Raw genomic sequence first — 144,179 nt, 5'->3', positions numbered from 1 at the left:
GCTTCCGGAAACGCTGTCTCCATCTGAGACTGACCTTACCTACAGCCTTCATGGGCTCTCCAAGCTGCCTGACACATTTTTGATGCAGACTGGGCTGAGGGGGGCTGAACTGACTGCTGTGCGGTAACGTGTCAGTAAACAGTGTGTGTGGAGCCTGCAAGTCTGTATTATCGCGGCGATCCAGGAAATGCCAGCCGCCACATACTTCACCGGCTTTTGTCTTCCAACTTCAATCACTGAAAGTCTTCAGCATAAAATTCAAAGGGCCTCTTCAGGCTGGATAAATTAGTCTTGGACCAGGATGAAATCCACCGGGACGTTCACTTTGTACCCCTCAGCCACGCTGGCCGGGCTTTGTCACTAAGTGCGATAAGCCGCGCTGGGGTGTGGCCAGTGTCTGCGACGTGTCTGTGTCCGGGTGTACTGCTGTGTATATCTCTAGGAGGAGAGTTCCTGCAGACACAGAGGAAACGAGCATCCTCGAAAGTTGGCTGTAAGTCAGTGGACGAAGCGGCTGGCCACAGCCTAACATTGCTCCATTCACTCACATCCACCCTTGTAAATCTCACACGCCCTCTGGAACTCACCCCTCGCTTTCAGCTGTTCACCATGTCCCCGGTCAACATCTGGGATGGATGCAGGTCTCTCTCCTCCCTGAAAGGTTTACCGGGACCCACCAGGAGTCCCGCAATTACAGCTGTTGTTGGTGCTCCCCTCTCAGTACACACATAAACACACAAACACACACACACACACACCTGGACATTTTCTGCACCCACGAGATAATCCCTGCACACACGGGATAGTTCCTGCACCCACGGGACATCCCCTGAGCAAACCATGTTCATCATCACTACACCCAAACAAGTTCTGCCAACAGCCCATTTCGGGATGAATCGCTGTTGGTTTTCCTGACACAGTTGATGTTGTGCTGTACACAAGGTGGGTGAATCCTGGAGGTTCTGCCCTTGACCTGCATAGGGTTGGTTGGGGGCAGGGACATGTGAGCTCTGTGATCACCACTCTCCATTGGAACAGCAGTCATTGCTGTGACCGTCTCCCAGCTGTCCCGTCAGTTCAAGCTGTTTGTTAGCACCTACCTCAATACCTCACTTCATTACACCCTCATCTGCCATCCCAACCCACCAATCTCTTTGACATCCTCTATATCATAATTTCACAGATGCCCAAAAAGAAGAACAACAGATGCAAATCAAGGAAGGGAAGGGATCCAGAAAGGGACATTCCCCCCATCAATCCTATAAGACAGGGTCAGGGTAGTGGGGGTGATGGTGAGGCCACTCTATGACAGAACAACCACACACATGATCCACTGAATTCTCCTCCCAAGACAAGAGTCACAGATTCACATAGCACGGAAACAGCCTCTCAGCCCATCTGGCCCATGCCGACTAAGATGCCTCATCCAGCCAGTCACTTTTGCCAACATTTGGCCCCAAACCTTCAAGAACTTTTCAATCTCCATAACCTTTTGAAAGCTGTTATTGTACCTGCATCAACCACTTCCTCTGGAAGCTCATTCCACAAGGATGCCATGCTCTGTGTATAATTGTTAGCCCACAAATTCCTCGGAAATTTTTGCCTGCTTAAACCATAAACATCCATGCGCCCACCCTGAACATTCTGACACAAGATACAAAAGCCTGACTGCATACCCTACCAGGCTCAAGGATGGCATCTGCCCCACTGTTATCAAACTATTGAGTAGTATGATTGTCTGATAAGTTGGACTCGTGACCTTACAATGTACCTCATTGTTTACCTGCACTGTACTCTCTCTGTTCAGCATCACAATCAGGGTTATTATCACTGACACACTGTTTTGTAGCAGCAGTAGAGAGCAAGACTTATCCAGGACATCCAGAGATCAGAGAATGACACCCCAAGGCCATCTGGTCCATCATCTCCATGCTGTCCCCCAGGGAAACTATTCCATCTGCACCACTCACCCCTTCCTTGGGAAAGAAAAATGGTGGTTATATGGGAGGGAAGGATCAGAGGGAAGGGCCTCTACTGTGCTGCACTGTTCTATGTTAACCACCAAATACGCAGTTTGCGCCAGATCACACTGACGACTCCTTAGTGTGAATCACTCCTGTCTGCAAAGGCATTAGAAGGATTCTGGTCAGAGTATAATGAGGAAAAGCCGATTGTGCATCCTGTATAAATATGTGAGAACAGATTCATCCTCTTCTCTTGTGGCAAACCTTCACATGGACTGGATGGGCCAAAGGGCCTATTTCTGTGCTGAGGTGCTCTATGACTTTGATCGCACCCTTGTGTACACAACAATAATCTCTGTAGCACCAAGAAGTGGACTTGGCTCTTGGCTGAGGTCTTTGTGGACACAGATCAGGTGAAATCCAGACTCTGTTCCTCTCTCTTGAGATGCTACCTGACCTGCTGAGTGTTTCTGGCATGTTCTACAATGACTGCAGCACTTTGCTTCTGGAGAGGACATTGGTTTGTGTACTGATCCCAGCTCCCTGCCTGCCTGTAGTAACACATCAATGTCCAAGGTAATCCACCAGCAAACCTGCAACAATCCAAAACATAACTAGATCTGTCTCTTGGCTGAAGAACAGCCATAAATATCCAGGATCTGCTTTAAATTTATTTTGTCTGGCTCGCACAGAGGAGAATAAAAGCCAAGTTTTCTGATGTTGTGGAATTTACAAAGTCTGTGAGCCCCTCGCACGGAGTGTTGGGCTCCCCCTTCAACACGGGTTGAAATATTTACATCAGGGTAGGATGGAATGAAGCTGCTTCTGCTTGGAGCTGGAAAGAATGTAGAGCAACCCCCTGCCCCCACAGCTCCCAAAATTGTCTGAGAGTCTGGACAAAATTTCTTGTGGTCCTGCCTGTAGTGTTTTCTGTTGGAGGCAGGGTGCAGATGAAGGCTGCATTATTCATCGGTGCTGCTGGGTTCCTGCCATGCAGCCGAACTCTGAATTAAACTGTAAGAGACGAAACCCCCTGTGAATGGATGTCAGAGGAAAAGAGGCTAGACCAGCGACTGAACACACTTTGTGAGTTTTCGAAGGCAGGGAGACTGGCACACAGATAAGACGGAGATAAAAAAAACGATATAAAGCCGCAGTCTAGACATGTGGCACAGAGTTTGTTCAGAAACACTCTCCAATTCTCACTGAGATTACTCTACCTAATTAGTTAAAAATGATCTTATCGCTCCTGACATCAGGTTTCATGTGGATGAAATGATTTGTTTTTGGAATTTTTTTTGGCATTCTTGAGGATTGTAGAAATCCTTACACAATATTTTCAAATTGTATTTTTTTGTGGCTCTGAGTTCCTCTAATATCCAGGAAAATGGCCAGACCCAAGAAAAACAACCCAGACACAAGTTCAGAAGTAGTAAGACCACTATGGGATTGAATTGAGCATAGAGTAATCAACCTGTCCACCACAACAGATCCCAACTCCCCGGACTAAGGGAGGGAAGGTCGCTCATTCCTGGCCATTATTTCGTCTCCAAGATGGAAGAGAGATGGGGTCCAGAACACAGAGCTTCAGTGGAATATGAAGGCACTTGTGAACCTCCTCTGGACCCTCTCCAATATCAGCCTGTAGATAAAGGGCCCAAAGCTGCTCACAATACTCTAAGCGTTGTCTGAGCAATCTGCTCTATATCCTTAGCATTACATCTTTGCTTTTATATTATAGTTCTCTTGAAATGAATGTTAACATGGCATTTGCCTTCCTTACCACCGACTCAAACTGCAAATTAACCTTTAGGGAATCCTGCACAAGGACTCTCAAGTCCCTTTGCACCTCTGATTTCTGAAGTTTCTCCACGTTTAAAAAATAATCCACACCTTTATTCCTTCTACCAAAGTGAATAACCATACACTTCCTTGTACTATATTCCATCTGTCACTTTGCCCATTCTGAATTGAATTGAGTAATATTCTAGGTCTAATATGTCTAGGTCCTTCTGCAAACTTAAAATTGAACTTGAACCTATCTTCGGTATCACCCACAAACTTGGCCACAAAGCCATTAATTCTAACATCTAGATCACTGACATATAATGTGAAAGATGGCTCATGCAACACCCACCAGTGTGGATCACCACTAGTCACCAACAGCCAACCAGAAAAGGCTCCCTTTATCATCACTCTTTGCCTCCTGTCAGTCAGGCAATCTTCTGTTTATTTAATTATTTATTCCACAATATCGCAGTTCCTTGGAACTTTGAAGTTTATCCTTCACTACTGTGGTTACAGATTGGCCCTGAACTCTCACTGTTTCATCCTGAAAGCCTCCCACTGGTCACCTGTGGAAGTCAGACAGACTTTGCTTCCATGGAATGCCTCACGGGCAGAACGAGGATTTGCTCCATTTTACTGCAAAGTCTTTACCTGCCACTTCACTGTCTCCCACATATATAATGTGCTTCTATTTATGTAATGTTGGTCTGGAAAATTCTGATGATAGTTTGGAGGAATGAGGGGTTGATCTCATTGAAACCTATTGAATATTGAAAGGCCTAGATAGAATGGATGTGGAGAGGATGTTGCACAGAAACATAGAAACAGAAAACCTACAGCACAATACAGGCCCTTCGGCCCACAAAGCTGTGCCGAACATGTCCTTAGCTTAGAACTACCTAGGCTTACCCATAACCCTCTGTTTTTCTAAGCTCAAATGTATCCATCCAGCAGTCTCTTAAAAGGCCCTATCGTTTCCGCCCCTACTACCGTCGCCGGCAGCCCATTCCGCGCACTCACCACTCTCTGCGTAAAAAACTTACCCCTGACATCTCCTCTGCATCTACTTCTAAGCACCTTAAAACTATGCCCTCTCATGCTAGCCCTGGGAAAAAGCCTCTGACTATCCTCACGATCAATGCCTCTCATTATCTTGTACACCTCCATCAGCTCACTTCTCATCCTCCATCGCTCCAAGGAGAAAAGGCCGAGTTCACTCAACCTATTCTCATAAGGCATGCTCCCCAATCCAGGCAATATCCTTGTAAATCTCCTCTGCACCCTTTCTATGGTTTTCATGTCCTTCCTGTAGTGAGGCGACCAGAACTGAGCACAGTACTCCAAATGGGGTCTGACCAGGGTCCTATATAACTGCAACATTACTTCTTGGCTCTTAAACTCAATCCCACAACTGATGAAGGCCAATGCACTGTATGCCATCTTAACCACAGAGTCAACCTGCGTAGCAGCTTTGAGTGTCCTATGGACTCGGATCCCAAGATCCCTCTGATCCTCCACACTGCCAAGAGTCTTACCATTAATACTATATTCTGCCATCATGTTTGACCTAACAAAATGAACCACCTCACACTTATCTTGGCTGAACTCTATCTGCCACTTCTCAGCCCAGATTTGCATCCTATCAATGTCCCGCTGTAACCTCTGACAACCCTCCACACTATCCACAACACCCCCAACCTTTGTGCCATCAGCAAACTTACTAACCCATCCCTCCACTTCCTCATCCAGGTCATTTATAAAAATCACAAAGAGTGGGGATCCCAGAACAGATCCTTGAGGCACACCACTGGTCACCGGCCTCCATGCAGAATATGACCCGTCTACAACCACTCTTTGCCTTCTGTGGGCGAGCCAGTTCTGAATCCACAAAGCAATGTCCCCTTGGATCCCATGCCTCCTTACTTTCTCAATAAGCCTTGCATGGGGTACCTTATCAAATGCCATGCTAAAATCCATATACACTATATCTACGGCTCTATCTTCATCAATGCGTTCAGTCACATCCTCAAAAAATTCAATCAGGCTCATAGGGCACGACCTGCCTTTGACAAAGCCATGCTGACTGTTCCTAATCATATTATGCCTCTCCAAATGTTCATAAATCCTGCCTCTCAGGATCTTCATCAACTTACCAATTACTGAAGTAAGACTCACTGGTCTATAATTTCCTGGGCTATCCCTACTCCCTTTCTTGAATAAGGGAACAACATCCGCAACCGTCCAATCCTCCGGAACCTCTTCAGAGGCTCAGTAATCTCTTCCCTCATTTCCCACAGTAGCCTGGGGTACATCCTGTCCGGTCCCAGTGACTTATCCAACTTGATGCTTTCCAAAAGCTCCAGCACATCCTCTCCCTTAATATCTACATGCTCATGCTTTTAAGTCCGCTGCAAGTCATCCCTACAATCGCCAAGATCCTTTCCCGTAGTGAATACTGAAGCAAAGTATTCATTAAGTACCTCTGCAATCTCCTCCAGTTCCATACACACTTTTCTACTGTCACACTTAATTCGTCCTATTCTCTCACGTCTTATCCTCTTTCTCTTCACATACTTGTAGAATGCCTCAGGGTTTTTCTTAAACCTGTCTGCCAAGGCCTTCTCATGGCTCCTTCTGCCTCTCCTAATTTCATTCTTAAACTCCTTCCTGCTAGCTTTATAATCTCCTAGATTCATATCATTACCTAGTTTTTTGAAACTTTCGTAAGCTCTTCTTTTCTTCTTGACTAGATTTACAACAGCCTTTGAACACCACGGTTCCTGTACCCTACGATCCTTTCCGTCTCATTGGAACGTATCTACGCAGAACCCCACGCAAATATCCCCTGAACATTTGCCACATTTCTTCCGTACGTTTCCCTGAGAACATCTGTTTCCAATATATGCTTCCAAGTTCCTGCCTGATAGCCTCATATTTCCCCTTACTCCAATTAAACATTTCCCTAACTTGTCTGTTCCTATCCTTCTCCAATGCTATGGTAAAGGATATTGAATTGTGATCACTATCTCCAAAATGCTCTCCCACTGAGAGACATGACACCTGACACCTGACCAGGTTCATTTCCTAATACCAGATCAAGTACAGCCTCTCCTCTTGTAGGCTTATCTACATATTGTGTCAAGAAACCTTCCTGAACACACCTAACAAACTCCACCCCGTCTAAACCCCTCACTCTAGGGAGATGCCAATTGATCTCTGGGAAATTAAAATCTCCCACCACAACAACCCTGTTATTATCACTCCTTTCCAGAATCGGTCTCCCTATCTGCTCCTCTATGTCCCTGTTTCCTGCGATGGGAGAATCTAAATGAGGAGGAATGTCTTTAGCCAGAGGGTGGTGAATCTGTGGGATTCATTGCCGGAGATGGCTGTGGAGGCCAAGTCATTGGATATATTTAAAGCACAGGTTGATAGGTTCTTGATGAGTCAGGGCGATTAAGGTTACGAGGAGAAGGCAAAAGAATGGGGTTGAGGGGGATAATAAGTCAGCTGTGACAGAATGCAGAGGAGACTCGATGGGTCAGATGGCTTAATTCTGATCCTATGTCTTATTGTCTTAAACTTCCTGCCAGAAACAGCTCCCAGTACCTTTCCAGATCCTGGATTATTGTATAGCAATCACAGTACAGGACATAACTCCTGACCTCCTGGTCCTCCACAGCAGCTCAGACAGCATCTGTGGAGGCAAAAGAATAGTCAACTTGAGACCCAGCCTGTATGTCTTTATGAAAAAAATGTTTATTTTAATACTTTAAAAAATCCTTTTGCCACCACAGATGCTGCCTCACCCATAGAGTTCTTCCAGTAATTTGGTTATTGCTGCATATTCCGGCATCTCAATCTCTGGTGTCTCTTTCATAGTTCAAATTCAATTTCAAGTTTATTGTCATACATACAACCAAACAAAACAACATTCCTCCAACCCACATAGCACCCTCAAAACATATCACACACAATACATAAAACAAAATATTACAATACTCAGTTAATAAAATATAATTCAAATACGAATTATATTTTATTAATTTCTGGTAATATTTTATAAAATTATAAAAAGGAGTGATGGTCACTGTCTGCAAAATGTTCCCACAGTGATTCTCCCAGCTACAAGCCCACAGTCTCAGTAGAGACGTGGGACCACTCCTCACACAGTGAGATACTGCAACACCGTCTGGTGCACCTTCTGGACAGAGAGGGGAGTTTTCTTCACTCTCTCTGGCGGGACAGAGCACGACTTGTAGTGATTAATCAAATTCACTTTCTTCTATCAAGCCAGAATTAAATAATGCTACTTTGAGTTTCAGGTATTTCTAGAAAAAGTGCCCTCAAAAACTTGGGAGATTCAGCAGAACCTGGAAATCTGGAATAACACGCACAAAATGCTAGAGGAACTCAGCAGGTCAGACAGCATTTATGGAGAGGAATAAACAGTCGACATTTCGGGCCAAGGCCCTTCACCGGGACCAGGCTGTCCAGTCCTAATGAAGAGTTTCAGCCCGAAATGTGGGCTGTTTATTCATTACCAAGGTGCCCTCAAAGCTTTGCTTAAGCTATCTGTCTAACTATGTTATGGCAGTTTCATGTACTGTAACTTGCTGTGGTTTCTAATTCTTGCTTTATTTTTGTTTGTTTTCAGGGTTTTTTGGTTATTAAGGCCCCTATCTGACAAGAAGGCCCCAGGACCATGCCAGTTCTTGACACCAGAGTCTTACCACTGGCATGAAACCTTCCATGGACTGCTTCTCTTTGGCCTGACCCCGAGCTGCTGTCTGAAAATGAAACTAATCCTTCAAGTAGGTGAAGGCAGCAACTTCGCCATTAGCTCTTCCCACAGTGAGCACTGACATGGTCTGCAGACAGTCGTCGCTCGGTAACCTGGCCCCCATCTCTCCCCACCTTGCTGATGTTGGCAAGTGCCTGGCACCCCCACAATCCTCCAATATTCCGTAGCCAAGGTGGGAGCCGAGGGATTTACTGCACGCTCGTCACCTCTTCCACAAAAGTTGATCACAACTGCTGCATCTGCTGAGAAACCACCTCATTGTTGGTTTTTGTTTCGATGTGTGGTTTTGCTGAGAATTCGGCAAGTATCCCAAAGGCACAAGGTCCTGAGATTTGGAACACAGGAGATTCTGCAGATGCTGGAAATCTAGAGCAATACACAAAATGCTGGAGGATCTCAGCAGGTCAGGCAGCATCTATGGAGAGGAATAAGCAGTCAATATTTTGATCAATACCAAGGGTTCTGTCCGGGTTCCCTGAGTGTGTTCATAGCAGTATGAACTGGAGACTGCTTACTGCACTGTCCTATTACCTAGAACACAGAATACTGCAGTACAGTACAGGCCCTTCGGCCCACAATGTTGTGCCAACATATATAAACTTCTTCCATGATCAATCTAACCCATCCCTCCCACATTGCCCTTCATTTTTCTATCATCTATGTGCCTATCTAAGAGTCTCCTAAATGTCTCTAAAGTATCTACCTCTACCAAAAGCCCCAGCAGAGCCGCAGGTGTTGGTAGTGTTACACACTCATCACTATGTGTAAAAAGCCTACCTCTGACATCTCAACTATACTTTTCTCTAATCACCTAAAACAGCCTCACTACTCTGCCACCTGACCAGGTTCATTGCCTAGTACTACATCCAGTACTCCTCTTCTCTGGTTGGCCTGTCCACATATTGTGTCAGTAATCAGAACATCATAAGACATAAGAGCAGAATTGGGCCATTCAGCCCATTGAGTCCACCATGGCTAACTTACTATCCCTCTCAACCCCATTCTCCTGCCTTCTCCCTATAACTTTTGATGCCCTGATTAAGCAGGAAACTAACAACCTTCACTTTAAATATACCCAATGACCTGGTCTCCAGCAATGAATTCCACAGATTCACTACCCTCTGACCAAATAAATTCCTCTTCATCTCTATTCTAAATGGATGTCCCTCTGTTCCTAATATCCTTCTTGGACAGATACCGACTGTAATCAATCCATGCCTCTCAATCTTATCCCCCTCTGCCCTTCTTGTCCCTCGTTGGATGAATCTCAGGATGATTTGCCAAGGGCAGGATACAGCCTGGGGTTTATACCTGAACCCTGGGTCACTGAAGATGCTCACCATGCATCAGGTATAGAGCCAGTTCTCACTGGGAGCTTTGGGCAGCAGCTGAATGGCCAAGGCAAAAAAGACCAATAGGATTTAGTGTAGATGGGTCAGCATGCAGAGAGTAGGCCGCAGGGTTGTAGAACTCAATGAGCTCTCCAGACACATCTCTCAGTGGGCAGGGTTTTCTCAGTTACCCAACACACACAAACACATGGTGGAAGCCCACACCAGCATTCAACATGATCATGCTCAACCCTCCTGCCTCAGCGTTGTTCCCCTGCCCAATCCCCACATCGAGGGAGGGGGCTAGGAATCAATGTAGTGACCACAAGTCAGGTAGGCTGCTGAGAGAGGATGGGATGAACACTGGAGAACAAAGACGTAATGTCCTGACGAAAGGTCTCCACCCAAAACGTCGATTCTTTATTCCACTCCATAGATGCTGCCTGACCTGCATTTTGTGTATATGTCTGGGTCTGCAGACCACTGCTGGTCCTGGCAGTGTGGGCAGTGCATGCAAGTAAACTCCCCAGGGATATTTAGATACATTTATTTATTTTGAACAGGCCCTTCCAATGCACCGAGCCACACCGCCCGGCATCCCACCAATTTATCCCTAGCCTAATCACAGGACAAAATTCAAAATGTTCAAAGTTCACAGTACACTTATTGTTAAATTATGTATACTATATACAACCTTAGATTCGTCTCCTTACAGGCAGCCACCAAACAAAGAAACCCAATGGAACCCATTAAAAAAAGAAGACAGTCAAACACCCAGTATGCCAAGAAAAAGATCAAATCGTGCAAACAATAGAAAGTAAGGAAATAACGTTCAGAACTAAAGTTCACAAAAGTGAGTTCACAGCCACAAAACTGGTTCATCACTGCAGGCAGTCCAGGAGTCCGTTAGTTGCAGGCCATAGCCTCAGTTCAGCACCAAGCAGCAAGCTGAGAACTGGCCAGTCCCTCAACGTAGATCCTTTCCAATCTGGTCCGACACCTAAATTGACCAAACCTCAGTTCTTTCCTTGTTCTTTGATCTGGGCCTTGCCATTTCGATTTGCTCCTGGGCCCGAGCCCCACTGCCTGAACTAACCCCACTGCCTATGGCAAATTTGCAATGGCCAATTGGAATTTACAATGACCAATTAAGCTCTTAACCAGTTTGTCTTTAGACTGTGGGAGGAAACCGGAGCACCTGAAGGAAACCCAGGCATTCCACAGGGAGGGCATACAAACTCCTTACAAGGGACACCAGGAATAAACTCCGAACTTCTGACATAATAAGCTCTAATGCCGTTGTGATAACCACTACATGAACACAGCTTCTCTTGTAGTATTTGCGAACACTGAACAGATTTATTAAAAATGTAGGCCTGATTAACCCCAAGTAGTGATGTTGGAGAGGTATTGGCTGGCTGCTCCTCACAGAAAAAGAAATGAAATGCTGACAACACTAACTGCAGTTAGAAATTCCATTCCAAATACTTCAAATAGCTTTTCCTGACAAACACAGAAGAGCTGTGCTTCAGTGTGATGGCAGAAGCACTTCCCGGCACTAAGAATGCCCAAGATCCCGCACGCATACCTGAACCACCAGGGAAACACACACCACGGGATCTAGGAAACACTGGAACAGTCAGAACCAGAATTGCTAAAGATCAACTCCTATCACTCAGGAGTGGCCGAGTTCCCACTCTGTTCTTTAGTGACATCACACGCTGGGAGGAAGGAGGGGTCTGGAGCAGAGAGCAGTCTGTGGGGTGGTGTTCTCTGGTCCCACATACTGTTTCACCCACCAGCCAAGATACATTGTTAATGCAGAATCTCACACAGCACAGGAAGACCATTCAGCCTAAACACACTCTCCATTCGATCCTCTCCTTAAACATAGAACAATACAGCATAAACCCTTCGGCCCATGATGTTGTGCTGACCTGCCACATAGCTCTCCATTCTTCTATCATCCATTACCTATCTAAGAGTCCCTTAAAAGTACCTACTGCATCAGATGGTACAGGTGGAAAGATCAAGAGATACGGCGGGACCCTGGGGATAGGGGAGCCGACTTAATCTCCCCACAGCTTCAGCTGCCGGCTGAACAGATCAGCATTGACACAGGTATTGGAGCTGTCCTCCTGACACTTCCCCGCCAACTGCATACAGTCAGACTGGCACCTGCCGTGGCATTAATCCAAGTCACAGCCTGTGCCCTCGACATCCGACCTTGCACATCAGCCCACAGCACCAGTTCCAGTCCGGAGAGCTCCCCCCTTACACTCTCCCCCATTCCCACACTGTACTCCCTATCTTGTGTCCCTGGCCTGTGTTCCTGGCCCCGTGTTCCCTGCCCTGCATTCCCACCCTGCATTTCCTGCCCCAACACCCCCACCACCTCTTGTTGTGATTCCTGCACATGTTCACACTGTCCCTGGATACGGAGACCCCTCTGAGAAGGCGAACCACATCTGGGCAGAAACCGCCCCCTTACTTAAATCTATATTAATGACAGGGCTGACAATCTGAGTGTTCCCCCAGGGTGCAAATGTCTAACAACAGAGGGCGTGCATTAGGTTGAGAAGGTGAAAGCAGATGAGCAGGGCAAGTGTTCCACCACTGTGGGTGCTGCACAGGCTGCTGGGGAGCGTAGCAGAAAAGCAACAATAACAGGTTTAAGAAGATTTAGACAGGGCCAGGGAATGCAGGGCTTGTCCTATGGGGGGACACTGGGAGCAGACCCAAATGCAAGACACAGACACTGAAGCACTAGGAACAGGACTAGGTGTGTCAAGAAAGCAAGGGGAGTGGGGAAGAAATGACGCTGGACAAGACACAGGCCCTGGATGAGACTAGGATACAGGGCCTGAGCTATGACTAGACTAGGAAAGCGGGACCTGGACGAGGAACAAGGAACTTGGAACCTGGACAAGGACGCTGAGCCAGAAACTGGACAGGGAACCCCAGCACAGGTCAAGGGAACCCCAGCACCAGGCTGGGCGAGGTATTCCTGGGCTGGGCAAGGCACATGGACAGGACGAGAACACGAAGCCTTGAGTTGGTCGAGGGAGAACAGGAACGCAGAGCCTTGGTCGAGGGAGAACAAATCTGTCGACCAGCATGGACACAATGAAACAAATGACCTCCTCTGCTCACCAGTGAATCTGTGACAGAGAGGTGTTGTTGTTGGATATTGTTGGGGACGCAGGTGCAGTAAAATTAATTTCTATTTTCCACCCAGCCTGAGTTCAGTGTTTTTTTGGCTTCACTCTATCAGATCCAGTTAACAAGAGAGGAACACTGTGTGCTCTTTACCAATAAACTGAGGGTTTCAACAGTAAGTCTCGGTGAAGTGAGATGATTCCCCTAAGCATTCCGTCAATCTCCATTTCCTGCTGCACTAGTGCTGAAGGCTGTGCCACAGTGACTGAATTAACCGAGCTCTGCAAACGGAGAATACCCTGACCCCCGAGACACAGGGTGCAGGCAGAGAATTCTTCGGCATCACCATTTTTCTACAGACACTTTCCCTCTGTCAGACAAAGCCCAGAGCCTTGCCCAGCCTGACCAAGTATAGGAGACCGCCAGGGCGGTCAGACACACACAGAGGCCAATAAAAATGCAAACTGCTGAAATCCATTTGCGACTTACAGTACCTTTATTCTGGCGCACTTGATAATGCTCTCAGCTTTTAGCTGTATAACCTTTGGGATTTAGTCTGAGCCGGCAGCCTGTAATCTTTTCCCTTGTAGAGGAAACATAAAGGCACCACAACAGAGAGAGCATGCTGGCATCACGTAGACATAGAACACAGATAATACGACAAAGAACATACGATACAAAACATACAACATAAGATACAGAATCTGGTTTAATATCACCGTTATGAAATTCGTTGTTTTGCAGTAGCAGTACATTAAAATACGCAGTAATAAAACAACTATAAATTATAATAAGAAATGTACATCAAAATTTAATCAAGTATAGCAAAGAAAGAAAAAAAGCGAGGAAGTGTTCTTAGGTTCATTGTCCATTCAGAAATCTGGTGATAGAGGGGAAGAAGCTGTACCTGAAATGCTGAGTGTGCATCTTCAGGCTCCTGTACCTCCTCCTTGATGGCAGCAATGAGAAGAGGGCATGTTCTGGGAGACAGGGTCTATCATTAAAGATCCCCTTCTTTTTCAGGCATCACCTTTTAAAGATGTCCTCAATACTGGGGAGCCTATTGCCCATGACAGAGGTGGCTGAGTTTACAACTTACTGCAGCTTTTTCCAATCCTGTGCAGTGGTCCCTCCATACCAGACAGTGATGCTCTCCACTGTGTATCTGTAGAAACTTGTAAAAGTCTTTGGTGATGTACCAAATCTCTACAAGCGCCAAATAAGATATAGCTGCTATCATGTCTTCTCTGTAATTGCATCAATATGTTGGACCAGGATAAATCTTCAGAGATGTTGACACCCAGGAACTTGAAACTGCTCACCCTTCACCTTCTGAACCCTCAATGAGGACTGGTGTGTGTTCTTCAACTTAACCTTTCTGAAATCCACAATCAATTCCTTGATTTTACTGACATTGAGTGCAAGGTTGTTGTTGTGACACCACTTGATCAGCTGATCTATCTTGCTCCATATGCTTCCTCGTCACCATCTGAAATTCTGCCAACAATATTTCTGTCATTGGCAAATTTATAGGTGGTATTTGAGCTGTGCCTAGCTGCATAGTCCATAAGACCATAAGCTATAAGAACAGAGTTAGGCCATTTGGCCCATCGAGTCTTCTCCGCCATTTCATCATGGCTTATCCAGTTTTCCTCTTAGCTCCAAACTCCTGCCGTCTCCCTGTAACCTTTCATGCCCTGAGCAATCCAGAACCTATCTATCTCTGCCTTCAATACGCATAATGACTTGGTTTCTATTGCTGCCTGTGGCAAAGAATTCCACAGATTCACCAGTCTCTGGCTAAAAAAATTCCTCCTCATCTCTGTTCTAAAAAGACACCCCTCTATTCTGAGGCTATGTCCTCTGGTATTAGACTCTCCCACCAGAGGAAATATCCTCTCCACATCCACTCTATCAAAGCTGTTCACTATTCAAAAGGTTTCAATGAGGTCACCCCTCATTCTTCTGAATTCTAGTGAATACAGGCCCAAAGCCATCAAACGATCTTCATATGACAAGCCATTCAACCCTGGAATAATTTTCAGTCAACGGAGTAAGAGTAGAGCAGTGGGCTAAGCACACATCCCTGAGGTGCACCAGCTGTTGGCTCCATCCCTCCCCCTCCTGTCTTCTCCTATCATTTTGGATCTCCCCCTCCCCCTCCCACTTTCAAATCTCTTACTAGCTCTTCTTTCAATTAGTCCTGACAAAGGGTCTCGGCCCGAACCATCGACTGTACCTCTTCCTAGAGATGCTGCCTGGCCTGCTGCGTTCACCAGCAACTTTGATGTGTGTTGCTTGAATTGCCAGCATCTGCAGAATTCCTCGTGTTTGAGGAATAAGCAGTCAATATGTTCGGCTAAGACCCTTCCTGGGGTCCTGAACTGTTTATTAATTTCCATAGATACTTCCACACGTGGCCAAGTGGTTAAGGTGCCAGTCTAGTGATCTGAAGGTTGTGAGTTCGAGCCTCAGCTGAGGCAACGTGTTGTGTCCTTGAGCAAGGCACTTAACTACACATTGCTCTGCAACGACATCGGTGCCAAGCTGTATCAGCCCTAGTGCCCTTCCCTTGGACAACATCAGTGGTGTGGAGAGAGGAGACTTGCAGCATGGGCAACTGCTGGTCTTCCATAAAACCATGCCCAGGCCTGCGCCCTGGAAACCTTCCAGGGTGCAAATCCATGGTCTCACAAGACTAACGGATGCCTATAGATACTTCCTGACATGCTGAGTTCCTCTAGCATTTTGTATGCATTGCTCTGGATTTCCAGCATCTGCAGGATCTCTTGTGTTTATTGAAAAGGAAATAAATGGTGAATGATCTGGCATGCCTGAGGCCTGTGCCAGTCTCGGGTACATTGTCAGACTGTGGGTCAGGCCATAACCATCCGTTGTGTGACTGCCACGAAAAAGGGCAGGTTTCTCCATCCTACCTCCATTGAGGTCAACACTCAGCCACTCTCTCCATTGTTTACTACCTTCACTAGGTCCCTGGGAGAAAGGTGGCCAATTCAAGACAGGCCCTGATCAGACCTTTCTCTATAAGACCATAAGACACAGGCCATTCAGCCCATTGAGTCTGCTCCGCCATTTCATCATGGCCAATCCCGGATCTCATTCAACCCCATACACCTGCCCTCTCACTATATCCCTTGAAGCCCTGATCAATCAGGAATCTATCAACTTCCACTTTAAATGTACCCACAGACTTGCCCTCAACCACACTCTGTGGCAGAACATTCCAGAGATTCACCACTCTTTGGCTAAAAAAAAAATCCTCCTTACTTCTGTTCCAAAAGGTCACTGCTCAATTTTGAGCCTTTACCCTCTAGTTCTGGATACCCCCACCAGAGGAAACATCCTCTCCACATCCACCTTATCTAGACCTTTCAATATTTGATAGGTTTCAATGCATGCCTCTAAATTCCTGAGAGTGCAGGCCCAAAGCTGCCAAACGCTCCTCGTATGTTAACCCCTTTATTCCCGAACCATCCTCATGAACCTCCTTTGGACTCTCTCCAATGATAATATATCCTTTCTGAGATAAAAGGCCCAAAACAGTTGATAATACTCAGTGTGGCCTGACTACTGACTACTGTCAGCATTACCTCCATGTTTATATATTCTATTCCCCTTGAAATAAATGAAAAACATTGCATTTGCCTGCTTTACTACAGACTCAACCTGTGAATTAATCTTCTGAGAGACTTGCACGAGGAGTCCTAAGTCCCTCTGCACCTCTGATGTTTGAACCTTCTCCCCATTTAGATAATAGTCTGCAATTTTGTTCCTTTTACCAAAATGCATTATTGTACATTTCTCAACTCTGTATTCCATCTTTCACTTTTTTGTCCATTCTTCCAATTTGCCTGTCCTGCTGCAATCGCATTGCTTTCTCAGCACTACCTACCCTTCCGCCTATGTTCGTATCATCCGCAAACTTTGCCACAAAGTCATCTATTCCATTATCTAAATCATTTACAAACAATGTGAAAAAATGACTTAAGACCTTTGAGTTTGCCTAGCAATTTTTCCTTTGTAATACCAATGGCACTCACTCCTGCTCCCTAACACTCATGGACCTTTGGCCTACAGTTAGTGTCTTCCACAGTAAAGACGGAAGCAAAGTACCAAATAGAACCTCGAAATATATTGTCATACGTGGGTGCTAGTGAGTGGACCCATATGCAAGACACAGACACTGAAGCACTAGGAACAGGACAGGACTAGAGACTAGAGAGCTGAGTTAGGGACATGACTGAATGCAAACGAGGAACTGGGACAAGAACACAGACTTGGGCTAGGACATTGGCTAGGCAAGCAGGACCAGGACTGGGAACTGGGAACTAGGAGCCTGGGCTTGGACTCCAAGCCAGAGACTGAGTCTTGACTTGGGCTCGGACCCCGGAACTAGGCGAGGACATGACGTGGCTACAGGACTGGACATGGCTTGGGTTCCTCGAGGCAAGGACATGACAAGGCTTGGGTACGGACTCCGAGCCAGAGACTGGACAAGGACCCAGAACCTGGGTCTTGACTTGGGCTCGGACTCCGGAACTAGGCGAAGACATGACGTGGTCTTGGGAGACAGGACGAGGCGAGGCTACAGGACGGAACCATAAAACCATAAGACAAAGGAGCAGAAGTCAGCCATTCGGCCCATCCAGTCTGCTCCACCATTTTATCATGAGCTGATCCATTCTCCCATTTATTCCCACTTCCCCGCCTTCTCACCATAACCTTTGATGCCCTGGCTACTCAGATACCTATCAATCTCTGCCTTAAGTACACCCAATGACTTGGCCTCCACTGCCGCCCGTGGCAACAAATTCCACAGATTCACCACCCTTTGGCTAAAAAAATTTCTTTGCATCTCTGTTCTGAATGGGCGCCCTTCAATCCTTAAGTTATGCCCTCTCGTACTAGACTCCACCACCATGGGAAACAATTTTGCCACATCCACTCTGTCCATACCTTTCAATATTCAAAATGTTTCTATGAGGTCCCCCCCTCATTCTTCTAAACTCCAAGGAACACAGTCCAAGAGTGGATAAACGTTCCTCATTTGTTAACCCTCTCATTCCCGGAATCATTCTAGTGAATCTTCTCTGAACCCTCTCCAACGTCAGCACATCCTTTCTTAAATAAGGAGCCCAAAACTGCACACAGTACTCCAAGTGAGGTCTTACCAGTGCCTTATAGAGCCTCAACATCACATCCCTGCTCCTATACTCTATTCCTCCAGAAATGAATGTCAACATTGCAATTGCCTTCTACACCACCGACTCAACCTGGAGGTTAACCTTAAGGGTATCCTGCACGAGGACTCCCAAGTCCCGTTGCATCTCAGAACTTTGCATTCTCTCCCTATTTAAATAATAGTCTGCCCATTTACTTCTTCTGTCAAAGTGACCATACACTTTCCAACATCCTGACGAAGGGTCTCAGCCTGAAATGTCGACTGCGCCTCTTCCTATAGATGCTGCTTGGCCTGCTGCGTTCACCAGCAACTTTGATGTGTGTTGATTGTATTTCATTTGCCACTTCTTTGCCCATTCTTCCAATCTAACCAAGTCTCTCTGCAGACTCTCTGTTTCCACAGCACTACCGGCCCCTCCACCTATCTTTGTATCTTCAGCAAACTTAGCCACTAAGCCATCTATTCCATAATCCAAAATCTTGATGTACAATGTAAAAAGAAGCGGCCCCAACACGGACCCCTGTGGAACACCACTAACCAGCAGCCAACCAGAGTAGGATCCCTTTATTCCCACTCTCTGTTTCCTGCCAATCAGCCAATGCTCTATCCACATATGTAACTTTCCCGTAATTCAATGGGCTCTTATCTTGTTAAGTAGCCTCATGTGTGGCACCTTGTCAAAGGCCTTCTGAAAATCCAAATACACAACATCCACTGCATCTCCCTTGTCTAGCCTACTTGTAATTTCCTTAAAAAAATTGCAATTTAAGGAAACTATGCTGAGTTCTGCCTATCTTGTCATATGCCTCCAGGTGCTCTGTAACCTCATCCTTGACAATCGACTCCAACAACTTCCCAACCACCAATGTCAAGCTAACAGGTCTATAATTTCCTTTATGCTTCCTTGTCCCCTTCTTAAATAGCAGAGTGACATTTGCAAGCTTCCAGTCCTCTGGAACCATGCCAGAATCTATTGTCTTTTGAAAGATCATTTCTAATGCCTCCGCAATCTCCACAGCTACTTCCTTCAGAACACGAGGGTGCATTCCATCTGGTCCAGGAGATTTATCTACCCTTTGACTATTCAGCTTCCTGAGTACTTTCTCTGTTGTAATTGTGACTGCGCACACTTCTCTTCCCTGACACCCTTGAATGTCCGCTATACTGCTGATGTCTTCCCCAGTAAAGACTGATGCAAAATACTCATTCAATTCCTCCGCCATCTTCTTATCTCCCATTACAATTTCTCCAGCATCATTTTCTATCGGTCCTAAATCTACTCTCCCCTGTCTTTTACTCTTTATATACTTGAAAAAAGCTTTTAGTATCCTTTTTGATGTTATTTGCTAGCTTCCTTTCATAGTTCATCTTTTCCCTCCTAATGACCTTCTTAGTTTCCTTTTGTAAGCTTTTAAAAACTTCCCAATCTTCTGTCTTCCCACTAATTTTTGCTTCCTTGTATGCCCTCTCCTTTGCTTTAACTTTGGCTTTGACTTCTCGTCAGCCACGGTTGCATCCTTTTCCCATTCAAAAATTTCTTCTTTTTTGGAATATATCTGTCTTGCACCTTCCTCACTTCTCATATAAACTCCAGCCACTGCTGCTCAGCCGTCTTTCCCACCAGTGTCCCTTTCCAGTCAACTTTGGCCAGTTCCTCTCTCATGCCACTGTAATTTCCTTTACTCCACCGAAATATCAACACATCGGATCTCGGCTTCTCTTTCTCAAACTTTACAGTGAACTCAATCATGTTATGATCACTGCCCCCCAAGGGTTCCTTCACCTCAATCTCTCTAATCACCTCTGGTTCATTACACAACACCCAATCCAGTACAGCCGATCCCCTAGTAGGCTCAACAACAAGCTGTTCTAAAAAACCATCTCGCAGACATTCTACAAATTCTCTCTCGAGATCCAGTGCCGACCTGATTTTCCCAATCCACTCGCATGTTAAAATCCCCCACAATTATCATAACACTGCCCTTCTGACAAGCCTTTTCTATTTCCTGTTGTAATTTATAGTCCACATCACTGCAGCTGTTAGGAGGCCTGTATATAACTGCCATCAGGGTTCTTTTACCCCTGCGATTTCTTAGCTCAACCCATAAGGATTCTGCACCTTCCAATCCTATGTCACTTCCTTCTAATGATTTAATATCATTTCTTACCAATAAAGGCACGCCACCCCCTCTGCCTACCTGCCTATCCTTCCGATACACCGTGTATCCTTGGACATTCAGCTCCCAAAGACATGCATCCTTTAGCCACGTCTCAGTGATGGCCACAATATCATACCTGTCAATCTGTAGCTGTACGACAAGATCATCCACTTTATTCTTTATGCTGCGTGCATTTAAGTATAACACCTTAAGGCCAGTATTTGGTACTTTTTGCTTATCTCAACGAGAGACTCCTGGACAGGATGAGGGAACTCCAGCACCGGGCTGGGTGAGGTACTCCTGGGTTGGGCGAGACACATAGACAGGATGAGAACACGAAGCCTTGGCCTTGGTGGTCGAGGGAGACAGGAACGCAGAGCCTTGATGGTCGAGGGAGACAGGAACGCAGAGCCTTGGTCTTGGGAGAATAGGAACATGGAACACAGAGCCTTGGTCCTGGGAGAATAGGAACATGAAACACAGAGCCGGGACCCCTTCTTGGGAACAGGACTTGGGGCTAGGGCTCTACACAGAGTCAGGACCCCTCCTAGGGAGCAGGATGTAGGGCCGGGACTCATACACAGAACACAGACAGTTCCCAGCATAAGGTAGCGGCAAACGGCCGGACCTACCTAGCAAAGGTGTGGACACAGAGACAGTTCCTAACTCAAGGTAGCAGCAAACGGCCGAACCTACCTAGCAAAGGCGTGGACACATAGACAGTTCCCAACTCAAGGTAGCAGCAAGCGGCCGGACCTACCTAGCAAAGGCGTGGACACAGAGACAGTTCCCAACTTAAGGTAGCAGCAAACGGCTGGACCTATCTAGCGAAGGCGAGAACACAAAGAGATAGTTCCAAACAACAAAAGACAGTTCCTTATCTAGACACAGCAAGGCTCTTGCTCCGGCGGTAGAACTTGACAGTGATACAGACGAGGTTGCAGGCAAGTCTTCAGGCAGAGGTTGCAGGAGGAAGGTGAAGGGAAAAGAAGGGAACAGTCCGGCAACTGAAGCTGATCCAAGAAGCTATTTATGTAGCCAGCCCAAAATGTGAATCAGCTGCCTCAATTAGAGCACCCAACAGAAAAAGGGAAAACCAGAAAACCTGGAATAAGGAACAAGGGACCGGACCATGACATATATAGCATATTATAGGACCTTTAGCCCACAATGTTGTGCTGACCCAAGTTCATCTGCCATTTCTTTATCCCCCATTACTACCTCACCAGCATCATTTTCTAGCGGTCCTATATCAACTCTCACCTCCCTTTTATTCTTTATATAACAGAAAAAACTTTGAGTATCCTGCTTTATATTATCAGCTAGTTTGCCCTTATATTTCATCTTTTCCTTTCTTATAGGATTTTTAGTTGCCTTTTGTTGGATTTTAAAAGCTTCCCAGTCATCTAATTTCCCACTCACTTTTGCTACATTACATGTCCTTTCCTTGGCTTTTATGCAGTCCCTAACTTCCCTTGTCAACCACAGTTGTCTACCCCTGCCATTTGAGAACAACTGCTTCTGTGGGACGTATCTATCCTGCTCCTTGTGAACTATTGCCAGAAACTTCAGCCACCTCTGTTCTGCCATCATCCCCACCAGTATCCCCCTCCAATCCTTCTGGGCAAACTCTTCTCTCATGCTTCTGTAATTCCCTTTGTTCCATTGTGATACTGATACATGTGACTTATGCTGTTCCCTCTCAAATTAACAAATTAACCAGTTTAACTACTGGTTCTGTGGGAGTGGCTGATACTGGGGTCATTTCTGTACTCTGTTTATTGTCCTGCCTCTCCAAAACCGGGGTCTCCACAAACAGAGAGGACAAGAACGTATCACCAAAAACCTTAACAACCTTCTATAGATGCACAGTGGAGAGTATCCTAACTGATTGTATCACAACCTGGTATGGAAACACCATTAACCAAGAATGGCCAAATCTACAGAAAGTGTTGGATGCAGCCCAGATGATCACAGGTAAATCCCTCGCCACCATCGCCATCTACATATAACACTGTCACAAGAAAACAGCATCCATCATCAAGGACCCCAACCATCCAGGTCATGCTCTCTTCTCACTACTACCATCAAGCAGGAGGTACAGGAGCCTCAAGACCCACAATACCAGGTTCAGGAACAGTCAACCATCAGGCTTCTGAACCAGAGTGGATATCTTCACTCAACTTCACTCTGAACTGATTCTGTGACTTCCAGACTCACTTTCAAGGTCTCATGTTCTCAGTATTATCATTTGCACAATTTCAAACAAGAGAAAATCTGCAGATGCTGGAAATCCAAGCAACACACACAAAATGCTGGAGGAACTCAGCAGTCCGGGCAACATCTAGGAAAAGAGTAGTCGACATTTCAGGCCAAAACCATTCGGCAGTACCCAGAGTTTCAGCCCAAAACGTCGACTGTACTCTTTTCCTCCATGCTGCCTGGAGTTCCTCCAGCATTTTGTGTGTGTTATTTGCACAATTTGTCTTTTCTTGCAGTGGTGTTTGTCAGTCTTAATTCATGTATAGTTTCATGTAAATTTTGTTGTATTTTTGTAAATGTCTGCAGGAAAATGAACCTCAGGGTTGTATATGGTGACATATTTACTTTGATAATAAATATAGCTTGACTTGGAGGGGCAGTGAGCGCAGGTGAACACTATCACCACAGGTTCCTCAGCAAATCATACACAGATATCCCGGTCCCCATGTCTAGACCTTATAATGCCTCACCACCTGCACTTCGAGTGTCCTGCCCCACAGGGTCTGCAGTGCTTCAAGGGAGGAGGCTCACCCCCACCATCTGGAAGGGTGACAGGTTGGCTTAGTGGTTAGGATAAAGCATTTCAGCATCAGCGAACTTTATCAGAGTTCAATTCCTGCCATTGTCTGTAAGGAGGTTGTACATTTTCCTCATGACCACATGGGCTTCCTCTGCTCTCCTCCCTCAATCCAAGGACACACAGGTTAGGGTTAGTAAGCTGTGGTAGTGCTATATTGACACTGGAAGCGTTGATGACACTCGTGGGCTGCCCCTCAGACAGTGTTGCTCATTAACACAAACAACACATTTCACTGTATGTGTGACACATAAAGCCAATCACTCTCTTTGCCCAGGTGGAAGGGAATACATTTTAAAATCAAAAAATAAAAACTATTTACAAGGATCAACTGCAGAATGCCTTTTCATTCTTACATTCACAGTCAATGTTGTCAGTATTACATTTCTTAAAACCTATAGCACTGCTTCCCCTTATGTGGCCCCTCGGGGTGATAAATTACAGAGGGGCTTCTCCCCCTAAACGGCCCTTCACTTTCCAGTAGTGGAAGAACCCCATACTGTAGTCTTCTGGTGGCTGCACAGGGCTCTCAGTACGTCCTCCTGCAGCCTGGAATGTGCCAGTCAGCAGCATCCCCTCACGGACATCTCCATGTGCTGGCAGAGGTGAAAGGGAATAGTAATACAAGTGGAGAGAGTGCTGCATAGGTCTTCCTCACCCCCAGCCACCTTTCTGTCCCTCACCCTCACCCTCTCCCTCCTTATATCAGCAGCACAGCAGTGGAAACATCTCACACAATCTCTCATGGTCCCAAAACATATCCTACACAGTGAGGAAAGCTCACCAACATCTCTACTGTCTGAGGAGGCTGAAGAGAGCTGCATTATGCACATCTATCCTAATGTCATTCTGCAGATGCACAGTAGAGAGCATCATAAAAAGCTGCATCACTGCTTGGAATGGAAACTGTACTGCAGCAGACAGGAAGGCTCTACAACGGGTAGTCAAAGCTGCCCAATGCTCCACCTGCACCTGCCTACCCACCCATTAAGGATGTACAGTATATACAGAAAGCTGCCAGAAAAGGGCCAGTAACATCATGAAGGATTCCACAAACCCTGCTCATGGACTGTTTGTCCCACTCCCATCGGGGAGGAGGCTACATAGCATCCACACCAGGACCGCAAGACTCAAAAACAGTTACTTTCCCCAAGAAGTAAGGCTGATCAACACCTCCACCCACAACCCAGCCCTCTATACCCTCAATCTCTACTATTTTATCATTTCCTGTCAGTTACCATGTGTACAGACACTCCAGTGCCTAGTGTCACTTTATGGACATACAATCAATCTATGTACAGAAGCAATCTGATGAATTTATATTTACTGTATTTTTATTATTGTTGTTCTTCATCTTACTGTGTTCTTTGTGCTGCATCAGATCCAGAGTAACAATTATTTTGTTCTCCTTTACACTTATGTACTGCAAATTACACCTCTCTCTCTCTCTCTTCCTCCCTCCCTCTCTCCTCCTCTCCCTCACTCCCTCTCTCCTCCTCTCCCTCGCTCTCTCAGGTATGAGTACTTCACTGAGAAACTTCAACTTGTTCTACCCCAGCCCAATGTCACTTGCTGTCAGACACATCCATTGCTCATCAAATTCCCAGAGATTAGCACACCGCCAGCGAACTGCAGACATTAATAAATGCTCTTCAAGGACTACAAACCTAAGCAAAGTCATTATCCAGAAACATCACTCCAATCAAAGGCATTTTCAAGCAACCTTCTTTGGAGCCAATGGTCTGAACTTTTAATTGGCTTCTCGGCACGGGGGGGGGGCTCTGTTGGAATTAGCGCTCCTACCTATTAACTAATATCTTGCTAATTTGATTTGAATGCAGAGCGTCACGCTGGTGAACTTTCAATAATTCATGAGTGACAAGCTGGAGAAAGGGCAGGGGGACATTGTGGTCCTTTAACAAGAGAAGGCTCTCGTGGTGGCGTTTCTGATTTCACTATAGTCGAAGGTGAATTAGTAAACTGGCTGGTTTTGGGGTGTGGGGGAGGGAAGAGGAAAGAGCAGGCCGATAATGGGCCTCTTTACTGCCTGCGGAGTCCCCTAAGTAGTTTTTACCTCCAGCAATAGCAGTTGAGCGACCGGCTCCAGGCTTCCCAAGACTTCCCTTTTACAAAAGTCTTTCTTTCCCAAGGAAATAAAGAGCATTACTGACAAAAAAAAGCAAAGGACAGACTCTAAATGAGCACTGGTTACCGCCGTTTCCAATGGCAACGGAAGCCAAAAACAGCAGAATGAGCCGCCGCTCCCGACTCAGGCCCGACAGCTTTGTTCGATGTTCAGCACATTCCCAATGTCACACGCAGGTAACAAAGTGAAAACAGAATGCTGCGGAACCAAACACTCACAGTGCAGTCTATACTTGCCAACACCATGCAGGCATCTCTGCCACCACACACACCCCCAACAAGGACTAAACTACCTCTGAACCTCACAGCCCCCACACTCATACTCACACAATTCAGCTGATGACCTGGACACGTGAGACCAAAAGACCATCAGACATAGAAGCAGAATTAGGACATTTGGCCCTTCTATTCTGCTCTGTCATTCCATCATGGCTGATTAATTATCCCTCTCAGCCCCATTTTCCTGCCTTCTCCCCATAACCTTTAATACCCTGACTAATCAACCTCCGCCTTAAATATATCCAATAACTTAGCTGTCTAAGGCAATGAATTCCACCGATTCGCCACCTCCGGGCTAAAGAAATTCCTCTTCATCTCTGTTCTAAATGGACGTCCCTCTATTCCAAGGCTGCGTCCTCTGATCCTAGACTTCCCCACTACAGGAAACATTGTCTCCACATCCATTCAATCTAGGTCTTTCAATATTCAATAAGTTTTCATCTTTTCTTAGATAAGGGGCCCAAAACTGCTCACAATATTCCAAATGCAATCTGACCAAATACCTTATAAAGCCTCAGAACTTTCACTCACTCCTAGGTCCAGCGGCAAATCCCTAACAGGATGGGAGAGTCAGCCAACCTCCACTAGTCACTATAGTCCGTAATGGACTGTGAGGTTACGCAGGAAGCCTGAGCAACGAAGGAAGAGGGATGACACATTTCCAGGCGGAGAAGGTGCAGAGGTGAAGGGGAAGGATGAGGGATGGAGGGGATGGAGGGGAAGGACGAGGGATGGAGGGGGTGGAGGGGAAGGACGAGGGATGGAGGGGTGGAGGGGAAGGACGAGGGATGGAGGGGGTGGAGGGGAAGGGCGAGAGATGGAGGGGAAGGACGAGGGATGGAGGGGGTGGAGGGGAGGGAAAGAAGAGGGATGGAGGGGAAGGAAGAGGGATAAAACATTTCCAGGGGAAAGCTGTGGGCAATGGTATATTCATGGCTATTTCACCACCCCCCCCCCCAACCCTCCTCACTGGGGCTATCAGTATGAACTATGGAAACAGCTTTCTCAAAAACATAGCCAACCTCTGGAACTGCCCCACCCCACATGAGAGTGAGAGTGAGAGTGAGGGCGCGCACACACACACACACACACACACACACACACACACACACACACACAAAACCCATCTGGTCCATGCTGGTTCACAGGGTAATCCCAGCAATCCCATCCGTCCCAGATAGATGACCGAAGGGTTTGTTTCTGTGCTGTAGTGCTCTATGACTCTATAATCATGTCTCCCCACATGTTCCATTAGCACTTATTCTCTGACCACCCACCAGGGATGACTGACAGCAGGCAAATAACCCACCAGGTTCTGGGGGGGAAGCACATGTGGTTACAGGAAGAACCTGCAAACTCCACACAGACCGCACCAAAGATAGGGATCGAACTCTGAGTCTATGAAATTGTGATTCTCCCTGTGTGTTTATGCACATCAGTACCCAGAGAGAGGTACAATCCACCAGTATGAAATAGGATGGGCTTAACAGGATGAACAGCCTCAGGGACCTAGATTAATCCAAAATATCCATCTGCCCCAGTCCAATAACACTGCCTGGTATTCCTCCAAATCGGGATCAACTCTTTCTGACGCAAACAACAGGAATTCTGCAGATGCTGGAAATTCAAGCAACACACATCAAAGTTGCTGGTGAACGCAGTAGGCCAGGCAGCATCTCTAGGAAGAGGTGCAGTCGACGTTTCAGGCCGAGACCCTTCGTCAGGATCTACTGGGGAGTCTGACGTGTTTATAGAACATAGGACAGTACAGCACATGAACAGGCTCTTCGGCCCACAATATTGTGTCGAACCAATTAAATTAGTAATCAGGTGGCCAACTAAACTAATCCCTTTTGCCTACACAATGTCTATAATCTTCCATTTTCCTCATATTTATGTGCCTATCTAAACGTTTCTTAATAGTGTCTATTGTTTCTGCTTCTACCATCACTCCAGGCAGCGCATTCCAGGTACCCATCATATGGTGGCATCCGTTAGTCTCGCGAGACCATGGATCTGCGCCTGGAAAGTCTTGCTTCAGTCTGCGTTAGAGCAGCGTCTGTTGTGGCTGTAGAGTCCCACAGCCATCACTCTCTATGTAAAACATCTCCTTTGAATTTAATATCTCTCAGTTTAAATGCATGCCCTCTGGTATTAGATATTTCTACCCTAGGGAAAAATACTGTCTGCCTACTCTATCTATACCATTCATAATCTTATAAACATCTCTCCTCAGCCTCCGCCGTTCCAGAGAAATCAATGCAAGTTTGTCTCACCTCTCCTTAAAGCTCATGCCCTCTAATCCAGGCAGCATCCCGATGAACCTCTTGTAATGAGCTCTTGAGCCTGTGTGGGAGCCAGAGAGTGTTGGGATCCATGGTTTTTAGAGCACCTGAATTGATTAATTGTTGTTTAATCAGAGTTGCTAATCATTTAGAGTTTCTTGTGTTTTCCTCGAGCAACTCTCTCCTTGTAACGCAGTCTCCTGGTATTGTCTGCATAAGATTGTAAATTTGCTTTGACAGGCTCAACGATTTCTTGTTACTTGTATTACTTAAGCAGATGCCCAATTAGTGCTAATCATAGGGCCCTAGTTTTGCAAATATTATGCCTTGTGGTGTCGTTCTGCCGAGCCACCTATGTTCTGTTGGAATTCTTATGAATAAATTCTGCTTGCTGTCTCTACATTGGAGTCCGTCTTTCCTCAGCACTTGAGTTCCGACAATGCCAATGCACATCGTGACATCGCTCCTGTACCTTTGTTCACATGGAGTTGGGTAAGATTCAGCCTGGAACTCATCTATACTGCTACCATTAACATACTTCAGGCCTACACCGCTCCACTCCTTTCCCATCGATGTGCTTGTCCAAATACCTTCTCACTGTTAAGTTGTCATTGTCCCTGCCTCCACCACTACCTCTGGCAGCTTGCTCCATGTATCCACCATCCTCTGCATGCAAAACATACCCCTCAAATCCCCTTTCAATTTCTCCCCTCTCACCTTAATCCTGTGCCAGCTAGTTTTAGCTGCCCCTACCCTGGGGGAAAATCATTTAATAGAATGTTACAGCACAGTACAGACCCTTCATCCCACAATGTTTCATCCATCTTTTACCATACTCCAAGATCAATCTAACCCTTCCTTCCTACATAGCCCCTCATTTTTCTATAATCCATGTGCCTATCTAAGAGTTTCTTAAATATCCCTCACTGCTCCTCAGCTCTGGCAAGCATAGAATATAGAACATTACAGCTCAGTTCAGGTCCTTCAGCTCACGATATCGTGCCAGCCTTTTAACCTACTCAAAAATCTATCTTACCCTTCCCTCCCACACTGAGTAGCCTTCTATTTTTCTATCATCCATGTGCCTATCTAAACGTGTCTTAAATGTCCCTATGTATCTGCCTCCACTACCAACTCTGGCAGCGTGTTCCACACACCCACCACTCCACGTGTAAAACACCTAACTCTGACATCCCTCCCTATACTTTCTCCAATCACCTTCAAATTATGCCCCCTCATATTAGCCATTTCTGCCCTGGGAAAGTCTCTGGCTGTCCATTCAATCTTCATATCAATGCCTCTTATCATCTTGCAAACCTCTATCAGATCACTTCTCATCCTCCTTTGCTCCAGAGAGAAATGTCTTAGTCTAATCCAGGGACTCTCTCCCCAACCGGAAAAGGGAGTGTCTTCCTCACACAGAGCACAGAGGTTCACCACGTCTACCCTCACAAGGGCAGTTAGGGATGGGTGATAAATGCTGACATTGCAACCTGCCCAGATGGTGGGGATTCACAGAGTTAACAATGTTAACAAGGAGTTTCCCCAAGCATATGCTAGGGTTCTGAGGTCTAGGCTCAAAAGATAGGATGGATTTGATGCGGTTGTGCTGAAAAGTACTCAACGTAACATCAAGGAGCAAACAGCCAAGTGCCCCAGTGTGTTAACACCTCTGGGCATCATCACTCAGTCCAAAGTAATCAAAATACCTTGATTATTCTCGCCTTGCTGTGGTAACCCTCGAACAGCAACACAGCACACGAAGGCTCAAGCATCAAGCACTAGAAATAACTGTGGGGAAGCTGCTGGTTGATGCTGTAAATGTTACCCACAGGCTGGTGTTGATTTGTTACATTTATGGCTTTCAGATATTCTAGTGCTTTTGTTGGCAAGTGTTCCCTCAGCATGAGAACCAGATGAACTTAGCTGCAGGCACCGATCTTCTCGCCCTTGTCAGGCAGCTAAGGGCAAAGCTCATCTGTGACAGCTCTCCGGCTGAGAAGAACCCCAACAGATCTGCCCCGGTTGTCCCCATCACCCCATCAGCAAAGACAGCATGATTCAACATCTAGAACATGAAAAAGTTCAGCACAGTACAGGCCCTTTGCCCCACAATTTTGTGACAACATATATAAAATAACTCCATGATCAATCTAGCCCATCTCTCCCACATAGGCCTAGTAGCACCAGACTCCCAATGGAGAGGGACAGGGGTCCCATCAGCACCAGGCTCCCAATAGAGAGGGACTGGGGTCCAGTCCGCACCAGGCTCCCAATGGAGAGGGACTGGGGTCCAATCAGCTCCAGGCTCCCGATGGAGAGGGACTGGGGTCCCATCTGCTCCCAATGAAAAGGACTGGGGTCCCATCCACACCAGGCTCCCAATGGAGAGGGACCGGGGTCCCATCAGCACCAGGCTCCCAATAGAGAGGGACTGGGGTCCCATCCACACCAGGCTCTCAATGGAGAGGGACAGGGGTCCCATCCGCACCAGGCTCCCAATGGAGAGGGACTGGGGTCCCATCAGCACCAGGCTCCCAATAGAGAGGGACTGGGGTCCAGTCCGCACCAGACTCCCAATGGAGAGGGACTGGGGTCCCGTCCGCACCATACTCCCAATGGAGAGGGACTGGGGTCCCATCTGCACCAGGCTCCCAATGGAGAGGGACTGGGGTCCAATCAGCTCCAGGCTCCCGATGGAGAGGGACTGGGGTCCCATCTGCTCCCAATGGAAAGGACTGGGGTCCCATCCACACCAGGCTCCCAATGGAGAGGGACTGGGGTCCCATCCACACCAGGCTCCCAATGTAGAGGGACTGGGGTCCCATCATCACCAGGCTCCCGATGGAGAGGGACTGGGGTCCCGTCCACACCAGGCTCTCAACGGAGAGGGACTGGGTTCCCATTAGCACCAGGCTCCCAATGGAGAGGGACTAGGATCCAATCCACACCAGGCTCCCAATGGAGAGGGACTAGGGTCCCATCTGCACCAGGCTCCCAATGGAGAGGGACTGGGGTCCCATCAGCACCAGGCTCCCAATAGAGAGGGACTGGGGTCCAGTCCGCACCAGACTCCCAATGGAGAGGGACTGGATTCCCATCCACACCAGACTCCCAATGGAGAGGGACTGGGGTCCCGTCCGCACCATACTCCCAATGGAGAGGGACTGGGGTCCAGTCCGCACCAGGCTCCCAATGGAGAGGGACTGGGGTCCAATCAGCTCCAGGCTCCCGATGGAGAGGGACTGGGGTCCCATCTGCTCCCAATGAAAAGGACTGGGGTCCCATCCACACCAGGCTCCCAATGGAGAGGGACTGGGGTCCCATCAGCACCAGGCTCCCAATAGAGAGGGACTGGGGTCCCATCCACACCAGGCTCTCAATGGAGAGGGACAGGGGTCCCATCCGCACCAGGCTCCCAATGGAGAGGGACTGGGGTCCCATCAGCACCAGGCTCCCAATAGAGAGGGACTGGGGTCCAGTCCGCACCAGACTCCCAATGGAGAGGGACTGGGGTCCCGTCCGCACCATACTCCCAATGGAGAGGGACTGGGGTCCCATCTGCACCAGGCTCCCAATGGAGAGGGACTGGGGTCCAATCAGCTCCAGGCTCCCGATGGAGAGGGACTGGGGTCCCATCTGCTCCCAATGGAAAGGACTGGGGTCCCATCCACACCAGGCTCCCAATGGAGAGGGACTGGGGTCCCATCCACACCAGGCTCCCAATGTAGAGGGACTGGGGTCCCATCATCACCAGGCTCCCAATGGAGAGGGACTGGGGTCCCGTCCACACCAGGCTCTCAACGGAGAGGGACTGGGTTCCCATTAGCACCAGGCTCCCAATGGAGAGGGACTAGGATCCAATCCACACCAGGCTCCCAATGGAGAGGGACTAGGGTCCCATCCGCACCAGGCTCCCAATGGAGAGGGACTGGGGTCCCATCAGCACCAGGCTCCCAATAGAGAGGGACTGGGGTCCAGTCCGCACCAGACTCCCAATGGAGAGGGACTGGATTCCCATCCACACCAGACTCCCAATGGAGAGGGACTGGGGTCCCGTCCGCACCATACTCCCAATGGAGAGGGACTGGGGTCCCATCCGCACCAGGCTCCCAATGGAGAGGGACTGGGGTCCAATCAGCTCCAGGCTCCCGATGGAGAGGGACTGGGGTCCCATCTGCTCCCAATGGAAAGGACTGGGGTCCCATCCACACCAGGCTCCCAATGGAGAGGGACTGGGGTCCCATCAGCACCAGGCTCCCAATGTAGAGGGACTGGGGTCCCATCATCACCAGGCTCCCAATGGAGAGGGACTGGGGTCCCGTCCACACCAGGCTCTCAACGGAGAGGGACTGGGTTCCCATTAGCACCAGGCTCCCAATGGAGAGGGACTGGGGTCCCATCCGCACCAAACTCCCAAAGGAGAGGGACTGGGGTCCCGTCCGCACCAGACTCCCAATGCAGAGAGACTGGGGTCCTGTCAGCGCCAGACTCCCAATGGAGAGGGACTGGGGTCCCATCCACACCAGACTCTCAGTGGAGAGGGACTGGGTTCCCATTCAGCACCAGGCTCCCAATGGAGAGGGACTGGGGTCCCATCCGCACTAGGCTCCCAATGGAGAGGGACTGGGGTCCCATCCACACCAGACTCCCAATGGAGAGGGACTAGGATCCCATCCGCACCAGGCACCCAATGGATAGGGACTGGGGTCCCATCCACACTAGGCTCCCAATGGAGAGGGACTGGGGTCCCATCCACACCAGGCTCCCAATGTAGAGGGACTGGGGTCCCATCCACACCAGGCTCCCAATGGAGAGGGACTGGGGTCCCATCCACACCAGGCTCCCAATGGAGATGGACTGGGGTCCCATCCACACCAGACTCCCAATGGAGAGGGACTAGGATCCCATCCGCACCAGGCACCCAATGGATAGGGACTGGGGTCCCATCCACACCAGGCTCCCAATGGAGAGGGACTGGGGTCCTGTCCGCACCAGACTCCCAATACAGAGGGACTAGGGTCCTGTCAGCACCAGACTCCCAATGGAGAGGGACTGGGATCCCATCGGCACCAGGCTCCCAATGGAGAGGGACTGGGTTCCCATCCACACCAGACTCTCAATGGAGAGGGACGGGGTTCCCATCAGCACCAGGCTCCCTGTGGAGAGGGACTGGCGTCCCATCCACACCAGGCTCCCAATAGAGAGGGACTGGGGTCCCATCCGCACCAAACTCCTAATGGAGAGAGACTGGGGTCCTGTCCACACCACACTGCCAATGGAGAGGGACTGGGGTCCCATCAGCACCAGACTCCCAATGGAGAGGGACTGGGGTCCCATCCACACCAGGCTCCCAATGGAGAGGGACTGGGGTCCTGTCGGCACTAGGCTTTCGGTGTACTTCTTATTGTTAATTTGATGGGGATCCCTTATGGCCATGTAATACTCAAGCTTTGGACGGAGGAGTGTCTTGTATGTCATGTCCTTGATGGATTTACTACATGAGTGGAGGTTTCTTCTCAGGATTCCCAGCATTTTATTTGGTTTGGCTGTAATCTGATTGATGTGGGATGCCCAGTCAAGATCCTTGCTAATTTCAACACCAAGATATGGGTGGTGGGTGACTGTTTCAAGAATCTGTCCATTCATGTTATATGTCGTGTTGATTGGTTTAACTTTGTGACTGATATGCACAGCATAACATTTAGATGAGCTGAAGGGCATTTGCCACTGAGACTCCCACTGACACAATGAATCAACGTCGTTTTGCAGCAGCCAAGCATCTTGGTCATTTTTTATCTCACGGTAGATTATGCAGTCATCTGCAAAAAGTCTGCCTTTGGATTTGACTATATTTGGCAAGTCGTTGATGTAATTGAGAAAAAGTAAGGGTCCCAATACAGTCCCCGGGGCACTCCAGATGTTACTGGCGATTCAGGGGACTCTGCCCCTCAAGAAACACACGTTGCTGTTTGTTGATAAGGAACATGTTTAACCAATGTAGAAGGCTGTGGTTAATGCCCACATGTTCAAGCTTACATCACAATCTCTGGTGGGGGACCGTGTCAAATGCCTTTCTGAAGTCGAGTATGATCAAGTCTACTTGGCTTCTATTGTCAAGGATCTTTGCTAAGTCGTTGATCAACCCTGCAAGTTGCATGTCACAAGATCTGCCCTGTCGGAATCCATGTTGCTGGTGAGTAAGAACATCGTGTCTGTCTAGATGGCCCATAATGTGATGGTAAATAATATATTCAAGAACTTTACAAGGGAATTTTACCTGCCTCTACCACCACCCCTGGAAGCACATTCGACACACCTACCACTACCTGTGTAAAAACCTGCCTCTGACATCCTCCCTATACTTTCCTCCAATCACCTTAAAATTATGGCTCAACAGACTTGGGTGAGAACAGGGGTAGCTGGAATTCAAGCTTGAGAAGTTAGAGGTATAACAAGTGTAGACGGGAGGGTAGTTTAGGCAGTGGAATGCTCCTCCTGTGAGATGTGGGATTTCAAGTTACCCAACAATCTCCCTGATGACTACATCTGCAGGAAGTACACCCAAGTCAATATAGTGTGTAGTGAGACTGTGAGAAAGGACAGGCAAATGACAGAGCAAAACTGCAGTCAGTGGGATGAGTAGAAGTTTAAAATGAGGGCAAAAGCAAAAGGGGTGATAATGTTATATTGGCTTGGAGATGTTATATTTCAATGTACGCAGTATATTGAATAAGCTAGATGATCTTGCAGCACAGTCAGATATTAGCAGTTTTGACCTGAGTCTTGGTTGAAAGAAGATCAGAGTTGGGAACTTAACATCAAAGGATACTTCTTGTATTGAAAGGACAGGCAGGTAGGCAGAGGGAGAGGATGGCTCTATTGGTAAAAATATGAAATCAAATCTTTAGAAAGAGATGACATAGGATCTGAAGATGCACAAACCTTCTGGGTAGAGTTAAGAAACAGCAAGGGTAAAAAGACCCTGATGGGAGTTATATACAGACCTCTGAACTGTAGCCAGGATATGGGATATACATTTTAACAGGAAAAAGAAAAGGCATGCAATAAGGGTAATGTTAGGATTGACATGGGGATTTCAATATGCAGGTAGTTTGAAGGAATTAGGTTGGTGCTGGATCCCAAGAGAGAGACTTTGTACAACAGATACAAGATGGCAATTCTGAATTGGGTGTTGTGTAATGAACCTGATTTGATAATTAGCTTAAGGTAAAGGAACACTTTAGGGTGATTGTAATATGATAGCATTCACCCTACAGTTTGGGAGACAGATGTATCAGTATTACAGTGAAGTAAAGGGAATTACAGAGGCACGAGAGAGAAACTGGCCAAAGTAAATTGGAAGGGGACCCTAGCAGGCATGACGGCTGTGGCTGGAGTTTCTGGGGTCAATTCAGAAGGCACAGGATAGATATATCCCAATGATGAAGAAGTATTCTAAAGGGAAGATGAGGCTGACAAGGGAAGTCAAAGACAACATAAAAGCAAAAGAGAGGGTAGATTAAGATAGCAAAAATTAATGGGAAGTTTGAGGATTAGGTAACTTTTATAATAATATATATACAAGGAGAGAAAACATGAAATATGAAGGTAAGATAGTGAATAATATCAGAGGATACCAACAGATTTTTCAGATATACGAACAGTAAAACAGAAGTGAGAGTGGTTATTGGACCAGTGGAAAATTACACTGGAGAGGGAGTAATGAGGGACAAAGAAACAATGGACATACTTAATAAGTATTTTGTGTGTCTTCACTGTGAAAGGCAATAACAGTATGCCAGAAATTCGAGCGTGTCAGGGGATAGAAGAAAGTGTAGTTGTTCTTACTAAGCAGAAGGTGTTTGGGAAGCTACAAGTTCTGAAGGTAGATAAGTCACCTGGACCAGATGGACTACATCACAGGGTTCTGAAAGAGGTAACTGAAGAGATTGTGGAGGCATTAGGAATGATCTTTCAAGAATCACTACATTCCGGAATAGTCCCAGAGGACAAGAAAATTGCAAATGTCACTCCACTCTTCAAGAAAGGAGGGAGGCAGAAGAATGAAGTTATAGGCCAGTTAGCATGACTTCAGTGGTTGGGAAGATGTTGGAGTCGATGATTAAGGATGAGGTCTCAGGGTACTTGGAGGCACATGATAAAATAGGCCAAAGTCAGCAGTTTTCTTAAGGACAAATCTTGCCTAAGAAATCTGTTGGAATAACAGGCACGATGGATGAAGAAGAGTCAGTGGACATTGTTTACTTCGATGTTCAGAAGGCCTTTGACAAGGTACTGCACATGAGGCTGCTTATAACCATATAACCATATAACCATATAACAATTACAGCATGGAAACAGGCCATCTCAGCCCTTCTAGTCCGTGCCAAACTCCTACTCTCACCTAGTCCCATCGACCTGCACTCGGTCCATAACCCTCCATTCCCTTCCTGTCCATATATCTATCCAAATTAACTTTAAATAACAACATCGAACCTGCCTCAACCACTTCTGCTGGAAGTTCATTCCACACAGCCACCACTCTCTGAGTAAAGAAGTTCCCCCTCATGTTACCTCTAAACTTTTGCCCTTTAATTCTCAACTCATGTCCTCTTGTTTGAATCTCCCCCCCCCCACTCTCAATGGAAAAAGCCTATCCACGTTCACTCTATCAATCCACCTCATAATTTTAAACCTTCTACGCTCCAAAGAATGAAGACCTAACTTGTTCAACCTTTCTCTGTAACTTAGGAGATGAAACCCAGGCAACATTTTAATAAACCTCCTCTGTACTCTCGTAATTTTATTTACATCTTTCCTATAATTCGGTGACCAGAACTGTACACAATACTCCAAATTTGGCCTTACCAATGCCTTATACAATTTCAACATTACATCCCAACTCCTATACTCAATGCTCTGATTTATAAAGGCCAGCATACCAAAAGCTTTCTTCACCACCCTATCCACATGAGATTCCACCTTCAGGGAACTATGCACCATTATTCCTAGATCCCTCGGTTCTACAGCATTCTTCAATACCCTACCATTTACCATGTATGTCCTATTTTGATTAGTCCTACCAAAATACAGCACCTCACATTTTTCAGCATTAAACTCCAACTGCCATCTTTCAGCCCACTCTTATAACTGGCCTAAATCTCTCTGCAAGCTTTGAAAACCTACTTCATTATCCACAACGCCACCTATCTTAGTATCATCTGCATACTTACTAATAAAATTTACCACTCCATCATCCAGATCATTAATATATATGACAAACAACATTGGACCCAGTACAGATCCCTGAGGTACACCGCTACACACCGTCCTCCAATCTGACACACAGTTATCCACCACTACTCTCTGGCATCTCCCATCCAGCCACTGCTGAATCCATTTTACTACTTCGATATTAATGCCTAACGATTGAACCTTCCTAATTAACCTTCCATGTGGAACCATGTCAAAGGCCTTACTGAAGTCCATACAGACAACATCCACCGCTTTACCCTAGTCAACTTTCCTAGTAACCTCATCAAAAAATTCAATAAGATTTGTCAAACATGACCTTCCACGCACAAATCCATGTTGACTGTTCCTGATCAGACCCTGTCTATCCAGATAATTATACATACCATCTCTGAGAATACTTTCCATCAATTTACCCACCACTGACGTCAAACTCACGGGCCGATAATTGCTAGGTTTACTCTTAGAACCCTTTTTAAACAATGGAACAACATGAGCAATATGCCAATCCTGCGGCACCATCCCCGTTTCTAATGACATTTGAAATATTTCTGTCAGAGCCCCTGCTATTTCCACACTAACTTCCCTCAAGATCCTTGGGAATACCTTGTCCGGACCCAGAGATTTATCCACTTTTATATTCCTTAAAAGCGCCAGTACTTCCTCTTCTTTAATCATCATAACTATCCTTCTTGTTTCCTTTACCTTACATAATTCAATATCTTTCTCCTTAGTGAATACCGAAGAAAAGAAATTGTGCAAAATCTCCCCCATCTCTTTTGGCTTCGCACATAGCTGTCCACTCTGATTCTCTAAGGGACCAATGGTATCCCTCACTATCCTTTTGATATTTATATAACTGTAGAAACCCTTTGGATTTATTTTCACCTTACTTGCTAAAGCTGCCTTGTATCTTCTTTTAGCTTTTCTAATTTCTTTCTTAAGATTCTTTTTACATTCTTTATATTCCTCGAGCACCTCATTAACTCCAAGCTGCCTATATTTATTGTAAATCCTTCTCTTTTTCTGAACCAAGTTTCCTATATTCCTTGAAAACCATGGCTCTCTCAAACTTTTAACCTTTCCTTTCAACCTAACAGGAACATAAAGATTCTGAACCCTCAAAATTTCACCTTTAAATGACCTCCATTTCTCTATTACATCCTTCCCGTAAAACAACTTGTCCCAATCCACTCCTAAATCTTTTCGCATCTCCTCAAAGTTAGCCTTTCTCCAATCAAAAATCTCAACCTTGGGTCCAGTCCTATCCTTCTCCATAATTATATTGAAACTAATGGTATTGTGATCACTGGACCCGAAGTGCTCCCCATCACATACCTCCGTCACCTGACCTATCTCATTCCCTAACAGGAGATCCAACACTGCCCCTTCTCTAGTTGGTACCTCTATGTATTGCTGCAAAAAACTATCTTGCACACATTTGACAAACTCCAAACCATCCAGGCCTTTTACAGAATGGGCTTCCCAGTCTATGTGTGGAAAATTAAAATCTCCCACAATCACAACGTTGTACTTACTACAAATATCTGCTATCTCCTTACAAATTTGCTCCTCCAGTTCTCGGTCCCCATTAGGTGGTCTATAATACACCCCTATAAGCTTCACTACACCTTTCCTATTCCTCAATTCCACCCAAATAGCCTCCCTGGACGAGTCCACTAATCTCCCCCTCTTGTCCCTCCTATTCTATCACACCTGAAGCAACGAAATCCTGGAATATTTAATTGCCAATCACACCCCTCCTGCAACCATATTTCACTGATAGCTACAACATCATATTTCCAGGTATCAATCCATGCTCTAAGCTCATCCACCTTTCTTAAAATGCTCCTAGCATTAAAATAGATGTATTTAAGAAACTCAAGTTAAGAGCCCATGGTATTACAGGAAAGGTACTGGCATGGAAAGAAAATTGGCTGACTGGCAGAAGAAAAAGAGTGGGAATAAAGGGGGCGTTTTCTGTTTGGCCGCTGGGGTCAGTTCATTTTACATTATATGTCAATGATTTGGATGAAGGAGTTTATGGTTTTGTGGCCACGCTTGAAGACAATACAAAGGTAGGTGGAGGAGCAGGTAATGTTGAAGAAGCAGGGTTTCTGTAGCAGGACTTGGACAGATTGGGAGAATAGGCAAAGAAGTGGCAGATGGAATACAGAGTAGGGAAGGTATTGGTCAAAGCTGCGCTTGGAGTATTGTGAGCAGTTTTGGGCCCCTTATCTAAGAAAGGATGTGCTGGCATTGGAGGTTCATGAGAATGATTCTGAGACTGAAAGTCTTATGTGGGAAGAGCATTTGATGGCTCTGCACCTGTACTCTCTGGAGTTTGGAAGAATGAGAAAAATATTGAAAGGGCTAGATAGACTGGATATGTAGAGGATATTTCCAATAGTGGGGGAGCGTAGAACCAAAGGGGTCAGTCTCAGAATAGAGGGATGTCCATTTGAACAAAGATGAGGTGGAATTTATTTAGCCAGAGGGTGGTGAGTCCGTGGAATTCATTGCCACAACAGCTGTGGAGGCAAAGTCACTGAGTATATTTAAAGCAGAGTTTGATAGGTTCTTAGATAGTCAGGGTTTCAAAGGTTAAGGGGACAAGTCAGGAGAATAGGTGAGAGGGATAATAAGTCAGCCATGATAGAATGGCAGAGCAGATTCAATGGGCCAAGTGGCCTAATTCTGCTCCGATGTCTTATAGTCTCCCAACACCCCTCCCCTCTGCAGTCCTCTCCTCCCTCTACCCCAAGTGGATATAGCCGCTCTGCCTACACTCCTGCAGTGGGATGGAGGGGAGTGGTGGGAATGCTGAGCAGATTCCTGGTGAGAACACCAAGCTCCTGGGGCCTAGACTGAGGGGAGGAGGGTGGATTCCCACACTCTGAGGACCAAGCCCTTGGGAGAAGGTGGATGAAGGAGGAACATCTGGTCAGGAACAAAGCGGCAGCTTCACCCTGAGATTGGAAGCAGGAACATTCCCACTCTCAGGGCCGGCTGCTGTCTGTTGACAGATCAAAGACATTCTGGACTCCAGCTGTCCAGGACCGGCCAATCACACAATGGAATTCCCTACACAAGCCCAGGGCAACAGGATTTACATTTGTACTGGTGGCAATAACTCATAATGTGGCGATATCCTTAAGGAAACAGGCCTTTTGGCCCAACCAACCTGTGCCTACCAACCACTGGGCACCACCTACAACATTCCTGCAGATGTGGGTTTGATTTCAACACTTAAGAGGAGTTTGAATAAGTATATGGATGGGAGGGGTATGAAGGGATATGGTTTGGGTGCAGGTCAATGGGACTAGGCAGAGTAACAGTTTGGCATTGTTTAGATGGGCCGAAGGGCCTGTTTCTGTGCTGTAGTGCTCCACAACCTATATCCCTGATTCCCACTGCATCCCACTCTCTCCCACCCGCTTAGATGATCAACACATCAACTCGCACAGCTCTGTGATATGGGAGGAAACCAGAGCATCTGGGGGAAACCCATGCCATCATAGGGAGAATGTGCCACTGGCCTAGACCCTGCACCCTGGCCAGTGACCACTGCATTTTCTGGCCACAAGTTTCCAGCCAGACAGGGTCCCCTCTGGCCCTATGACCCCAACCACAGCTGTTCACGGCACAGATCGTCCTCTACACCATGATCCCTCTTCACTCTGTGTCCCGGCCACCACCTGTCACAGTCCCCCAGCTCTACCAGTAACACTCCCAATTCAGCTCAAAGCTACATCTTTACGGTACAATGGGAGGGATACCACACTGCTCCATTCCAGGGGACACAACAGAGCCAAGAATAATTCTAAATCTATTCAACACACCAGGCACTACCTCAGTAATGCAGAGCTGGCCCTCACCAGACCCAGCTACATTCCTGCAATACTGTTTCCCCATGACCCTGTTCTCAAAGAATTCTAAACGTGAATGCAAGTCAGAAAGGATTACTGTCAAATAAATGTGGCCTTTACACAGACTCAGACTTCGAGACGGAGAGCAAGGCTTCTCACCAGTAGCTGGTGGAGAGTATTGACTAACCTGATGGGTGATCAGGTGAGAGTGAAAGACCCCATTGTTTCCCAGCGATTTATATTTAGCTTCTTGAACAAGCCACCCTTTACCCTTCCCCGGTTACTTGGAAGCTCAGAGCAAGACGCTGGGACAGATTATTTTTCCTATTGGCCACAAATACTCCCTCTGCCATCTGTGATCCTTTGTGTGGGTGTCCCTGAAACTCTGCACACTCACCTTACCAAACCAATGTGGTCAGTGGGTCAGAGCGGCGAGGGGCAGATGAGGAGGGAGTAAGAGAGAGAGGAGGGAGGAAAAAAAGAGCGGGAAGGACGGAGGGGCAGGCTAGAGGAGGAAGGAGGGAAGGAGGGAGGGAAGGAGGGAAGGAGGGAGGGAAGGAGGGAGGGAAGGAGAGGATGGAGGGAGGGGGAAGGGAGGGAGGGAGCAGGATGGAGAAAGGGATATCCTTGTATTCTGAGGCTGTGCCCTCTGGTTCCAGACTGCTCCACTATTGGAAACATCCTGTCCACTAACGGTGTGAGACGGCCCTGGGCTGGATCAGTGCTGCCCCACCACTCGACCCTTAGCCTGTTGGCTTGCAAACAAGGACCTGGAACCCCTGCAATAAGCCAATCGCTACAATAGGTCTAGAGCGGATGCAATCTCACTGATTCTCCACTCGGCCTTCGATCACCTAGACGTTAGCAATACCTACGTCAGGTTGTTGTTATTGATTACAGCTCAGCGTTCAACACAATCATACACTCAGTTCTAACAACCAAGTTCCAAAACTCGGAGGGGCCTAGGAGGGGTCACTGCGCAGGACTGGAAAAAGTTGCATAAAGTTGTAAACTTAGCCAGCTTCATCATGGACACTAGCTACCCCAGCGTCGAGAACACCTTCAGAAAGCAATGCCTCAAAAAGCTAGTGTCCATCATTAAGGATTCTCATCACTCAGGACATGCCCTCTTTTCATTGCTATCATCGGGGCGCAGGTACAGGAATCTGAACAATTCAGGAACAGCTTCTCCCCCTCTACCATCAGATTTTTGAATGGACAATGAATCCATGAACACTACCTCAGTATTTTTTCCTCCCTTTTTGAACTACCTATTTTATTTTTCTCTATATTAAATATGTATTTCTTATTGTAATTTATAATTGTTATTATTATGGATTGCAAAGTACTGCTGCCACAAAACAACAAATTTCACAACATATGCGAGTGATATCAAACCCGATTCTAAGGGTCGGAGGGAGCAGAGGGTGCTACCCCCTTGGCTGAGAGCCCTCATGCCCTTTAGAAGGACAGAGGGGGGCAGATGGCCAGGCGTAGCTGCTATCCGGTCTGCTGATATCTCCAGCAGTAAAAACTGCAGGTTGGCACCACTCGATGTGAAATCACAGAGTTATTTTTAAAAATAACTTTTTTTGGAGCACTAACAGAATTTCCTATTCATTAAAAATCCACGGGCAATTTCCGGTGATACCTGGTAAAAGCACTCTGCTGTCACTGGACCGGGCAGCATTTCACAAAGTTATTTTTAAATTCTTGGAGCATGAAGATCATTTACAGCTGGCAACTTCAGGCCCAGCTCCTGTGGCATGCAGAACCACCAGATATTCCGGCAAAGGCTAGAGACCCCAGCTAGTAATCGCTGGCAGCTGCCCCTATACTGTGGCGACACAGGTTGACAGAGCCATAAGGAATGTGAATAGCATGTTGGTCTTTATGAGTCAGGGCAATGAGTTCAAAAGTCAGGAAGTTATGTTGCAACTTTATAAAACTCTGGTTAGGCCGCATCTGGAGTATTGGATACAGTTCTGGTCGCCCCACTATGGGAAGGATGTTGAGGCTTTGGAGAGGGTACGGGAGAGGTTTGGAGAGGGTTCAGAGGGCATGCCAGAGGTCGGACAAACTTGGGTTGTTTTCTCAGGAGTGGCAGAGCTGAAGGGAGATCTGATAGAGGTTTATAAGATTATAGATAGACAGACAGTATCCCTTTCCCAAGGTTGAAATATCTAATACCAGAGGGCATTCATTTAAGGTGCATCTAAGGGGGAGTAAGTTGAAAAGAGATGTCATACACTCGATGTTCTACGCTCTATGTCATACGCTCTACATTGTACATTCTAGATCGTACTCTCTGTGCCATATGTTCTGTCGTACGCTCTATGTTGTACCTCTAGGCTGTACGTTCTATGGTGTACTCCTAGGTTGTATATTCTATATCATATGTTCTATTTTGTATGTTTCACCCCAGGGACATCATCACGCCTGCTCAGCCCGACAGTGAGGGGGCTCACTCAGGAGGCACAGTGAGAAAAGCTGATTATCATTTCGGAAGACCTGTCCTGGGTCTAGCCCGAAAATGACATTACAAAGAAGGCATGGCTTTTGTATAAGTTTGTGAAGATTTGGCCAGTCATCAAAAACTATGACAAATGTCTATAGATGTGTGGTGCCCTTGAATGGAAGATCCTACAAAAGGTAATGATACAGCCCAGTCCAAAACGAGTAAAGCCCTCCTCACCACTGAGCACATCTACACAGAGTGCTGCTGCAGGAGAGCAACATACATCACCAAAGACACATCACACTCCACCCCCAGCCATCCAGGCCATAGTCTCGTCTCACTGCTAGCATCAGCAAGGATATACAGGAACCTCAGGACCTCAGGACCCACACCACCCAGTTATTCCCTTCAACCATCAGGCTCTTGAACAAGAGTGGATAACTTCACTCAACCCAACACTGAACTGATACCACAACCTCAGTTTCAAGGATTCTACAACTCGTGTTCTCCATATTTATTACTTACAGTATATATTTATCATTATTACCTTTTTTGTATTTGCACAGTTTGCTATCTTTTGTTATTTTATACATTTGTCCATCTTTGTTGTCCGCGGTTTTTGATTCTATTGCGGTTCATTTTATTTACTGTGAATGCCTGCAAGAAAACGAATCTCAGGTGATGTATATGTACTTCGATAATAAACTTACTCTGAACTGTTTCACCTCCCACCCCCTCAGCCTGATGCCAATGGATCGGTGGGCAAGATGGGGCTTAGGGAGCAATCAGCCCGGGACTGTGTGCACATTCTGCATTCTTTCTCAGGCAGGGTAGTCCCCAAGAAAGGATGCTGTATCTGCCCACAGTCCAGGCCTGATGGGACACCCCAAGGGAACATAGGAAGCCTTATACCCATAGTCTAGGGAAATAAGAGTTTGCCAGTGATGGTGGTGACTGTGTGAAATTGGAATGACAATTTGTTTATTATTGTCATATATACTGATATACAATGAAAAGCTTGTCTTACACGCTATAAATTCAGATCAATTCATTACACAGTGCATTGAGGTAGAACAAGGTAAAACAATAACCATAAGACCATAAGATATAGGAGCAGAAGTAGGCCATTTGGCCCATTGAGTCTGCTCCGCCATTCAATCATGGGCTGATCCAATTCTTCCAGTCCTCCCCACTCCCCTGCCTTCACCCCAAACCCTTTAATGCCCTGGCTAATCAAGAACCTATCTATCTCTGCCTTAAATACACCCAATGACTTGGCCACCACAGCCACTCGTGGCAACAAATTCCACAGATTTACCACCCTCTGACTAAAGTAATTTCTCCACATCTCAGTTCTAAATGGACGTCCTTCAATCCTCTTGTCCTAGAATCCCCTACCATGGGAAATAACTTTGCCATATCTAATCTGTTCAGACCTTTTAACATTTGGAATGTTTCTATGCAATCCCCCCTCATTCTCCTGAACTCCAGGGAATACAGCCCAAGAACTACCAGACATTCCTCATACGGTAACCCTCTCATTCCTGGAGTCATTCTCGTTAATCTTCTTTGAACCCTCTCCAACGTCAGTATATCCTTTCTAAAATAAGGAGCCCAAAACTGCACACAATACTCTAACTGTGGTCTCAGAAATGCTTTATAGAGCCTCAGCATCACATCCCTGCTCTTATATTCTATAGCTCTAGAAACGAATGCCAACATTGCAATCGCCTTCTCCACAACTGACTCATCCTGGAGGTTAACCTTTAGGGTATCCTGCACAAGGACTCCCGAGTCCCTTTGTATCTCTGTATTTTGAATTCTCTCCCCATCTAAATAATAGTCTGCCTGTTTATTTCTTCCACCAAAGTGCATGACCATACACTTTCCAACAATGCAGAATAATCTGTAATAGCTCCAAAAAATGTAGTGCGGGTAAACAATGTTAGTCCTGATGTTAGTCCCGACAAAGGGTCTCGGCCTGAAACGTCAACTGTACCTCTTCCTAGAGATGCTGTCTGGCCTGCTGCGTTCACCAGCAACTTTGATGTGTGTTGCTTAAACAATAAGGTGCAAGGTCGTAACAAGGTAAACTGTGAGGTCAAGAGTCTGTTTTATTGTACAAATAATCTAACAGTGGGGTAGAAGCTGTCCTTGATCACAATAGACAATAGACAATAGGTGCAGGAGTAGGCCATTCGGCCCTTTCAGCCAGCACCGCCATTCACTGTGATCATGGCTGATCACCCACAATCAGTATCCAGTTCCTGCCTTATCCCCATAACCTTTGATTCCGCTATCTTTAAGAGCTCTACCCATCTCTTTCTTGAAAGCATCCAGAGACTTGGCCTCCACAGCCTTCTGGGGCAGAGTATTCCATATATCCAAGTGCTTTCAGAAGTTTCTCTCTTCTCCCCAATGGGAAAAGGGGAGAAGACAGAATGTCCAGGGTGAGTGAGGTGTTTGATTATGCTGGCTGCTTTACTGAGGCAGCAGACAGAGTCCATGGCCAGGAGGATTGCATGAGGTGCTTTGTGTCCGCAACTCTCTGCAGTTTCTTGCACTCATGATCAGAGTGGCTGTTGTACTAAACCATGCTGCATCTGGATAGGATGTTTTCTGTGCTGTGCAGCCAGCAATCCCCGTGCCCCCCCCTCCGCACAGTGTGGATGGAGATGGGGGAGTGATGTATTGTCCGGTGACAGACAGTGTTTCTCCCCCTTTGCTGTGTCCACAGAGGGTCAGTGTTCAGCACCCATCACTTGTACACTCGTCCCACACAGGGTCTCTGTCCAGCACTGAACACCTGTATACCCGTCCCACACAGGGTCAGTGTCACACACCAGTACAGTTCAGCACAAAACCATCTGTCCATCACAGTCCAGTAGAGTCTAGCCCAGCACAAACCAGCACAGCTCCAGTACAACCACAAACAGAAGTGTTCAGCCCCAGTGCACAGCTGAGGCTGAATACCCTGACGTCCGAGGGACCGAGGGACCTTGGTCAGCCTGAGGTCCATGGGTTTCGCAGTGTAACACTGATCATCGGAGTCATACCTAACACAGTGGGTGCCGGAGGTCCTCAGGACAGCATCCTGGGGCCCAGTCCCAGCTGCTGCATCGGTGACCTTTCCCCCATTACACAGGGGATGTTGTTAATGACTACACAGGGATCAGGTCCATCCACAGAACATCAGCAGTTGAAACAGCCCGTGTCTGCCAGTACATGCCGGACAACACCGGGCATGGACTGAGAAGTGACCAATTCCACACCCGTGCAATGGCCATAGTACCATAACAGCATCAGACATAGGAGTAGAATTAGGCCCATCTAGTCTGCTCTGCCAGTTGACCATAATTGATTTATTATCCTTGTCAATCCCATTCTCCTGTCTTCTTCTCATAACCTTTGACACCCTGACTAATCAAGAAACCTATTATAGTTACGGTAACCAATCCTGCCACCCGCCAGTTGTCTCCATCTCTCACGGTTGTGGGTGAATGCTTGGGTTGCAGCAGAGCTCTCTCCGGTACAGTCTGCAATGTTGTCTGTCCACTTCCCCCTCTGACTGCCTCTTTTCCTTTTCGCTGCACTGTTTCTTGATGAATGGTCTTTGAGAGTCTACTTGATCTTGTTATGTGGCCTCTTCTTTACTGTGAACAGTAGATCTTCATAATGTCTCATGTGTTGAGTGATGGTTCTTTGTACTTCATCATTTGAGACATGGTCTGTACAGGAGATGCCAAAGGAGCCTTCTGAAGCGTCTCCTTTCTACTGCCTGGATGGTGTTTTGCGGTTCTGCTGTCAAAGTCTATGATTCGCATGTATACGAGAAGAGCACAAGTGCATGCAGGGTTTCAACTTGGATCTGTAAGCAATATTATTGTCTCTTCAGATTGGCTTTAGTTTAGCCAGCGTTGCTGTTGTTTGGGCTGCCCTTACAAGGACTTCAGGCTTTGACCCTTCTTAGTTGATGATGGTGCCACGATATTTGAACCATTTGACAGTCTCCAGTTCTTGTCCACTGACTGTGATTTTTGCTGTGATTGGCTCCTCACTATTTCTCATCAGCTTGGTTTTCTCTGTGCTGGTCTCTATGCCCTATCTGGTAGATGTATCATCCAGACAGTTCACAAGGCAGACCAGTTCATCCTCACTTCTTACCAGCCCACTGATATCACTGGCCAACCTAAGGTTGGTTATGATCTGCCCTCCGATGCTGACTGTGGCGATATGGTCTTCCAGGGCATCTCTCATTATTTGCTCCAGGAAAATGTTGAAGAGAGGGGCTGAAAGGAGGCAGCCCATTAAACAGGTGTTTCACCTGTTGAACCCACCCCTTACTATTTGGTTTAAAGTGAATAGGGCTTTAAACTAAATAGTAGAGGGGTGGGTTCAGCAGATTGGAGAAGCATGGATAAAGTAAAAAGAAAAGTGTGGATAAAGATAAAGAAAAAAAACAAAAGATAAAAGGGAAAAATAAGAGTGGAGTGAAGAAAAGTCTGTGGATAAAGATAAAGAAAAAAACAAAAGATAAAAGGGAAAAATAAGAGTGGAGTGAAGAAAAGTCAAGTGCAAATGAGTAAAAGATGACAGGATTTTAAAAACACAATGAGTGTAAGGGCACTTTATTTGAATGCCCGTAGTATTCAAAACAACTTGTGGCTCAAATCAATACAAAGGGGTATGAATTAGCGGCCGTTACTGAGATGTGGTGCAGGGTGAAGAGGATTGGGAATTAAATATCCAAGGATATTAGGTAATACAGAAGGACAGGCAGGAAGGTAAGGGAGGTGGGGTAGCACACTTAATTAAAGATGAGATCAGGGTGATAGTGAGAATGTTGAATCCATCTATATAGAGATTAGGAATAGTAAAGGAAAAAAAATCACTGGTGGGAGTTGTCTATTGGCCACCAGATAATAACACTACAGTGGCACAGGCAATAAGTAGAGAAATATTTGAGGCATGTAAGAATGGAACAGTAGTTATCATGGGGGACTTTAACTTGCACATAGATTGGGTGAATCGAGTTGGTTGAGGCAGTCTTGAAGACGACATCATGATGGCTTTCTTGAACAGCATGTTACTGAACCTACAAAAGAACGTAAACACGAGGAATTCTGCAGATGCTGGAAATTCAAGCAACACACATCAAGGTTGCTGGTGAACAACTTCGTCCTGACGAAGGGTCTCGGCCCGAAACGTCGACTGTACCTCTTCCTAGAGATGCTGCCTGGCCTGCTGCATTCACCAGCAACTTTGATGTGTGTTGCTACAAAAGAACGTGCTGTCTTAGATCTGGTCCTGTGCAACGAGACAAGTAAAATTAGTGATCTTGTAGTTAGGGATCCTCTTGGAAAGTGTGATCACAGTATGACTGAGTTTCTCATACAAATGGAGGGTGCAACAGTTCAATCTAAAACCATTTCATTGTGCCTAAACAACAGAGACTACAAAGGGATGAGGGAGGATTTGGCTAGTGTAGCTATATGGTTGGACAGTTCAAGAACAGTGGAAGACTTTCAAAGAGATTTTTCACGGTGCACAGCAAAAGTATATTCCAGTTAAAAGCAAGGACAGTGAGGGTGGGGAGACCATAAAAAGGGGGCATCAAACTAAGCTCGTGCATACAAAGTCGCCAAGAGTAGTGAGAAACTGGAAGATTGGGAAAACTTTAAACTTTAAAAAACAACGAAGTACATCTAAGCGAGCGATAAAGAAAGGGAAGCTAGATTATGAAAATAAATTAGCACAAAATATAAAAACATTTAGTAAAATTTTTTATAATTATCTAAAATGAAAAAGGGTGGCTAAAGTGAATGTAGGTCCCTTGGAGGACGAGAAGGGGGAATTGATACTGGAAAATGAGGAAATGGTCGCGCTTTTGATTGACTATTTTGTGTTGGTCTTCACAGTGGAGGACATATGTTACATGCCAAAGAGAGATGTTAAATGGATGCAATGGGAGGTGAGAACCTTGATACAATAGCTATCACTAAAGAGGTAGCGCTGAGCAAACTTGTGGGTCTAAAGATCAACAAGTACCCTGGTCCTGGTGGAATGCATCCCAGGGTACTGAAAGAAATGGCAGAAGTTATAGCAGAGGCTTTGGTGATGATTTACCAAAATTCTCTGGAATCTGGGCAGGTCCCAGCAGACTGGAAGACGGTGAATGTCACACTACTGTTCAAAAAAGGATATAGGCAAAAGGCAGGTAACTATAGGCCAGTTAGTTTAACATCTGTAGTTTGGGAAATGCTTGAAGCTATCATTAAAGAAGAAATAGCAAGGTATCTGGAAAGAAATGGATCTATCAGGCAGACGTAGCATGGATTCATCAAAGGCAGGTCCTACCTGATAAACTTACTGGCGTTCTTTGAGGATATGATGAGTGCAGTGAACAGTGGGGAACAGATGAATATTATTTACTTGGAATTCCAGAAGGTGTTTGATAAGGTTCCACATAAAAGACTTATCCATAAGATAAGGATGTATAGAGTTGGGGGTGTCGTATTAGTAGGGATAGAGGATTGGTTAACTCATAGAAAGCAGAGAGTTGGGATACATGGGTGTTACTCTGGTTAGCAATCAGTGGTGAGTGGTGTGCCGCGGGATCGGTGCTGGGCCTGCAACTGTTCACAATATACATTAATGATCTGGACGAGGGGACCAAGTATAGTGTATCTAAGTTTGCTGATGATACTAAATTAAGTGGAAAAGCAATTTGTGCAGAAGATATGGAGAGACTGCAGAGAGATATAGATAGGCTAAGTGAGTGGGCAAGGGTCTGGCAGATGGAGTACAATGTTGGTAAATGCAAGGTCATCCATTTTGGAAGGAAAAATGAAAGAGCCGATTATTATTTAAATGGTAAAAAATTACAGCATGCTGCTGTGCAGGGGGACTTGGGAGTGCCTGTGCATGAATCACAAAAGGTTGGTTTGCAGGTGCAGCAGGCTGTCAAGAAGGCAAATGGAACGTTAGCCTACATTGCTAGAGGGATTGAATTTAAGATCAGGGAGGTTATGCTGCAACTGTACAGGGTACTGGTGAGGCCGCACCTGGAGTACTGTGTGCAGTTCTGGTCTCCTTACTTGAGGAAGGATATACTGGCTTTGGAGGCAGTGCAGAGGAGGTTCACCAGGTTGATTCCAGAGATGAGGGGGTTAGACTATGAGGAGAGATTGAGTTATCTGGGACTGTACTCACTGGAATTCAGAAGAATGACAGGAGATCTTATAGAAACATATAAAATTATGAAAAGGATAGATAAGATAGAGGCAGGAAAGTTGTTTCCAACGGTCGGTGAGACTGGAACTAGGGGACCAAGCGTCAAGATTTGGGGGAGTAGATTTAGGATGGAGATCAGGAGAGTAGTGAATCTGGGGAATTCTTTGCCCAATGAAGCAGTGGAGGCTACCTCAGTAAATATATTTAAGGCAAGGTTGGATAGATTTTTTCATAGTAGGGGAATTAAGGGTTATGGGGGAAAAGGCAAGTAAGTGGAGATGAGTCCATGGCCAGATCAGCCATGATCTTATCGAATGGCGGAGCAGGTTCGATGGGCCAGATGGCCGACTCCTGCTCCTACTTCTCATGTTCTTATGTTCATTAACCTATTAACCTCTGCTTTAAATATACCCAGTGGCTTGTCCTCCACAGCTGTCTGTAGCAATGAATTACACAGATTTACCACCCTCTTGTTAAACAAATTCTTCTTCATCTCTGTTCTATCTGGAAGAAGATGGTGCCAATGAGAAACGCGACCAAGGGTGACGTCCTCCAGATAGTTCACAAAACTAGCTCTTTCACTTCTTTTTCTTTTACTGTTGGAGCCTGTCAACAACATTTTGGTGGCATGGTTTTCGGGCCGATTGAGCGAGCTGTCTGTGAGGGAGTTTAGCAAGGTTTCTAGTGAAGTGTACAGCCTCAAGCCAAGAAGCCTGGAGACTGAGTATGAGCCCATGATCGACTCTATTTCTTGCTGATTAAATTGCTAAGAAAGATTGAAATCATCGAGGTGAGTGTGGAAGGCGAGCAGGTGTTGAGCGCCATCTACTAGGACTTCACTCACTACTGCCGGAGGAAGGTATATGCGTGTAATGGTCTCTACCTCTCGAATCACTGCACCCAAAGGAAGGCCCCTGCATTCAAACGGCTCTCTCCTCGATGCTGTCAGAGGACGATGTCAGAGTACTGGGTCATGGGCAAGGATTAATCTACATGGCTTGTGGATTGGACTTTGCAGCTCACATTATGACACGTTTCTACTATAAGCCTACTGACTCTCACAGCTATCTGGACTATTCCTCTTCTCACCCTGTCTCTTGCAAAAATGCCATCCCCTTCTCGCAATTCCTCCGTCTCTGCTGCATCTGCTCTCAGGATGAGGCTTTTCATTCCAGGACGAGGGAGGTGTCCTCCGTTTTTAAAGAAAGGGGCTTCCCTTTCTCCACCATCAACTCTGCTCTCAAATGCATCTCCCCCATTTCACATACATCTGCTCTCACTCCATCCTCCCACTACCCCACTAGGAATAAGGTTCCCCTTGTCCTCACCTACCACCCCACCAGCCTCCGGATCTAACATATTATTCTCCGTAACTTCTGCCACCTCCAACGAGATCCCACCACTAAGCACATCTTTCCCTCTTCCCCCCCCCCGCCGCTTTCCGCAGGGATCGCTCCCTACGCAACTCCCTTGTCCATTTGTCCCCCCCATCCCTCCCCACCCACTGATCTCCCTCCTGGCACTTATCCTTGTAAGCGGAACAAGTGCTATACATGCCCTTACACTTCCTCCCTCACCACCATTCAGGGCCCCAGACAGTCCTTCCAGGTGAGGCGACACTTCACCTGTGAGTTAGCTGGGGTGATATACTGCGTCCGGTGCTCCCGATGTGGCCTTTTATATATTGGCAAGACCCGACGCAGACTGGGAGATCGTTTCGTTGAACACCTATGCTCTGTCCGCCAGAGAAAGCAGCATCTCCCAGTGGCCACACATTTTAATTCCACGTCCCATTCCCATTCTGATATGTCTATCCACGGCCTCCTCTACTGTCAAGATGAAGCCACACTCAGGTTGGAGGAACAACACCTTATAATCCGTCTGGGTAGCCTCCAACCTGATGGCATGAACATTGGCTTCTCTAACTTCCGCTAATGCCCCACCTCCCCCTCGTACCCCATCCGTTATTTATTTATATACACACATTCTTTCTCTCACTCTCCTTTTTCTCCCTCTGTCCCTCTCACTATACCCCTTGCTCATCCTCTGGGTTTTCCCCCTCCCCCTTTTCTTTCTTCCCGGACCTCCTTCCCATGATCCTCTCGTATCCCCTTTGCCAATCACCTGTCCAGCTCTTGGCTCCATCCCTCCCCCTCCTGTCTTCTCCTATCATTTTGGATCTCCCCCTCCCCCTCCCACTTTCAAATCTCTTACTATCTCTTCCTTCAATTAGTCCTGACGAAGGGTCTCGGCCTGAAACGTCGACTGTACCTCTTCCTAGAGATGCTGCCTGGCCTGCTGCGTTCACCAGCAACTTTGATGTACGTTTCTGGTTGTTCTTTTTTTTTGTTGCTATTTTAGGTGATTTTGAATCTGGGCAGCCTGCTGAACTGAATATATCTGGACTCTTTCCATTTTGTGTTCTGTGTTCTGTGTTTTTCACTTTTTTTGTTGCCAGTTGTGCATTTTTTTTGCACATAGGGGGGTTTGATGTTATTCTGTGAACATAGTGTTCTTTGTTTCATTGTTGTCTGTGGGAAGACAAATCTCAGGGTTGTATGCTGCATACATAGTTTGATAATAAATGTACTTTGAATCTTTGAATTTTGAATGGATGTCCCTCTATTCTGGTCCTGGATTCACTCACCCTTGGAAACATCCTCTCCGTATCCACTTTCAATATTTGGTAGGTTTCAATGAAATTCCCCCCTCCCCCCATTCTTCTAAACTCTAGCAACTAGAGGCCTAGAGTCATCAAACGCTCCTCATACATTAACCCTTTCATTCCTGGGATCAGTCCCGTGAGCCTTCTCTGGACCCTCTGCAATGCTAGCCTCCCACAGGACAGGGCGTGGCTTCTAACCCCTGACCCCGGGAATCAGCACAGCTACAGGTCAAGAGTACAATACCTCTCTCTCACCAACAGGCATGGGGCAACAGAGGGATGGACCCTTCCCTGCCCCAGCTAAGGGCAGCTCTAACAAAACTTTAAGTCCAGGATATCCTGGACTGAATAGAATCAGAATCGGGTTTATTTTCACCGGCATGTGACATGTAATTTGTTAACTCAGCAGCAGCAGTTCAATGCAATACATAATCTAGCACAGAGAAAAATAATAATAATAATAATAATAATAAATAAACAAGTAAATCAATTATGCATATTGAATAGATTTTAAAAACATGCAAAAACAGAAATACCGAATATTAAAAAAAAGTGAGCAAGTATCCAAAGCTTCAATGGGATGGCAGAGGGGAAGAAGCTGTTCCTGAATCACTGGGTGTGTGCCTTCAGGCTTCTGTACCTCCTGCCTGATGGAAACAGTGAGAAGTGGGCATGCCCTGGGTGCTGGAGGTCCTTAATAATGGACGCTGCCTTTCTGAGACACTGCTCCCTAAAGATGTCCTGGATACTTTGTAGGCTAGTGCCCAAGATGGAGCTGACTAGATTTACAACCTTCTGCATTTCTTTTGGTCCTGTGCAGTAGCCTCTCCATACCAGACAGTGATGCAGCCTGTCAGAATGCTCTCTACAGTACAACTATAGAAGTTTTTGAGTGTAGTTGTTGACATGCCAAATCTCTTCAAACTCCTAATAAAGTATAGCCGCTATCTTGCCTTCTTTATAACTACATCGATATGTTGGGACCAGGTTAGATCCTCAGAGCTCTTGACAACCAGGAACTTGAAGCTGCTCACTCTCTCCACTTCCGATCCCTCCATGAGGATTGGTATGTGTTCCTTTGTCCTACCCTTCCTGAAGTCCACAATCAGCTCTTTCGTCTTACTGACATTGAGTGCCAGGTTGTTGCTGCAGCACCATTCCACTAGTTGGCATATCTCACTCCTGTACGCCCTCTCGTCACCACCTGAGATTCTGCCAACAATGGTTGTATCATCAGCAAATTTGGATGGTATTTGAACTATGCCTAGCCACACCATCATGTGCATATAGAGAGCAGAGCAGTGGGATAAACACACACCCCTGAGGTGCGCCAGTGTTGATCGTCAGCGAGGAGGATATGTTATCACCAATCCACACATACTGTGGTCTTCCAGTTAGGAAGTCAGGGATCCAATTGCAGAGGGAGGTACAGAGGCCCAGGTTCTGCAACTTCTCAATCAGGATTGTGGGAATGATGGTATTAAGTGCTGAGCTATAGTTGGATGAACAGCATCCTGACATAGGTGTTTGTGTTGTCTTGGTGATCTAAAGCTGTGTGGAGAGCCATTGAGATTGCATCTGCCGTTGACCTATTGCGGCGATAGGCAAATTACAATGGTCCACTCAATCAGCACTCACCCACCCACCCCTAAACACATCACTCACCGTAAAGTTTCCCACCTAGCCCCTAAACATCCCACCCTAAATAACACCACCCACCTTACTGCCCCCTCATTGCCCCTTAATGTCTCATTGACACTCAAAGACAAACATTGGCTCCTTGCTGACCCTGTTGCAGGGGTCTCTAATACTGGGCTGACCTGTTGAAGGATACTGCTGCAGTGGGTAACGCTGCTGTAACCAGGTTTATACCCCCTCCAGGAAACCTCCATTCCACAGTCATGAGGGATTAGGGGGTTCAACATAGAAGGTTTTCTATGTTTCTGTGTTTCTCCGTGTGTGGGTGAGGGGCGGGATGGAATGGGTCACTGCGAGGCTGGGTCATTGGAAGGGGTTCACTGTGGTGGTGGGGTGGGTCACTGTGGGAACTGGCTGTACCACTGTATCAGTTAAGCTGTGAAACTGCAATCTACACACACACACACACACACACACACACACACACACACACACGCACACACACACGCACGCACACACACACGCACACACACACACACACACACACACACACACACACACACAGAACCACACTGCCATCTAGTGGGAAGCACAGGGTTTGCTGCCCCCACTGCATCCCACAAATGGTAGGTGGGGAAGTACTGAGGGACCACACACTGTGGGAGAGGCGGTACAGAACATCACACTGTGGGAGAGGCGGTCTGCTCCAGAGATATTCACAACAAAAGGTTATAACCTCTGGTCCATCCACCATTCCCTGACTCTGTAACCCCTCTGGCCCCTACAAACCTCCTGTCTGTATCACCCTATCCTGTCCCTATGCCCTTTCCCATCTCTATAACCCCTTATGACCCCGACAGCTTCCTCATCTCTGTAACCCCTTCTGGCCCCTACACCCTTCCCAATCTTTGTCACACCCTGCCCATCTCTGTAAGCCCCTTCAGTCCCTACACCCCCCTCCTCGTCTCTGTAACCATCTTTGGCCCCAACAAGCCTCCCCTCTCTGTAACCCCCTCCCTCCCCTACATCCCCCCTGTCATGAGCCCTTCGAGCCTGTGCAGGGAGCCATAGAGCATTGAGCTTTCCAGAGCATCTCTATTTGTCAATTGTTTTCTTAACGAGAGTTCATTAAACCCTTTCAGGATGTATACTGTATACATTTCTCTGACATTAAATGAACCTATTGAAACCTATTGTTTAATCTTGTTAAGTTTATTTTGACTGGCATGGGTTTTCAGCGTTCTGTGATGAGGACTCCCAACTAGCTGTCGTTGCTGGGTTCTAGCTTTAAGAATGTTACATCTCACAGAGTCGCCTGCCAAGCCACCGAGGTTTTGTTGGAAATCTTACAAATAAACGACATCTCCACATAGGAGTCTGTCTTTCCTCCACACGGGTTTAGTCTTTGCCAGCACACATCATAATACCTCTAGACACCCTACTGGATGTCCTAGTGCTAACACCCCCTTCATCCAATCTCCCTCAGTTCATCACATTTGAAATCATTGCCCTTGTCCATACTGACAATCAAGTACCATGGACACTCATCCCATTGACCAGCACTGGGTCTGTAATCTCTGTCATGGAGGTTTAGGTGGTGGCTTAACACAAGAGAGTCTCTGCTGCTACCACCCCATCAGGCAGTGTTCCTGATTCCACACACCATCTAGAAGGAATTCCAGTGCCTTCAAAGCAGTAAACCTCTTACTGCTCCCCTAAAACCTCTACCTGCTGATCTCCAACACCTCTGCTAAGGGGAATAGTTTTCTCGCTGTTGACCCTATATGTGGCTCTCATCATTCTCAACACCTCCATCAGGCCGTGCTTCAAGTCCCTCTGCTCCAGGGAGAGCTAACCCAGCCTCTCAGAGTTCTTTTTGGCAATGTCCTGCTAAACACACCAGAGAGTGCAGATACGAGCAATTCTGCAGATGCTGGAAATTCAACCAACACACGTCAAAGTTGCTGGGGAACGCAGCAGGCCAGGCAGTATCTCTAGGAAGAGGCACAGTCGACGTTTCGGGCCAAGACCCTTCGTTAGGACTAGGCGACAAAGGGTCTCGGCCCGAAACGTCGACTGTACTTCTTCCTAGAGATGTTGCCTGGCCTGCTGCGTTCACCAGCAACTTTAAGAGAGTGTAGATGCTGGTGTATGAGGCAAAAAACCTAAAATGGCAATCTCCTCCACAGATGCTGGAGGAATTCAGTACGTCGAGCAGATCAGTGGAGTAGAGATGTTTAGTCCACATGTCAGGCCAAGTGTCTTGACCCAAAATAGCAACTGTCCATTTCCATCACAGATGCTGCTCGACCTACTGAGTTCCTCTAGCATCTCAATGTACTGAACGCTCTCTTCTGCAACCCCTCTACCACACCCTTCCTATAGTGTGGTGACCATAGTACTCCAGCTTTGGCTTGACCAAGAGTATTATAAAGTTGTGCCAAGGCCTTCTACTCTGATACTGTAAGCCTGGGTAAATGAAGAAAATCACTCATATATCTCCTTCACTACCTCAGCAATACCTCCCCTCCCCACCATCACCTACCAAGGAGATGTTCAATCCAATTTATCAGCCTGCTTTTGTATCTACCTTCCATTTGGGAACTTGTCAAAGGTCATACAGAGTCTGCACAAACCACATCAATCACACTATATTTAGTTACCTCTTCAAAACACCCAACTTCAAAAACAGCATTGCCAGCCATCAAATCTATGCTGACTCCCCCGGATAACCTCCATCTTTCCAGCTGCAGATTAATCGTGCTCCTGCAATTTTTTTTCTTGGAATGATTCCCCTGCCAACGGACATTAGACTTGCTGGCCAATAATTACCTGCTTTACCGTTGCTGCTCTTCCTCAATAAATAAACCACATTTGCTGTCTCCTGTCACCTTGCCAACGAAGATTGAAATCTCTCCAGCAAGCTTCTCTTAACGAGATGGGTACGTCTCCTCGAACCCTGGTGAATTATCCACCTTCATACCTCCTAGGATATCTGATGCCTCCTTTATTAATTTTAACAAGATCTAAAATTTCACCTCCCCAACTGAAGTGTCCAACTGCAACGTCTTCATTGGAATACTGTGCTCAGTTCTGGTCACCTCACTACAGGAAGGATGTGGAAACTATAGAAATGGTGCAGAGGAGATTTACACGGCTGTTGCCTGGATTGGGAAGCATGCCTTCTGAGAATAGGTTGAGTGAACTCGGCCTTTTCGCCTTGGAGCGATGGAGGATGAGAGGTGACCCGATAGAAGTGTATAAGGTGATGAGAGGCAAGATCATGTGAACAGTCAGAGGCTTTTTCCCAGGACTGAAATGGCTAACACAAGAGGGCACAGTTTTAAGGTGCTTGGAAGTAGGTACAGAGGAGATATCGGGGTAAGTTTTTTTTACGCACAGAGAGGTGAGTGCATGGAATGGGCTGCCATCGACAGTGGTGGAGGCGGATACAATAGGGTCTTTTAAGAGACTCCTGGATAGGTACATGGAGCTTAAAAAAACAGGGCTATGGGTAACCCTAGGTAATTTCAACATGTTTGGCACAGCATTGTGGGCCAAAGGGCCTGTATTGTGCTGTATATAACCAAGTAACCATATAACAATTACAGCACGGAAACAGGCCATCTCAGCCCTTCTAGTCCATGTCGAACGCTTACTCTCACCTAGTCCCACCGACCTGCATTCAGCCCATAACCTTCCATTCCTTTCCTGTCCATATACCTATCCAATTTAACTTTAAATGACAACATCGAACCTGCCTCAACCACTTCTGCTGGAAGCTCGTTCCACACAGCTACCACTCTCTGAGTAAAGAAGTTCCCCCTCATGTTACCCCTAAACTTTTGCCCTTTAACTCTCAACTCATGTCCTCTTGTCTGAATCTTCCCCACTCTCAATGGAAAAAGCCTATCCACGTCAACTCTATCTATCCCCCTCATAATTTTAAATACCTCTAGTCCCCCCTCAACCTTCTACGCTCCAAAGAATAAAAACCTAACTTGTTCAACCTTTCTCTGTAATTTAGGAGATGAAACCCAGGTAACGTTCTATTAAATCTTCTCTGTACTCTCTTAATTTTGTTGACATCTTTCCTATAATTCGGTGACCAGAACTGTACACAATACTCCAAGTTTGGCCTTACCAATGCCTTATACAATTTCAACATTACATCCCAACTCCTATACTCAATGCTCTGATTTATAAAGGCCAACATACCAAAAGCTTTCTTCACCACCCTATCCACATGAGATTCCACCTTCAGGGAACTATGCACCATTATTCCTAGATCCCTCTGTTCTACTGCATTCTTCAATGCCCTACTATTTACCATGTATGTCCTATTTTGATTAGTCCTACCAAAATGTAGCACCTCACACTTATCAGCATTAAACTCGATTTGCCATCTTTCAGCCCACTCTTCTAACTGGCCTAAATCTCTCTGCAAGCTTTGAAAACCTACTTCATTATCCACAACTCCACTTATCTTAGTATCATCTGCATACTTACTCATCCAATTTACCATCCCATCATCCAGATCATTAATATATATGACAAACAACATTGGACCCAGTACAGATCCGAGGCACACCACTAGACATCAGCCTCCAATCTGACAAACAGTTATCCACCACTACTCTCTGGCATCTCCCATCCAGCCACTACTGCATCCATTTTACTACTTCCATATTAATGCCTAATGATTGAACCTTCCTAACTAATCTTCCGTGTGGAACCTTGTCAAAGGCCTTACTGAAGTCCATATAGACAACATCCACCACTTTACCCTTGTCAATTTTCCTAGTAACCTCATCAAAAAATTCGATAAGATTTGTCAAACATGACCTTCCACACACAAATCCATGTTGATTGTTCCTAATCAGACCCTGTCTATCCAGATAATTATATATACAGTACCATCTCTAAGAACACTTTCCATCAATTTACCCACCAATGACGTCAAACTCACAGGCTGATAATTGCTAGGTTTACTCTTAGAACCCTTTTTAAACAATGGAACACATGAGCAATATGCCAATCCTCTGGCACCATCCCCATTTCTAATAACATCTGAAATATTCTGTCAGAGCCCCTGAAATATTTTTGAAATATATTTGAAATATTTCTGTGGGTTTTCTGTGTTTCTATGTAATTAGTATGGAGTCCATGCAGTTGATGCTATTTTGCTTCACTTCTCCTGAGTAAATACAGATGCAAAAAATTTATTTGAGATCTCCTCTATCTGCTTTGGTTCCACACAGTGATTACCATTTTGATCTTCTAGAGGACCAATTTTGTTTGTTGCAATCCTTTTGCTCCTAGCAGATCTGTAGAATCCCTTAAGATTATCATTCACCTTGTCTGCTAGAGCGACTTCATGCTTTAATTTTAGCCCTTTTGACTTCTTCCTTAAGTGTTCTCTTGATTTTTTATAATCAATAAGCACCTGATTTGTTCCTACTGCCTATACCTGCTATGCACCTTCTTTTTTTTTCTTAACTAGGGCCTCAATATCTCCTGAAAACCAAGGTCCCCTACACCTGTTATCTTTATCTTTATTTCTGACAGGCACATGCAAGCTTTGTACTCTCAAAATTTCACTTTTGAAGGCCTCCCACTTCCAAAGCACACCTTTGCCAGAAAACAGCCTGTCCCAATCCAACTTGCCAGATCATTTCCGATACCATCAAAATTGGCCTTTCTCCAATTTAGAATCTCAACCCATGGATCAGATCTAACTCTTTGCAGATTTACTTCGAAACTAACGGCATTGTGGTCACGGGATGTAAAGTGTTCCCCTGCACAAACTTCCGTCACCTGCCCTATCTCATTCCCTGATAGCAGAACAAGTATTGCGCACTTCCTTGGGACTTCTATGTACTGATTAAGAAAGCTTTCCTGAACACATTTGACAAACTCTACCCTACCTAGTCCTTTTGCAGCATGGGAGTCCTAATCAATATGTTGAAAGTTAAAATCACCTACTATAACAACCTGATATTTTTTGCAACTGTCTATGATCTCTCTACAAATTTGTTCCTCTAAATCCCTCGGACTGTTAGTTGGTCTGTAACATGGCCCCATTAACGTAGTCATACCTTTCTTATTTCTCAGTTCCACCCATAATGCCTCACTAGTCAAGTTCCCCAGTCTGTCCTGACTGAGCAATGCCAAAACATTTTCCCTGACTAGTAACACTACCCCTCCTCCTTTAATCTCTCCCACTCTGTCACCTCTAACACAACAGAACCCTAGAATATTACCAGTCCTGCCCCTCCTGCAACCAACCTCAACCGTTACAATATCATAATTCCAGGTATCAATCCATGCCCCAAGCTCAACTACCTGTCCTACGATACTTCTAGCATTGAAATAAACACAGCTCAGGGCATTAGTCACACCATGCTCAACCTTTTGATTCCTGACTTTGTTTGAGGTCTTAACAATATCCGTCTCCACAATCTCTCCACTAACTGTTATAGCACTCTGGTTCCTATCCTCCTGCAACTCTAGTTTAACCCCCCTTTCCCACCCTTCCAACTCTGTGCAGCATGAGTAAATTTTCTCATTTGGATAATAGGCAGGAGGAGAGAGAAGCAGCGCGCCGCCCATGCGCAGCCCTCCGGTGAAAAATTATATCGTATCCGTTAATTAGGGGCCGTGGACAATTCTGATTTGATGAAGATGGACTGTGAAAGCACAGAGGAACATCTGGAAAAATTTCTGAAATGCTCGTTCGCTGCTGTCGTTACTGCGCAGTCGGGAATCTTTCAAGATTCAAGATTCAAAAAACTTTATTGTCATTCTAACCGTACATCAGCTCTGCAGGACAGAATGAGACAGCTTTTCTCAGGAGCAGTGCAATCATAACTGCTTCAGAGGGAAGGCCTCAAAATCCCCGGCTTTGCCTGCTGTGGGCGACCGAGATTGAGGTCGAATCGTTCGGACAGAGATGGCGCTCAGTACTCGGTGTTGGAGAGCTGATCAGAGCTCGAAGTTTTCTGATGACTCAGAGTCGGACCGTGGTCGGGTATGGCAGGGAGAGTTTTTCTTCCTTCTCCCGTCTGCGTGAGATGTGGGACATTTGAGAGACTTTGAACTTTTACTGTGCTCATGGACTTCTTCATCAAGTTATGGTATTGTTGCACTGTTGTAACTATATGTTATAATTATGTGGTTTTGTTAGTTTTTTCCAGTCTTGGTCTGTCCTGTGTTTTGTGATATCACACCGGAGGAAACATTGTATCCTTTCTTAATGCATGCATTACTAAACGACAATAAAAGAGGACTGCGTGTCTTCATAATCATATCATATATCTATCTTCCAGTTCAGGTGTAAATCGGCTCTTCTCTACAGGACTCACCTTCCCTGGAATTAAGGTGATCCAAAAATCTTAAGCCCTCCCTCCTGCACTAACTCTTAGCCATGTGTTAAACTGTGTAATTTTTCCCATTTCTGGCCTCACTAGCGCAGAGAACAATCTTGAGATCACAGCCCTGGAGGTTCTGCGCTTTAAGTTAGCACATAACTCTCTGAAATCATTATGCAGAACCTCGTCATTCTTCCTATCTACGCCATTGGTACCGACATGGACTACAACCCTTTGCCATTCACCCTCCCACTTAAGAGTGCTGAGGATTTGGTCAGAGATGTTGCGGACCCTGGCACCTGGGAGGCAACATGCAATCCAGGAATCTTGTTGTTGTCCACAGAACTTCTTTTCTGTTCCCCTAACTAATGAAATTCTATAGCCACAGCTCACCTCTTCTTCCCCCTTCCCTTCCAAGTTACTGAGCCAGACTCAGTGCCAGAGTTCAGTGCAGACTTTCTTCTGCTAGATTATAGCCCACAACATTATCCAAAATGGTCTATCTGTTGTTGAGGGGGATGGCCACAGGAGTATTCAGCACTGGCTCCTTAACCCCTTTCCCCTTCCTGACAGTCACTCAGTTTCTGTGTCCTGCATCTTTGGTGTAACCACCTCTCTATATGTCCTATCTAGCAGCTATTCAGCATCCTGAATGACCTGGAGTTCATCCAGTTCCAGCTCCAACTCCTTAACTTGTAGTGTTAGAAGCTTCAGCTGGATGCACTTCTTGCAGTTGTAGTTGTCATAGACACTGGAGGTCTCCCTGCCTTCCCTCATCCCACAAGAGGAGCATTCTATTATCACGCCTGGGATCTCTCCTGTTCCTAACTGAGCAACTATAAAGAAGGAAAAACAATAAACGGTATGGGAGAAAAAAAACTCCACATGCAGCTTTTTGCCTTCTCTCACTCAAGCTTCTCCTCGCTGAAGCCTCGAAGAACTAAAGCCTCAAAAAGCTCACTCTTACTCTGACCACTGCAACGATGGTCACTCCGATTGCCTTGCCTTATTTTAATTTGTTCTTGCCAATCTGATTGGCCACTGCTCAAAGCACCAAACTGCCGTGAGTTGCTGCCTTTTCTACTGGTGAACCTGAGTGAGCTACATCTTCTCAAGCTTCCGATCTCCAATTGGCTGCTGCTCAAAAGCACCAAACTGCCGCAAGTCACAATTTTTCTGGTTCTACACTCTGCTCCAGACCATCAGGACAACAGGAACTCCTACATCAGGCAGCTGTTCATCAACTACAGCTCTGTGTTCAACATTATAAGACCATGAGACATAGAAGCAGAATTAGGCCACTCAGCTCATTGAGTCTGCTCTACCATTCCATCATGGCTGATTTATTATCCCTCTCAACCTCATTCTCCTATCTTCTCCCGTAACCTTTGACACCCTAAATAATGAAGACCCTATCAACCTTCGCCTTAAATGTATCCAATGACAGCCTCCACAGCAGTCTGTGGTAATGAATTCCACAGATTCAACACCCTCTGGCTAAAGAAATTCCTTCTTATCTCCATTCTATATAGAAGTCCCTCTATCCCGAGGCTGTGCTCTCAAGTCCTAGACTCCCCCAACTATAGGAAAAGTCCTCTCCACATCGACTCTTTTCAATATTCGATGAGATCTCCCCTCATTATTCTGAACTCAAGCAAGTACAGGCCAAGAGCCATCAAACCCTCCTCATATGCCAACCCTTTCATTCCCAGAATCATAACTTCCTCTGGACCCTCTCCAATGCCAGCATCCAACTTCAGGACCCAAGTGCATGCAACAAATAAAGATAACCTGTTTCCTGTGCGAGCACCCTCTCACAAACTGCCCACACCCCTATGACTTCTCCTGCCACTGCATGGAAGAGTTTGTCAGCCTCACTGTGGTCTCCTCAGGGTCCACACAACAAGAGTGGAAGCAGGTCACTCTCAATCCTGAGAGGCAGCCTATGATGTACCACAGGGCATAGATCGCATCCACTGGTCCCATGCCTCCTCATGGTGCACTTCCTCAGTCAGGCTGACAGTATCATCAAGGACACCCGCTACCCTGGCCATTCCCAATCCTCTCCTCTACTTCCTGGGAGATGATACAGGAGCTGAACCTGACACCTCTTTCACATCCCCTTCTCAGTGGAGTTGGCATACTCTCAGACCCTGAACTTCTGCTTTGTCACTTCAGCATTGCCTTTGATACCCCACCATTGCACACAGCTTCACTGTCTTATTCTGCCTTCTGCCCTCATCCTTTCTAAACCTGATGAAGGGTCTCAGCCCAAAACATCAACTGTTTATTCCCTCCAAAGATGGTACCCAACCTACTGAGTTCCTCCGGCATTTTGTGAGTGCCACTCTAGATTTTCAGCATTTGCAGAATCTCTTCTGCGAACGTATGCCACCATTCAGTTGTTCTGTATTCAATGTAACACATGGCCATCCACTGTAGCCAAGGAGGTCTCCGGTTGTGACGATCACTCGTACCATTGGAATAGGGCAACACGCACAACACGCTGGAGGAACTCAGCAGGTCGGGCAGCATCCGTGGAAACAAACAGTCAACATTTCGGGCCGAGACCCTTCATCAGGACTGTAGAGGGAAGGGGCAGGTGCCCTATAAAGAAGATGGGGGGAGGGTGGGAAGGAGAAGGCTGGTAGGTGCCAGGTGAAAAACCAGTAAGGGGAAAGATAAAGGGGTGGGGGAGGGAAAGCACGGAGGGGATAGGCAGGAAAGGTGAAGAAAGAATAGGGGAAAACACAATGGAAGGAGGCGGAACCATGAGGGAGGTGATAGGCAGCTGGGGGAGGGGGCAGACTGAAAGTGGGATGGGGGATTGGGGGGGGTGGAGGGAATTACCGGAAGTTGGAGAATTCAATGTTCATACCAAGGGGCTGGAGACTACCCAGACGGTATATGAGGTGTTGCTCCTCCAACCTGAGTTTGGCCTCATCATGGCAGTAGAGGAAGCCATGTATGGACATATCCGGTTACAACTGGAATAGGGCTTCTGAGGCCGAGAGAGTGGAACTTTTTCCAGTGCCATGGCTTTTCCACTTTAAAAAACTTTCCTGCACAGGTTCCTATTATCATTGTCGAAATCAACAGACAACCAATACATAACACAGGAACTCAACTAGTCAGGTAGCATTTACGGAGAGGAATAAAGAACTGATGTTTCAGGACAAGACTGCATGCATGGCTGCTGTTTATTACTGGCATGATTATTGTGCAAGCTCCAGACTGGCAATGAATTTCACAACAACTTGGTGTGTGTGACAACAGTTGAAGATGAATGCAGTTTGCAGAGCGGGGTGTGTACTGAACCGCAGCTCCTGCAGTAAAGGCCCTTCTCCAACCCTTCATCCTTCACCACCTTCACCACTAACGTATAGGTTGCAATCCCACAACCTGGCCTCAGGATATCCTTCCACAGTTTTCCTATTCCATCCACCAAAACGAGGCCTGACTCAGGACAGTCTGAACCTGCACCTCACAGGGATGACTGATCCAAACATCAGGTTGTGCCCAATCACAACAATCCACACAGTTCCATCACACCATCCTCTGGGCATCACACCAACCTCCGCCCTGTCCCGGTATAGCTGTGTACAGACTGACCTAAACACCAGGTCATGCCTGGTCACAATCCACACACACTGCTCCATCACACCACTCCATCACAGCGTCCTGTGGGCACCACACCAACCTCTCCTGTGTCCTGGGATTTGGTACCACAAAGGAAACAACTTTAGCAGCCTCAGCGTCAAGACCTGGCACATGGTGAGAAGTCACCCACAGTGAAACCACCCGCAGCACAAACTCCACCTACCACGGGACCACAGACACTAACCCCACCCACTGTGAGACCCCCACATTGCAGACCTCACCTATAGTGATACCATCCACAATGGAACCACCCAGAGTGAGATCCTCACAGCACCACGCACTGAGGGACCAGCCACAGCATAGCCTACCCATACAGTGAGATACACCATGCACACCAGGACCACACACAACACAAAGCCCACCAACGAGGAGAGCACTCACAGTGCAGAGCAAGCCTGGGCTCTGTCATTGTCCCCCACCAGTGAGACACGCACACACATCACACCACACCGAGGTCAGATGAACACAGCCTTACCCAAACACACAGCTTCATCCATCTGAACACCCACTCCCCCGCTAACTGTGGGTGACTCCAGTCCATGGGGGTAGAGAGAAACCCTGGGCATCACTCCCACGGTGACCGACACTCTATACCTCCCTTTCAGTGCGACAGATCCCTGCGAAACTTGACCCCACAGACTGTTTACCTGCGTTCACTAATTACCTGGTAATGACATTGGAAATGACAATGGCTCACTGGTAGAGTGACGGCTGCCCCACAGAGATCAGGCATCCCAGCTGATCTCACCGGCATCATTAATTCATCAGCACCAACAGCTCATCCCACATCCTCAGTAACAGACTCCCACCCCCACACCCACCCGTCAGGATACATAGAATACAGAACATTACAGCATAGTCCAGGCCCTTCCACCCATCATGTCCTGCCAACCTTTTAATGACCCAGTCCGTAGCAAGTAAAGCCCTCCCCCTATCGAGCACATCTACATTGAGCGCTGTCCCATGAAAGCAGCATCCATTATCAAAGACCCCTACCATCCAGGCCAAGGCAACTTCCTGCTGCTGCCATCAGGAAGGAGGAACAGGAGCCTCAAGACCCACACCACATTCAGGAACAGTTGTTACCCCTAAACCATCCGACTCTTGAACAAGAGGAGATAACTTCACTCGCCCCATCACTCAACTGTTCCCACAATCTATGGACTCACTTTCAAGGACGCTTCATCTCATGTTCTCCATATTTATTGCGTAGCTCTTTTTTTAGTATTTGCCCAGTTTGTTCCCATTTACACATTGGCTCTTTGTTCATCCGGTTGGGTACAGTCTTCCACTGATTCTTTCGTGGTTCCCAGATTTAATGTGTATGCCCGCAAGGAAACTAATCTCATAGTTAGAAACATAGAAAACCTATAGCACAGCACAGCACAGGCCCTTCAGCCCACAAATCTGTGCCGAACATCTACAGTACTTACTTTAGAAATTACCTAGGGTTACCCAAAGCCTTCTATATTTCTAAGCTCCATGTACCTATCCAGGAACCTCTCAAAAGACCCTATTGTATTCGCCTCCACCACTGTTGCTGGCAGCCACACACACACCACTCTCTGCATAAAAAGCTTACCCCTGACAAACCTTCTGTACCTACTTCCAAGCACCTTGAAACTGTGCCCTTTGTTGTACAAGATCCTAAGATACAGGAGCAGATTGAGGCTATTTGGCCCATTGAGTCTGCTCCGCCAATTCTCTCATCCCAATCATCTGCCTTCCCTCTGTATCCCTTCATGCCATGACCAATCAAGAATCTATCAACCTTTCCCTTAAATATACATAAAGACTTGACCTCCACGGCTGCCTGTGGCAAAGAATTCCACACATTAACCACTCTCTGGTTGAAGAAATTCCTCCTCATTTCTGACCTAAACAAAACCCTCTATTTTGTCAATCACTTCGAAGATAAGGGGCACAAAACTGCCCACAATACTCCAAGTGAGGCCTCAACATTGTTTTATAAAGTGGCAACATTACTCTTACTTTTATATGGTAACATATATGTACTTTGACAACGAATTTAATTTGAACCTTGAACAGGCACTGACCGCACGATCCCCATGCGCGGACGCAGGCACTGACCGCACGATCCTCACACGCGGACGCAGGCACTGACCGCACGATCCTCACACGCGGACGCAGGCACTGACCACACGATCCTCACACGCGGACGCAGGCACTGACCGCACGATCCTCTCACACACGGACGCAGGCACTGACCGCACGATCCTCACACGTGGATGCAGGCACTGACCGCACGATTCTCTCACATGCGGACGCAGGCACTGACCGCACGATCCTCACACGCGGACGCAGGCACTGACCGCACGATCCTCACACGCGGACGCAGGCACTGACCGCATGATCCCCACGCGCGGACGCAGGCACTGACCGCATGATCCTCTCATACTGCTGCATCACCACGTCTTGTGGGGCACCGCATCAACCTCCCCCCTGTTCCAGGATGACTGTGCACAGACCGACCCAAGTGCAGGTCATTCCCAGCCACAGCCCAGACCCACCATTCCACCACACGTTGTTGCTGCCCACAGGATGCTGTGATGGTGTGACGTGTGTGTGAGCTGTGTTTGGGTACCATATCACTTCCCCCAAGTCCTGGGACTCTATCCCACAGTGAAAACAACTTTAGCAGCCTCAGCATCAAGAACCTGCACACAGAGAGAACCCACCAACAGAGGAACCTCACCACCAGCAAGACAACCCACAGTGAGTTCAGCCACAGCGCGGAGCAGTGTAGGGCTCTCATGTTGTCTCCACCAAGTCCCTGACAGCAGGTTACGGCAAGAGACAGAACCGGTCACACAGATCACACCTCACAGAAGTCAGATGAACACAGCCTTACCCAAACACACAGAGAAGCAATGATGACCAACACTCCACACCTCCCTTTCAGTGCGACAGATCCCTGTGAAACTCGATCCCACAGACTGTTTACCTGCGTTCACTAATTACCTGGTAATGACATTGGAAATGACAATGGCTCACTGGTAGAGTGACGGCTGCCCCACAGAGATCAGGCATCCCAGCTGATCTCACCGGCATCATTAATTCATCAGCACCAACAGCTCATCCCACATCCTCAGTAACAGACTCCCACCCCCACACCCACCCGTCAGGATACATAGAATACAGAACATTACAGCATAGTCCAGGCCCTTCCACCCATCATGTCCTGCCAACATCTTAATGACCCAGTCCGTAGCAAGTAAAGCCCTCCCCCTATCGAGCACATCTACATTGAGCGCTGTCCCATGAAAGCAGCATCCATTATCAAAGACCCCTACCATCCAGGCCAAGGCAACTTCTGCTGCTGCCATCAGGAAGGAGGAACAGGAGCCTCAAGACCCACACCACCACATTCAGGAACAGTTGTTACCCCTAAACCAACCGACTCTTGATCCCTCACACATGGACACCGGTACTGACCAACTGACCACGCGATCCTCGTGCACAGACACGGGTACTGACCGCATGATCCTCACGCACGGACACGGGTACTGACCGTGTGATTCTCACGCACGGACCCGTGTACTGACCGCATGATCCTCACGCACAGACACGGGTACTGACCGCGTGATCCTTACGCACAGACACGGGTACTGACCAACTGACCGTGCGGTCCTCGTGCACAGACACGGGTACTGACCGCGCGGTCCTCATGCACGGACACGGGTACTGACCGCGTGATCCTCACGCATGGACACGGGTATTGACCAATTGACTGCGCGGTCCTGGTGCACAGACACGGGTACTGACCAACTGACCACACAATCGTCATGCTCGGACACGGGTACTGACCAACTGACCTTGCGATTCTCGTGCACAGACATCGGTACTGACCAACTGACCTCGCGATCCTCGTGCACAGACACGGGTACTGACCAACTGACTGCACAATCGTCATGCACGGACATGGGTACTGACCAACTGACCACACAATCGTCATGCTCGGACACGGGTACTGACCAACTGACCACACGATAGTCATGCACGGACACGGGTACTGACCAACTGACCTCGTGATCCTCGTGCACAGACACGTGTACTGACCAACTGACCACACGATCCTCGTGCACGTACACAGGTACTGACCGCGTGATCCTCACGCATGGACACGGGTACTGACCGCGTGATCCTCACGCATGGACACGGGTACTGACTGTGTGATCCTCACATACGGACACAAGTACTGACTGCGAGACACTGGTTCTGAATGAATGTGTGTCAGTCTGATAGAACTACATAAAGAAACCAGAGATTGCCGAATGTGCTCCTGGTTAAACACCACACATTTATGAGGCCTCTCAGAAACGTCAGTCATTCAGATGCTTTCTGATACCAACGTGCTATGATGTGTGCAGTAAATAGGCTGCAATCGTGTCCCTATAGAAACCACTGTCTCTGTAGTAGGAATGTCTGTGGGTTGAATTCCTGAATATTTGACAGGAATGGGGACTCACGGGAATCTCTGGACAGCAGCAGACCTCTGCACATTACCACAACACTTCACAGAGTACTCAGAAATACAAGAAAGTATCGCTGCAGTTACTGAGGGTAAATGACATTAAACACTCTGCAAACTGCCTCGTTTAGACATACAACATGGTAACAGGCCCTTGAAGCCCAACGAGACCGAGCCACCCAATGACGCCAATTTGACAATTAACCTCCTAACCCATATGTCTTTGGAATGTGGAAGGAAACTGGAGCACCTGGAGAGGCATACAGGGAGAACATACAAACTCTTTAAACACAGTAGCAGGAATTGAACCCCAGTCACCGGCACTGTAACAGCATTACTTTAACAAGGCACTGGTGCGGCCTCTCCTTGAGTATTGTGAACAGTTTTGGGCCCCTCATCTTAGAAAAGATGTGCTGGTTTTGGAGAGGATCCAGAGAAGGTTCACAAGGATGATTCCAGGAATGAAAGGGTTATCATATGGGGAAAGTATGATAGCTCTGGGCCTGTACTCACTAGAATTCAGAAGGATGAAGGGGGGATTTCATTGAAATCTTTCGAACATTGAAAGGCCTAGACAGAGTAGATGTGGAAATGATGTTCCCCATGGTGGGAAAGTCTAGGACAACAGCCTCAGGATAGAGACTCGCCCTTTCAAAACAGATGCAGAGAAATTTCTTTAGCCAAAGGGTGGCAAATTTGTGGAATCTGTTGCCACATGCAGCTGTGGAGGCCAGGTCGTTGCGTGTATTTAAGGCAGAGATTGGTAGGTTCTTGATCGGATATAGCCGCAACGGTTACAGGGAGAAGGCTGCGAACTGGGGTTGAGGAGGAGAATAAAAAAGGATCAGCCATGATTGAATGGCGGAGCAGACTCAATGGGCCAGATGGCCTAATTCTGCTCCTATGTCTTATGGTGTTATGGTCTAACCACTACACTACTGTGTTATCCCTTTCTCCAAAGCTCCAGTTTGGAAAGCCTCTAAAACAAAAACTTCACACTTAGAAGTTTCTTCCCCCAACCAGTTAATCTAATCAGCCATTCTAGTTCATCCGCACCACCTCTCTACCTATTATCTCCATTACTGCACTGTAAACACTTTAAACCACTGTTTATAATGCTGTTTACATTGAAAATACATGTTGGTATTGATGCATATTTTGTTCCATATCTGTACTGTAACCCCTAACAGTATTTTTACAGAAGTAGTTATTCTTTACAGTTATTGAATGTTGTTTTGTATTGCATTTCACACCGTGACCAACTCACCACAGCAAATCCCTAATACATTTGGACACTGTACATCTGCTCATTAATGCAAATATGTAATCAGCCAATCATGTGGCAACAACTCAAGGCATAAAAACATACAGACATGGTCAAGATTCAATTGTTCTGTGAGCAAGAACACCTTGTTAATGAGAAAGGTCAGAGGAGAATGGCCAGACTGGAAGGAAGGCAACAGTAACTCAAATAACCAGACATTACAACAGTGATGTGCAGAAGTGCATCTCTGAATGCACAACGCATCAAATCTTGAAGTGAATGGACTACAGTAGCGGAAGACCACAAAAATATACTCGCCATTTACACTCAGTGGCCGCAGTATCTAATAAAGTAGCCACTGAGAGTACATGGTGAACAAAGTTGATCGTTGATAAACCGTGAAATATTAAAACTCCAGAGTAAGAGTAAGAAATGGAATTTGATAGAAAACAAGGTGAGACAGTGGAACGCAAACACAAGATGCTGGAAATTCAAGCAACACATGCAAAATGCTGGTGGAACGCAGCAGGCCAGGCAGCATCTAAAGTAGTGGTCACCAACCTTTTTAAACCCAAGATCCCCTACCTCGACCTTAGTGAAAGGCAAGGACTATCTACTAAATACTTTAGAGAAAAAACAACTCATATTGTACTTCCAATTTGAGGCCTTTTATTTGGGCTAATTGTAATTGAATTACACAAAATACTTCTGTCAAATTTTCAAATTAATTCAAAAAAGAAAACACTGTAACTAGCATATCAAACAGGCCATAGCTGTTTTTCTTTAAGAATATTACAATACTTCACACCTTTAATTCTAAGTTTTATTATTTAATTTTATTTCAACATGAAAAATAAATGAATAAAAAATGACTGTTGCACTCAGTGTGATGACTGAGGCTAAATACTTTCTCCTAGTTCCCTGAAATTTGGCCCATAACTACAGACAGCCAGTCTAAGACAGTCTGTGAGGCGTCTGTCAGTAAGACAGCTCCTGTACTTAGATTTAATAATTTTCATCTGTGAAAATGCAATTTCACACAGATAAAGTTGACCCGAAGTAGGCACCGACTTTTAGCGCTATAAAACCAACGCGCACACCGCACATTGCTGGGCCCCATCAGTAGTAATTGCCACCAGTTTATGAATGGGGATGTCATTTTCACAGACATTTTTTAAACTCATTGCAAATATCCTCACCTCTCATTCTCTCCTTTAATTGCAAAAGAGTGAGGAAGTCCTCCTTTGTTGTAAAATCCTGGAAAGCCATTCTGACAAATACAACATGCTGAGCTGTTTGCATTACATCCAGGGATTCATCAAACCGTAGTGAAAAATATCCACGTCCTCTGATAGTGACTCTACCCTCCTTGTCACTGTTGCAGGGCCAAGCGGTATATTATGTATTGCGGTTGTGATGTCATTTTTGTTTTTAAAGTCATTAAAAACAGTCTCCGCGGTCATGGCCATTGCTTCCTTGAATAAATCGCCATCTGTAAAAGGCTTCACATATCAAAGTTGCTGGTGAACGCAGCAGGCCAGGCAGCATCTCTAGGAAGAGGTACAGTCGACGTTTCGGGCCAAGACCCTTCATCAGGACTAGCTGAAAGAAGAGCTAGTAAGAGATTTGAAAGTGGGAGGGGGAGGGCGAGATCTGAAATGATAGGAGAAGACAGGAGGGGGAGGGATGGAGCCAAGAGCTAGACAGGCGATTGGCAAAAGGGATATGAGAGGATCATGGGACAGGAGGCCCAGAGAGAAAGAAAAGGGGGAGGGGGGAAGCCCACAGGATGCGCAAGGGGTGTAGTGAGAGGGACAGGGGGAGAAAAAAGAGAGAGAGAAAAAGAATGAGTGTATATAAATAAATAACGGATGGGGTACGAGGGGGAGGTGGGACATTAAAACATTAGCGGAAGTTTGAGAAGTCAATGTTCATGCCATCAGGTTGAAGGCTATCCAGATGGAATATAAGGTGTTGTTCCTCCAACCTGAGTGTGGCTTCATCTTTACAGTAGAGGAGGCCGTGGATAGACATATCAGAATGGGAATGAGATGTGGAATTAAAATGTGTGGCTACTGGGAGATCCTGCTTTCTCTGGAGGACAGAGCATAGGTGTTCAGCGAAACGATCTCCCAGTCTGCATCAGATCTCGCCAATATATAGAAGGCCACATCGGGAGCACCGGACGCAGTATATCACCCCAGCCGACTCACAGGTGAAGTGTCACCTCACCTGGAAGGACTGTTTGGGGCCCTGAATGGTGGTAAGGGAGGAAGTGTAAGGGCATGTGTAGCACTTGTTCCACTTACACGGATAAGTGCCAGGAGGGAGATCGGTGGGGAGAGATGGGGGGGTCTCGGCCCGAAACATCAACTGTACCTCTTCCTGGAGATGCTGCCTGGCCTGCTGCGTTCACCAGCAACTTTGATGTGTGTTGCTTGAATTTCCAGCATTTGCAGAATTCCTCGTGTTTGCATCTGTAAAAGGCTTCTTGTGTTTAGCCAAAAGGTGACTTACACAAAATGATGCTTCAGTGCAGCCTTACTTTGAGCAGCATGTTTTGTGAGAAATGATTGCTGGGCCTTCAACCCAGATTTCAGCTCCTCAACTTTCCTGGCACGAATTGCGCTCTTTGGGGGGTAGGTGTCTTTAAATTCCTGGTGGTTGGTGTTGTGGTGCCGCTCCAGATTCCCTCTTTTAGTCAGTGCTTGTGTTTGGTGCCACAACATACATACACACTTGTCTTTCACCAAGGTAAAAACAAATTCCTCTTCCCATTCTGGATGGAATTTGTATGTTTTCGCCTTCTTTCATGGAGCCTCCGCCATGCTATCAGGATATCACAAGTGAGTGCCATATATTGATGTTTGCGACAGTCTGCACTCTTAGCTAATCTAATCACTTTGATGCAGCACAAGCTAAGCTGAAAACGCGGTGCATAGCGGGGGAGCGACACACATGCGCACCAGGCAGAAAGAACGGAACTAAAACCCCACAACCCAGAAACAATCTCTCTTTACAAACAGCTTTCAGTAGCGGGAAGTATTGCTATATTACCATTATCCTAATTAGTATTACTCATTTTTATAATGCTCACATTAAAACAGTAAATTAAAACAGTATTTGTGTATTTATTTTTCGATTTTTTTCGGATCTACTGGGAAAGTCTCAAAGATCGACCGATCAATCGCGATCAATGGGCTGGTGACCACTAATCTAAAGGAAAAAGTACTGTCCACGTTTCCGGCTGAGACCCTTCGTCAGGACTAACTGTAGAAGAGATAGTAAGAGATTTGAAAGTGGGAGGGGGAGGGGGAGATCCGAAATGATAGGAGGAGACAGGAGGGGGGAGGGAAGAAGCTAAGAGCTGGAAAGTTGATTGGCAAAAGGGATACAGAGTTGGAGAAGGGGGAGGATCATGGGACAGGAGGCCAAGGGAGAAAGAAAGGGGGAGGGGATCCCAGAGGAAGATGGAGAGCAGGCAAGGAGTGATTGTGAGAGGGACAGAGAGAGAGGAAAGAAGAAAAAAAGGGAGGAATAAAAATAATATTAAATAAGGGATGGGGTAAGAAGGGGAGGAGGGGCATTAACAGAAGTTAGAGAAGTCAATGTTCATGCCATCAGGTTGAAGGCTACCCAGACAGAATATAAGGTGCTGTTCCTCCAACCTGAGTGTGGCTTCATCTTTACAGTAGGGGAGTCCGCGGATAGACGTATCAGAATGGGAATGGGACGTGGAATTAAAATGTGTGGCCACTGGGAGATTCTGCTTTCTCTGGCAGACAGAGCGTAGGTGTTCAGTGAAATGATCTCCCAGTCTGCGTCGGGTCTCGCCAATATATAGAAGGCCACATTGGGAGCACCGGACGCAGTATATCACCCCAGCCAACTCACAGGTGAAGTGTCGCCTCACCTGGAAGGACTGTCTGGGGCCCTGAATGGTGGTGAGGGAGAAAGTGTAAGGGCAGGTGTAGCACTTGTTCCGCTTACAAGGATAAGTGCCAGGAGGGAGATCGGTGGGGAGGGATGGGGGGAGATGAATGGACAAGGGAGTCACATAGGGAGCGATCTCTGCTGAAAGCAGAAGGAGGGGGGGAGGATGTGCTTGGTGGTGGGATCCTGTTGGAGGTGGCGGAAGTTACAGAGAATTATATGTTGGACCTGGAGGCTGGTGGGGTGGTAGGTAAGGAGAAGGGGAACCCTATCCCTAGTGGGGTGGCAGGAGGATGGGGTGAGAGCAAATGTGTGTGAAATCGGAGAGATACGTTTGAGAGCAGAGTTGATGGTGGAGGAAGGGAAGCCCCTTTCTTTAAAAAAAGAGGACACCTCCCTCGTTTGGGAATGAAAAGCCTCATCCTGAGCCTGGAATGAAAGTGGAAACCTGATTGGATGAGGACTAACCAACACTGGACTAGATATGCCTAGGCATCATCCCCTGATGAAGATGGCAGAGGCAGAATTTGTCATTGAAATGTCGATTAAAATCAATACCTGTACCCAGCTGGAAACCCGAGAAGAGTTTATTCGTCAGATATACCAGGAACGCACTGGATCATTTTTCATTAAAACACAAAGCACAAATTATAACCAAGCTCCAAAACACTTAAACTAGTCACTGATAGTACTCCACAGACTTGACCAATCGGCCACCTCAGATTCACCAATCCACACAGTTACACCAGAGCAAACCCATCCACCTGGGCCGGTGCAGCAGCAAAACACTGGCTGTTGCACCTGCTGTCTCGCTCACAGACACACTGGCCTGTCTCCGCCTTTCAGCCCAAGCCACCACTAACTGGAGAGCACATCCGCCTGCTCTCCCCTTCACCAGCACCTGTCAGCCAGACAAGCAGCAGACACCTCCATCCACAGCACATCCCAACCCCCGGCATAAATCAAAGGACACTTCACTCACCAACTTCCTCCTAAGCTTGACCTTCACCCTGCTGCCTGAGGAATCGTGGGAACACTCCAGCCAGCCCAGGTGTTCGTCCACAGACACACTCTTCCTGATGTACAGGAAGCGGGACCTGGAGGATGGGACATGGGGCTCGCTGGTGCTGGTCCTCAGGTGCCACTGAGCAGCTCCTTCCTTGGAGACTTCCTCACTGGTATCTTGCCTCCTCTTCCACGACTCATCTGGTGGGGGTGGAGACAACCAGCAAAGAACAACTGTCAGCAGACCAGCGACAAACTCAGGGTCCAAGTTCATCACTCCCTGAAAGAGGCTAGACAGGCTGATAGGGTGGTTCAGAAGGCAGATTGCATGCTTACCTTTGTTAGTACAAAAGTCAGTCAGTTATATTGCAGCTTGGCTGTGAGGCTAGGCACAGCTCCAGTGCCGTATTCAAGTTTGCTGATGACACCACTGTCATTAGCTTAATCAAAGGTAGATAGGAGGGAGACTGAAAATCTGGCTGAGCAGTGCCAAAACAACCTCTCACTCAATGTCAGCAAGGCCAAGGAGAAGATTGTTGACTTCAGGAGGAGGAAATCACAGGTCCATAGAAACATAGAAAATAGGTGCAGGAGTAGGCCATTCGGCCCTTCGAGCCTGCACTGCCATTCAGTATGATCACGGCTGATCACCCAACTCAGAACCCTGTACCTGCCTTCCCTCCATACCCCCGATCCCTTTAGCCACAAGGGCCATATCTAACTCCCTCTTAAATATAGCCAATGAACCGGCCCCAACTGTTTCCTGTGGCAGAGAATTCCACAGATTCACCACTCTCTGTGTGAAGAAGTTTTTTCTAATCTTGGTCATAAAAGGCTTCCCCTTTATCATCAAACTGTGACCCCTCGTTCTGGACTTCCCCAACATCGGGAACAATCTTCCTGCATCTAGCCTGTCCAATCCCTTTAGGATTTTATATGTTTCAATAAGATCCCCCCTCAATCTTCTAAATTCCAACGAGTATAAGCTTAGTTCATCCAGTCATTCAACATATGAAAGTCCTGCCATCCCAGGAATCAATCTGGTGAACCTTCTTTGTACTCCCTCTATGGCAAGGATGTCTTTCCTCAGATTAGGGGACCAAAACTGCACATAATACTCCAGGTGTGGTCTCACCAAGACCTTGTACAACTGCAGTAGTACCTCCCTACTCCTGTACTCGAATCCTCTCGCTATAAATGCCAGCATACCATTCACCTTTTTCACCGCCTGCTGTACCTGCATGCCCACTTTCAATGACTGGTGTATAATGACACCCAGGTCTCGTTGCACCTCCCCTTTTCCTAATCGGCCACCATTCAGATAATAATCTGTTTTCCTGTTTTTGTCAGCAAAGTGGATAACTTCACATTTATCCACATTAAATTGCATCTGCCATGAATTTGTCCACTCACCTAACCTACCCAAGTCACCCTGCATCCTCTTAGCATCCTCCTCACAGCTAACACTGCCACCCAGCTTCGTGTCATCCACAAACTTGGAGATGCTGCATTTAATTCTCTCATCCAAGTCATTAATATATATTGTAAACAACTGGGGTCACAGCACTGAGCCTTGCGGTACCCCACCAGCCACTGCCTGCCATTCTGAAAAGGTCCTGTTTATTCCCACTCTTTGCTTCCTGTCTGCCAACCAATTCTCTATCCACATCAATACCTTACCCCCAATACCGTGTGCTTTAAGTTTGCACACTAATCTCCTGTGTGGGATCTTGCCAAAAGCCTTTAGAAAATCCAAATATACCACATTCACTGATTCTCCCCTATCCACTCTACTAGTTACATCTTCAAAAAATTCTATGAGATTCGTCAGACATGATTTTCCTTTCACAAATCCATGCTGACTTTGTCCGATGATTTCACCGCTTTCCAAATGTGCTGTTATCACATCTTTGATAACTGACTCTAGCAGTTTCCCCACCACCGATGTCAGGCTAACCGGTCTATAATTCCCCGGTTTTCTCTCCCTCCTTTTTAAAAAGCGGGGTTACATTAGCCACCCTCCAATCTTCAGGAACTAGTCCAGAATCTAAAGAGTTTTGAAAAATTATCACTAATGCATCCACTATTTCTTGGGCTACTTCCTTAAGCACTCTGGGATGCAGACCAACTGGCCCTGGGGATTTATCTGCCTTTAATCCCTTCAATTTCCATGAGCCAGTCCTCATAGGAGGATCAGAGGTGGAGAGGGTCAGTAACTTTAAATTCCTCGGTGTTATAATTTCAGAGGACCTGTCCTGGGCCCAGCATGTGAATGCAATTACAAAGAAAGCATAGACTTCCTTTGGAGTCTGCGAAGATTCAGTATGACATCTATAACTTAGATTGCTGTGTGTTGGTTGCCTGGCTGCATCACAGCCTGTTATGGAAACACCAATGCCCTTGAAAGTTAAATCCTACAAAAGTAGTGGATATGGCCCAGTCCATCACAGGTAAAGCCCTCCCTACCATTGGCTACATCGACATACAGCACTGTCACTGGAAAGCAGCATCCATCATCAGGGACCCCCACCACCCAGGCTATGCTCTCTTCTTGCTGCTGCCATTGGGAAAAAGGTACAGGAGCCTCAGGACTCACACCACCAGGTTCAGAAACAGTTACTACCCCTCACCCATCAGACTCTTGAACCAAAGGATTTCACTCAATTTCACTTGGCCCATCATTGAAATCTTCCCACAATCTATGGACTCACTTTCAAGGCCTCTTCATTTAATGTTCTAGATCAGTGATTCTCAACAGGGGTGCTTACGTGTCCTAAGGGAGTACGTTCCGGTAAATAGAAGTTGTTGGGGGTGTTCAAGATTCTTGGGGGTGGGGGTGGCAAGTGGCACCCTAATTTGATGCATGAGACTTGACCGACTGTTAGTAGAGCAGGTACTTCCAAAAAGGATGGAGACTGGAACACAGGAAGAACCATAGCTCAACAGACAGCAAGTACTCGTCATCTCAACACATCTGAAACTCGGCGATCTCATCCGACCTTACCAACCAAACAGACATTATTGGGTATGCATAAATTAGCAACCAGGGTACCTAACAGTTCACCTTGACTGACAGCATGGAACGAGTTCGTGCAATTTAAAAGCTGTCAAGTCAAGTACACCCTCTCAACTTTCTCTACAGAAAACTGATCGCGCAATGATACAGCGCTGGCTGGAAACAAATGGTGAAATTGAACTAATCAGTGAACTCACTGACCCCAAGGATTCATCTTAAAGTATTCAAAGAGACCTTGGCTTCATATGTGCAGTAAAAAACCACCTTTAGGGATTATGAGACCTTATATGACTGGTCAACCATGTTAACTGGAATAGTATAAAGGTAGCTTGCTGAACACCAGTTCTATCCTGACTAGCATTTAGATTCATATCCAAATCCTTGTCAATGTAAATTTTGTTGTTGCGATTATCTTCATCTTCACCTCTCTGTTAACACTATTCCATCCACGTCAACATCTGATAAGCATTCCCAGTTTGTGTTAATTTTTTATTCCAATTTAGCCCAGTTACTAATGGATAAATACATACAGCACAATCTCTGAGTCTGAAGGTGATGACGCCTTAAATTCTAACCCTGCTAAGAAACAGAAACTACAGGAAGTGCGTCAATACAATGTTACATATTTAGAGAATGGTTTTATTCCTTTCCTGTCAGATCAACAATATAATGTGTGTCTTATTTGTAATACTGCATTGCCTAATGAAGTCTTTAAACCATCAAGATTACAGGAACATTTCCGTAAAAGACATCCTGAAAAGGCTACTTATGGTATTACTCAGTTCCAGAAGATGATAGAAGCATTTGAAAAGTGTTGCACACTTGAGTCATTTGCCAAGAAAGCCAAAAATGACCTTGATAGTGGTCTTATTGCTTCTTACACCATTTCCAAAATGATAGCAGTGAAAAGTCTCATACGATTGGTGAGCGATTAATAATGCCTGCTGTATCAGAAGTGCTCACCACTGTTCCCAAAATGGATACCAGTATTTTAAAATCAATTCCTCAGAGTAACAACTCTGTAGCTCATCGTATTGATGAAATGATTGAAGACACTGAGTATCAACTATGCACGGAGCTACAAAAAGCAGAATTTAGGATACAGATAGATGAGTCAACTGTGTGGGACAATGAGACATTGTTAATGGCATTTGTTTATCAAAAATGGAAAAGTTTATGAAGAGCTTCTCTTTTGTAAAAAGTTAAAACAAATATCAATGGAGAATCAATCTGCAATGAGCTCGAAATGTATATTGAGGATAAAAGTATTCCAATTAGGAACATGATTTCTTGTGCAACTAATATAGCATATACAGGTCGCCATGTTGGTTTAGTGGCATTTATGAAAAAAGAAATTCCAAGTCGGTTTGCAATTCTTTGTGTATTTCATCACCAATATCTCACAGCCAGCGACTTTTTCCAAACATGACTCTTGTAATATCTGCTATCAACAAAATTAAACTTTATCAATTAAATAAAGGAATATTTTGCCAGTTATGCCAAGATAATGATGAAGAGCTTGAATGCTTGCTTCTTCACACTAAAGTGCGTTGGATGTCAAAGGCTGCTCCTTAAAACATTTCTTTGATCTTTTTGACACTGATTGAATTTTTACTCAAAGTCAACAAGACCTTGGGAAACAAGTTTGAATGTCTATGTGGAGATGCGGCACACCTAGCCGATCTGTGTGACAAAGTGAACATTCTAAATATGAAACTGCAGAGTGAGAATTTCAATTTACTCCAGGCAAAAAGTGCAGTGTCCACTTTTATCAGAAAATTGGAAATATATAAGCAAAACATTGGGAGAAGAATGTTCTCATAGTTTCCCTGCATGGAAAGTATGGCACTCTCTTTCAAAAAGACCATGATTTGCAAGAGTACTACTTAGACCTGCAGTCACGGAAGAAAGATTTTTAGAATCATTTCAAGGATTTGAATGATCTGGAAATTCTGGACTGGGTAACTAACCCATTGCAAGGTAGAAGAACAGGAAGAGAGCTTGCAAGAAGAAATTATCAACATTCAGAATAATGAAGAAGCAAAATGCTTTTCAAAAATGTTGGCTTTTGTGGAATGTGAAGTTTCCTGACCTGTGGAGAAGAGCCAAACTGCTCTCCATTGCCCTTCCATCCTCCTCTGTTGAAGGAGGCTTCAGCAGAGTGAACCACACACTCACAAAAAACAGAAACCGCTTGGACATTGTTATGCATGGGGACTTGAGGTATTTGTTGTCACAAATTGAACCAGGTATTCAACTCTTGCTAAAAAACCATCAAGCTCAAGGATGGTACAGCACACAGATATTGTGTAAGCTAGGTTTAAAGACAAATAAAATTTTAAGCAGAATAATTTTTCTTATGTTAGCACATGGTAGACATGCTTTAAACTATGGGGGGCACCGGAAAATATATTGAGCCTAAGAGGGGCGTTGGCAAGTATGAAGGTGCTTTAAGGGAGCATTGGTAAATATGAAAGTGCTTTGGGGGCATTGGGCTACAAAAAGGTTGGAAAACACTGTTCTAGATATTCATTCACTAACAAAAGAAAATCTGCAGACGCTGGAAATCCAAGAAACACACAAAATGCTGGAGGAACTCAGCGGGCCAGGCAGTATCTATGGAAAAAGTACAGTCGACGTTTCAGGCAGAGACCCTTTAGCAAGACCCTCGGCTGAAGCAGGTTTCTGCCCGAAACGTCAGCTGTACTCTTTTCCACAGATGCAGTCTGGCCTGCTGAGTTCCTCCAGCATTTTGTGTGTGTTGTCTAGATAGTTATTGCTTACTTGGTTAGTTATTACTTGTTTCTTTTTTTTTGTATTTGCAGTTTGTTGTCTTTTGCACACTGGTTGAATGCCCAGTTGGCGCAATTTTTTGTTGATTTTATTATGGATTTATTGAGTATGCCAACAAGAAAATTAATCTCAGGGCTGTATATGGTGACATATATGTACTTTGACAATAAATTTACTTCGAACTTTATAAAACTCTAGTCAGGCTGCATCTCAAATATAGGAAGGATGTCAAGGCGTTGGGGAGGGCACAGAAGAGGTTCACCAGGATGCTGCCTGGATTAGAGAACTTGTGAGAGGTTGGACAAACTTGGGTTGTTTTCTCTGGAATGTTGGAGGCTGAGGGGAGATGGTATCTCTTTCCCAGGGCTGAAATATCTTAACACCAGAGGGCATGTATTTAAGGCGAGAGAGGATGTGGCTCGGTTAGCGTAGGGTGGGGAGGCTGATTTCAGTATCGCGCTACAGCAGCAGGCTAAAGTCAGTGAGCAGCTCTACCTCGGAGAAGCGGAAGTCCCATCTGTTACGAATCTGCGGGGTAAGAACGACGACAGAGTGGCATAATAAAAGGGTTTTACTCAGTATTATCAGTCAGGGAACAGCTCGGGAGGGGCGCCAGGGCCTGTCGGGCCCACCGAGCCCACCGACCGGACCGCGCATGCGCACTCAAAAGCCCGCGCAAAATGGGAGTTTCGGGTGCGCGAAATGGCGGCGGATCTCGGTAGGTCAGGGAGCTAGGTTGGTTGTAGCGTTGCCGTGACTCCTCGGGCAACAGGGTGACGGTGGTGAGTGGAGGAGGAGGCCGGACGACGGTGAGAATAACTCCAAGGGCCAGCACCAGCGAGCCCCCCCCCCCGTCTCCTCCTCCAGGTGCCGTTCCCTGTACACGAGAGAGAGTGGGTCCGTGGACCAGCTCCTGACCTAGCAGGAGTGTTCTCGCAATTCCTAGGGCAACAGGGTGAAGGTTAATTAATCTCAGGAGGAAGATGGTGAGTGAGGTGATCTCTGATTAATGCCAGGGGGTTGGGTGTTGTGTGGATGAAGGTGTCTGCTACCCATCTGGCTGACAGGTGCCGGACAAGGGAGCAGGCGCAGGCGGATGGATGGCTGTACAGTTGGTGGTGGATTGGGCTGACAGACGGAGACGGGCCAGTGTGTCTGAAAGTGACAGCGTGGGCAACAGTTAGGAGCTTTGCCTACACCCGTCTCGGCCCAAAACATCAACTTTCCTTTCCCTTGATGCACCTGCTGAGTTCCTCCAGTACTTTGTGGATAGAGTGGATGTGGAGAGGCTGTTTCCCATGGTGGGAGAATCTAAGAACAGAGGACACAGCCTCAGAGTAGAAGATTGTCTTTTATTAGGAGTTTGAAAAGATTCAGCATGTCAACAAATACACTCAAAAACTTATATAGATGTACCGTGGAGAGCATTCTGACAGGCTGCATCACTGTCTGGTATGGAGGGACTTACTGCACAGAACCGAAAAAAACTTCAGAGTGTTGTAAATCTAGTCAGCTCCAGCTTGGGCACTAGCCTACAAAGTACCCAGGACACGTTCAGGGAGCAATGTCTCAGAAAGGCAACATCCATTATTGAAACCTCCAGCACCCAGGGCATGTCCTTTTCTCACTGTTACCATCAGGTAGGAGATACGGAAGCCTGAAGGCACACACTCAGCAATTCAGGAACAGCTTCTTCCTTCCTGCCCTCCGATTCCTAAATGGACATTGAAGCTTTGGACACAACCTCACTTTTTTAAAAAAAATAGTATTTCTGTTTTTGCACATTAAAAAAAATCTATTCAATATACATAATTGATTTACTTGTTTATTATGTTTTATTTATTTTTTTTTCTCTGCTAGTTTATGTATTACATTGAACTACCGCTGCTAAGTTAACAAATTTCATGTCACATGCCAGTGATAATGCTGATGAGGAGGAATTTCTTTAGCGGGAGAATGGTGAATATGTGGGATTCATTACCACAGGCAACCATGGAGGCTAAGTCTTTATGTTTATTTAAGGAAGAGGTTGATAAATTCTTGATTGATCAAGGCAGGAAGGGATATGGGAAGAGGGTTGCAAATCTGGTCAGCTCCATCTTGGGCACTAGCCTACAAAGTACCCAGGACATCTTTAGGGAGCGGTGTCTCAGGTAAGCAGCATCCATTATTAAAACCTCCAGCACCCAGGGCATGCCCTTTTCTCACTGTTACCATCAGGTAGGAGATACAGAAGCCTGAAGGCACACACTCAGTGATTCAAGAACAGCTTCTTCCCATCTACCATCAGATTTTTAAATGAAGATTGTACCCTTGGACACTACCTTACTTTTTAAAAAAAAAATACAGTATCTGTTTTTTGCTTTTTTTAAATCTATTTAATATACATATACTGTAATTGATTTACTTGTTTATTATTTTTTTTTCTCTCTTCAGATTATGTATTGCATTGAACTGCAGCTGCTAAGTTAACAAATTTCACATCACATGCCAGTGATAATAAACCTGATTCTGAAGGCAGGAGATTGGGACTGAGGGGAAATTGGATCAGCCATGATGAAGTGGCGGAGCAGGATTGATGAGCCAAATGGCCTCATTCTGCTCCTGTGTTTTATGGTGCAATATGAGGAATTCTCCAACTTGAGACTGGCCTCATCATGGCAGAAATGGAGGCCAAGGACCAACATGTCAGAATAGGAATGGGGGAAAGGAAATAAAATGGCTGTTCACAGAGAAAGTCTGCTTTTTGCAGATGGTGCAGAAGTACTTGACAAAGATTCCTTTACAGTCCTGATGAAGGTTTTCAGCCCAAAACTAGCTGACTGTTCCCCTCCATGGAGTTCCTCCAGCATTTTGTGTGTTGCGCTGGATTTCCAGCATCTGCACGATCTCTCACGTTTATGGCCTACACCTGCTCCTGTATTTTTGTGTCAGGATTTAACCTGGAGTGGTCTCTGGGTGAGCAGGAATTCCAAAAGGCCAAGGGACTCACCGAGGTCCAGGCCAAACCCAATCTCTTGGGCTTTAGGGCTGAGTGGTGGCCGGTTGTAGCCTCCGTCATCCTGTCCTTTGGGGAGGGTGTGTCCATGGGTGTGGGTGGCAGTGGGTGACTGGCGGATGCTGGGCAGAGTTCGCAGCTTTGCTGTCACGTCCCGCTCCAGTCTCCTGTCGGAGTACCTGGGGAAAGAGACAAAAAAAAAGAGACTCACCAAATCACCTGGGTGGATATGAACTGGGAGGACAGACAGACAAGGCCCCTCCATTCAAGGTGGGTCCTACAATCTCTTCCTCCCAACCCACCACCCCCCAACTGACTGGCTGTCCAGTTTGGGACAGCCGCATGAGTTAGACCGGACCAGGTACACGGTAATACGGTACATCATGAGGCCCGAAGAGGGGTTCACAGCTCTCCCAGTAGCATAGGGTTACATCCCTGGTGTACCCATCTGCCTGGACACTACCCCTGTGACTGGACATAGTATCATAAAGTTATACAACACTACAGCTGTGCCAAACTATTAATCTGCTTAATCCCATTGACCTGCACCCAGACCGTAGCCCTCCATACCCCTTCCATCCATGTACTTATCCAAACTTATTTCGAATGTTGAAATCAAACCCAAATCCACCACTTCCCATGGAAATTTGTTCCACACTCTGAACAAGTTTCCACTCTTGTTCCCCTGCAAGGTACTTTGCCTCCCAGGTACCAAGGTCAGGGATGTTTCAGATCGGGTCTATAACATTCTAAAAGGGAGGTTAAGCAGCCTGAAGTGGTGGTACATCTTGTTACCAACGATATAGTTAGGAAATGGGGTGGAGTCCTGAAGAGAGAATGTAGGGAGTCGGAGAGAAAGCTGAAAAGCTATGGTCCTGGGTAGTAATCTCTGGATTGCTGCCATTGCCGTGCGCCAACAAGAATAAGAATAGGATTATTTGGCAGATGAATGTGTGGCTGAGAAACTGGGGCAGGGTTTTCAGATTTCTGGATCATTGGGATATCAAAGGACAGGTTACACCTAAACCTGAGAGGCACTGATATCCTTGTGGATGTTTGCTAGAGCTGTTGGGGAGGATTTAAATTAATTTGGCAGTTGGAATTGGAACTGGAATGATGGGAGTAGTTGGTATACAAGTTGACAGCTTGCCTGTCCTTCCTCACATTCTCATTACACACTATGAGGCAGTACGTTGGGAGCTTAACATCCAAGGACACACGTTGTATTGAAAGGACAGGCAGGTAGGCAAGGGGGTGGTGGTGTGGATCTGGTTTCAAATCCTCAGAAAGAGATGACATAGTACTGGAAGATGTAGAATCCTTGTGGGTAGAGTTAAGAAACTGCAAGGATAAAAAGACCCTGATAGAAGTTAGTGCCGTCATCAGTGATGCCCTCACCCACATCTCCTCCATCTCCCGCACTTCAGCCCTCACCCCATCCTCCCGCCACAACAGGGACAGAGTTCCCCTGGTCCTCACCTACCACCCCACCAGCCTCTGGATCCAGCACATTATCCTCCGCAACTTCCGCCACCTTCAACAGGACCCCACCACTAAGCACATCTTTCCCACTCCGCTTTCCGCAGGGATCGGTCCCTCCGCGACTCCCTGCTCCACACGTCCCTCCCCATGGATCTCCCACTCAGCACTTATCCATGTAAGCATAAGTGCTACACCTGTCCCTACACCTCCTCTCTTGCCACCATTCAGGGCCCCAAACAGTCCTTCCAGGTGAGGCAACACTTCAATTGTGAGTCTGTTGGGGTCATCTATTATACTTTATCGTCGCCAAACAATTGATACTAGAACGTACAATCAGCACAGCGATACTTGATGCTGCGCTTCCCGCTCCCTGGATTACAAATCAATAGTAAATATTAAAAATTTAAATTATAAATCATAAATAGAAAATAGAAAAATGGAAAGTAAGGTAGTGCAAAAAAACCGAGAGGCAGGTCTGGATATTTGGAGGGTACGGCCCAGATCCAAGTCAGATCCATTCAGCAGTCTTACCACAGTTGGAAAGAGGCTGTTCCCAAATCTGGCCGTACGAGTCTTCAAGCTCCTGAACCTTCTCCCGGAGAGAAGAGGGACGAAACTTGCGTTGACAGGGTGGGTCGTGTCCTTGATTATCCTGGCAGCACTGCTCCGACAGCGTGCGGTGTAAAGTGAGTCCAAGGACGGAAGATTGGTTTGTGTGATGTGCTGCGCCGTGTTCACGATCTTCTGCAGCTTCTTCCAGTCTTGGACAGGACAACTTCCATACCAGAATAAGACTTTCCGTTCCAGGACATCTCAAATGTCCTCTTTCTTTAAGAATCGTGGTTTCCCTTCTGCCATCATCAATGATGCCCTCATCTACATCTCCTCTATTTCCCGCTTCCTACAGTGCATCTATAAAAATTAGTGAGGGTTTCAGGGGACAGGCCAAATTTCTTCAGTTTTCTCAGGAAGTAAAGGCGCTGGTGGGCCTTCTTGGCAGTGAACTCTGCTTGGTTGGAACAAGGCAGGTCATTTGTGATATTGACCCCGAGGAACTTAAAGCTTTTGACCTGTTCCACTTGCACATCACCGATGTAAATTGGGTTGTGCGGTCCGCTACTCCTTCTGAAGTCAACAACCAATTCCTTCGTCTTGCTGACGTTGAGGGATAGGTTATTGTCTTCACACTATGCCAACAGGTTCTTAATTTCCTCTCTGTACTCAAACCCATCATTACCCGAGATACGGCCTACAATTGTGGTGTCATCAGCAAACTTATATATTGAGTTTGATGGAAACTTGGCTACACAATCATGGGTGTACAGTGAGTACAGCAGGGGGCTGAGTACACAGCCTTGTGGGGCACCGGTGCTCAGAGTGATTGTAGAGGAGAGCTTGTCCCCTATTTTTACAGCCTGGGTCCTGTCTGTGAGGGAGTTGAAGATCCAGCTGCAGATCTGAGTGCTAAGGCCCAGGTTCTGGAGCTGAGGAATCAGTTTATTTGGAATGATGGTATTAAAGGCAATGCTGTAGTCAATGAAAAGGAGCCTTATGTATGCATCTTTATTCTCCAGGTGTTCTAAGGAGGAATGTAGGGCCAGAGAGGTGGCATCTGCCGTTGACCTGTTGCTCCGGTAGGCAAATTGCAAAGCGTCGAGGTTGACCGATAGGCTGTGGTTGATGTGTGACATAACCAATCTCTCAAAGCACTTCATAACAATTGATGTCAGAGCCACAGGTCAATAATCATTCAGGCATGCCACCTTGCTCTTCTTCGGCACTGGGATTATTGTTGCCGCCTTAAAACACAAGGGGATCTCAGACTGAAGCAATGAGCAGTTGAAGATGTCAGCAAACACTCCAACTAGCTCGCTTGCACAGGCCCAGAGAATCCGTCCTGGGATGCCATCTGGGCCCTGCTAATGTCCTCTTCGGGGACGATGAATCTCGATGCCACCAGGTCCAGTTCATCCGGAGGGAGCGGGACGCTCCTCTTCTGTTCGAATCTTGCGTAGAATACATTAAGTTTGTCAGGAAGAGAAGCGTCACAGTTATTGATATTCCCAGCCTTTACTTTGCACCCAGTGATCTCATTTAGACCCTGCCATAATCTACTGGTTAGCCTGGGCTTCCAACTTGGCTGGATATTGCCTCTTTGCACCCTTAATGGCTTTCCAGAGTTCACGCCTGGATTCCATGTAGCGACTGGTATCCCCGGACCTAAAAGCCGCAGCTCTAGCCTTTAAAAGGGTCTTGACCTCATATTGCATCCGGTGCTCCCGGTGCAGCCTCCTCTACATTGGTGAAACCCGACGCAGATTGGGGGACCGCTTCGTCAAGCACCTCCACTCTGCTCCGTCCGCCACAACAGACAGTATCTCCTGGTTGCCACCCACTTCAACTCTGCTTCACATTCCCATTCGGATATGTCCGTACATGGCCTCCTCTACTGCCATGATGAGGCTAAACTCAGGTTAGAGGAGCAACACCTCATATACCGTCTAGGTAGTCTCCAGCCCCTTGGTATGAACTTAGAATTCTCCTCCTGATTGCAATGGGGATAGATGGGGCTGAATTTGTCAGGGGTGTTCAAGAAGGATTCCTGACACAGTATGTGGACCAGCCGATGAGAGGAGAGGCCATACTGGATCTAGTTCTAGGTAATGAACCTGGTCAGGTGGCAGACCTCTTGGTGGGGAAGCATTTTGGTGAGAGTGACCACAACTCCCTTAGCTTCAGCATAGCTATGGAAAAGGATAAAAACAGACAAAATGGGAAAGTGCTTAACTGGGGAAAGGCTAACTATGAAGGGATGAGGCAGGAACTAGCGAGAGTAAACTGGAAACAGATGTTCAAAGGTGAAAGCACAGAAGTAATGTGGAGGAAGTTTAGGGACCACTTGTGCTGGGTTCAGGATAGGTTTGTCCCACTGAGACAAGGAAAAAATAGTAGGAAAAGGGAACCATGGCTGACAAAACACATGAGGCAACTCATCAAGAGGAAGAAGGAAGCATATGTTAGATATAAGCAGCAGGAAGCAGGAGGGGCTCATGAGAAATGTAGGGTAGCCAGGAAGAAGCTTAAGAAAGGACTTAGGAGAGCTCAAAGGGGGCATGAGAAGGCCTTGGCATGTAGGATTAAGGAGAACCCCAAGGCATTCTATGCATATGTGAAGAACAGAAGGATGACAAGAATGAAGGTGGGGCTACTAAAGGATAAAGAGGGCAACATGTGCCTGGAGGCAGAGGAGGTTGGGGAGGTCCTAACTGAATACCTTGCTTCAGTATTCACAAGTGATAAAGATCTTGATCAGGGCGAGGTCGAAGTAGAACAGGCCTATGTGCTGGACAGTGTGGAGATTAAGGAGGCAGTAGTGTTGGACCTTCTTAAAAACATCAAGATTGATAAAACCCAGGGCCAGACATGATATACCCCAGGTTGCTGTGGGAAGTGAGAGAAGAGATTGCTGGAGCAGTAGCTATGACCTTCGAATCCTCTTTGGCTACAGGGGAGGTGCCGGAGTATTGGAGAATGGCAAATGTAGTTCCCTTGTTTAAAAAAGGTAATAGGAAGAATCCTGGGAACTATAGACTGGTGAGTCTTACGTCGGTGGTCTGCAAACTATTGGAAAGGATTCTTAAGGATAGGATCTTCGAGCGTTTGGAGAATTACAGTCTACTCAAGGATAGTCAACATGGCTTTGTGAAGGGAAGGTTGTGCCTCATGAGCCTGAGTTTTTTTGAAGAGGTAACAAAAGGAATTGATGAGGGTAGGGCGCTAGATGTGGTCTACATGGATTTTAAAGAGGCATTTGACAAGGTCCCTCACGAGAGACTCATCCAGAAAGTCATGAGGCATGGGATCAGTGGAACCTTGGCTGTTTGGATTAAAAAAATTGGCTTACAGGAAGAAAGCAGAGGGTGGCAGAAGAAGGAAAATATTTTGCCTGGAGGTCGATGACGAGTGGAGTGCTGCAAGGATCTGTCCTGGGACCCCTGCTCTTTGTGATTTTTATAAATGACCTGGATGAAGAGGTGGAAGGATGGGTGAGGTAAGTTTGCGGATGACAGGAAGATTGGAGGAGTTGTGGATGAAGCTGTAGGTTGTCGAAGGTTACAAGAGGATATAGACAGGATGCAGAGTTGGGCAGAAAAGTGGCAGATGGAGTTCAGTCTGGATAAGTGTGAGGTGATGCATTTTGGAAGGACAAACCAGAAGGCTGAATACAGGGTTAATGGTTGGTTACTTTAGAGTGTGGATGAACAAAGGGACCTTGGGGTTCGAATCCATACATCCCTCAAGGTCGCTGCACAGGTCGATAGGGTAGTTAAGAAGGCCTATAGGATGCTAGGCTTCATTAATAGGGGGATTGAGTTCAAGAGTAGAGGTCATGTTACAACTGTATAAATCTCTTGTAAGACCATACTTAGAGTGTTGTGTTCAATTGTGGTCACTTCATTATAGTAAGGATGTGGAAACTATGGAGAGGGTGCAAAGGAGACTTACTAGGATGTTGCCTGGATTGGAAAATATGTCTTATGAAGCAAGGTTAGCAGAGCTGGGACTTTTCTCTTTGGAGCTTAGAAGAATGAGAAGGGACTTGATAGAGGTCTACAAGGTTATGAGAGGCATAGATAGGGTGGATAGCCATTACTTGTTTCCCAGGGCATGAATAGCAAACACCAGAGGACATATGTACAAAGTTAAGGGAGGGAAGTTTAGGGGAGACATCAGGGATAAGTTTTCTACACAGAGGGTTGTGGGTGCCTGGAATGACTTGCCAGGGATGGTGGTGGAGGCTAAAACATTAGAGGTATTTAAGAGCCTCTTGGACAGGCACATGGATGAAAGAAAAATAGAGGGTTATGGGGTAGTGTGGGTTTAGTACATTTTTTGGGATTATATGGGTCAGCACAACATCGAGGGCCGAAGGGCTTGTACTGTGCCGTAGTGTTCTATGGTTCTATATTGACGAAGGTAGAGCTATAGATGTAGTGTATATGGATTTTAACAAGGCATTTGATAAGATACTCCATGCAAGGCTTATTGAGAAAATAAGGAGGCATGGGATCCAAGGGGACCTTACTTTGTGGATCCAGAACTGGTTTGCCCACAGAAGGCAAAGTGTGGTTGTAGACGGGTCATATTCTTCATGGAGGCCGGTACTAGTGGTGTGCCTCAGGGATTTGTTCTGGGACCCCTACTCTTTCTGATTTTTATAAACGACCTGTATGAGAAAGTAGAGGGATGGGTTAGTAAATTTGCTGATGACACCAAGATTTGGGGTGTTGTGGATAGTGTGGAGGACCGTCAGAGGTTACAGCGGGACATTGATAGGATGCAAAACTGGGCTAAGAAGTGGCAGATAGAGTTCAACCCAGATAAGTGTGGAGTGGTTCATTTTGGTAGGTCAAATATGATGGCAGAATATAGCATTAATGTTAAGACTCTTGGCAGTGTGGAGGATCAGAGGGATCTTGGGGTCCGAATCCATAGGACACTCAAAGCTGCTACGCAGGTTGACTCTGTGGTTAAGGCGGCATACGGTGCATTGGCCTTCACCGATCGTGGGATTGAGTTTAAGAGCCGAGAGGTAATGTTGCAGCTATATAGGACCCTGGTCAGACCCCACTTGGAGTACTGTGCTCATTTCTGGTCACCTCACTACAGGAAGGATATGGAAAGTATAGAAAGAGTGCAGAGGAGATTTACAAGGATGTTGCCTGGATTGGGGAGCATGCCTTATGAGAATAGGTTGAGTGAACTTGGCCTTTTCTCCTTGGAGCGACAGAGGATGAGAGGTGACCTGATAGAGGTGTACAAGATAATGAGAGCATTGATCATGTGGATAGTCAAGGCTTTTCCCCAGAGATGAAATGGCTAGCACAACAGGGCATAGTTTTAAGGTCCTTGGAAGTAGCTACAGAAGAGATGTCAGGGGTAAGTTTTTTTTATGCAGAGAGTGGTGAGTGTATCATTTCTTAATGCATGCATTACTAAATGACAATGAAAGAGGATTGTGTGTCCTCATAATCTAATCTAAAAAGTATTCACTCCCTTTAAGTCAATATTTAGTAGAATACACCCTTGGCAGTAATTACAGCCTTGAGCCTATGTGGATGGGTCTATATCAGCTTTGCCCATCTAAACACTGCAATTTTTCCCCATACTTCCCTACAAAACTGCCCAAGCTGTATCAGATTGCATGGGGTTCATGAGTAACAGCCCTTCTCAAGTCTAGCCATCAATTCTCAATTGGAATGAGGTCTGACTTGGCCAGTCCAGGACATTAACTTTGTTTTTAAGTCACTCCTGTGCAGCTTTGGTTTTATGCTTGGGGTCATTGACTTGCTGGAAAACAAAGGTACTCCCAAGTTGCAGTTCTCTTGCAGACTGCATCAGGTTTTCCTCCAGGATTTCCCTGTATTTTTCTGCATTCATTTTACCCTCAACCTTCCAGAGTTGTCCTAGGCTTCTTGGTGGGCTCCCTCACTGGTCTTAAAACACAAAATACACGAAACAGGGACAGAGTTCCTCTTGTTCTCACGTACCACACCACCAGCCTGTGGATCCAGCACATTATTCTCAGCAACTTTGGCCACCTTCAACAGGACCCCACCACTAAGCACATCTTTCCCTCTCCACCCCTCTCCGCTTTCCGCAGGGATCATTCCCTCTGTGACTCCCTGGTCCACACGTCCCTCCCCATGGATCTCCCACCCGGCACTTACCCCTGTAAGTGCAAGTGCTACACCTCGCTTGCCTCCATTCATGCCCGAAACAGTCCTTCCAGGTGAGGCAACACTTCACTTGCGAGTCTGTTGGGGTCATCTATTGCATCCGGTGCGGCCTTCTCTACATTGGTGAAACCCGACGCAGATTGGGGGACCGCTTCGTCGAGCATCTCCGCTCCGTCTGCCAAAAACAGACAGGATCTCCCAGTAGCCACCCACTTCAACTCTGCTTCCCACTCCCATTCAGATATGTTCGTACATGGCCTCCTCTACTGCCATGATGAGGTTAAACTCAGGTTGGAGGAGCAACACCTCATATACCGTCTAGGTAGTCTCCAGCCCCTTGGTATGAACATAGAATTCTCCAACTTCCGGTAATTCCTTTCCCTTCCTCTATCTCTATTTCATTCTGCCCCCTCCCCCAGCTGCCTATCACCTCTCTCATGGTTCCGCCTCCTTCTACTACCCATTGTGTTATCCCCTATTCTTTCTTCACCTTTCCTGCCTATCACCTCCCTGCTTCCCCTTCCCCACCCCTTTATCTTTCCCCTTACTGGTTTTTCACCTGGCATCTACCAGCCTTCTCCTTCCCACCCTCCCCCCACCTTCTTTATAGGGCCTCTGTCCCTTCCCTCTTCAGTCTTGATGAAGGGTTCCAGCCCGAAACGTTGACTGATCGTTTCCACGGATGCTGCCCGACCTGCTGAGTTCCTCCGGTGTGTTGTGAATGTTCCTTCACTGGTCGTCTTCTTGGATGGACACTCAGTTTTTGGGCAAATTCACAACTGTGCCATATTCTGTCCACTTCTTGATGATTGACTTAACTGTACTCCAAGGGATATTCAGTGACTTGAAAATTTTCTTGTATCCCTTTCCTGACTTGTGCTTTTCAATAACCTTTTTGCAAAGGTGCTTCATGTTCTTTTGTCTTCGTGGTGTAGTTTTTGCCAGGATACTGACTCAACAGCAGTTGGACCTTCCAGATACAGGTGTATTTTTACTACAGTTAATTGAAACACTTTACACACAGGTGATCTCCATTTAACTAATTATGTGACTTCTTAAACGATTTGGCTGTACCACTGATGATTTGGTGTGTCATTTTAAAAAGGGGGTGAATACTTAGAAACCTAGAAAATAGGTGCAGGAGTAGGCCATTTGGCCCTTCGAGCCTGCACCGCCATTCAGTATGATCATGGCTGATCATCCAACTCAGAACCCTGCACCAGCCTTCCCTCCATACACCCTTATGCATACCCCCTTATTACTTATGCAATCAATTATTGTGTTTTATTGTAATTAATTTAGATCACTTTGTGGAGATCCATTTTCACTTTGACACGGAGTGTTTTAGTTAATCGTGTCAAAAAAGCCAAATTAAATCCACTGTGGTTCAATGTTTTTAAAAAAAAACATGAAAGCTTCCAAAGGGGGTGGGTAAATACTTTTTTTAAAAAAAGATAGGCACTGTATTATTCAGGCCTCCAAATAGTAGTCAGGGTGTGAGATAAAAAGGCAAGTTAAAAGGACATTATCACAATAGTTACAAGGGATTTCAACATATAGTAGATTGGGGAACAACAGGTTGATGCAGGATACCAAGGGAGGGAATTTGTAGAATGCCTATGAGATGGCTTTTTAGGGCAGTTTGTGGTTTGAGCTCATTCGGGGAAAAGCAATTCTGGATTGAGGGGAGTGCAAGGTAAAGGAGCCCTAAGGAGGCGTTGGTCATAATATGATAGAATTCACCCTGCAGTTTGAGGGGGAGAAGCTAAAGTCAGCAGTATCAGTATTACAGTGGAGTAAAAGTAAGCACAGATGAGAGATGAGAGGTTATATCAGAGAGGAACTGCCAAAGTTGATTGGAAGGGTATACAAGCAGGGATGACAGCAGATCAATGACAACTGGTGTTTCTGGGAGCAATTCAGAAGGCACAGGATAGATACATCCCAGAGATTTAAAAAATATTTTAATGGGAAAATGAGGCAACTGGGTGGCAAGAGAAGTGAAAGATCGCATAAAAACAGATTTTTTTTAAAATGGAAAACTCATTGCACTGGGGCTGTTTCACCGTTTTGACCTTGGAAGTCCGGGTCCAGTGATACGAATATTCATCACAAACTGGGGCCTTCCTTAGTTGGAGTGGATAACCATGACTTCTGTGCTTCATTATGCCCTTCCCTGTCCACAGAGCTTTGGGAAAAAATCTCCTTCCTGCCTGTTGGATCTCGCTGTTGATCTCCTCCACCAAGGAGCTGACTTTGCATGTTTGGACAGGCATGTCCCGATCTCAATGGAGTATGAGGCCTGAGAGAATGTGAGAAGGCAAAGTGGAGGGTTAAACCTCAGAGTGCAAGTGACCTTGAGTCAGTCAATCCCCACCTCTAGCACTGTGGGGTAGAGGTTCTTCTTGTAACCATGTGCTCTCCCGGAACAGCGATGGGTTGGGCTTCGGTTTCCACACACAGCAGTAGTTAAGTGGCTGCAAATTGTCCCTTGTGTTGGGAAACAGCAAAGAACTTTGACAGAGAGTTGAGAGCCTGTGAAAGAGAGAGAAGGTGCGGGGGTACTAGGGAATAAGGGGCCGGTAATGGCTGTGAAAGGAGGGTTGAGCATGGGCTAGCTACACCATTCCATAAAAACTCAGAGAGAGAAATGCTAACAGAAGCTCCAAAGACAGCAACTTCGGAGACGGAAGTCTGAGAATCAGAGTAGGATTGCAGCAGAAGCCATTTTGAATTTTTTCTTCTTTTTTCCCCCCCATCAGAGTTCAGAGAGGCGGGACTGTGCAGGTGTGTGATGTCGGGCAGTGAAACATGGAAGATTTAAAAGGAACACAGCCTTATACAGCTGGCAGCGTCGTCGGCGGGCTGCAGAGTGAAGGCCTAAAGGCTTTGGCGAAACGGGCGAGGTGAAGTAGGTATGGCTTTCATTTTTTCCTGTTATTTGAGGAGAGGGGGAAGTATGAGTGTGAGGGCAGCTTGTTGTTCTCAGTGTCGGATGTGGGAGGTCCTGGAGTCTCCCAGCCTTCCGGACGGCCACATCTGCGCCAGGTATGTCAAGATGTAGCTCCTAAGGGACCGTGTTAGGGATCTGGAGCTGCAGCTCAATGACCTTCGTTTGGTCAGGGAGAGTGAGGAGTTGATAGAGAGGAGTTACAGGCGGGTGGTCACACCGGGGCCACGGGAGGCAGACAAGTGGGTCACGGTTAGGAGGGGCAAGGGGAAGGGTGAGGTACTAGAGAGTACCCCGGTGGCTGTGCCCCTTGACAATAAGTACTCCTGTTTGAGTACTGTTGGGGGGTGGGGGGACAGCTTACCTGGGGGAAGCAACAGTGGCCGTGCCTCTGGCACAGAGTCCGGCCCTGTAGCTCAGAAGGGTAGGGAAAGGAAGAGGAGGGCAGTAGTAATAGGGGACTCGATAGTAAGGGGTTCAGATAGGCGATTCTGTGGCCGTAGTTAGGAGACCCGGATGAAAGTTTGCCTCCCTGGTGCCAGGGTCCGGGATGTTTTTGATCGCATCCAAGATATCCTGAAGTGGGAGGGAGAGGAGCTAGAGGTCGTGCTACCAATGCCATAGGTAGGAAAAGGGAAGAGGTCCTGAAAGGAGAATATAGGGAGTTAGAAAGGGAGTTGAGAAGAAGGACCGCAAAGGTAATAATCTCGGGATTACTGCCTGTGCCACACGACAGTGAGAGTAGGAATGCAATGAGGTGGAGGATAAATATGTGGCTGAGGGATTGGAGCAGGGGGCAGGGATTCAAGTTTTTGGATCACTGGGACCTCTTTTGGCACAGGTGTAACCTGTACAAAAAGGATGGGTTGTACTTGAATCCTAGGGGGACCAATATCCTGGCGGGGAGATTTGCGAAGGCTACTGAGGTGACTTTAAACTAGAATGGTTGGGGGGTGGGAATCAAATTGAAAAGACTAGGAGAGAGGAGGTTAGTTCACAAATAGAGAAGGCCAGTAGACAGTGTGTGAGGGAGGATAGGCAGGGGACAGAGATCAGGAGCAGTCAGACTGAAGATGTGGGGGAGAAGGAAGAAAAAGATAACAAAGTTGTTTGCTCCATTAAGGACAAACAGAGTAAGAGGTGGAGAGTTTCTTAAAGGCATCTATTTTAATACTAGGAGCATTGTAAGAAAGGTGGATGAGCTTAGAGCATGGATTGATACCTGGAAATATGATGTTGTATCTATTAGTGAAACATGGTTGCAGGAGGAGTGTGATTGGCAACTAAATATTCCTGGATTTTGTTGCTTCAGGTGTGATATAATAGGAGGGGCAAGAGGGGGAGGTGTTGCATTGCTTGTCAGAGAAAATATAGCAGTGGTCCTCTGGCAGGATAGATTAGTGGACTCGTCCAGGGAGGCTATTTGGGTGGAATTGAGGAATGGGAAAGGTGTAGTGAAGCTTATAGGGGTGTATTATAGACCACCTAATGGGGAGCGAGAATTGGAGGAGCAAATTTGTAAGGAGATAGCGGATATTTATAGTAAGCACAAGGTTGTGATTGTGGGAGATTTTAATTTTCCACACATAGACTGGGAAGCCCATTCTGTAAAAGGCCTGGATGGTTTGGAGTTTGTCAAATGTGTGCAAGATAGTTTTTTGTAGCAATACATAGAGGTACCAACTAGAGAAGGGGCAGTGTTGGATCTCCTGTTAGGGAATGAGATAGGTCAGGTGACGGAGGTATGTGATGGGGAGCACTTCGGGTCCAGTGATCACAATACCATTAGTTTCAATATAATTATGGAGAAGGATAGGACTGGACCCAAGGTTGAGATTTTTGATTGGAGAAAGGCTAACTTTGAGGAGATGCGAAAAGATTTAGGAGTGGATTGGGACAAGTTGTTTTACGGGAAGGATGTAATAGAGAAATGGAGGTCATTTAAAGGTGAAATTTTGAGGGTTCAGAATCTTTATGTTCCTGTTAGGTTGAAAGGAAAGGTTAAAAGTTTGAGAGAGCCATGGTTTTCAAGGGATATAGGAAACTTGGTTCAGAAAAAGAGAAGGATTTACAATAAATATAGGCAGCTTGGAGTTAATGAGGTGCTCGAGGGATATAAAGAATGTAAAAAGAATCATAAGAAAGAAATTAGAAAAGCTAAGAGAAGATACAAGGCTGCTTTGGCAAGTAAGGTGAAAATAAATCCAAAGGGTTTCTACAGATACATTAATAGCAAAAGGATAGTGAGGGATAAAATTGGTCCCTTAGAGAATCAGAGTGGACGGCTACGTGCAAAGCCAAAAGAGATGGGGGAGATTTTGAACAATTTCTTTTCTTCAGTATTCACTAAGGAGAAGGATATTGAATTGTGCAAGGTAAAGGAAACAAGAAGGGTAGTTATGGAAAGTATGATGATTAAAGAGGAAGTACTGGGGCTTTTAAGGAATATAAAAGTGGATAAGTCTCCAGGTCCGGACAAGATATTCCCTAGGACCCTGCGGGAAGTTAGTGTGGAAATAGCAGGGGCTCTGACAGAAGTATTTCAAATGTCATTAGAAATGGGGATGGTGCCAGAGAATTGGCGTATTGCTCATGTTGTACCATTTTTTAAAAAAAGGGTTCTAAGAGTAAACCTAGCAATTATTGGCCTGTGAGTTTGATGTCAGTGGTGGGTAAATTGATGGAAAGTATTCTTAGAGATGGTATATATAATTTTTTGGATAGACAGGATCTGATTAGGAACAGTCAACATGGATTTGTGCGTGGAAGGTTATGTATGACAAATCTTTTTGAATTTTTGATGAGATTACTAAGAAAGTTGTCGAGGGCAAAGCAGTGGATGTTGTCTATATGGACTTCAGTAAGGCCTTTGACAAGGTTCCACACAGAAGGTTAGTTAGGAAGGTTCAATCGTTAGGCATTAATATCGATGTAGTAAAATGGATTCAGCAGTGGCTGGATGCGAGACGCCAGAGAGTAGTGGTGGATAACTGTCAGGTTGGAGGCCGGTGACTAGTGATGTGCCTCAGGGATCTGTACTGGGTCCAATGTTGTTTGTCATATATATTAATGATCTGGATGATGGGGTGGTAAATTGGATCAGTAAGTATGCAGATGATACTAAGATAGGTGGCGTTGTGGATAATGAAGTAGGTTTTCAAAGCTTGCAGAAAGATTTAGGCCAGTTAGAAGAGTGGGCTGAAAGATGGCAGATGGAGTTTAATGCTGATAAATGTGAGGTGCTACATTTTGGTAGGACTAATTAAAATAGGACATACATGGTAAATGGTAGGGCATTGAAGAATGCAGTAGAACAGAGGGATCTAAGAATAATGGTGCATAGTTCCCTGAAGGTGGAATCTCATGTGGATAGGGTGGTGAAGAAAGCTTTTGGTATGCTGGCCTTTATAAATCAGAGCATTGAGTATAGGAGTTGGGATGTAATGTTGAAATTGTATAAGGCATTGGTAAGGCCAAATTTGGAGGTGTGTACAGTTCTGGTCACCGAATTATAGGAAAGATGTCAACAAAATTAAGAGAGTACAGAGAAGATTTAATAGAACGTTACCTGGGTTTCATCTCCTAAATTACAGAGAAAGGTTGAACAAGTTAGGTTTTTATTCTTTGGAGCGTAGAAGGTTGAGGGGGGACTGGAGGTATTTAAAATTATGAGGGGGATAGATAGAGTTGATGTGGATAGGCTTTTTCCATTGAGAGTGGGGAGATTCAGACAAGAGGACATGAGTTGAGAGTTAAAAGGGCAAAAGTTTAGGGGTAACATGAGGGGGAACTTCTTTACTCAGAGAGTGGTAGCTGTGTGGAACCAGCTTCTAGCAGAAGTGGTTGAGGCAGGTTCGATGTTGTCATTTAAAGTTAAATTGGATAGATATATCGACAGGAAAAGAATGGAGGGTTATGGGCTGAGTGCAGGTCAATGGGACTAGGTGAGAGTTAGAATTCGGCATGGACTAGAAGGGCCGAGATGGCCTGTTTCCATGCTGTAATTGTTATATGGTTATATGGAGCAGGAGGAACAACAATTCTGATTAAATTTAGCTCAGCACTTACACATTTGCGTGACAGGTAGAAATGACTTCACTGGCCCGTTCTAGTACAGGGGGTGCTGCTGACCTGAAATTCAAAGCTCCTGTAACCTTAGTTTCTCAAATGTTAATAAGGTTTGCACCTAATTTCAGAATGTTCTATATTCAATCGTTCAGCTGTGTGTAGCACTGCCCCTGGGAATTGAGGGCACCTCCTCTGCTTTGAGGGGTGCAATTAATATTACAGAAGGTGAGGGGGCAATGTGAGGGCCTGACTTTGAGGCAATTTCCAGTTTGAGTTGGACCTGCTCACCGTTAGATTTGACAGGATGCAGCACAATCTGAACATTATTTTTGTTTTAAAAAGTGGGAGATATTTCATAAAGTGAAGATATTAGAGCTGATGGAACCTCGAACAACAATCTGCTGGCGGAACTCATAGCAAAAGGGACTATGAGCACACTTCAAAAATACCACCCCCTCGGTAATCGCAGTAACTGAAACCCCTGAAGACAACCATGAGTCACAGGAACGTAATTAGGCCATTTGGCCCATCGAGTTATCTCCAACATTTAATCGTAGATAGAACCGAAGTCCATAAGACATAGGAGCAGAATTAGGTCATTCAACACATTGAGTCTGCTCTGCCATTCCACCATGGCTGGTTCTGAATCCCTTCAACTCCATACACCTGCTTTTCTGACATACCGTTTGATGCCCTGACCAATCGGGAAACTTATCAATTTTCACTTTAAATATACAGACATTTTTGAATAATATTGTAATAATAAAAAGATTTGAAAAGAAAAGTAAATATACAGACGGTCTTGACTTCCACAGGTGTCTGTGGCAGAGCATTCCACAGTTTCGCTACTCTGGTTAACAAAAATTCCTCCTTATCTCTGTTCTAAAGGGTCAATTTTGAGGCTGTGCCCTCTAGTTCTTGAGATCCCCACCAGAGGAAACACCGTTCTCCAGTGGTCCAATGTCAACTCTCACCTCTCCTTTACTCATTCTATAACTGAAGAAAACTTTCAGTATCCTGCTTTATATTATTGGCTAATTTGCCCTCATTTTGTATTTTCCCTTCTTATGGCTTTTTTTAAAAGTTGCTTTTTGTTAGTTTTTTTTTAACCTTCCTAATCATAAACTCCCACACACTTTTGCAACCTTATATGCCCTTTCCTCGGCTTTTATACAGTCCTCAACTTCTTTTGCCAGCCACGGTTGCCTATCCCTGCCATTTAATAACTACTACTTCTGTGGGACTTACCTATCCTGCTCCTTGTGAACTATTGCCAGAAACTTCAGCCACCTCTGTTCTGCCGTCATCCCCACCAGTATCCCCCTCCAATCCTTCTGGGCAAACTCTTCTCTCGTGCTTCTGTAATTCCCTTTGTTCCATTGTGATATAATACATCTGACTTGTGCTTCTCCCTCAAAATTGCAATATGAATTCAATCATATTATGATCACTGCCTCCTAAGGGTTCCTTTACCTAATAAAATCTGGATTATTACACAACACCCAATCTAAAATAGCCTTTCCCCAAGTAGGCTCAAGCACAAGCTGCTCTAAAAAGCCATCTCATAGGCATTCAACAAAGTTCCTCTCTTGCGATCTGACACCAACCTGATTTTCCTGTTGGGTCATCCCCCTGACAGTATCCAAAGTGATATACCTGTTGTTGAGGGGGATAGCCACAGCTGTACTCCGCTCTGGCTCCTTATCCCCTTGCCCCTTCATAACTGTCACACATTCTCCTGTCTTGCACGAAGCTGCTGAACAAGATAAGAGCCCATGGTATTACAGGAAAGATATTAGCATGTAGAGAAGATTGCAAATAAGAAAATCTGCAGATGCTAGAAATCCAAGCAACACACACAAAATGCTGGAGGAACTCAGCAGGCCAGCCAGCATCTATGGAAAAAAGTACAGTCGACACTTCAGGCCAAGGTGACAACTGTACTCTTTTCCATAGATGCTGCCTGGCCTGCTGGGTTCCTTCAGCATTTTGTGAGAGAAGATTGCAGACTGGCAAGAGGCAATGAGTGGGGATAAAGGGGCCTTTTCTGGTTGGGTGCTTGTGACAGAAGTCAGAGTTGGTTCTGCGACTTTTTACATTATATTTCAGTGATCTAGATGATGGAATTGATGGCTTTGTGACCAAGTTTTTGTGAGCAGTTTTGGGGCCCTTGTCTAAGAAAGGATGTGCTGACATTGGAGACTCCAGGGGAAGTTCATGAGAATGACTCTAGGGATGAAAGGATTAACATACAAAGATCATTTGATGGCTCTGGGCCTGTACTCTCATTGAAACCTATCTAATATTGAAAGGCCTAGATCGACTGGATGCGGATAGGACATTTCCAATAGTGGGTGGGTCTAGGACCAAAGGGCACAGACTCAATAGAGGGACTTCCTTCAGAACAGAGATGAACGCGATTTTTTTAAGCCAGAGGGTGGTAAATCTGTGTAAATTCATTGCCACAGACAGCTGCGGAGGCCAAGTCATTTAAAGTGGAGGTTGATAGATTCTTGATTAGTCTGGGCGTCAAATGTTACGGGGAGAAAACAGGAGAATGGAGTTGAGATCAAAATATATCTGCCATGATCAAATGGCAGAGCAGACTCAATGGGCTGAATGGCCCAATTCTGTTCCAATATCTCATGTTGGAATTTTTATTAACTGTTGAAATCAAATCTGTATCCACCACTTCCATTGGCAGCTCATTCTATACTTGTACCACCCTCAGAGTGAAGAAGTTCCTCCTTCAAGTTGGAATTGCTCTCAGAACTGGCATGGACACGACAGTTTGATATGGCCTCTTGTGTCATAATAAGTCAGTCAAGTCCAGGTAATATCCTGGTAAATTTTTTCTGCACTTACTCTAGTTTGATAATATCTTTCTGATAACAGGGTGGCCAAACCTTGACAGTGCTGTGAGAGGTGAGGTGGCCAGTAAAAAGAGGAGAAGAGGGTGGTGAGGAAAGGACCTGAGGTGACTGGTGGACTAAGGAAATGTGTAAGATCATCTTTGGGAATGTAGCTGGGAAGATGGTTGAAGAGTCTCAGAGAGCATTTTGGAGAGAGACCTCTGGAAATGTCTAGGTAGTTGTGGAGAGGGGCATGGACAGTAACAGGATGTCAAGGGTTACAGGGAGAAGGCAGAAGAATGGGGCTGACAGGGAAAGTGAATCAGCCAGTGATGTGAGGGGCAACTTTTTTTTGTTTTCAAAAAAAAAAGGTGGTGGGTGTCTGGAATGTGCTGCCTGGGTGCTGGTCAAGGCAGATACATTAGGGACTTCTAAGAAACATTTAGATCGGCAGAAAATATGAAGAAACTTGAAGGATGTGGAGGGGGAATTTCTAGAGTGCCTACGAGATAGTTTTTTAGAGCAGCTGGTGATTGAGGCCATGAGAGGATCAGTTATTCTGAAATGGGTGTTGAACCAGAATTGATTAGAGAGCTTAAGGTAAAAGAACCCCGAGGGAAAGTAATCATAATATAGAAACATAGGAACATAGAAAATAGGTGGAGTAGGCCATTCGACCCTTCGAGCCTGCACCGCCATTCAGTATGATCATGGTTGATCATCCAACTCAGAACCCTGTACCAGCCTTCGCCCCATACCCCCTGATCCCTTTAGCCACAAGGGCCATATCTAACTCCCTCTTAAATATAGCCAATGAACTGGCCTCAACTGTTTCATGTGGCAATGTGATCGAATTCACTGTGAAATTTGAGAAGGAGAAACTAAGAAGCTAAAGTCAGATGTATTAGAATTAGAGTGGAGTAAAGAAAATTACAGAGGTATGGGAGAGGAGTTGGCCAGAATTGATTGGGGGGGGGGGAGAAACACTGGCAGGGATGACAGCAGAGCTGCAATGGTTGGAATTTCTGCAAGCAATTCGGAAGGCACAGGATTTACATCCCAAAGAGGAAGTATTCTAAAGGAAAGATGACACGACCATGGCTAACAAGAGCCAACATAAAAGCCAAAGAGAGGGCATATAATAGAGCAAAAATTAGTGGGAAGTTAGAGGATTGGGAAGCTCCTTAAAAACCAACAGGTTGCAGTGGAAAAAAAAGTCATTACAACACGCTGGAGGAACTCAGCAGGTCGGGCAGCATCCATGGAAACGAACAGTCAACGTTTCAGGCCGAGACCCTTCGTCAGGACACAAGTCAGGAAAAAAGTCATTAAGAAGGTAAAGATGAAATATGAAACTAAGCTAACCAATAACACAAAAGAAGATACCAGAAGTTTATTCAGATACATAAAAGTGTGAAAGAGAGGCAAGAGTGGATATCAGACCACTGAAAAATGATGCTGGAGAGGTAGAAATGGAAGACAAAGAAATGGCGGAAGAACTGAATAAGTATTTTGCATCAGTCTGTACGGTGGAAGACACCAAGAGTATGGTGGAAGTTCCAGGTGTCAGGGGTCATGAAGTATGTGAAGTTACCATAACTAGAGAGAAGGTTCTTGGGAAACTGAAAGGTCTGAAGGTAGATAAATCACCTGGACTAGATGGTATACATTCTAGGTTCTGAAAGAGGTGGCTGAAGAGATTGCACAGGCAATAGTAATGATCTTTCAAGAATCACTAGACTCTGGCCAGTGGTGAGAGTAGGGGTGTCAGGTTTTGGCTCAAAGGAGGCTTCAGCTCAAAAGAGCTGTTGGTTCTGAGAAAGCTTCTATTAAGGTTCTCTTTTTTTTCCTCCTACTGTACCTAGTGTAGTAAATGGCTGTTCTGTGTTCTTCATGCTGGATGTTGGAGTCCTGGGAGACATGAACAGGGCAGCCAAATGGTATGTTGTCTCCCTGGTGCCAGGGTCAGGAACGTCTCAGATCATGTCCACAACATTTTGGAGAGGGAGGGAGAGCTGCCAGATGTCTTGGTACATATTGGTACCAATGACATAGGAAGGAGAAGCAATGAGGTCCTGAAAAGAAAATTTAGAGAGCTAGGTAGAAAGCTGAGAAGCAGGACCTCCTAGATAGTAATTTCTGGATTGCTGCCTGTTCCATGCAGTAAGGGTAGAAACACAAAGATTTGGCAAATAAATGCATGGCTGAGAAGCTGGTGCAGGGAGCAGAGCTTCAGGTTCTTGGATCATTGGGATCTCTTCTTGGGGCGGTATGACTGTTCAAAAGTGGGTTGCACCTGAACATGAGGGAAACCAATATTCTAGTGGGCAGGTTTGTTAGAGCTGTTGGGGGTGGGGGGGGGGGTTTAAACTAATTTGACAGGGGAATGGGAACCAGAATGAAGGGACTCAGGATAGGACAAATGGTAAAAAAAAAAAGCAAAGAAAATGTGTGGACAGATTGTCAGGAATGGCAGGGAGATGATAGGACATAATTGCAGCCAGCAGGGTGAGTATCAATGCATTAGGGATGTAGAATCAAAAAGGGTAGCAAATGCAGTAATCAAGGTGTTATATCTAAATGTAAGGATTATAAGAAGTGGTTAATCTTGTTGCACTATTACAGATTGTCAGGTATGAAGGAGTGTCTGCCACTGGATCATGGCTGAAGGATGGTTGTAGTTGGGAGCTGAATAGCCAAGGTTCATGTTGTATTGGAGGGATAGGAAGGTAGGCAGACAAGGAGGCATGATTCTGCTGGTAAAGAATGGCATCAAATCAGTAAAAAGATGTAACATAGAATTGGAAGATGTTGAATCCTTGTGGGCTGTTAAGAAACTACAAGGGTGAAAGGACTCTGATGGAAGTTGTATCCAGGCCTCCCAACAAAAGCAGGATGTGGACCACAGATTACAACAGGAAATAGAAAAGACGTGTCAAAAGGGCAATGTTCTGATAGACATGGGAGATTTCAACATGCAGGTCAATTGGGGAAAATCAAGTTGGAAATGGAATTCAAGAGAGTGAAGCAACACACACAAAACGCTGGTGGAACGCAGCAGGTCAGGCAGCATCTATAGGAAGAGGTACAGTCAACATTTCGGGCAGAGACCCTTTATCAGGACTAACTGAAAGAAGAGATAGTAGGAGATTTGAAAGTGGGAAGGGGGGGGAGATCGGAAATGATAGGAGAAGACAGGAGGGGGAGGGATGGAGCTAAGAGCTGGACAGGTGATTGGCAAAAGGGATACAAGGCTGGAGAAGGGAGAGGATCATGGGTCGGGGGGGGAGGAGCACCAGAGGAAGATGGAGATCAGTCAAGGAGTTACAGTGAGAGGGACAGAGGGAGAAAAAAAGAGAAAAAGAAAGTGAAATAAATAAATACGTTTGTAAATAAGGGATGGGGTAAGAAGGGGAGGAGGGGCATTAACAGAAGTTAGAGAAGTCAATGTTCATGCCATCAGGTTGGAGGCTACCCAGACGGAATACAAGGTGTTGCTTCTCCAACCCGAGTGTGGCTTCATCTTGACAGACGAGGAGGCCATGGATAGACATATCAGAATGGGAATGGGAATGGGACGTGGAACGTGGAATTAAAATGTGTGGCCACTGGGAGATCCCGCTTTCTCTGGCGGACAGAGCGTAGGTGTTCAGCGAAACAGTCGTCCAGTCTGCATCGGGTCTCGCCAATGTATAGAAGGCCGCACCGGGAGCAGCGGACGCAGTATATCAAGAGAATGAGTTTGTTGAATGCCTACAAGATGGCTTTATAAAGCATTTTATCGTTGTGCCTACAAGGGGATCAGCTATACTGGATTGGGTGTTATGTAATGAACTGGAGCTGATTAGGGAGCTTAAAGTAAAATAACCCTAAGGAGACAGTGATTACAATATGATTGAGTTCAACTTGAAATTTCATAGGGAGAAAATAAAGTCTGACACAGCAGTATTTCAGTGGAGTAAAGGGAATTACAGTGGTATGAGAGAGGAGTTGGCCAAAGTAAATTGGAAGGAGATGCTGGCAGGGATGACAGCAGAGCAGCAATGGTGAGAGTTTCTGGGAAAAATGAGGAGGGTACAGGATAGATATTCCAAAAATGAAGAAATACTCAAATGGCAAAATAGTACAACCAATGCTGACAAGGGAAGTGAAGGCTAATGTAAAAGCAAAAGAGAGGGCATACAACAAAGCAAAAATTGGTGGGAATACAGAGGATTGGGAAAACCCTACAGAGAGCAGCTAAAAGGAGGGAAAAGTGAAATATGAAAACATGTTAGTAAACATTATCAAAGTGGATAGTAAAAACTTTTTCAAATATGTTTTAAAAAAAGATGAGAGTCTTCACTGTGGAAGACACTAGCAGTGTGCCAGATGTTGAAGGGTGTGAGGAAAGAGAAGTGAATGCAGTTACTATTACAAGGGCTCAAAAAGCCTAAAGACCTAAAGGTACACAAGTCACCTGGACTAGATGAACTGCACCCTAGGGTTTTGGAAGAGGTAGCATTAGAGATTGTGGAAACATTAGTAATGATCTTGGATTCTGGCATGATGCCAGAGGACTAGAAAATTGCAAATGTCACTCCACTCCAAGGAAGGAGGAAGGCAGCAGAAAGAAAATTGCAGACCAGTTAGCCTAAGCTCAGTGGTTGGGAAGATGTTGCAGTCAATTGTTAAGGATGAGGTGATGGAGTACTTGGTGACACAGGACAAGATGGGACAAAGTCAGCATGGTTTCCTTAAGGGAAAATCTTGCCTGATGAACCATCTGGAATTCTTTGAGGAAGTTACATATAGGATAGATAAAGCGGATGCAGTGGATGTTGTATACTTGGACTTTTAAAAGGCCTTTGACAAGGTGCCACACATGAGGCTGCTTACCAAGTTAAGAGCCCATGGTATTACAGGAAAGTTACTGGCATGGTTAGACCATTGGCCAATTTGTAAGAGGCAGTGAGTGGGAATAGAAGGATCCTTTTCTGGTTGGCTGCCAGTGATTAGTGGTGTTTTGCAGGGGTCAGTGTTGGGACACTTTATTTTATGCTGGATATTTAGATGGATAGAATTGATGGCTTTGTTGCCAAGTTTGCAGATGATGCAAAGATTGGTGGAGGGTCATGTAGTGTTGAGGAAACAAGTTGGCTGCAGAAGAATAGACAAATTAGGAGAATGGGTAAAGAAATAACAGATGGAATACAGTCTCAGGAAGTGTATGGGTCATTTACTTTGGCAGAAGAAATGAAAGAGTTGACTATTTTCTAAATGGAGAGAAAATACAAAAATCGAGGAGCAAAGGGACTTGGGAGTCTTTGTGCAGGATTTCCTAAAGGTTAATTTACAGGTTGAGTCTGTGGTGAGGAAGGCAAATGCAATGGTAGCATTCATTTCAAAGGGACTAGAATATAAAAGCAAAGATGTAACGTTGAGACTTTATAAAGCACTGGCGAGGACTCACTCGGAGTATTGTGAGCAGGATTGGGACCCTCATCTTACAGTGAATGTGCTGAAACTGGAGAGGATTCATGAAAATGTTTCCAGGATTGAATGGCTTGTCATATGAAGAGCGTTTGATGGCTCTGGGCCTGTATTCACTGGAATTCAAAAGAATGAAGAGTGACCTCTTTGAAACTAATTGAATGGTGAAAGGCCTTGATAGAGTGGATGTAGAGAGGATGTTTCCTGTGATGGAGAGTCCAAGACCAGAGTACACAGTCTCAGAATAGAGGGGCATCCTTTTTGAACAGGGATGAGGAGGAATTTCTTTAGCCAGAGAGTGGCGAATCTGTGGAATTCATTGCCACAGGCAGCTGTGGAAGCGAAATCTTTATATTTAAAGAAGAGGTGGGTAGATTCTTCATTCATCATGGCATGAAGGGATACAGGAGATTTGGGCTAAGAGGAAAATTGGGTCAACCATGATGAAATGGGGAGCATACTCAATGGGCCAAATGTCCTCATTCTTCTCCAATGTCTTACGGTCTTGCATGCAGAACCTTATCAGAGACCTCCTATAAATCACAGTAAACATCCGTTTATTCTTCCTTGTCTATCCTTTGTTATTCCCTCAAAGAATTCTAACAGATTTGTTGGCAAGATTTCCCTTTAAGAAACCTTGCTGACTTTGACCTATTTTAACATATGCCTCCAAGTACCCTGAAGCCTCATTCTTAATAATGGACTTCAAAATCTTCCAAGCACTGAAGTCAGGCTAACTTTCAGGGAAGTTTGTATAGGTACATGGATGGGAAGGGTTTAGAAGGATATGTCCAGGTACAGGTCGATGGGATTAAGTTGGAATGGACTAGATGGGCAGAAGGTCCTGTTTCTTTGCCGTTATTATCTCTGTCTTATTTGTTCTTCCCCCATAGCTCTGCACATTGCCCTCTCATTTATCCCTCAACTTCTCTTTGAGTTCTTTTAGGTTAAAGTTAAAGTTCAACTTTCAACCATATTCAGTGCCTATAAAAAGTATTCACATCCCTTTGGAAGTTTTCATGTTTTATTGTTTTACAACACAGTGGATTTAATTTGGCTCTTTTGACACAGATCAACAGAGAAGATTCTTTCATGTCAAGTGAAAACAAATTTCTACAAGTTAGTCTAAATTTATTATACTTATTAAACACAACATAATTGATTTTATAATTATTCACCCCTCTTCAAGTCAGTATTTAGTAGCAATTACAACCTTGAGACAATTTGGATAGGTCTCTAACAGCTTTGCATGGGGATTGTGAGTGACAGCCCTTTTTCAAGTCCAGCCACAAATTCTCAATTGGATTGAGATCTGGACTTGGCCACTCCAGGACATTAACTTTATTGTTTTTAAGCCCTTCCAGTGTAGCTTTGGGTTTGTGGTTACTGTCCTGCTGGAAAACAAATCTCCCAAGTCACAATTCTGTTTGCAGATTGCATCAGGTGGCTTTCTGTTTGCCACTCTCCCATAAAGCTGCAACTAGTATAGCACCCGGGCAACAGTTGTATGTGCAGTCTCTCCCATCTCAGTCACTAAAGTTTGTAACTGCCCAGAGTTGTCCTAGGTCTCTTGGTGGCCTCCCTCACTAGTCCCCTTCTTGCACGATCACTCAGTTTTTGAGGAGCAGATTTACTGCTGTGCCATAGTCTTTCCATTTCTTGATGATTGGCTTACCTGTACTCCAAGGGATATTCAGTAACTTGGAAATTTTCTTGTATCCATCCCAACTTCGGCCTTTTCATAACCTTATTGCAGAGTTGCTTGGAGTGTTCTTTTGTCTTCATGGTGTGGTTTTTGGCAGGATACTGACTCACCAGTAGTTGGACTTTCCAGATACAGGTGTATTTTTTTAAAACTACAATCAATTGAAACACCTTGACTGCATACAGGTGATCTCCATTTAACTAATTATGTGACTTGGCTGCACCAGTGCCGCTTTGGTGTGTCATATTAAAGGGGGTGAATACTTATGCAATCAATTATTTTGTGTTTTATATTTGTAATTAATTTAGATCACTTTGTAGAGACTCGTTTTCACTTTGACAGAAAAGAATCTTTTTCTGTTGATCAGTGTCAAAAAAAGGCAAATTAAATTCAATGTGATAAAACATGAAAACTTCCCAGGGAGGTGTGGGTGAATACTTTTTATTGGAAATGTACATGTATATCGCCAAACAAAACTTTGACTACCTGCCTCCCTCAAAAGAGTGGAGAGTTATCCTGCAGTTAGTCAATCAGTCTCTGCATTAACACACACAAAATGCTGGAGGAACTTGGGTGAGGTAGCATCTGTGAAGGGGACTAAACAGTTTACATTTCAGGCCGAGACCCTTCATAAGGACTGGAAAGAAAGGGAGAGGAAGCTGGAATTTGAAGGTGGAGGGAGAGTAGAAGGATTAACCCCACTTTTTAAAAAAGGAGGGAGAGAGAAACCAGGGAATTATAGACCAGTTAGCCTGACATCGGTGGTGGGGAAACTGCTAGAGTCAGTTATCAAAGATGTGATAGCAGCACATTTGGAAAGCGGTGAAATTATCGGACGAAGTTAACATGGATTTGTGAAAGGAAAATCATGTCTGACGAATCTCATAGAATTTTTTGAGGATGTAACTAGTAGAATGGACAGGGGAGAACTAGTGGATGAGGTATATTTGGATTTTCAAAAGGCTTTTGACAAGGTCCCACACAGGAGATTAATGTGCAAACTTAAAGCACATGGTATTGGGGGTAAGGTATTGATGTGGATAGAGAATTGGTTGGCAGACAGAAAACAAAGGGTGGGAATAAACAGGACTTTTTCAGAATGGCGGGCAGTGACTAGTGGGGTACCGCAAGGCTCAGTGCTGGGACCCCAGTTGTTTACAATATATATTAATAACTTGGATGAGGGAATTAAATGCAGCATCTCCAAGTTTGCAGATGACACGAAGCTGGGCAGCAGTGTTAGCTGTGAGGAGGATGCAGGGTGACTTGGATAGGTTGGGTGAGTGGGCAAATTCATGAATTCATGGCAGATGCAATTTAATGTGGATAAATGTGAGGTTATCCATTGTGGTGGCAAAAACAGGAAAACAGATTATTAACTGAATGGTGGCTGATTAGGAAAAGGGGAGGTGCAACGAGACCTGGGTGTCATTATACACCAGTCATTGAAAGTGGGCATGCAGGTACAGCAGGCGGTGAAAAAGGCGAATGGTATGCTGACATTCATAGCAAGAGGATTCGAGTACGGGAGCAGGGAGGTACTACTGCAGTTGTACAAGGCCTTCGTGAGACCACACCTGGAGTATTGTGTGCAGATTTGGTCCACTAATCTGAGGAAAGACATTCTTGCTGTAGAGGGAGTACAAAGAAGGTTCGCCAGATTGATTCCTGGGATGGCAGGACTTTGGTATGATGAAAGACTGGATCGACTAGGCTTATACTCATTGGAATTTAGAAGATTGAGGGGGGATCTTATTGAAATGTATAAAATCCTAAAGAGATTGGACAGGTTAGATGCAGGAAGATTGTTCCCGATGTTGGGGAAGTCCAGAACGAGGGGCCACAGTTTGAGGATAAAGTGGAAGCCTTTTAGGACCGAGATTAGGAAAAACTTCTTCACATAGAGAGTGGTGAATCTGTGGAATTCTCTGCCACAGGAAACAGTTGAGGCCAGTTCATTGGCTATATTTAAGAGGGAGTTAGATATGGCCCTTGTGGCTGAAGGGATCAGGGGGTATGGAGAGAAGGCAGGTACAGGGTTCTGAGTTGGATGATCAGCCATGATCATACTGAATGGTGGTGCAGGCTCGAAGGGCCAAATGGCCTACTCCTGCATCTATTTTCGATGTTTCTATATTACAAACTGGCAGGTGATAGGTGAGACCAGGTGTGGGGGGAGGTGGCTGGGTGAGGAAGGGGGAAATGAAGTGAGAAGCTGGGAGGTGATAGGTGGAAGAAAGGGCTAAAGAAGAAGGATCTGATGTGAGAGGAGAGTGGACCATGGGGAAAAACAGGAAAGGGGAGGGGAACCTGTGGAAGGTGATGGGTAAGGGAGAGGAAGAGAAGGAATAAAGGTTCTAGAGGCATAAGGGAAAATAAAAGGGAGGCGGGGAACAGAGGGATGTGATGACCAAAAGTTAGGGAAATTGATGTTCATACCATCAGTCTGGAGGCTACACAGGCAGAGTGAAGTGTTTTTAATCTCCAGCCTGAGAGTGGCCTCATCATGGCAGTAGAGGAGACCATGAACCGACATGTAGGAATGGGAAGTCAAATTGAAATAGGTAGTTACTGGAAAATCTGGCTTTCTGTAGCAGACAGAGCGAAGGTGCTTGACAAAGTGGTCCCCAGTCTACACTAGGCTTCACTGATGTTGAGACCACACTGAGAGTACCGGATACAGTAGACAACTCCAGTGGAATCACCAGGTGCACCTCTGATCTTCTGACAGTAAGAGGGTCCAGACATGTGAATGTGTGCTGAGACAGCACACTCCAGACCACTCATCTCAGGGACAGAAGCAAGAAGGAGTGAGGGTGAGCCTGGTGTATTCTCGGTGCTCACCCCCCATCTCTCCACATAATACTCCAAAACCTCCAGAATCTTCCCTTATCTGCAGTCATGGATCTTGCGTTTATTGACAAATGTTCGTATTCTGAGGAATGTTAGTGATCTCTCTACCGCAAACCAATGCCTCCCTGAGTTCCCAGAGCATTGTGAACATTCATGCTAGGTTAATCAGTTTCCTGTCAGTGACACATTCACACAAAATGAGCTGTGGCTTTAGTGAGGCCAGGTTTCCTTTAAAGAAGGGCTGGTCTACACCTTGCTCACCACACAGCTGGGAGTGAAGCTACTGAGGTCACTCACTAAAAGGCTTACCTCCTTGCTGTCTCTGTACCAGCTCCCTGCCTGCCAGGAATGACAGGGAGAGTTCCTCTCCTCAGCAACAACCCCCGCCCACATCCGCCTGCCTCCCACTTCTGGAGGAAAAACTCAGGCATGTTCTAAAATCTTGGTACCTGCAGTCTGAACCTCCTCTTCTGTTATCTGTCCTGGTGCCTGCCAGATGTGCTCTTGACCAGCCGAGCGGGAAGTAATCTATCAGTTTGCTGAAAGTAGACATGGCTTAGATGGGGGAGGCAGCAGTGATTCAATCATCAAGCAACTGCCCTACCTCCTGTTCCTTGCGTGGATCAGCGGCTTTCACGTCGAAACCCAGACTGTATCTCACACACAGAAAGAGATTGGCTTCAGAGAGCGGGTCACCTGATGTTGGCTGCAGCTGCTGCTGATGAATAAACTCTCAGTCAGAGCTTGATTCAGATGCAACGGGATCCGCACAGCCCGAGCCTGCTTCAGCCACACAGAGCATTGCAGAGCAGTGTGCGTACGTGTGTACACACACACCACCCCCCCAAACACTGTCTCAGACACACAGAGCATTGCAGAGCAGTGTGCGTACATGTGTACACACACACACACCCCAAACACTGTCTCAGACACAGAGCAGAGTGCGTACATGTGTACACCCCCCCAAACACCGCCTCAGACACACAGAGCAGTGTGCCTATGTGTGTACACACCCCCCCAACCACTACTCAGACACATAGAGCAGTGTGCGTATGTGTGTGTGTGTATATATACACACATGTATACGTACACACGCAGCCTCAGACACGCAGAGTATTGCAGTGCAGTGTGCGTATGTGTGTGTGTATAAACAAATGCTCATGCTGTACACACTTGTTCACTCTCGCACACAGACCTCCACTCTTACGTTGTTAAATCAGCCAAGTTGGTGAATCACTTTAGCAGTGAGAAATGAAATCTGGATCCTCTCTAGTGCCAGTACATCTTTTCTTCGATATGGAGGCCAAAGCTGCTTACAATACTCCCAAGTGCAATCTGAGGCCAGAAAAACAGGGCCAACTTCTTCATGAGCACCAGTCCTCTGGGGTTCAGGTAAATGTGAGGGGTCACGGGGGTCTCTGCGGGAATGTAAAGCCAACAGCAAGCTGCTGGAGGAACTCAGTAGGTCAGTTGCCAAAACCCAGATGAAATTCTTGAACAGAATCGTCGACTGTTCATTCCTCTCCATAGATGCTGCCTGACTTGAATTCCTCCAGAAGTTTGTGTATGTAGCTGAGAATTTACCCCACATCACTTGTCAGCAAGTCTCTATCCGAGTTCACAAATCGCTGGTCTTGGTAGCCCAGTAATTACTGCATCACTTGTCACCGAGTCTCTATCCTGACTCACAAATCACTGGTACAGTGGCGCAGTAATAACCACATCACTTGTCACTGAGCTTCTATCCAGACTCACAAATCACTGGTTCCATTGGTTCAGTATTTCTTGTTACTGTACTGTATCTCTCAATTACTAAAATAAGCAGTATTTGGCTTCTTTATGGACTTACAATCAATGTACATAAGATATCTTATGTATTGTATTTTTTTGCGCTTGATCAGATCCAGAGTAATAATTATTTCATTTGCCTTTACACTAGTTAACTAGAAATGACATTAAGCAATCTTGAATCTTTAGCCCACAGACTGAGACCATGTTGCCTGAATGAAGGGTCTTGTTCCAAAAAAAACTACTGTCCATTCCCTTCCATGGATGCTGCCTGACCTGCTGAATTCCTCCAACAGATGGTTGTTTGCTGTGACAGGGGTGTCTGCTCAGTTTGAAAAACCTGTGAGTAGGAGCTCTACACCAGACCAACAGCTGACTGCTCGCTGTATCTATCTGGTATACATCCATCTCCTGGGTGTAGTCATGGGGCCTGCCCGGAGGGATCTCCATATTACTCAGCAGCCTGTCTGTGGCCTGTGGTACAGAGGGCTGGCACAAGATGAAAGAGATGTCAGGCACATGACACATGTTACTTTAAAAAGTAACTGACCTTCTCAGGACTACATTTTTCACCAGAAGATCAAGGGATCTCTTTGATCAGAAAGTATTCCTTCCTCAGAGGGACAATAGGGAAGATGCCGGAAGCAGAACACATATTCTGGGACATTTTTCCAGATTCTGGCTTAAAACCACAATGAATGTTAAACTATGTGTCCAACATAAAGCTGATTTTACATTGCTGTTCAGTAGCTGTCTCCATGGCGATCCTGTTGACTTTCCTTAGCATCCCCATCATTCCTTCCAAAGTAATGGCATCATTATTCAATGGTTTATTTTCTAAAACGAGGTCAGTTTGCAGGCATGATGCTGGCTGGGATGAACAGAGGGGCCATTGTACAAACTCTGTGATGTAAAACAATATTTCCAAACATTAAGTGTTTCAACATTAGACTGCAGTCTGAATCTCCAGAAAACATTCGTCACTTATCAACTATGGGGCAAAGTTACTTATTCACATTTTTAATTCACAAGTTCCCAGATGTGGGTGTCCCAGTACTGATTGACCATCACTTTGGAGGGTGCTGAGGGGACAGAGGCTGAGAGATCTTTAAATGTGGAGATCATGGGGTTTGGTCAGGAAGGGGTCTGGGTGAAAGATTGACTACAGGGGCTCCAAGAGGCTGATATGTTGGAGTCATAGCATTATGTGCACAGAAATAGGCCTTTCAGCACAACTGATCCGTGCCAACCATGATGTCTTCTGCACAATTCTATTTCGCTGTATGTTTCAATGTACATGTGATATTATCCACCACGATAAAGCAACACCAACTCTGATGGATAGGTCACGTTATCCAGATGCCTAACTCGCATCTTCCCAAACAGATCCATTACTCCCAGTTGAAGGAAGGTCAGTGAGCCCTGGTGGGCAGAGGAAAAGTTCCAAAGATTATATCAAGATCATCCTGAAGAAATTCAACATTACATCTAAAAACTGAAGACACTCCACTCAATAGCTTGACCTGGAGGAAATCTGTTCAAGAGGGAGCTATGCTCCATGAGAATGACCCCCGCTGTGCCACAGAGAACAAGCAACAGCTGCAAAAGGAGAGCCTGAATAATCACTAACCAAAACCACCACTTATTCTTGTCCGCACTACCCCAAAATCTGTGGATCCTAAGCCAGCTGAGGACCCACCAATAGACAACCCCTTAGGAGATCCTCATACTCAACTCAATTGATCAGACGACTACCACTACTATTTCATTCTATGTTTCAGTGTGCATGTGATAAATAAATGAAGGTGGCCTCTCTGGGTCCAATCAAAGGTGTAATTGTTCAAGGAAATGTGCGGTCCACAAACTGTGCGAGTGATTGTTTTTGGGTGTTTTTCTTCAGATCACAAGACCCTGTTGGACATTGGTAATGTAAAATACTGCAAGTCCTGTTCGCTGGTTCATTGATGAGACCGATGGTGGGGAAGCTGCATGGCCTCAGTTGTTGCATGGTCCAGGCCTTCATTCATACTGCCTGTTGCCTGTTGCAGCCACCCAGGGTAGGAGACACCACAGACAGTGTGGCACAGCAGGCATCCGTTCTGGCTCGTTCCATTGCTGCTGCTCTCCAGTGTTCACTCAGTGGAAGACATTCTGGATTGTGTTCGTCTGCGGTGGAACTGCTGCGTGCTTGTTCTTGCGGAAACATGGCTCCAGGACAACATCTGTGCACCATCAATCTGGCTATGACACTCAGGAACTTGGGCTATGTTTTTTACTGCTATCATAATTATATATGCTACATGTGCTGTGTGTGACAGTTGGTACTGTGTGTGGTACATTGGTCCCAGAGGAATGCTGTTTTGTTTGGCTGTATTCATGAGTACAGTTGAGTGAATTAAATTTGAACTTCAACTTGAACTTGAAATAATTCTAGAGATGAATTTGCCTATATTATGCTCGTGTATCTCCACTACCTTCCAATCCAAGTATCTGTCCAAACACACTTTAAACATTGTAATTGTTCGTGCCTCTACTATGGGCTCATTCCACACACTATGTGAAAATTTTACCTCTCAGGTCCCCTCACCTTAAACCTGTGCACTCTGGTTTAAACCTCCTCTGTCCTTGGAAAAAGAACTCTTTCAACACCTCTCAAAATGTTACTAATCTCTGTAAGATCACCTCTTAGCCTCCTACATTGCAATGAGAACAAATTCAGTATGTCCAACCTCTCACTGCATAGTGTAGCAGTTAGCACATAGCTTTATGGTGCCAGCAGTTAGTGATCTGGGTTCAATTCTTGCCACTGCCTGTAAAAAGGTTGTACGGTATGTCCTCCTTGTGATCACATAGGTTTACATAGAACATAGCACAGTACAGCACGGTACAGGCCCTTCGGCCCACAATGTTGTGTCCACCCTTAAACCCTGCCTCCCATATAACCCCACACCTTAAATTCCACCATATACCTGTCCAGTAGTCTCTTAAATTTCACTAGTGTATCTGCCTCCACCACTGATTCAGGCAGTGCATTCCACACACCAACCACTCTCTGAGTAAAAAAACCTTCCTCTAATATCCCCCTTGAACTTCCCACCCCTTAGCTTAAAGCCGTGTCCTCTTGTATTGAGCAGTGGTGCCCTGGGGAAGAGGAACTGGCTGTCCACTCTATCTATTTCTCTTATTATCTTGTACACCTCTATCATGTCTCCTCTCATCCTCCTTCTCTCCAGAGAGTAAAGCCCTAGCTCCCTTAATCTCTGATCATAATCCATACTCTCTAAACCAGGCAGCATCCTGGTAAATCTCCTCTGTACCCTTTCCAATGCTTCCACATCTTTCCTATAGTGAAGCGACCAGAACTGGACACAGTACTCCCAAGTGTGGCCTAACCAGAGTTTTATAGAGCTGCATCATTACCCCGTGACTCTTAAACTCTATCCCTCGACTTATGAAAGCTGACACTCCATAATAAGCTTTCTTAACTACCCTATCTACCTGTGAGGCAACTTTCAGGGATCTGTGGACATGTACCCCCAGATCCCTCTGCTCCTCCACACTACCAAGTATCCTGCCATTTACTTTGTACTCTGCCTTGGAGTTTGTCCTTCCAAAGTGTACCACCTCACACTTCTCCAGGTTGAACTCCATCTGCCACTTCTCAGCCCACTTCTGCATCCTATCAATGTCTCTCTGCAATCTTCGACAATCCTCTACACTATCCACAACACCACCAACCTTTGTGTCATCTGCAAACTTGCCAACCGACCCTTCTACCCCCACATCCAGGTCATTAATAAAAAATCACGAAACGTAGAGGTCCCAGAACCGATCCTTGTGGGACACCACTAGTCACAACCCTTCAATACGAATATACTCCCTCCGCCACGACCCTCTGCTTTCTGCAGGCAAGCCAATTCTGAATCCACCTGGCCAAACTTCCCTGGATCCCATGCCTTCTGACTTTCTGAATAAGCCTACCGTGTGGAACCTTGTCAAATGCCGTACTAAAATCCATGTAGATCACATCCACTGTACTGCCCTCATCTATATGCCTGGTCACCTCCTCAAAGAACTCTATCAGGCTTGTTAAGACACGATCTGCCCTTCACAAAGCCATGCTGACTGTCCCTGATCAGACCATGATTCTCTAAATGCCCAGAGATCCTATCTCTAAGAATCTTTTCCAACAGCTTTCCCACCACAGACGTAAGGCTCACTGGTCTATAATTACCTGGACTATCCCTACTACCTTTTTTGAACAGGGGACAACATTCGTCTCCCTCCAATTCTCCGGTACCATTCCCGTGGACAACGAGGACATAGAGATCCGAGCCAGAGGCTCAGCAATCTCATCCCTCGCCTCGTGGAGCAGCCTGGGGAATAATCCTTCAGGCTCCAGGGACTTATCCATCCTCATGTTTTTCAACAACTCCAACACTACCCTTCCCTTAATATCAACATGCTCCAGAACATCAACCTCACTCATATTGTCCTCATCGTCATCAAGTTCCCTCTCATTAGTGAATACCAAAGAGAAGTATTCATTGAGGACCTCGCTCACTTCCACAGCCTCCAGGCACATCTTCCCACCTTTATCTCTAATTGGTCCTATTTCACTCCTGTCATCCTTTTGTTCTTCACATAATTGAAGAATGCCTTGGGGTTTTCCTTTACCCTACTTGCCAAGGCCTTCTCAGCCCCTTCTTAAGCTCCTTTCTTGCTACCCTGTATTCCTCAATAGACCCATCTGATCCTTGCTTCCTAAACCTCATGTTTGCTGCCTTCTTCCACCTGACTAGCTTCTCCACCTCACTTGTCACCCATGGTTCCTTCACCCTATCATTCTTTATTTTCCTCACTGGGACAAATTTATCCCTAACATCCTGCAAGAGATCCTTAAACACCGACCACATGTCCATAGTACATTTCCCTGCGAAAACATCATCCCAATTCACACCCACAAGTTGGAGCCTTATAGCCTCATAATTTGCCCTTCCCCAATTAAAATGTTTTCCTGTCCTCTCTGATTCTATCCTTTTCCATGATGTTAAAGGCCAGGGAGCAGTGGTCACTGTCCCCCAGATGCTCACCCACTGAGAGATCTGTGACCTGACCTGGTTGGTTACCTAATACTAGATCTAGTATGGCATTCCCCCTAGTCAGCCTGTCAACATACTGTGACAGGAATCCGTCCTGTACACACTTTACAAACTCTGCCCCCTCTAAACCATTGGAACGAATCAGGTGCCAATCAATATTAGGGAAGTTAAAGTCACCCATGATAACAACCCTGTTATTTTTGCACCTTTCCAAAATCTGCCTCCCAATCTGCTCCGCGGTATCTCTGCTGCTACCAGGGGGCCTATAGAATACCCCCAATAGAGTAACTGCTCCCTTCTTGTACCTGACTTCTACCCATACTGACTCAAAAGAGGATCCTGCTACATTACCCACCCTTTCTGTAGCTGTAATAGTATCCCTGACCAGTAATGCCACCCCTCCTCCCCTTCCCCCCCCCAATCCCTTTTAAAGCACTGAAATCCAGGATTATATACACAGAATCCAGACGTGAACTCCGGAAAGCCATAAGGGCACCAAGAGGCAATATCGAGCCAAGTTGGAAGCCCAGGCTAACCAGAGGGATGCCAGTAGACTATGGCAGGATCTAAATGAGATCACTGGGTGCAAAGAAAAGGCTGGGAATATCAATAACTGGTGCTTCTCTTCCTGACAAACTTAATATATTCCACACAAGATTCAAACAGAAGAGGAGCGTCCTGCTCCCTCCGGATGAACCGGACCTGGTGGCATCGAGATTCATCGATAAATATATAAGTTTGCTGATGATACAACAATTGTAGGCTGCATCTCAGGTAATGATGAGTTTGAGTACAGAGAGGAAATTAAGAACCCGGTGGCATGGTGCGAAGACAATAACCTATCCCTCAACGTCAGCAAGACGAAGAAATTGGTTGTTGACTTCAGAAGGAGTAGCAGACCGCAGGACCCAATTTACATTGGTGGTGCGCAAGTGGAACAGGTCAAAAGCTTTAAGTTCCTCAGGGTCAATATCACAAATAACCTGACTTGGTCCAACCAAGCAGAGTTCACTGCCAAGAAGGCCCACCAGCGCCTTTACTTCCTGAGAAAACTAAAGAAATTTGGCCTGTCCCCTAAAACCCTCACTAATTTTTATAATTGCACCGTAGAAAGCATTCTTCTAGGGTGCATCACAACCTGGTATGGAAGTTGTCCTGTCCAAGACCGAAAGAAGCTGCAGAAGATTGTGAACACGGCGCAGCACATCACACAAACCAGTCTTCTGTCCTTAGATTCACTTTACACCGCACGCTGTTGGAGCAGTGCTGCCAGGATATTCAAGGACACGACCCACCCAGCCAACAGACTAATCGTCCCTCTTCCCTCCGGGAGAAGGTTCAGGAGCTTGAAGACTCATACGGCCAGATTTGGGAACAGCTTCTTTCCAACTGTGATAAGACTGCTGAACGGATCCTGACCCGGATCTGGGCTGTACCCTCCAAATATCCGACCTACCTCTTGGTTTTTTTTTTGCACTACCTCACTTTCCATTTTTCTATTTTCTATTTATGATTTATAATTTAAATTTTTAATATTTAATATTTGTACTCCAGGGTGTGGGAAGTGCAGAATCAAATATCGCTGTGATGATTGTACGTTCTAGTATCAATTGTTTGGCAACAATAAAGTATAAGTATAAATCCAGGAATATTGAGAATCCATTCCTGCCCTGGTGCCAGCCAAGTCTCTGTAATGGCCACTACATCATAATTCCATGTGTGTATCCAAGCTCTCAGTTCATCACCTTTCCTCCTGGTGTTCTAGTTTCCTCACAAATCCTGGACATATAGTTTGGGTTGATGAGTTGTGGGCATGCTATGTTGCTTTTAGAAGCACGGCGACACTTACAAGCTGCTCAGCACAGTCCTCGCTGATTTGATTGGTGGAAACAACGCATTTCACTGCATGTTTCAACATTGGTGTGCCAAATAAAGCTAATCTTTATCTCTCCTTATAATCACAGTACAGGTACTCCATTCCAGGCAAAGCCCTAGTAAATCTCTTCTGCACCCTCCCCGTCGTGAGGTGACCAGAACTAACTGAGGATGATATGACAACAATGTTTAAGACGCATTAAGATAGACTCAGTAACATGGGGTGGGAGAGGGTGTGAGTGATGTGGACTGTGTGCAGGCAGATAAGACATAGGAACAGAATAATGCCATTTGCTCCATCAAGTCAGTTCTGCCATTTCATTATGGCTGATTTATTATCCCTGTCAACTCCCATTCTCCTGCCTTCTCCCCGTAACCTTTGACGCCCTGACTAATCAAGTACCTATCAATCTCTGCTTTAAACATACCCAATGACTGAGCCTCCACAGCCATTCACACCAATTGAATTCCACAGATTCATCAGCCTCTAGCTAAAGAAATTCCTCCTCATCTCCATTCTTTTCTGAGGCTGTGCCCTCTGGTTCTAGACTCCCTCACTACAAGAAACATCCTTTCCACATCCACTCTATCTAGGCTTTTCAATAAGTTTCAATGAGATCCCCTCCTTTCTCCCCCCCGCCGCCATTCTTCTAAACTCCAACGTGTGCAGGCCTGGGGCCATCAAACACTCCTCATATGTTAACCCTTTCACACCCATAATAATTCTAATGAACATCTGGATCCTCTCTGATACTAGCACATCTTTTCTTAGATAAGGGGCCCAAACCTGCTCACCACACTCCCAAGTACAGTCTGATCAATGCCTTATAAAACCGCAGCATTATATCTTGTATTCTAATCCCCTTGAAATGAATGTTAACATTGCATTTGCCTTCCTTACCATTGACTCAACACGCGGGTTAACTTTAAGAAGTCTACACCTTTATTCCTTTTAGCAAAGTCCATGACCATGCACTTTCCTATGCTGTATTCCATCTGCCAGCTCTTTGCCTATTCCTCCAATCTGTCTTAAGTCCTTCTGCAGACTCGCCGCTTTCTCAAAACTACCTGCCTCTCCACCTATCTTTGTATCTTTCGCAAAATTGGCCACAAAGCCATCAATTAAATCATCAAAATTATTGAATTATAATGTGAAAAGAAGTAATCCCAATACCAACCCCTGCGGAACACCACTAGTCACTGGCAGCCAATCAGAATAGGTCCCCTTTATTCCCTCTCTTTGCCTCCTGCCAATCAGCAAGTCTTCTATCCATGCTAGTGTCTTTCCTGTAATTCCATGGGCTCTTGTTGAATAGCCTCATGTGCAACACTTTGTCAAAGGCCTTAAATAACATCCACTGACTCTCCTTTGTCTATCTTGCCTGCTATTTCCTCAGAGATTTCCAACAGATTTGTTATGCCAAATTTTCCCATAAGGAAAATTTGGCCTATTCTATCATATGCATCCAAGTACCCCAAAACCACATCCTTAACCTTCGACTCCAACACCTTCCCAACCACTGAAGTCAGACTAACTGACCTATCATTTCCTTTCTTCTGTCTCCCTCTCTTCCTGAAGAGTGGAGTGGCATTTGCAATTTTCTTTCCTCCAGAATCTAGCAATTCTTGTAAGATCATTACCTATGTCTCCACAATCTCTTTAGCTACCTCTTTCAAAACACTCGGGTGCAGCCCATTTGATCCAGGTGGCTTATCTACCTTCTGACCCTTCAGCTTCCCAAGCACATCTTCCTCATTAATAGCAATGACACTCACTTCTGTCCATTGACACTCTGGAATTTCTGGCATACTGCTAGTGTCTTCCATGGTGAATACTTTCTATGTTTGTCCATTATTTCTTTGTCCCCCATTACTACCTCTCCAGCATCATTGTCCAGTAGGCCAATATCCACCCTAGCCTTTTATTCTTTGTATACCTGAAAAAAAATGTTGGTTCCTCTTTGATATTATGGCTAGCTTACCTTCATATTTCATGTTTTCATTCTTTATGGCTTTTTAGTTGTCTTCTGTTGGTATATAAAAGCTTCCCAATCCTCTAACTTCCCACTGTTTTTTTTCTATATTATATGCCCTCTCTTTTCCTTTTTGGATTACTTAAAATAGCACAGATGTGATGGGCTGAATGGCCTGTTTCTGTGCTGTACTGTTCCATGATCATTCCTTATAGAAATGGGGCCACAATTTTAGCCGTTACCATCATCCATCCATCTGGCCACCACCGACAAGGCCGCTGTTTACTGCCCATCTTCTGATAGAATTAGGGCTCTGGGGTTTTAGATGGAGAGGCAATGATGGAACAATGTGGGACTGGAAGGGGAACCTGTGGGTGATGGTATTGCCCTGTCCCTGCTGCTCTTGTCCTCCTGGGGGGTGGAACTGGTGAGGGTGGGAGGTGATAAGATTAGATTTGTTTGTCACATGCAGTGAAGGGTGCCGGAAAAAGGCCAATGACATCATGAAGGATCCACCCACTCTGGCCATGATCTGTTTGTCCCACTCACATCAGGGAGAAGGCTACGTAGCATCCACACCAGGACACCATACTCAAGTGCAGTTACCTTCCCCAAGCAGTACGGCTGATCAACTAATCCACCCCTCCTCACCCCCAGCTACCCCTACTTTCAACATTCCCTGTCAGACTCACCTTACGTACAGACACTCCTGTACATGTCGTCACTTTATGGACATACAATCAATGTATACAAGCTATCTAAGTATTTTTATTTATTGTGGGGGGTTTTTTGTGCTGCATTGGATCCAGAGAAACAATTGTTTTGTTCTCATTTACACTTATGTTCAGGAGATGCCATTAAAAATTCTTAAATTTAGTTCAAATATAGCTAATGACTTAGTCTCCACAGACATCTAGGCTACAATAAGATGAGCTTTACTTGTCACATGTACATCAAAACATACAGTGAAATGTGTCACTTGCGTCAGTTTTCTGCAATGCCTTGCCACTCTTCCAGTACCAACATCGCATGCCTAATAGTGCTGTCAGAATGATCTTCTCCCATTGACCTGTACCAGGACCATAGCCCTCCATACCCCTACTAGACTTCTCTTAAATGTTGAAATTGAGCTCACATATTTTCTGTTTGATTCTAACCACCCAAAAAAACACGTCATTTCACATTTATTGCCATGTTTAGAGCTGTTTTGCAGTGTATTGTTTGAGCGGAGATAATCTTTCATTGCAGTGTTTGGAGCAGGTTTGTAGAACGTTGTTTAAACAGAGATAATCTTTTGTTGCAGTGTGTAGAGTAGGTTTGTGAGTGGAAATAATCAACACCTCAGTCATCATGGAACACCAGCTCGGTGATGAGCAGGCAGTCACTGCATCTCCAGCACCTTGGACCTTGTCAACAGAGCTTCCTCCTGCCTTCTCCTCAAGAGGTTTGTTCTTGGTGAGTGTGATTATATTGTAGAACCCAGAAAGCAATTTACAAAATAATGAACATCTCTGAAAAAGGTTTTGTGTTCCAGACAACAGTGGGAATTGGTTCAGTTTTTTATTCTTCAAACAAAAATAATGAATTTCCCTTAAGTTGATCCCTCTCACTTATTGCTGTTGCCTTATCTAAATCTCCTGCCTATGATCTCAGCAGAATTGGCACTCAGGGACACAAGACACCAGACGCTGGAATCTGGAGCAACACACAAAGCACTGGAGGAACTCAGTGGGTCAGGCAGCATCTGTGGGGGGAAATGGACAGTCAACGTTTCAACAAGACTGGAAAGAGTGTTGAAAGGATTTTGCCAACAACCTCCATAAAGGGACGGCCGTTTAGAAAAGAGTTGAGGAGGAATTTCATTAGCCAGAGTGTGGTGAATCTGTGGAATTCATTGCCAGAGATGGCTGTGGAGATCAAGTCATTAAATATATTTAAAGAGGAGTTTAATAGGTTCTTGATTAGTCAGGGTGTCAAAGGTTATGTGGAGAAGGCAGGTGAATGGGGTTGAGAAAGATGATAAATCAGCCATGGTGGAGAAGAATGGATGGGCCAAGTGGCTGGATTCTGCTGCTATGTCTTGTAGTGAGAGGGTGTAAGTTCAAAGGAGGTGTGCAGTGTGGTGGGTGCCTGAAATGCACTGTTGGTGCAGGCAAACATGATCGAGGCTTAGACAACCTCATGAAAGTGCAGGAAAAGGCCAGATATGGATATTTTCTGGGCAGAAAGGATGAGTTTAGTTGGGCATTTAATTACTAATTTAATAGGTTCGGCACAACATTGCGGGTTGAAGGGCCTTTTCCTGTGTGCATTGTTTTATGTTTTAACAGGTCATCATTGAAGGAGATAAGGGAGCAACCAGTTAGAAGCAAGAACATTCCCACAATACTCAAGCTAATCATCTGTTAAGGATCATCATTTTCCCACCCCAGAGAAAGCAGATACTGAATTACCATCATGTATTCAAGGAGGAGCTGGAGGTTTGATCAAAAGGGGGTGGAGGTGTGAAGGTTTCTGAACAAGAGCTGGAACTGAGGCTGATCAGATGGGCCCTGGTGTAACATTTTCCAAAGAGGGTGTATCCAAAATTAAAGACCCCACCACCCAAGACACTCTCTTCTCAACACTACCATTAGAGATGAGGTACAGGAGTTTGAAGACACACACACATTTGAGAAACAATTTAGTCCAGTATATTTTGGCCCAATTAAGCAGCCACCCCAATTAGTCGGTTTTATGGAAATAGTTAAAAAGGTATAAAAAGACAAACTGCTGTTATAACTGAGTAACAAATTATGTATTTAAATTAAATACAGAGTAAATTACAACACTACCGAATCTAATGAATTTCTACAAAACTATATTAGTTCCTAATAGTTATCAATGGAGGAATTCATTCAATATACACTGCCACATCCTTTTGATTGATTGTAAATGAACAAAACCAGCACATACACCTAGTACAGATAATAGACTGCCTTCATCCAGTGTTTTTAACAATTGCCTCTTCCAAATCTGCATTTTCATTGGAACATTGAAGATTATTATCAATACCTTCAGTCTTCATAGTTTCTAATTTGTTGAAGTAGCAAAATAGTTTCATTTTCACTCCCAGCCGTTTCTGCATCTCTGAGTCTGAATGCTTGAAACCACAGTGAGCAAAACTACTCTGAATTGTCTTATTGTTTAGTACTCACCAATTATCAGTGACAAAAATCACTGCTTTTTGAACACAAACAGGCAAGTGATGCTACTTAAAAACTGTTCCCTCTAGGGACAGTGTAGTGTCTTAACAGCCACACAATATGCACTCTACTGAAGCTAGTTAGAAAATGTTTGACAACAGTCTTCTGTCCCAATTAAGTGATATAGTGTCCCAAATAAACGAAAGGAATTCAAGCTATTTTCTCAATCAGTTCTTGCTTTTTAGGGATTGTCCCAAATAAGCTGCTGCCCTGATTAACTGATAGCCCAATTAACCAGAATCCACTGTATGTACATGTATACATATACAGTGCCAATAAAAAGTATTTACCCGCCCCCCCCCCCAGAAGATTTCATGTTTTATTGTTTTACAACATTGAATCATTGGATTTAATTCGGCTTTTTTGACAGATCAACAGAAGAAGATTCTTTCATGTCAAAGTGAAAACAGATTTCTACAAAGTGAGCGATGGTAAATTAATTACAAATATTGTACACAAAATAATTGATTGCATAAGTATTCACCCCTTTTACTATGATGGACCAAACCATCACTGGTGCAGCCAATTGGTTTTAGAAGTCACATAATAAGTTAAATGGAGATTACTGTGTGCAGTCAAGGTGTTTCAATTGATTGTAGTTAAATTACACCTGTATCAGGAAGTCCAGATGCTGGTGCGTCAGTATCCTGGCAAAAACTACACCATGAAGACAAAAGAACACCCCAAGCAACTCTGCAAAAAGATTATTGAAAAGCACAAGTCGGGAGATGGATACAAGAAAATTCCCAAGTCACTGAATATCCCTTGGAGTACAGTTAAGTCAATCATTAAGAAATGGAAAGAACATGGCACAGCTGTAAATCTGCCTGGAGCAGGCCGTCCTCAAAAACTGAGTGACTGTGCAAGAAGGGGACTAGTGAGGGAGGCCACCAAGAGACTTGTGACAACTCTGGAGGAGTTACAAGCTTCAGTGACTGAGATGGGAGAGAGTGCATTCAACTGTTTCCTGGTTGCTTCACTGGTCACAGCTTTATGGGAGAATGGCAAAGAGAAAGCCATGGTTGAAGAATACTCACAAGAAATCTCAACTGGAGTTTGCCAGAAGGCATTTGGGAGAGTTTGAAGTCAGCTGGAAGAAGGTTCTATTGTCAGATGAAACCAAATTTGAGTTTTTTGGTCATCAGACTAAATGCTATGTTTGGCATAAGTCAAACAATGCACATCATCAAAAACATACTGTGAAGCATGGTGGTGGTGGCATCGTGCTGTGGGATGACACTGCAGCAGCCCCTGGAAGGCTTGTGAAGGTAGAGGGTAAAATGAATGCAACAAAGTACAGGGAAAACCTGAAGCAGTCTGCAAGAGATCTGCGACTTGGAAGAATTGTTTTCCTGCAGGACTATGACCCCAAACATAAAGCCACAGCTATACAGGAATGGCTTAAAAACAACAAAATTAATGTCCTGGAGTAGCCAAGTCAGAACCTAGACGTCAATTCAATTGAGAATTTGTGGCTGGACTTGAAAAGAGCTGTTCACTCACGATCCCCCTGCAATCTGACAGAGCTTGAGCAGTTTTGTAAAGAAGAATGGGAAAAAAATTGCAGTGTCCAGATGTGCAAAGCTGATAGAGACCTATCCACACAGACACAAGGCTGTAATTGCTGCCAAAGGTACATCTACTAATACTGACTGGAACTAGGGGACATAGCCTCAAGATTCGGGGGAGTAGATTTAGGATAGAGATGAGAAGGAACTACTTTTCCCAGAGAGTGGTGAATCTATGGAATTCTCTGCTTAATGAAGCAGTAAATATATTTAAGACAAGGTTGGCTAGATTTTTTGCATAGTAGGAGAAGTAAGGGTTATGGGGAAAAGGCAGGTAAATGGAGATGAGTCCATGGCCTGATCTGCCATGACTTTATTGAATGGTGGAGCAGGCTTGACAAGCCAGATAGTCTGCCTACTCCTGCTCCAATTTCTTATGTTCTGACTTGAAGGGGGCGAGTAATTATACAATCAATTATTTTGTGTTTAATAATTATAATAAATTTAGACCAATTTGTAGAAATTTATTTTCACTTTGACATGAAAGAGTCATTTCTGTGAGCCTTTATAATTTGTAGTATATTTTATGCATTGTAATGTACTGCTGCCGTAGAACAACAAAGTTCACGATATTTGTCAGTGATAATAGAACTGATAAACCCAACCCAGAACAGTCCACTCCAGCTCCTGGTTCCCCTGCCCTCAGACTAAAAATTCAACGTGTGATATCCTTGGTCAGCTGGGCTTGTGAAAAATTGTAGAAGTCAAACACAGATTGCTTTTTCAGAGAGTCACACACAGGCCTAGTGATTCAAACGGTTCAATCATTTACTGTAAAACAAACCAGCCAGGCGCATGATCGATTCTCCCACCACTGAAGCCCATTACCTCATTATGGCTTTGAAATCCTGTCGCTCATTGAGAGATAACAGTAGGAGCCCACAGCTACATTGCCTGGGTTACATTCAAAAATGGTTTTATTAATACACCTTTGAGTAAACATCTGATTTAATGATTTAGTCAAAAGATAAATTCCAAAATCTGTAAAGTGAGAAGTGTGCTGACTGTTGCAGTCAGCTGTGGCCATTATCTAGGGAACATTCATTTTCCCTATGTGGAAGAAGGAACCAACTCAAGGTAGCTCGTGAGTGAGCACCTAGGAGTGGAGGGAGCTCATTGTCTCCCACAGTTCAATCTCCAAGCACAGGAAGCAATTTCCAATTGTGACTTGTCTCTCACCCATAGTGTTTGTGAAATGCCCACAGGGTGACCTGTCTGGGGTTGGCCTGCTGTCAGTCAACTCCCTGGTACAAAGCGCGTCCAACCCATGGAGAATCCTCACCTAGCCCAGCTGAGACATCAACTCTACCTTAACTTGAGTTCTAACCCCAGCCCATCCCAACACTAAATAAAATCCATCCCAACCCCAAACCCAACCCTAGGCTTATTCAAACCTAATCCCAATCTCAACCTAACTCAAACCCCAAACCTGATGCTGAACCTAACTCTGACCCCAAACCCAACCCCATCCTTATCCCAATCCCAATCTTATTTCCAAACCCAACTCCCTGAAGCCAATGGTCTGGGTGATGGGAATAATAAGTACAAGGGGCAGTTTTTTGACTGCCTGGAAACCGCCACCCCGACATATCCAGCAAACCCCAACCCTATCATTCTCCTGAACCTCAGTCCCAAAGCCAGGTTGAGTTGACTCAACACTCTCCGCAGAACTGCATTCTCTCCAAGATGGATGCCATCCCATCCATCAGATGGGTGTCAGCGACTGGTCGAGGTCACAGTTATCCCACCCTGAACTCCACACAGTAACCTAATCACAGCAATGACAAATGACATGGATGGAGAGGAGGTAACTTTGTGAAAAATAATACCCTCCCCCCAATCACAGTGATGTGTCTGACATCGTTCAGGATGCCTTTCTACTCATAACAGGGAGGAGGAGAAACATTTCTGGTAACTCAGAGTGATAGTGTGGGGAGCCAGTCTCTATCAGTACAGTGTAGATAAATCAGAAACATTTCTGGTCACACAGAGTGATAGTGCGGGGAGCCAGTCTCTATCAGTACAGTGTAGATAAATCAGAATCAGATTTGTTATCACTGAATTATACGATGTGACATTTGTTGTTTAGCAGCAGTACAGTGCAAAGATGTAAAATTACTGTAAATTACAAAATAAATATCAAAAAAAATTAATGCAATCATGTTCATAGATTCATGGATCATTCAGAAAGCTGAGAGCAGAGGGGAAGAAGCTCTTCCTAAAATGTTGAGTGTGTGTCTTTAGGTTCCTGTACCTCCTCCTTGATGATAGTAATGAGAAGAGGGCATGTCCTGGGTGACTAAGGGTCCTTAACAGAGTCATAGAACACTACAGCACAGAAACAGGCCTTTTGGCCCATCTAGCCCATGCCAAATTATTATTCTGCCTAGTCCCATCGACCTGCACCTGGACCATAGCCCTCCATACCCCTCCCAGCCACGTACCTATCCAAACTTCTCTTAAATGTTGAAATTGAATCCACACCCTCCACTTGCTCTGGAATAACTTAATCAGAGCAATTGAGTGTGGATACAAGGAGTTTCAGCTGATGACCTGCTAAACCTGAGACCATTCTCAGGCAAGTAGCTACATATTATGTAAAGTGGCAGGTTTGGAGGAGGAGGCTCATTGTCTTGGTCACCTGATTTGAACCAGTCAATGTTGAAAAGAACAAAAGGCACAAGAGTCTGAGGAGAAGGACCACAGAACAATGCTAGCTGTAGCCCTGGACCAGAGCCTATAAGAAGCTGACCCAGGTAGGTCAGGTGACCTTGTCCCAACAGGATGGAAATATGACATTTGAACTGATGAGGTTCAAAAAGAAAAGAGCTTGAATATAATGCAGTGACAACTCTCCAGAGACCAACCTTTGCAGATGTGGAGGACCATATGGACACATGGAGATCAGAGTCGAACCATGGGGAATGCATAGCCAGTGTAGACTCCTTTCCTGGGTAATACTGTTTCGCTTCATTGACTCTTCAAGGAGGGTCAGGGATTCTAATGGGGTACACACAGGTAGTTAGTTTGTGAACCCACGTGCTTTTAGTGGAGACAATAAAGATTACTTGTCAGTAAATACAGATTCTTTCTGGGCCTCTGATCATTATTACTAAGGGGTAAATCCTTATAACAGTGTCCTACCACTCACAGGGAAGCCCTACCCTGGTTTGTCCTCTCAAAGTGTAACACTTCACATTTGTCTGCATTAAATTCCATCTGCCATTTTTTCAGCTGGTCCTAATCTAGCAGCAATCTTTGATAAATTTCCTCACTGTTCATTACACCCCCAATCTTGGTGTCATCCACAAAATTGCTGATCCAGTTAACCACTTTATCATCCAGATCATTGAGCTAGGTGACAAGCAACAAAGGTCCCAACAGGGTCCCTGCAGCACACCACTAGTAAAAGGCCTCCAGTCAGAGGCATACATGTACTACTACTCTCTGGCTTCTCCCATGAAGCCAATGTCTAATCCAGTTTATTACCTCATTTTGAATGTCAATCTCTAGATCGTATTGACCAACCTCCCATGTGATATCTTGTCAAATGCCTTGCTAAAATCCATGAAGACAACATCTACTGCCTTGCTTTCATCAACATTCCTGGTAACTTCCTCAAAAAGCTCTATAAGATTGGTTAGACACGACCTACCAAGCACAACGCCATGCTGATGATCCCTAATCAATTCCTGTCTATCCAATTACTGATATCCAGTCCCTTAGAGTACTTTCCAATAACTTACCTGCTACTGATGTGAGGCTCACTGGCCTATAATTTCCTGGTTTATTTTCAGAGCTGTTTTAAACAGCAGAACAACATCAGCTATCCTGCAATCCTACGATACCTCACTGGTTGCTAAGGATAATATAAATATTTCTTCCGGGGCCTCTGCAATTCTCCACTAGCCTCCTACAGGATCTGAAGGAACAACTTGTCAGGCCCTGAGGATATATCCATACTAATTTGACTCCCCTAAGATGGCAAACACCTCCTCCTCTGTAATGTGTATGCCGTCTGTGACCTCACTGCAGCTTTGCCTTACTTCTATAGACTCTGTGTCCATCTCCCAAGTCAATACAGGTACAAAAAATCCATTTAAGATCTTCCCCCATCTCTTTTGGCTCCATGCATAGATGACCACTCCGATTTTCCGGAGGTCCAGTTGTGTCCCTTGTTGTCCCTATGATGAATGAATGCTGCCTTCATGAGGCATTGCTCTTTCAAGATGTCCTCGATAATGGTGAGGGTTCTGCCCATGATCAAACTGGCTGAGTCCACAACCCTCTGCAGTCTCTTACAATCCAGTTATTTGGAGTCTAATCTGAGCCTGGGCTGTGACCTGAAATATAATGTTTCTGATAAGTTCTGGTATCGTACCACAACCTGCAACCTCTTGTGAGTTTTCTCATCCCATCTCCTCCAACCAGAATATTCCCAATTTACACAGCCAACTCCCCCCCCCATCAGCCTTCCTCTCCTCCCTCCCCATCCCATGAAAATCGCATACATTGCCCTCTCTGCCACAGAGACCCCTGATCTGCTCCTTCCTCTCTGATACCATAGTTTCAACCTATGATCAATGCCTCATCGTTCGTTATGTTTCAATTATTTTCCTGCTTCCCAGATTTATATGGAACCTCTGGATGAAGATAACTCATTGTCTTGCAGGTTGTGAATCCCTTTCTGATTGCAGGGAAGTGTAGGTGCTTGGTTGGGATGTACTGCACTGAGGGGTTGGGGCGGCTTCTGATCACGTACAGCCTGGACAGTGAGTAGGGCTCCAGACTGATTCCCTACCCTGACAGGACACGTGCTGAGAAATGCATATTCAACCAACATCTCATTTTCTCAAAGGAAACCTATCAGACTGCATTCCTTCTGTCAGAACCAATTAAAGTTTTAAGGAACTGCAAACATCTCAAAGAGACAAAAGCTTCAGAGCAGGCAATGGACATCCCTGAGGGACAACACCCTCATCCTGGGCAATGGACATCCCCAAGGGACATCACCCTCACCGTGGGCAATGGACATCCCTGAGGGACATCACCCTCACCCTGGGCAATGGACATCCCCGAGGGACATCACCCTCACCCTGGGCAATGGACATCCTTGAGAGACATCACAATCATCCCGTTCAAGAAACATCCCTGAGAGACACCATCCTCACCGTGGGCAATGGACATTCCTGAGAGACATCACCCTTATCCTGCACTGTAAACATCCCCGAGGGACATCACCCTCACCGTGGGCAATGGACATCCCTGAGGGACATCACCCTCACCCTGGGCTGTGGACATCCCAGAGAGCCATCTCTCTCACCCAGGCTAAAAACCCATCACCAGTGATACCAGGAGTGAGATTTGTCCCACAGAATGAGTGCTCATCGTGAGCTACATCTACTCACACAGAAACAGAAATTGCAAACACATTGTAGACTGCTTCACTGAGCACATTTGTTCTGCAACAACGGGCGGGATTTCCCAGTGCCCACTTATTTCAAATCTAATTCCCATTCCTGATCCGACATGTCATTCCATGGCCTCTACTGCCAAAATGAGCCCACACTCAGGGTGGAGGAGCAACACATCCTATTCCATCTGGGTAGCCTCCAACCTGATGGAATGAACATTGATTTCTTTAACTTCTGGTAATTTCTCTCTCCCCCCCGCACTTTTCCATTTCCCATTCTGGTTCTCCTCTCACCCCCACCCCCTCTTCTCACCTGCCCATCACCTCCCTCTGGTTCCCCTCCTCCTTCCCTTTCTCCCATGGTCCACTCTCCTTTCCTATCAGATCTCTCCTTCAGCACTTTACCTCTTCCACCTATCATCTCCCAGCTTCTCACTTCATCTCCCTCCCTCTGCCAGCTGCCTACCTCTCCCCTCACTTGGTCTCACCTATCACCTGCTAGCTTGGCTGGGCCCCCCCCCCCCCCAACTTCCTTTCCAGTCCTGGTGAAGAGTCTTAACGTAAACGTCAACATGACAGGCCATCCTCTCTTTTTGCTGCTGCCATTAGGAGGAAAGCACAGGAGCCTCAGGACTTCACCACTCGGTTCAGGAACAGTTGTTATCCCTCAATCTTCAGGCTCTTGAACCAGTGTAAACAATTTCACTCAGTCCAACACTGAACTGATTCCACGACCTATGGACTCACTTTCAAGAACTCTTTCTCTCATGTTCTTAATATTTATTGCTTATTTATTTTTATTACCATTTATTTCTTTTTGAATGTACAGTATACAATTTGTTGTCTTTTGTACATTGGCTGAATGCCCACTTGGAGTGGTCTTTCGTTGATGATTATTATTCTATTATGGATTTATTGAGTATGCCCACAAGGAAATGAATCTCAAGGCTGTATATGGTGACATATATGTACTTTGATAACAAAATTTACTTTGAACTTCAAACTGCTAATTCTCCTCCATAGAAGCTGCCTGGCCTGCTGAGTTCCTCCAGTACTCTGTGTGTGTTGCTCTGGATTTCCAGCATCTCATCTGCAGAATCTCCTGTGTTTAGGAATTGCAAACAAATGTGATACAGACGTTTGATGAGGCTGCCTTTGCCAGCAACGCTAACTACCTCACGGGTGCACACTGGTGTTGTGTTCTGGGATGTTTATTCTACAGGGTGAGCAGGCTTGCGTTCCAGGTTGTAATCTATTTATAAGGACATTCTCTGAGGATTGGCTGTAGTAGCCAAGTCCTTCATTAAAATCGCCCCTGAGATGGAAACAAGAGTGAATTGTGCAAGTCTGGTTGGGAACTGATCACCTTATTCAGGCTGCTCCTTCCAAAGCACCCAGGACCCATTCATTAGCATAAATTGTAGCCGTCACCTGAGACCAGTAATGTGGAGATGGTCCTCACAGAGATGTGTGTTGCTGCAGTGCGGAGCGGGTCCTGCACTTCATCATGCAAGTGACAACTTCAGCTCGTTCTCAGTTCCCAGGAAGAAGTTTATACTGAATAACTTGAAATCATCTCAAAGTTCAAAGTCCAAGTAAATTTATTATCAAAGTATGTCTATGTCATCTTATACAATACTCGGATTCATTTTCTTACAGGCATTTACAGGAAAATAAAAAAGTGCAATAAAATTTATGAAAAACTACAAATGTGCAAAAGAAGACAAATTGTACAAATAAAACAAGTAAATAAATGATACATGAGTCTCAGTATTATTCGAAAGTGAGTTTGTGGGTTTCCTCTGAGTGCTATGGTATCCTCCCACTTTCCATAGACATACGGGTTAGGTTCAGTGAGTTATAGACATGTTGTGTTGGTGCCGGAAATGAGATGACACTTGTGGGCTGCCCCCAGCACATCCTTGCACTGTGTTGCTTGTTGACACAAGTGATGCATTTCACTGTGTGTTTCAGTGTTTTGTTATACATGTGACAACTAAAGTTCATCTTTAGTCTAAGTGAGATTTGATCAAAGATTCTGGCAAGTCTTGTTGTGGCAAGTTCCAGCACAGCGTTGTATAGGAGTAAGATCGAAACAAATGGCTTTGCATCCACAACAGCTGATGACCCATGGAACACACTGACAAATTCACACACAAACGAAGCCCAACCCAAACCAACAGGCTTCTGACCCGTGTTCCAGAAGCCCGATTCCCAGGCCAGACATCCCATTTCCCTGTTCCTCCCACACCCCTTCAACTGTTCCTTCCAATTTTTAATCACTGCTCTTTTCAGAGCTAAATATAGACTTGTTTCCAAGTCTAGCAGCAAGCTGCATGAAATTAAATTCTATGTCCCCCACACAGACAATAGTGGAGTACTGTCACAGGTATCTCAAACACAAAAACCATCATCTCCCATGCATAACATTGCAAACCTTTGGTTAATAAAGTATTCACTTTAATTAGGAACTTAGTGATGGGTTGATGCTGTATTTTTGGAACAAGCTGATAATTTCAGCTCACTTTATCGGGAGCTGTTGTATTTGGAAGCCTTGATAATCCATCACTCTGACTTGGTTCTTCTTCCTGGATTCACAGACATCATCTTTCCAGTCAAGAAGACTAGAATATAAGAACAAGGATGTAATACTAAGGCGTTGGACAGACTACACTTGGAGTATTGTGAGCAGTTTTGGGCCCCTTATCTAAGAAAAGATATGTTGACATTGAAGACGGTCCAGAGGATGCTCTGGGTCGACTCGCTGGAATTTAGGAGAATGGGGTGAGGGATCACATTGAAACCTGTTGAATATTGAGAGGCTTAGATAGAATGGATGTTTCCAAAAGTGGGGGGTTTAGGAACAGAGGGCACGGCCTCAGAATAGAGGGACGTCCATTTAGAGATGAGGAGGAATTTCTTTAGTCAGAGGCTGGTGAATCTATGTAATTTGTTGCCACAAAAGGCTGTGGGGAACAAGTTAATGGGTATATTTAAAGTGGAGGTTGATCAATTCTTAATTGTCAGAGCGTCAAAGGTTACAGAGAGAAGCCAGGTGGAGAATGTGTTTTAAACAGATAATAAACCAACCATGATAGAATGGTGGAGCAGACTCGATGGGTTGATTGACCTAATTCTGCTCCTATGTTTTATCGTCTAATCCATAGAATTCGAAAGCCACTACAAAACCACTCAGCCCTTCAAAACAATGCTAACTCCCAGAGGTGCAATCCAATCAGCCCCACCCCCCACTCTCCCCACCCTCTGGCCAGTTATTCCCATGAGCTTCAACTACTGCTTTTCCAGCATGTCCTGCCCCCTCCTGTCACAACCACAGATTCGGCAGCACAGCAGCTATGGCAGTTGCACTTGTGAATATGCATGTGTCAGCTAATTATTATTTCATTGTGATAGTATTTAACTCCATTCTTTCTGTCGTAGTGCTTGTCAAGACTTGAACCCAGCACAGGAACACTTTGCTGCCTGTTTGCATTCAGCCTTGCTCGAGAAATTAGATTGTCGAATCAACTGACTCTGAAGACTAGCAGTATTCATTCTATATTTAGTTATTCCTTTCCGCCGCAGTGTTGGCTTCGTTTTCCATTTGAGAGTTTTAGTTAACAGCCCTGTTTGGCCTAGCATTTATTGTTTTCTTTTCCCTCTAACTCTGTTCGCATTAAAATCTGTGAACTATTGACCCACACTGGGGCCATATCAGAACCTGGTGACACCTCCAAAGATTCATCCACTGCTCCCTCTGCTTCACTGCTGGCTCCATCTTCCCCATGGCTTCCAGGAGCATTTTACACATAGATTTGGAAACTGAGCCCGATGTATCCAGGTCAATATGAGGGGCATCATTTTCAGGTGACTGAAGGAAAGTATGGGATGATGTCAGAGTCAGGTTTTTTACAGAGTGGTGGCTGCGTGGATCACCCTACCACAGGTGGTGCTACAGGCAGATACTTCGGGGCATTTTTAAATGGGCAGATGGATGAATGCGGAATGGAGGGTTGAATGGGAAGGAAGGGTTCGATTGATCTTGGAGTAGGTTAAAAGGTCAGCATAACATTGTGGGCCAAAGGAACTGCACTGTAATGGTCCACATTCAAGACTTTAATTGACAGCAAACGCAAACACGCCGTTGTTGTACTGACCACGGGGGATGGTGCTGAGTAGGTTCACCATAACGTTGCTTTAGTTTTGCGGAGAGATTTATCTTGGTGGGCTTGTGTTCTCAAGAGTGAAAGAGGCTGAGGAGGTGATCTGAGAGGTGTGCACAAAACTATGATGCATCGACAGTTAGGAAAAGGAGAAGCACAACGAGATCTAGGTGTTCTTGTACATCAGTCACTGAAAGCAAGCATGCAAGTACAGCAGGCAGTGAAGAAAGCTAATGGCGTGCTGGCCTTCATAACAAGGGGAATTGAGTATGAGAGCAAAGAGGTCCTTCTGCAGCTGTACAGGGCCCTGGTGAGACCACACCTGGAGTACTGTGTGCAGTTTTGGTCTCCAAATTTGAGGAAGGACATTCTTGCTATTGAGGGAGTGCAGCGTAAGTTCACAAGGTTAATTCCCGGGATGGTGGGACTGTCATATGTCGAAAGATTGGAGCGACTGGGCTTGTATACTCTGGAATTTAGAAGGATGAGAGGGGATCTGATTGAAACATATAAGATTATTAAGGGATTGGACATGCTGGAGGCAGGAAACATGTTCCCGCTGATGGGTGAGTCCAGAACCAGAGGCCACAGTTTAAGAATAAGGGGTAAGCCATTTAGAACGGAGTTGAGGAAAAACTTTTTCACCCAGAGAGTGGTGGATATATGGAATGCTCTGCCCCAGAAGGCTGTGGAGGCCAAGTCTCTGGATGCTTTCAAGAAAGAGATGGATAGAACTCTTAAAGATAGCGGAATCAAAGGTTATGGGGATAAGGCAGGAACTGGATACTGATTGTGGATGATCAGCCATGATCACAGTGAATGGCGGTGCTGGCTTGAAGGGCTGAATGGCCTACTCCTGCACCTATTGTCTATTGTCTTTTGACAGGGGAGATAGAGATTTTGTTTAACCGTGGTTGGGTATAATAAACAGGAGCACAGAGGATTACAGTGAGAGGAAGGAGTTTTAAAGGGGATTAAGTGGCAATTTTTTTTTACAATTAAATCTGGAACATGCTGGCAAAGGAGGTGCAGGAGTCAGATGTAGTCACTATGGTTAAGAGACATTTAGACAGGCTCTTGAATAGGTAAGATATAGTGCAGATCTTGTCTTGGGTACTGTTCATTATACAGCATATTGAGATAGAACAAAGTAAAGCAACTAACAGAATGTGGAATAAAGTGTAAAAGCTATTGAAAAAGTGCGGCGCAGGTAAATGATAAAGTGAAAGATCATAGCATGGTAGATTGTACGGCCAAGAGTCCATCTTATTGTACAAGAGGTCCAATCCATAGCCTGATATCAGCTGTCCCTGAGCCTGGTGGTACATGCTTTCAGGATCTTGTATCTTCTGCCCGATGGTGGGGGTGGGGTCTTTGACTATTAACTACTGAGGCACTGAGAAGGGTAGACGGAATCCATGGACGGGAGGATTGTTTCCATGATGTGTAGAACTGTGTCCACAGCTCTCTGAAGTTTCTTGCAGTCATCAATTTACCACAGCTGACGGGAAGGAAGGTTATCGATGGAGCAGCTGGGACTGGGCCCGGGACACTGGCCTAGGGGCCTGCTGTTGGAACGTGCTGGGGTTGGAATGACTGACCTCCAGAACCCAGTGTGCACAGCCAACAACTACTTCAGACCCCGGCTCCCGGTTTATTGTTTCACCGGGGACTGGAGGGCTCACCTGCCAACCAGAACGTCTCGCAGCAACATGCCCTTTGCCGAGATTTATTATAAAACAGAATGTATCCTCCCTGGGTCGGACCCATCCCGCGAAGTTGAAGGTTGAAACTTTTCCCTAATGAACTCACAAACAGTGCGCTGCTGCCCTCTCCTGGTGTAGAGGTGAGCTGCGTGGGACCAGCGCAGAATCATGATCAAGCCCTATAGGAGCAAAATTAGGCCATTCGACCCATCGAGTCTGTTCCATCATGGCTGATTTATTATCCTTCTCAACCCCATTCTCCTGTCTTCTCCCCGTAACCTTTAAATGCACCTGCACAGCAGTCTGTGGCAATGAATTCCACAGATTCACTACCCTCTGACTAAAGAAATTCCTCTTCATCTCTGTTCTAAATGGATGTCCCTCTACGCTGAGGTTGTGTGCTCTGGTCCTAGACTCTCGCACTATAGGACACATTCTCTCCCATTCACTCAATCTAGGCCTTTCAATAAGCAGTAGGTTTCAATGAAATCTCTCCTCATTCAAAGGTTTTCAAAGGTACATTTAATGTCAGAGAAATGTATACAATATACATTCTGAAATACTTTTTCTTTGCAAACATCCACGAAAAACGAGTGCCCCCAAAGAATGAACGACAGTTAAATGTGGGAACCCCAAAGTCCCCCCCAGCTCCCCCCTCCCACACGTCAGTGGCAGCGAGAAACAATCTCCCCTCCCCCCACCAGTAAAAAAAAGCATCAGCACCCACCACCAAGCACTCAAGTGTGAGCAAGGCAACAGCAAAGACACAGACTTGCAGTACTCCAAAGACGACTCATTTCACCCAATATTTAATATACCACAGGCTCTCTCTCTCCCTAATAATGGAGAAAGTGATGTCTCCGTTTCACAGCAAGAGGGGACTCATAACAAACAACTCGCTGGTTTATGATGTTAAGAGTCCGTTGCGTTGCTTTTTGCAAGCTCTGTGCCCAAAGATCTCGGATCTCTGAGCACACAGCTTTAGATCTTCCATCTCCCACAACACCCCGGACTCCAATCTCTGATCCCCCACCTCCAGAGTAACGAAAACCTGGTCCTCCAAGGGCAAGCAGAGCTCTTGGGCCGAGCCTTTGGCGTGCCGAACAACGGCCAGTTGCCCCATTCCCAGAAAATATCTGAACTCCAGCAAGTACAGGGCCACAGGCATAAAAACTCTCCATACACGTTAACCCTTTCATTCCCAGAATCATTCTCGTGAACTTCCTCTGGACCCCTCCAATGCCAGGATATCTTTTCTTAGATAAGGGGCATAAAATGCTCACAATACCCCAAATGTGGTCTGACCAATACCTTATAAACCTTAGCATCATATCTTTGCTTTTATATTCTAGTCCTCTCAAAATGAACGCTAACATTGCATTTATCTTCCTTACTCAACCTTTAGGGAAGTTAACCTTTATGGAATCCTGCACAAGGACTCCAAGTCCCTTTGCACCTCTGATTTTTCAATTATCTCTCAATTTAGAAAATATCCTATGCTTTCATTGCTTCTACCTCTTGCCCATTCTCTTAATCTATCTAAGACCTTCTGCAAACTCCTTGATTCTTCTATACTACCTGCCCCTTCACCTATCATTGTATCGTCCGTAAAGTTGGCCACAAAGCCATCAATTCTGTCATCCAAATCATTGACATATAACATGAAAAGAAGCGGCCCCAGTACCAACCCTTGTGAAACACCACTAGTCACTGGCAGCCAACTAGAAAAGGTTCCCTTTATTCTCACTCTTTGGCTTTTGCCAATCTGCAATCTTTCCTATAATGCAACATATCACAATCATGTCCCGTCTTAACCCTTTCCTGTCCAGGGAGACATTTCTCTCTCCCTCTCTCTCCCTCTCTCTTTCTCTCTCTCGCTCTCTCTCTCCCCCTCTTCCCCACTTCCCCCCCATCTGTCTGTCTATCTCTGTCTCTCTCCTATCTCTCATACATGAACAGCTTCTTTCTTTCAACCATTTGGTTCTTGACTCACTGCCTCATTACATCAACACTAAGAGCACTTTGCGTTAAAATAACTTTGTTCTGTTTTGCTGATCTGTTGAAGAGTCCCAGCCCAAAGCTATTGCTCTCCATAGATGCTGCCTGACCTGCTGAGTTTCTCCAGCATTGTGTGTGTGTTGCTCTGGATTTCCAGCATCTGCAGAATTTCTTGTGATTAGGATTCGTTTTTAACCTATTTGTGTTCTTTATTGCCTGCATTTATATTTTTGAGAATGTTTGTGTAGCAGGGATGTCAAAGGGAACTTTTCTTACACAGAAATTAGTGAGTGCGTGAAGTATGCTTCCAGGGGTGGTGGTAGAGGCAGATACATTAGGGACATTTAAGAGACTCTTAGATAAGCACAAGGATGTTAGAAAAATGGAGGGCTTAGTGTGAGGGAGGATTAGATCAGGCATTCCAACTGTTTTATGCCATGGACTCCTGCTGTTAACCGAGTGGTCTGTGGACCCAGGTTGGGAACCCCTGGGTTAGAGGTTAAAGGGCGGACATATCATTGAGAGCTGAGGGGACCGCCCTCTGTTGTACTGTTTGATATTCTATGTATCTGATATTATGTGATGCTGCTGCAGGTAAATGTCTCATTTCACCTTTCAAAGTCCGTCTATTGTCATTCAACCGCCAAGCAACCACCAACGTATACAGCCAAATAAAACAATGTTCAAACATTCACCCTAATACCGCCAAGCGAAACAATATAGAACCATTCACACGTATACCTCCAAGTGAAACATTCAACCATTCTCATGTATACCACCAAGTGAAACAACATTCAACCATTCACACTTATACCACAAAGTGAAACAACATTCAACCGTTTATACATATACTGCCAAATGAAACAACATTCAACCGTTCACACGTATACCGCAAAGTAAAACAACATCCAACTGTTCACATGTATACCGCCAAGTGAAACAACATTCAACCGTTCACACGTATACCGCAAAGTAAAACAACATCCAACTGTTCACATGTATACCACCAAGTGAAACAACATTCAACCGTTTATACGTATACTGCCAAATGAAACAACATTCAACCGTTCACACGTATACCGCCAAGTGAAACATTCAACCGTTCACACGTATACCGCCAAGTGAAACATTCAGCAGTACACTCGTATACCGCCAAGTGAAACATTCAGCAGTACACTCGTATACCGTCAAGTGAAACATTCAGCTGTACACTCGTATACCGCCAAGTGAAACATTCAGCCGTACGCTCGTATACCGCCAAGCGAAACGTTCAGCCGTACCCTCGTATACCGCCAAGCGTATCGTTCAGCCCTACCCTCGTATACCGCCAAGCGAAACGTTCAGCCCTACGCTCGTATACCGCCAAGCGTATCGTTCAGCCCTACCCTCGTATACCGCCAAGCGAAACATTCAGCCCTACGCTCGTATACCGCCAAGCGAAACATTCAGCCCTACCCTCGTATACCGCCAAGCGAAACATTCAGCCCTACCCTCGTATACCGCCAAGCGAAACATTCAGCCCTACCCTCGTATACCGCCAAGCGAAACATTCAGCCCTACCCTCGTATACCGCCAAGCGAAACATTCAGCCCTACCCTCGTATACCGCCAAGCGAAACATT

At 45.6% G+C, this 144,179-nt stretch overlaps 1 long non-coding RNA gene across 1 annotated transcript; it reads left to right on the top strand.

Moving 5' to 3' along the window:
- Positions 1-83,029: 83,029 nt before the first annotated feature.
- Positions 83,030-117,984, top strand: LOC134351426 (uncharacterized). Its single transcript, XR_010019148.1, has 4 exons — positions 83,030-83,142; positions 96,590-96,742; positions 103,577-103,678; positions 116,902-117,984. It is a non-coding gene; the product is annotated as an uncharacterized LOC134351426 (long non-coding RNA).
- The last annotated feature ends 26,195 nt before the right edge of the window (positions 117,985-144,179 follow it).

This window comes from Mobula hypostoma, chromosome 9 (genome assembly GCF_963921235.1).
Source record: "Mobula hypostoma chromosome 9, sMobHyp1.1, whole genome shotgun sequence".
NCBI lineage: Eukaryota > Metazoa > Chordata > Chondrichthyes > Myliobatiformes > Myliobatidae > Mobula > Mobula hypostoma.
Note: the sequence above shows the minus strand (reverse complement) of the source record. Positions and strands in the feature narration are given on the sequence as shown.